Genomic DNA, 142,478 nt, shown 5'->3' on the forward strand with positions numbered 1-142,478 from the left:
AGAATGTCACAAACATTAATGAGTGCCTTTTTCTCACTCTCCACAGTGTATACACAACTCCATCACATAGACGACCTTAAAAAATATCTTCCGGACATGGAAGTACAGCAAAAAAAAAATCTAATTAAATTTTCTCATAAATCCTTGATATTTTAACTTTGTAAATGAGGAAATAAGGATGAAGGGTAAAAAAAAAGGTAAAGCTAGAGATGATAAAAAGGTAATTATAAAAAAATGTTCTATCGGTTGTGCTAGTCGCAGTTCTGGACTTTGAAGACTTTGTACAAATGAGAATTAATATAGATTAATTGCACGGATTTAAAGTTTAATTTCTAATGTTAATATTTAGATATTTAATTTTGATTGCATGAACTAAGTTAATGAGAATTTGCACGAGGAAATAGCTCAAAGGGGGAAGTCATTGTTGGTCGCTGATGAGATGATTATTAATGAGAACATTCTCCAAGGATTGTTCACTTATTGGGTAAACCTTTTAAGGGGATGAGATTTTGTTACATCACACACGATAAGCTCAGAGAATTATCACTATATACACTGCTGGTGACTTAACCAGGTGCCATAATAAGTACATTAAAGGATAGAGTTGCCCGGACATCAGAATAGAGACAATTTCCGAAATCAAATTGTACAAAGAAAGCACATTAAGGTAAAGAAGATTGAACTAACAACGAACACTTACACAATAAACTCTTAGTATGAAATGGAGAAGGAGTGGTGGTGATTTTGTCAAAAATTCAGTTTTTCGCGTTACCTAATAAACGAACGTAGTCATGCGAACTAGAAGGAAGAAATTATTAAAGGAGGTGGTCATCATCAGTCCTTGATGAGCTGCTAATTAATGTGAGCATCCTCAACTAGATAAAAGTCAAAATAAAGTCATTAAACTTACCCTTGGTAAGAAGAATAGAAAGAAATTTTCATTAAAAAGTGGGTTAATTGTAACTTTGATCATCTCAGTCAGTTTTAAGTCCTTCAACACGTTGAGCTGACATTCTTTCATCACTGGTCTACGTGAAGTTGTTTTTGGAGTTCCTGGTCGCCGTTTGTCTTGTGGATTCCAACCAAGGACAGTAATGGCTGCAGTTAAAAAATAACTGGTATGGTCAGACGGTGTAGCAAACATGTAGTACTGTCCCAGCAATGACCTTTTCTCTGACATTCTTTTTTTAAAAGTGTATGCCCTATCCAGCCGTTCTTCCCCATCTGAATCTCTTTATTGATGTCTTGGTCTTGTTGACCTGCATGTAGTCGTCTTGCAGATCTCCATGTGGATGTCACTATGCTTTCTCGCTATCGGGATCGGGTTCGAGATTTCCCGGGAAATCCCGAAAGTTTCAATCCCGAGAAAGCATAGATATCACATGTCAATAATTTGAAACCCATATAGTAGCAGCTTCCATTAGATGTTAATAAAGGAGCTTTAGCAGAGCCTTCCTCATCTATGTCACTCGACCATTGACCCAATTTCCACATAAATCTATTCAAAATACCTTAACAAAGAACAAGCATCAATTCATTGTAAATGCATGTATTATGTTTGATTACAGTATGGAATAAAAAAAAAGTCACAACAGTTAAATTACACATAACAAGTCCATTGAAACTAGAAAGCAATTAATTTTTATAGAAGATTGAATTTCATGTAACTGACATAACAAAAAAACAAGCACAAAAACACAAAAAGAAATGAAAAAGCCATAAAAGACCCAATTCTTCCTTTCTTGTTTCCTATGAACATAAACAATCAATGCAACGCAAGTTGAGGTAAGGTAGCACAAGAAAAGATATTTCCTATATCACATACATAAAGAGGAATCGAGGAGGGTAGAAAAGAAAGAAAAAAGCTTTGACATGGAGGAAATTGTAAAGGAAATAAACGAAGCGAACGATAAAATAAGTGAATAGAAAAAAAAGGCATGGCACAAAAAGTGTCCGGACATGGAGGATGAAAGAGAATAAAGAAATAAGGAAAATGTAGAACTTGAATTGTATATAAAAATGTCAAGAGAAATTTCTTTGTTGTTTCACATTAGCTGACTACATGCCAGCTAGAGAAATTTTTCTTCTTTTTTTTCGGTTCCTTCTCACTCTGCTGACATTTTTTTTGCTTCTTATAAGTTTCAATTCCATTGTATCACACATCGATACGTTTACAAACGACATCATACCAAGCCGTACCCACATTAGATTTGTGGCCAAAAACTTACGGAATTCTATATGGAACGTAATGTGAACCACATGAAATTGACGACAACGATGAAAGAAAGGAAAGAACGGACGAACGGAGAGGAAATTTAATCTGAGGACGTTAAGTGTATTAGGAGTTGTTCCTTGTGGATGTTTTGTGTATTTTGGATTTTTGTAGGAGTTGTGAATGGTTTTGGGATGATTTTAGGGAAAGTGGTGCTGGATATTTTAGAATTTGATCATTAGTGATACATTACTTGTGCATTCCAGAGTTGGCAGGGCTCTTATGTGGAGGCATTCCAAAAAAAATGGATTCGCAGCCTGAACTACAATGGAGTCCGGTTTCCAGTAGATTCCACTTTTTTTTAGAGTTCGGACTTTATTAGAGACGACTGCATAGTCGTATCATATCAACTCTGATGCATTATTACGGTAGTTAGCAACAGATTCCAAAACATGATAAGGAAGTCCAAAAAATTCACATTTACATTTGGTATTGAAATTAGCAAGCTGTAACCAGCAAATGAGCCAGTTTCAAGCGGCAGCTGAGAGAGACCATGGATCATAATTGATCTGTACTGCCAGCGAAATCAGTAAGTAAGTAGCAAAAGAGCCAGCTGAAGGCGATACCTTCAGGGCAAGAGTAAGGCCTCTCTGGCTTAATGTTAAGGTCACAGACTGATCTCTCAATCATTGTATTGGCTGTTGTTGACATAACAGGGATTTGCTTCTTCTTTTAAATTGAGCAAAAACGTTCCTAGAGGTTGTTAAGAGTAACTCTAATTTGGGAAAGTACACTGCGGAAATTGGGTTAAATCCGGTTTCAGGACAAATTCATTCTGGAATCCAGAAGTGCGTCACTTAAAGCTTTGAAAACAGTAATTTAATACAATAGAAGACTCCAATTATTTATTAGAGAGAATCTGTTGAAGCATTTGATATTGGGAATTGGCAAAGGACAGCCATCGATAGAGCCAAATTTTGAGAGAGACCTTGGATCACAGATGATCTGTACGACCATCGAAATAAGTAATTGCTATGTCTATACTCCTAATTATTACCCTTATAACGGATGGTCTACAGATTATTAAGAACAGTCCCTCATATTAATGATCGACATCCTTAAACATCAAATACTGACAATTCAATACAAAATACAAATCAATTCTCCCATCAGGGTAGACAGTCGAACCACGAAGAAGAACAAACAAACAAAGAAAAATTTTCAAGATTTCCTCTGATTTCACATTTGACAATTTAATTTAGCTTCAAGAATGTCTTCTGTTTAAAGAGCTATTCTTTCTTCATTTTTCATGTCTCTGTCTCCCATCCAACAAGCTCCCAGCCTTTTTTGCCCTCCTTCCTAAATGCCAATAAGAGCATTTAAGATAAAAATTGTGTTTACGAAAAGGCTAATGATTACATCAGCAGAAAAAGAATATATATATCCAGTCGTTGTAAGTAGGAATGAGAATCGATCAACGATGTGTAAGTGGAGAGTTGTTTTTCAAATAAAAATATTTGCTGACAGCCAATAAAAAATATAAGAATGGGAAAACATGGTTGAAAATGTATTGAGTGGACGGAGACACAAAAAGGAAGAGAAGACAGAGAGAATAAGCGGATAGATAAGGAAAGATTAGTCGAAAGTGGTGAAGTGGAATTGAATGAAACTTTCTTAGAAGAACAAAAAGCAGTGTAAATTTGGGGACAAGTTTTGTGTTGATGAAAATTGGGTCAATGGATTCTTATCAAGGAAATTTTTTTTGTTGGGATTTACGCATCATAAAGTGTTATGTTGAGATATTAAGGATACATCCTGATATACTTTTGGGGTTGTTCATTTATTGTGTAACGCTATTAGACCCACTTGATGAAAATAAACCATTAGCTATTCAAACCAGTGAGATCCAGAGCTGCGCTAGGACATTTCGTGACCAGTGATTGTTTAAGCAGTTATGACTCGCAAAACCACCGCACCTGGTAGACCTACAGTTTACAATGGGATAACAACCACTCGTTTGAAGACGCTATTGTTAGCTTATTGTCTTTAGCCTACAAAGGAGGCTATGTGCAGCATTTCCACTGCATATTATTCAGAAAAGGACAAATGGAAAATTTTATCCTGGCCGGGTCTCGTAACTACGACTGCTTGGTCGGTATCACAATAATTAGGTACCGAAACATGAAACCATTCCGCAATTGAGTCACCTCGACTCACTACTTGATGAAAGAATGTCAGTTAAATGTGTGTACAAGCCATTTGTGCAAACTAGGTGACAGAGTCAGGTAGAATGCCTTTTGTTGTAACCTAAGTTCTACAAAGTATATATACGAACATGATTGCAGTATGTACGTAATAGTAAAGTAGTAAGTAGTCCCTGTAACAGAATGGGAGAGGGTGATGCTCGTGTTACTAAACAAGTAAACGACCCCCTTTGAGACGTTCATTTAAATTTCCCTTAAAGATAACAAATATCCAGCTTCACAAAAATATTAAATTTTATTTCATGCCCCAATTTTTATTACAAAGTTCTATCCAAATAGCATTTTGATTATAACTTGCAAGAATAAAAGCTAATGCAAATTACTTTTTTGGTGAAGCCATTTACTATGGCTATATTCAATTTTTTTTTTTCATTTAGCATGGAATATTTTGAATCCATTACCAAGACTGAACTGTATAAAAAGAATCTAAAACTCCTACTGTTAATTCTTTTTTGTGCAGCCACATAATCTTTTTATGTGATTAAAATCTTTGAATCGAAATAATTGAATTTCTGTTAAACCATAGAATTGGTTTGTGGAGATTCTGTATGTATATATTTGCAGATTTTATAGTTGCAGTTCTGCATTTTTCATGCAAATGACTGAGAGAGAAAATCCCGAGTGACATAAATGAAAGAGGTTCCGTCTGAACTCAGCTCCGTCAAAGTTTGGGCATAACTAAGTGACATATCATGACGATCACTCTTTGTCATATGAGCGACCAGGACGGGATCGGAACTGTTCCGGGATTTCCTAGTGCCGGTCCAGGTATCGAGAAAGCATAAAATTGACGCCATCAACACATTCTGTGGTAAACACTTACAACATCATCATCATGATGTATAGCTCGGGCTTGTCACTTTTATTAACACTGGCTCCCATTTGGTGTTAATAAAAGCAATTTTGACGAAGCATTGACGGAGTCGTGATGAAGTTTTTTTAATTTGTTTCAGTCAAGATACTAACGTTTTATAGCTTTATTAGTTCTTGTTCGCAATCAGCATATCTGAATTGTAATATTCATCATTTTTTTAAGCAGATATCTTTCAAGAAGATAATTAAACAATTTTTAAGGAGGAGATCTTATTAACGTCTATCAAAAGTAACAAAAAGAATATTTTTTGAGCAATGTATAGTTCTTTCTATAGCAATATATTTAGTGATGAACAGCTCGTACCACAAGGCACTAAAACTAAGGCTGGTGTCTGCCGATAAAACAAGCTTTGAACTTTAAATAAGAGAGGTCATGAATCACAGTTGATCAGCGTGGTCAGCTTAGTAAGTAATTGAGTAAGATGTTTGTCGTGACATAGCGAAGGTTGTCCACTACTGTAACCCTTACCAACAGTATGACGAGCTTACTAACTTACTTCTCTGACAGTACAGATCAATTGTAATCCGTAGCCTCCTTCAGATGACGTCAATCTCTCTCAGATGAGCAGAAAGCTGGCTCTATCGCTGGATATCGTCGGCTAATTTTCAATACCATGTTCATTACTGTCTCTGTCGACAGAACCCTTTCAAGAGCGCTTACTAATTTAAATTAAACATCAAAATCCTTTATATTCGTTCTAAATCAAATATCTGTACTACATCATAGCTTTATCCAACCTTTAACATTTAAGTTCAAGCGTTAAAAATTAAGAATGCTTCACTACGGAGCTTTAAAGGCTTCGCTAAACCTCTTTTTCTAATACTAAACGGAAAGAGTCTTCGTTTAGCACCAATATGAACGCCATTTGGCCCTCAAATTGAGACGGCTTCCATTTAGTACTAGTAAAAGAGGTTTAGCGAATCTTTAAAAGCTTAGTTTTCTTCATTTGTGTAGCTTTGGATGTAATATTTGATCTACGTAGTTCCTTAACCTTTCAAAAATATTTCAAAATATTTTCTAGCTTCCAACAAATTAAAATTCATGTTAAATTACATCTAAAACTAACTTACGTGACAAAATTTTGATGCTTTCCTAAAAAATGAATTCAAGCTTCAGACTGCTTAAAACTTTATCCGCATAAAAAGCCATTAAAAAGTTCACATACCTCCCAAAGTAAATAAAACATTTTTTTTTTGTAATTTTAAAATTTTCTGTAAAGCTTTAATCATGCCTTAATGTAAAAAAATTTTAGTCAAGGCAGACTCAGTAAAGTCATAAAAATTCCTTCTTTTTTTCCATCAAAAGCAGCTCAGCAGTCAACAATAAAAAAAGAGAGATTCGAATAAATAAAAAAAAAAATTGTAGGAAGCGCAAAACTTCAATTAAATATAATCGCTGTTTACAAGCTCAAAGTACAATAAAAAAATTTTTAATGATACCCTTACTTGCTGTGTACCAACAACAGCAACTTTTTTTAAGTACAACAGACTGTGTTAAAGAAGAGCATACAGAATTAAATTTCATAGAAGAATGGCAATGATCATGCAATTCAATTAACGTGAAATATAAAGGCACAAAAACAAAATCTTCTATACTTTTGTATGCTTAGCAAATATAAAAGAGCACGTGTCAGAAATTACATTGTTTTATTGGCTCCATCCACATTCAATCTATTTCAATGTTTTCTTCCTTTCCTTTCTTCATTCCTTCTTTTCATTTTATTTCTTTTCATTCCTGCCTAATTGTCGTTAATGTTTCATGAGAGTTCCCGCACTTTAAACGTACCATCGTGTGATGTGAAGGAAGGAAGTGAAATGTTAGTGAATTGTGTGAGAGAATGTTTGAGTTTGTTGTGGAATATGACGCAGTTTTGTGAGGCTGGAAATGAGGGGATTAGGCTGGGTTTTGAGGAATCTTACTTATTTCCTTAGCAAAGAGGTATGAGGGCCCATGTAGAGTTCATCGTGAGCTGGATCTGTCTTTAGATAAATAATGCTAGTTTCTAATTTCCAACACTTTTGCATCGTTGTTCACAAAGAAATCTCATTGAGTTCTTGGGATTTATGGGATCGGATTTATGGCTTGTCTAGGTGTTTTGGGGGTCAGCTCCGCCCCGTCCTTCTTTCGACAAAATTGTTCGATTTATTAGAGTTTTCAAGACAAAAATATCCAAATCCAGAAAAACACACGGCGTAAAATGGCAAAAAATCTCATCCCATGCCGGGTTGACTGTCATTTGAGGCTGGATTTCATCGAATTCCTAACAGACAATGAGCATACTCAACTAAATGAACATGCAATTGAAAATTATATTGAGAATCAATATAATGGAGTATACTCAATAAGACAAGAAGTCTGTTCGGGAATCTGGCTTGACTCCATGAACACCAAACGTTGTCTTGGTTGTGTATTTCCGACCATTTCTACGATGTGTACCTTCCGGGAATACCCTTATAAAAACGTGTCTGACTATGCACCTGATCAGGATATTCGCAAGCGGTAATGAGCTATAGAGCTGGCTACTTTAATGCGCTAGTTTTAGCTAGTGTTTAGCGCCATCTATGGATAGTCATGAATTACAAGCGATCTGTACGTCCAGTGAAATATGTACATAAGTAAGTAGTTCCTGATCAGATGTCTCATTTGTACTCAATTTTAATAAGCTTTACAAAGTTTTAAGCATTTTTAGACTAATTTATAAGCCTATCACAATATTTCGACCTACCATACAATTCCACAGATCCATCAGTCCGACACTTCAACCACTTACACTCCTCCTTCTCCCAAAAATCACCAAAAAACAAATCTAATCAAACAATCATGATAATCACGCTCTTCTTTCCTTTTTTGCGTTCTTATTTTCATTATATTTGCTTTTTACGTCAATTTCATTCCACTTCTTCCTTCATTTTAATTCAAATTTTTTTTTAATCTATAGAAATAAGAATTTAAGGCTATAATTCGAAATGGAAACATGCGTAAATTACGATTAATAGAAGCCAAACTTTTTTTTTTGATAGGAAATTCATTCAATGATATCAATGGCGATGAATCTTAATGTCAGTTGAATTCGCTAGGATGAATGAGAAAGGAACAAGGATGCGGAAATGAACTTTGGTACGCGAATGGTGTTGGAAATGATTTTGGTGATCAATTTGAGTAGGTTTAGCTGAGGGATGTGGATGATTTGAGGGCAATGGGATTGTTGGTTGCCAACTTTGTCATTCCTAGTCTGATTGTGAGGCTGCAACTCTTTGGATGATGTGGTTTGGACAGTCATTGACACTATCCTTTAACGTACATATCCAGGTTTATATGTAGGTCGATTACCAGCGGTATATTAAGTGGTATGAAGGGACAACACGAAAAGGCATGCAAATGACAGCTTTAGCATCAAGCTTCAGCTTCCCAAACCCAATAAATACGTGCTAAATCCAGGTATTCCCCAAAAAATGATTCCAAGCCATATGACTTTCCTCCCCACATCAACAACTACCTTAAAATCCTCAAAACTTAAAAATTGTCACTCCCGATCAAATTCAAATAAAGGAACAACTTCTAGACTAAAATTGCCGTCATTTTATCAACAGTCTAAAGGTTCCTTTTATTACACAAAGATTACACGACGTAAAAAAAAATTTCATTTTCATATCTTTATTCGCATTTTTTATAGCTGTATAGAAGCACACTCAAAACTTAATTAAATTCAGCATTTAAGTAATGATAAATCTCATCTTACACATTATTCATGTCCTTATCTTGTGCTACTCCCACTTTACTTACACTTGAGTATACGCAAGGATGAGGCATTTTCGTCATCCGTCCCCATAAAAAATTCTCTGACACTCTTCATTCCATTTTTTTTTTGTGTGTTTGCTACTAAAGCGGCCTATTGCTAAGCAAATAAGTAACTGAGCATAAAGACGCTCGAGAGAAAATGAAAGAAAGCGTTGAGAAACAGCAAAATTATCCGTAGAGGCGTAAAATGTAATTTTTTTTTCGCAAGCTTCCGTTGATAATTCGAGGGTAAATTCTTTAATCCCCTAATGATGTTATCGAATTCGAGAATTATCGTCATTGTGTCGCGAAAATAAAAAAAAAAATCTGTGGATAAATATCATTGACTGAGCGACACAAGTGAAGAATGATCGGAACTGCTTTTAAGGATCCGCCGCGGATAATTTAAGGTTCCGACACGAGGCATTTAAAATTCTGACTCGGAGAATTTAAGGTTCCGAAACGGAGCATTTAAGGCTCCGACACGGATAATTTAAGGTTTCGACACGGAGCATTTAAGGTTCCAAAACGGAGCATTTAAGGTTCCGACATGAAGAATCTAAGGTTCCGACACGGAACATTTAAGGTTCCGACACGGAGCATTTAAGGTTCCGACACGGAGCATTTAAGGTTTTGACACGGAGCATTTAAGGTTTTGACACGGAGCATTCATGGTTCCGACACGAATGATTTAAGGTTCCGACACGGAGCATTTAAGGTTCCGACACGGAACATTTAAGGTTCCGACACGGAGCATTTAAGGTTCCGACACGGAGCATTTAAGGTTTTGACACGGAGCATTTAAGGTTCCGACACGGAGCATTTAAGGTTCCGACACGGAACATTTAAGGTTCCGACACGGAACATTTAAGGTTCTGACACGTAGTATTTAAGGTTCCGACATGGAGAATTTAAGGTTCCGACACGGAGCATTTAAGGTTCCGACACGGAGCATTTAAAGTTCCGACACGGATCATTTAAGGTTCCGACACGGAGAATTTAAGGTTCCGACACGGAGCATTTAAGGTTCCGACACGGAGCATTTAAAGTTCCGACACGGATCATTTAAGGTTCCGACACGGAGTATTCATGGTTCCGACACGAATGATTTAAGGTTCCGACACGGAGCATTTATGGTTCCGACACGGAGCATTTAAAGTTCCAAAACGGAGTATTTAAGGCTCTGTCACAGAATATTTAAGGATATGTCATGGAGCTTTTAAATCTCTGTCATGCGTCACTCGGTCTGAGCTATCATTTATGTATTTATATGTAGATGTGTGACTGTTTGAAGTTGAAAGCCCACACTGTGGTGAAAAAAACTTTTTTTTATTGCGCTCAACTCACAGATAAATTCTGGGTTTTATTCAATTTTCTCAAAGCTTTTGTTGTTGTTGTTGGAAAATTTAATATTCAATGGATGTTGCTGGTTTTTTTGTGTATAATTTAAACAGAAGCATATTATGGGATCGTTGAGCTTTAGTAAATTTAATTTATGTATAAATTGCGCTTACAATAATTTTTTTTTTCTGTTCTCTTCATTATTCTACATGAAAAGGGCAAAATAATTAAATTTTTTTTGATTAATTTCATCATGTTTGGATTTTTTTATAGCTCCTGCTGTTGTTGCTGTGGTGAGAAAAACATGGGAATAAGGATTGAATTTTAAAGGAAAATTTAATTTTTATAGATTTTTTAAGCTTAAAATTGAATCTAAAATTCAAGATTAGCAATGGATAATTATGGCAAATTCAAGAGCGTGACCAAGGCTGGAGGAACCCCAAAAACCTTTCTATGGATTCACCCATGTGTCATGGCAGCTTCCTGTGTTGTCTGATAAGTGCATTTAAAAGTGTACTTAGCAGTATCATGATTTGACTCATGCGATTATCATCTTCAGTGACATACGTTTGGGACCTTTGGAAATGCTCTTCCTGCCTTCTACATTCTCAAATCCACGTCCTTGTTTGCATCGGCATCTGCAAAACAGTTCTGGATATACTTTTTAGAGCACTTGGATCCTTCAAAAACCTCAAAAAATGAAAATTTCAACTGCAAACTTTATTTTCATACGATCAGAAATCCAGTATACCCAAGAGTAAAGTCATAAACAGCTGAAAACCATCCAATGCCAAACATTCAACAATAATAATGAATACCTCGTAATCACCCAAAGATCAAACTCATCTAACAAATTTCCCAAAAGAGGAAACAGAAAAAAAATACAAAAAAATAATTCAAACTTCATCTTTTTAAACAACAAATATCCATTTTACATCCTCAGCACAAAATGTTTTTCATTTTTTATTTCTACTTTTAAAGTTGGTGAAAGTTGTAATTGTTTAAGTTTCTCATTTTTCGAGAGCATTTTTTAAGAAAAAGTTTCTACTTAAAAAAAAACCAAGAATTTTTCTCTTCCTTTTTTTATTCCTGTCTCGTGTTTGTGTTGGGAATGGGAATCCCTTGGGATAGTTTTGAGAAGCTTTGTTGGATTTTATTAATGTCAAGAATTTAAAAGTTTGTCCAAATGTGATTAAATGGGTCAGAGGTTCATTCTAACGAGATTAAGCATGAAAGACACAAGTAACTAAGGTTCTGCAATGAATTAATTAAGAAATTGATTCATACTTGCTTCATTGTCCGTAAAAATAAATTGTGATCCATGGCCTCAAAAAGTCGTCTAAAACTATTTCTATCGCTGCTTCCGCTTCTCGGTAGCCAATTACCAATTTCAAGTGCAACACTGTCTTTATCGACAGTTTACTTCCATAAGAAATCCATATGGATGCCAAATAGAGACGTAATCCTTTTTGTGTTAATAAAAGAACTTTGGAGGACCTTAGCTTGCAAAGAGCGTACATTCAAGAGCAAAGTAAGCTGAAAGTGAGCAACGTCTCAAGAACATGCTCTTATCTGTTATAAAAAACCTTAAATGTAAGGTTCGTTCAAAATTTTAGGTCTTTAGACAAAACACGCAAGCTTACAGCCTTAGACGAACTGAAGGTACATTTGTGATGCTCTCTAGTTTTAAATAAAGTATTATCTAGCTTCTAGAGACCAGTAGCTTCTCCGATCAGTAGTGCTTTATGGTGCTGAGACTTGGAAGGAGTGGATCATTTGACAGAAACTATGATTCCATGGAATTTGTGGAATTTGTGATTTTTTGGTGGAATCAATGGAAATATGGATTAATTCGTGAATCCATGGATTATATGGATTTTTCCATGGAATCCATAAAGTCTATGGATTAAATTATAGAATTTGTTGATCTTATGGAATTTGAGGAAAGAAGGTGACCAATACAAATGTAGAAGCAATGCAGAACTGTACCAGCTATATGGAGAGGCTGATATTACAAGAAGAGTCAAAGTAAACAGGCTTCGATGGGCTGGACATGTTATTAGAAGACCTGTAGAAGCTCCACTAAATAAGCGCACATTCAATCCAGCCTTATAACTACCAAATGTCGGTTTTGTGAGGTTATTAAGTCAATTTGAAGATGTTCCTTTTATCTACCTCAAAAACAATTCCCTAAAATGCTTCAAAAAATCTGACACAATCTCCTCATGAACAATATGCTCTTCCCAAGTTTACAAGTAGCATTTTTCCACGAGATTTTCATCCTCAATTCACAGAAAAAGAATAAACTTTTCGTCTTCACAACTTTCAATTGCTTGCAATACTTTTTATTTTTTTGGTGAAAGAAAACTAAAGCATTGTGTTAAAGTCAATTCCATATATTTTTTTGTGTATGTTCAGTTTTGTGCTCACGTTTCTTTCATTAAGAGCATTAAGTTGGAAATTTTATGTATATTTTTAGAAGTAAAAAGAAGAAACAGAAAGGAAATGCAGTGATTTTTTTTTTAAAAATGGAACTGCAAACAAAAGAAAAACTTTAAATTTTTTTGTGCTTTTTTATTCACTTCCAGTAATTGCATTTGTTCATTATATAAAGAACTTTATTACTTAACAAAATGTGGAATATTTTAAAATGAATGAAAGTGGATGTGATGGGATATCGCATATTTTAAAGGATTGTAAAAGTTTATTCTTGTGAGGTAATTAAGGAAATTGTGCTAATTTATGGAGAGAAAAGTTTAATTAATTTTGTCTTTATATTTCTTTTGTGCATTCGAATGACTTTTATGGGATACATTGTACAATTTATTTGATCAAATAATTGCTTAAATATTGATCAAAATTTAGTTCTTAAATGCAAATTAATTCTTTTATTATGTTACGCAAATTAGACCTCGCCTTCTTCCCTCGTTACAAAATGTCCATTCAAATACAAATTTTTGTTTTGGCTGTTCCAAAATCCTAGACCACCCATCCCCCTAAAAGCGAACGCAATAAGTGAACGGCCCCTAAGCATTCTAAGGAATATTAGGAAGCAAATTCTATCGTCGATCGGAATCGCAGTGATATCCGACCAGTAGTTGATAACCATAAGTTATAGTATAGGATTTTCATACAGTTTCTTATGTTTTTCTTGACAAATTGTGATAGTTCGACTCCGAAACTAACGTTTGACGAATTCGTACTCGAATATTTGCTAAACTCTACCCGCAATAAATTTTTGGTACATCTGCGTACTGAGTTTTAAGTGTCTTCATTTGCAACCCTTCAAAAAACGGGATTTTCTGCAGCACAAGGAATAAAAGAATTCCTTTGGAGCCTGATGCCGGATATTTTGACTTTCTCAAAGCAAACGACATCAAACAAACTGAAAATTTGGCTCCAGACTAGTTTTACTCTGGTCTGAGGTCGGTTTTCATAGATTCTAGTCTAGAGTTTAAGTGGCACTAGCCTGAGTTTAGATTTTCAGCCAGTTCTACATCATGTACCTTCCGGGAGATTTGCAATATTTGGTGCGATATAATTCATTTTTTGAGATTTCTTGAATCGCAAAAATTTTTAATCAATAAGAATTCCAGTTTCATGTCAAAATCTCGTCAAAATCCCGCACTATGTTAAAGTCTCATCGGCCTAGTTCTAGATTTTTATCGAATATCCAACTTGTACTTTTCAGGTTTGATACCTTTAAATTGAAGTGCTAAAGCATCTAAAACTGCATCAACAGCAATCATCGTCTACTTTCGAACCCTATGAGTCCTATATCTAGATTTTTCAATATAGAGTAGACATTTGGATAGGTATTTCACTTAGTTGCCATTTAACAAAGGTTATCAGAGCATTACTCTCTGTTATCTTCAATATCTTTATATCCATTTACTCTTAACCCTTTATTTCTTGCTTATTTCTATCTTATCATCATTCCAGTACATATTTCGTTCCATACATTCCTTATGGTTCATATTACTTTCATGCTCCTTTACATTTTACATTCCATCTCACTAACTCTCTCATATTATGATTCATAAAGAATAGAATAAAAAAAAATCTCATATGTAGGTCAAAATTTATGACATGAATTCATCATTTTTTATATATTCACAGAACGCCACATAAACGTTGCACTTAACAAATCCTTTACAAAAAAATGTTTGCTTATTTCTGCTCCCTTTCTTCCTTACCTTTTGTTACTGTTTCCCCTATATATTTTTAAAAACCATAAAAAGCTCTTTTATCCACATCATCAATTGTTATTGTTTCATTGTTTCAGCTTCCAGTTCTGCATATGAAATGGCCTACTTACGTATTTACTCATACTCATTTATGTGGAATACAATCACACAAAAAAGAACCCGCTAAGGATATGATTCTGTTTACATTTATTGCCATTCACATCATAATATGATGTGATTTAAAGCCAAAGGTTCCTCTTTGTATTTCCTTTGAATGGAATGCATGACTGAAGAGCCGATTGTTGTGATAAAAAAAAAAAATCGTGAAAAGGAAGGAAGGAGAAGATGAATGGATAAAATGATACTGAAATGCATGAAAAAGCATCCCACAAATTATGGCGTAAGTCCTTTAAGAATGATATAGGGATAAAGGTTGCTATTTGGAACTAATTACATCTTTTGATGTTAAAGAGCTTTGTTCTTAAAAGTAGAATAATTGATGTTGTATTAGGTCAAGAGTGATGTTGTTGGTGATGCTGCTTATTATGGAATGTACGGAGACTATTTTGAATTTGGAATATTTAGTCATCATTTTAAAAAGAGTCAACGATGGTCAAAAATACCTTCATTTTAGAAATTATTCTTCATATTGCTATGGATTTCCGTGAAAAATCCCAAAACCCCACCTAGATTTTGGGGATCCATACAAACGTTCCAAACTCCCTCTCTCCTACGATTCTGGTTTTAAGACATTCATCATTTTGATTTAGGGTCATCTAAAGCTCTTACGCTCTTTGCAACATTACGATATAACGACAAGCAACAGCAAGCAAACTGCATAGAAATGTAGACAAGTCAAGCCCACATAAGTCAAGCCCAATCTCATTCCAGCATAGCCTGACTTGAGGTTGGATTTCACCAAATCTGACCCAAGTCAGAGTAATGCTTGCTAGTCAACAGATTATTTGTCATTTTCACATCCTGTTCCTTCTGATTACGTTCTATTGTGTGTTATGACTGAACTATTGAATTAAGCATTTGTCCCATAGCCACACAGATGAAAATGGCTCCAAAACGTAGCTTTTAATTCTCTATTAAAGCTATCTTTAACATCACATGGAAGCAACCTCCGTTTAGTGTCCATATGACTTCCATAAATTGTGTCTCTCGGGTATGTCAGTGTAGAATTTTAAAATTATTTATCCTTCATCTTTAGTGCAAATAAGGTTTTTCAAAGTCTCGGTCATGAAAAATTTCATTACCCAGACTTTCAGGGTAATCTCGGTCTTGTTCTCGGTCTCAGTCTCAGTCTTGATTTTAGCCAGATTTTGATCAGGATTTCTTAACTACAAGCTCATTCCAGCTACAAACCTTAATAATTCCGATCCATTTGATCAAATTTCCATGAAAAAAATCACAATTAATTTTCAAAATATCCACGAATTTTTTAGCTCACATCCATTAATCATTACCTCACTATTGCTAAGCATTCATTGACATTTTCCATCATTTCTATTTACAAACTCAAGTTTCCTTTTTGTCGTTCGCAGAAACCCCTTTAGTATTTAATGATCATTAAAAGCACCGTGAGTCGTTTTGACGTCATTGAGTGAATATTATAAAACCAGAAACAAGAAACAAAGAAAAGTGGAAGGAAGGAAGGAAATGTGGAGGTCAAGAACAATGGAAACTATGGCAAAAGTAGCTGTTTGTGAATTAATAATCAAAAAACAAATGAGCGTGAAGGATAAAAAGGAAAGGAAAACTAACAAGCACTTAATGGTGAGTTAGAAGACATTGAAGGAACCAATAAACATCTGTCTTATTTAATATATGACCAAATGGAAGAAGACGAAGAAAAAAAAAACTTAATTAACTCCCACAATTTTCTTGTTTCATTCAATTCCTTTTTTTTTTTTGTTCCTTTCTACTTGATTTATTTCTCATTGAGCGTGAAAAACAGCAAGAAGGAATCTCCTTTTATTGCCACAAAATTTCCTCAGCTTTGTTAAAAAACATAAAAGACTCTCATTCTATCTTGCTGTATGTGCGGTGGTGCTTTTCGACACAGAAAATTTATAGAATTTCCGTATTTATGAGCTTTTTACTTAATTGCCTTTCTCCTCCGCCTTCTTCTTCTTCTTCTTATTTCTCATATAATATACAACAAAAATATAAAGAATGTAAATTGGTATGAGGATTGGCTGATGATGGGTGAAATTAGGCTTGAAGCGCATAATACTGTATTAACTTATGGTTATATTGGCAATATTCTAGATAATGATTGGGAGATTAGAGATATCTGTGGTAGGAATCGAACCTAATAATTTCTGGTCATTTGGCAAATCACTTGGACACAAATGCCCTCATATCGCACTAGCAGGATGAGTTTTTGACTTGAACAAAGTCTCGGGAGTAAAACAGAATCGATACCTAGTCAATCCTGATCAGTTCCTGATTTCAACAACGTCTTGAGATCAAGACGGACTCGACATCGACTCAACATCTCGATTTTAAGATCCATTCGGAACAATTCGGATGTCTTTACTTCGACATGTTCTCGATTTATCCTGAGATTGTCTCGATCTTGGTTTTGTCTTCAGAGTTCATTACTAGATGTTTTACCTTCGTATGACATGATGAGCCAGACATCATTAAACTCCGACACCACAGTATTGAGATCCAAAATAATTTTTTGATAATTTTTTTTCATTGTAGACTGTAAAGTGATTTCAGCGACACTATCGGAATAACAAGGATGATATCAATATGCTTTCCCGAAAGTCTGGTCCCGGAAGATTTTCGGAAATCCCGGTATTTCCCGGTAACGAGAAAGCATAGGTATCGAAATACATCCAAAACGCTACAGAAACAATTCAGCTTCACCCTAAAATTCGAGCGTTGCTGATCTTTGCATCAGAAATGGACATAAAAACGTTAGAACTTGCATGGAGAATGCAAGGCGTAGAAATGACCAGATGCATGAATATCCAGCTCCAAGCTCATCTTATTCTGGGTTGAGATCGGATTTCCTTGAATCTGTCGTGAAACTAAAGTCAAGCTAGTCTGGAGCTGTATTTTTAGCTGGATTCATTTCTACAATGGATGCTTTTCGGATAGACCTCAACTGGACTTTAACTTGTCATTGATTAGTTCCAACGTATTTTTGTCCACTCGATGTTGATAAAAACAGCATTGCACTTATTATTAGTATCTGGTAAGTGGTAACCAGTCATGACACCAACTTAAGACACCATCTTAGGAATGTCATGAAACATAAGTAATCTTCAAATTAACTAAGTAAGAAATTGAACAGTCAGACAAAATAACACCAATTACTCCCTAAATATTTCCATGTCAAGCTATAAAATGGACAAAGTTCTATAAATTCTTTCTTAATTGCCGTTCCAATTTTTCTTCCTTTTTTCTGTGATCCATTTATAATGATTTTAAGAGCATTTAAGTGAGTGAGAAAAACTTCCCATTTTCCAAAAAGTATTTTTCAATTAGGTTGTTTTTTATGAACATTAAGGCTAAAAAAAAGCCAATAAATTAGTCAAAGGCAGATGATTATAAATTCAGGATACTTTATGTTGTGTAATATGTCACAAAAAATTTAATGTTTATTTCCAGGAATAAGGGTATGCATCTGGGGTATTAAGTATCATCATATAAAATTGTGAAAACTTTTCTCATAAACTCAGTCTCATTATAATTTCACGTCGAAAACTAGCTTGTATGAATAACGACACATTTCCTTCTTTCAAATATATATTCATAAATTATTTACGTAGATAAAATTTTGACGTTTTTTCAGTTTTGCACGTAGTTTATAGAAAATTTTTCCTTCATTCTTTCTCAAATTAACTCATCAATAATTTTGAGACGTGCTTCACATTCTAAAGAATTTTGTACCATTTTATTCCATTGCTTCATTATTCCTTGGATATATATATAATTTTGAAAAATTAATAAGAAATGAGACATTTATTCAGTAACTATCGTTCAAGCAGAGATGAAGTTGGGAGTCTAGGAGATGGATGTAAGAATGTAGAAAAGCACAGGACGTAAGAATGACTGAGAATGTAGCTTAAATGCAGCATAACTCTGAATTCAGGAAAGATTCGATTAAATCCGGTCTCAGGTTAGACTCAAGTTAAGTTTTTGACGGATTTTCGATCATTTCTATGAAGTATGCCTTCTTGATTATTACGTAATGATCTTAGTAAGGAGACAAGAGGGTCAAAAAGTTTAATTTTTGCGTTACGTCATAATTTAATAAGTGAACGACACAATAGTGATTAATTTTGTAAGAGATGCCCGTAAAGTGTACAGCGTAGATTACAATAGTGGATAAAATTTAGTGAAATTGAAGTGGAACCTCGTGCAGACTCAAGTCGACTTGATCTGGATTTTGGCATTTTCTCAAACCATGCATGTCACATGCCATGTACTTTCCGGGTTGAAAGTCGTTCACCATTAATGTTTATAATTAATTTTTATTTTGGACCCTCATTTACTTATCTCACAATGAAGTTTTTAGGTCTTTTCACTTTCTACTTAATTAAACGACAATTTCCAATCTATCCTGAATACCACACGTCGTTGAAATGGCTGAAAATCTAACAACTGACTAACTTAATTCAGGCTTGAGTTCGATTTTAATTGAATATGATTTGGAACTAGAATCAAAAATCTGGAGACGGATTTTATATCATTGCTTTATCCTATACTTTAATAGCTTGCAATTGGAAGCCAGCGATAGAACAAGCTTCAGAGGACTCCTGTGTGGAAGTCATGGATCACAATTGATTTGTACGACAAGCGAAGTAAGTAAGTAAACACTTTCTCAATATATTTACTTAATGAAAGCATCAATCAAGTGTGTATCCTGAATAGCAAAAGGTTAGTCGATCCAACTTCTGACACTAAGCTTGTATGACTTTGGCATGGTGACGCACTCAATCCAAAGTCGGAATCAAGTTAGAGTCACGCCAGACTACGACCAAAATTTTGTTCTATTAATCGATTTGTTCTATTCGAGGACAAACCATCCCACCTTCGTCTAGCCTGAATAAGTCCCAATTTAAAGAAAGCAAAAAGAAAATCGAAAGGAATTGAAAATTCTATCATCAAGGGATGTTATTAAGGTATATACATAATAAAATCTCATAGGTATTAATTGAGAAGTAAAAGAAGAAAATGAAACTTTTTTTTTCTGTGTTGATATAAAATAAATTAAAGGAGCATGGAGCAAAAATGAAGGAGAAATTAAAGGACAAAGTTTACATTTTATATCCTTTGGGTATTTTCCAGTTGGCCATGAAAATGATTTTTATTTCCTTCTTCTTAATCTTAAGGAAGTTGTTTTCTTTCTGAAATCATTTAAAAAGGGACTGTGGGAGCTAAAATAAATAATTTTTTTTTTGAAGGTGCTCTCTGTGATTACTTCTGATGATTTTGTGTTAAGGCATTTCGAGATTAATCAAAAAAGTTTATTTAGAATTTTTAAAAGATTGCAGTGCAGAGCTCCTGTGGTTTAATATTGTGGATGAACTGAATGAACTCAGCAGTTTAGTTATTAAAGATCTGCAATCCGGAAAGCACACGGGGTAGAAAATTTGGCCTAGACTCACTTGATTCTGGAATGTGGCCAGAGTTCATCGAATCTAGAATCTTGCCTAAAACTAGAGTCACGCTGGGGTTGATTTTCGGTCAATTCTACGTCATGTGATTTCCAATCACTAACTTGAAACACATAATTGTTCTGCATCTGTCTTCTGAAGCCAAACGGATTGGAAAACTAATTATCTGAACACAGGCTTGTGTGATTCTGGATTGAGGTCACATTCTGTAATTCAACTAGTGTTGATATGGATTAGGATTAGACAAAGTCATTGACTTAGGAAGATTTTGCCTTAATAAGCTGACTTAAAAGATTTTTTGAAAAACTTTACATTTCATTGGCTTTGCAAATTTTTTTAAGTCAAAGCCAAGATATCAACACTGAATTCAACCTCAGGTCAGACTTTGGTCAGACAATTGGACGCCCAATCTTCGTCATTTACCTTCAGGGAACGTCAGCCTTTTTGAAAAAAACAATTAAAATGACTTTGATGCTCGTTTTAATACCTGCACCATCGAGCAAAAATCCGACGTCGGTTCATAGTGACTCTGACTTGAACATCTTAACCCGATTTGAACACCATAACTTCAATTCTTTTGCATTCCGGTACCATAGAGTCGAAACCAGCCAAAACCGGCTTTTGTATCGAATTAATTAACTTGTGCCATTCGAATTCTATTAAAGAGACCTGTTTTTGTACTACATTGACAGTAAATTTAAATCCGCTCGGGTCCGGTTCTTTTATTAGATTTCCTTGCTTGTAATTAAAGAAGATGTCTTGAAAAATCAACGAACCCAATGATAATCATGCCTTCGTTTGATTCCGTCTCATTATGTGACTTGGATTGACGATTTCTACCTTGAGAAGGTGAAATTGGTGCATGCTGAAGCTAAGCTAGGTAATGTTAAAACTACATGTATTCAGCCTGCCACACGAATAATGCTTTCCCAATTCCCGGAAGATTTTCGAGACTCGAGACGGAACTGAGGCGAGACTTTCGCGTTTCCGGTCTCGACATTGAGAAAGTAAAACACAGATAAGATTATAATCAAATGACAAAAGACCAAAATCCAATAAAAAGCTCCTGTCAAGTTCCTGTAATAAAATAACACCTACATACATTAACGTAAATTTATCTACCGAGAAAAATGTAATGCGTCACACAGATGTACAACAAAAAATCATCATAATCATCATAATTGGATGAATTTAATTCATCTGATTTATGTATCGGTTCCACCCACACTTGTTATCAATATTTTTTTACCCCCTAAAAAATGTGCTGAAATAATATAAAAAAAAGTTAATACACAAAATTTATTGCTGAAATAGCTGAAAAAATAAATTTCATAAAAAAAGGCAGTCAGGCATAAGGAAAGAAGTCATACCAATATATTTCAAATTAAATATTACCTAATGCCCATTTCACATCTGTCACGATCGAGAAAGCTCGCACGTGTTTGTGTGCTACGAGGCAATGTCGACACATGTGAATTGGACATCAGTACTTTATTAAGTTCCGTCATATTGCTGATATTTACATTTTTACATTCAATATTATATTCTTCATTTCCTTTAACATTATCAATTTTACTGGCTCTAATAACTTGATGATAGTTGTGATGGTCAAAATCTTTGTGCCTATCATTATAACTTGTACATCTACTGTCACTACTATCAATACTAGTGCTACAACTACTTTTATTTCTACTACTACAATTAACTGTCACATCATCATTTTGTGACTTTTTTGTTGGATTCCTGTGACATTTTGCTGTCATTTCATTAATCTTAACTAATGATGTCACATCACGTTGCAATGTCATCGAGTACGCATTGTCATTATCATCTGGTCGATTAATTGATGCAATTGTTGTAATTGTCTGCGATGATGATGATGCTGGTGATTGATGCAACTGCATATATTCTGTTGTGACAGTTGCTGATGAATTACATGTGCTCGCATCATTTATTAATGTGGATTCATCGATTGGTATTTCAACATTGCTTGGATGTTGATGCTGTTGTTGTTGTTGTTGATGATGGTGATTCTGTCTTTGGAATTGAATCGGTGGTCTGGATTGAGATGAAAATAGAAAATGGATATTATTAATGAGAGTGTTATTTTGCTGTTTGTGCGAAGATATATGTTGGGAGTTAGGAGATTTTGTCAGAATTTCGCAACCAAGAGCGTAGGCAAAAATAGTATGAGGGCATTGGATAGGATGGGAATTTTTGTGTATGAATTGGCAAAATTTTTTTCATAGAAAAACCTAGAAAATTGCAAGTTTAAGAATTTTTCTCCAAAAAAGAGGGATGCCCAGGTACCCCACTCTCTTGAATACATCCTTGTTTAGAACAGACAAAAAGGCAGGATTTTAATTGTCGATGTTTTTGAAAAATGCCTCATTTACATGTCTATAAGGTCAAATCTTGGTCTAATCATGGACTAATGACCGCATTGTGACTGCATTACGCTTAGACACTCAACCAACTGTTTACTTGTATGTCATTCAGATTCAAGTCCAAGCACAAATTGAGTCAAAATCAGAAAAACCAATCAAATAATGAACTTAATAACCGAGCTTAACATCAAGGTAATCATAGGCTGTCATGTAATGTCATGAACATCACGTGAATCCTTATCATACTGACAGCACTCTATATTTCAATGTTGTCCAAACTGAGTGTAATTTTTTGGAAATATCATGGAACCGGATATCGTGTGTTATTTCGGTCGATGGACAAAAAAACTTGGACATCACTGCTTTATGTTAGTGGTGAGCAACCTAAGTGCCGCCTAAAATTTGGGAAATGTCATGAACGTCGTGTGTGGTTTCAGTCATGACCTCCCACCAACCGATGCACAAAAAGGAGGGACAATAATTCTCTATATGATAATCAAGATATCGTGATCCTAATGAGAATCGAGACCACTTCCTCATAAAAAGAGTGAGGCAAATATCTGGTTTGTTGCCACTTGACCACAGAGGCCTTATTGTCGAACTGGCAGGTTCGCTTAGATATGACTGAAAATCCTAGATAAGATTCGAATCTACTCATAACCCACAGCTCCTTAATGTACACATCTCTCTTAGAATTCTCAATAAATCTCTTGTCTATTTTTCATTCTCATTCTCATCTACTTTTTCCGGGAAAATACTTTTTATTCTTTCATTTCATCAGAGTGTTAAAAAATGTTGCCTTCTTTTCACATTCATTTCCTCTATTTAATCAATACGTGTATGTGTGTTTTTTGTGTGCCTCAACATGCTCAATAAAAATCAATGAAATATTGATGGTAATCAATGGTGGAAAGCCAGAAGAATGTGAACGCATATTTTATGCTGACACAAAAAATTTCACATTCAGGCTTTTTTATTAAGCTTTTCTTCTTCATTGTGTATTCATAATTGTTTGACTTTCATGTGGATTTGTTTTTTTTTTCAGTTCTATTGAAAAACTTTTTTTCAATTTTTTTTTTGCCGTTCAAACTTGAAACATAAAAGTTTAATACAAGATCCTTTGTTGAACTTTTTACTTCCATCTAATGAGCTTAATTGACGAAACTTTTTAAATTGACGTCGACAATTTTTTTTTGCCTCTTTAGAGGAAGTTTTTGAAAATAAAGAAGATTTTCACGATCAATTCTTTTTGAGGACTCTTAAAAGTAATTAAATTGTCCTGAAGAGGCTTTTTTTTGAAAGGTATCGAAAAATTTTAATGACGAGCTTTCGTAAACTTTTAACGAAATTTTTGATGATGATGATGATGTAAAAGTCACTTTTAAATGACGTCAATCAAAAAATTTGGTGTTTTGCTGCTCAGCCTGTCTTAGTTAAGACAGAAAGACTTGTGTATTAATTTATGGGTGTCTATATGGGTTGTAAACTTGATCAGGTTTATCATTATATATCTTATCAACAGAAATCTCGATTTGAAATTAAAATTTCCGAAGAGACATTAAGCATGCTCAATTATGTTGATTAAAGATAGATGAACACACTTATTTAGGTTAGTAGGCTCAGCCTCTAGACTATAAGGGACTTACTCCAGTTTATATCAAAATATTTTTGTAGTATTGTTAATAAAGGTTACAGACCCAAATACTATGTGTTTAAAGCAGTGTTGATATATTGCCTTTGACTTCGAAAAAGGCAAACTTTGCGGCAATGAAAAGGCAAAGTTTCTTAAAATAGGATATCTTGCCAAAGGCAGAAAAAGGCAAAGAATTTTTTCTGCCTTTGAAAAAGCAAAATCTTTGCAAAGGCAAAGGCATTGCCTTTTTCAAAGGCAATCCATATCAACACTGGTTTAAAGTCACTAGTGGAAATACCCAAATATCACAATTCGGTTAATCTATCATAAATCCAGACAAAGAATGGATTGAGTTTGACATGGTATTGCGTTCAGTTCTAATTCGTCACCGTGCTAAAGCTACGCCAAATTACTGCTGGACTGCAGATTGATTAAACGACTTGTGATTTTCCGAAGGATACGATTTGACTAGCTAACTGTATAAATCTAGTAAATTGATAAAAACTTTTAAAGAACCTGTCAAATCGTAAATAAATTAGAATTATCCCAAGACACTCATTATGGTAATGACGTTATAAACATATTCATCACAAATGTATTTAGTTCGTTTTCGTAATGATGTATTGCTTAAATTTATGAAGGCATTCGCAAACGAACAGAATATAAAAGCTTCAAGGAAGTTGTTATGGTGAGCGCATGACTCTCCCGAGCGGCATATTGCTACAAACCTCAAATTTCACCGTAAAAATTTATCTAAATCAGCCTTTGTACTGTCTGCAAGGCCACTTTGCGTCCTACTGTTAATACGATAATATAGCCATGCCCTAGAAAACACGTTGTGCTGATAAAGTTTGGCTTTAAATTCTTAAACTTCAAACTCAATTTACAACACCCATAATTTTCAAAATTCCCATAAAGTCATTCAATAAATCACCTAAAACTTTAATTCAACTACCAAAAACTTTAAATTCAATTCCCAACCTCCCCAACCACCTCAAAATTCACATTAAAATTTATTTTGATATCACAAATAACCATTAATTTACCGATTTAATCTGTTATTTATTAATTCACAAAAAGTCTTCTTCCTTGTCATTTAAAATTTATGACCGTTGACGGCAAAACAAAATAAAAAATTGTTTTTTTATATCCAACAGTCGTCTTCTTGACCTTGCCAACATAACTTTTCAGTTTAAAACTTTTTGCCATGTCTAAAACTAAATCTCGAGTTGAAATCTTCTTTTTTTTCAGTGAATAACGAAAAAGTTTTGGATTTTGGGGGTCACAAACATACAGTTTTCATTTCTAAATTTCCCATGAGAGGCAGGAGTAAGGAATACAACAGAAAAAAATGTTTAAAAATCATTATCATACAAACCTCAAAAGTGTACCAGTATTAGAACGATATGAGGGCGGTGGTGATGCGCGTGTATTTGATGTTTGTCTTTCCCGATCTAACATCATTATCCTGCATGTTATGCATATATATGCAAAAGACAAAAATAACATTTTTTAATTAAAAAACTTTTTCTTTTTTTCAAACTTGCTTAAGCACACACAAAAAAGCTGTAGCAAAAATGAATAAGTTGGCTTACCGCAGTCGGTGCTCTTGCATGCTTGCTTGATATGATGGTGGCGGTGGTCTGTGTTGAAATTCAGGATATAATAAACCAAATGATGAATTTCCACGACTACATTGACGTCTACCGCATCGTCCTGTACATTGATGTGTATCTGATGTTGTCATACGCCATGCAACTCCACTGATTGTTACGAGGACTATACCGACACCTAAAAGTATAGAGAGAAGTCGATCAATTCTTTGTTCATGATTTAATCAATTTTTATTAATAATAGTGGATTGTTGTATAGCTTATGTGAATTTTTGCATGTTTCTTTCTTCATTCAATGTGGATTATAAGAGAATTGAGGAGAATAGACGATAAAGTTTGTATTATCAGAATTTTTGCATCATAGTGACTGAGGTGGAGCAGTTTGACCAGAACAGAAGGTGGCGCAACTCATATGGTATGGCGGATAGGTGAAAAGGAACCACATTATGAATAACTATCATTTGAAATCAAGCTAGACAGGCACAATGCATAGAAAAAATAAAGAACTCCAGTGTAGGCCAGAGCCAAGTCGCTCAAGCTTTGGATTTGATGAAAATCGATGATATCTGACAACAAACAGGAGTCACGCTGTAATAATAGTGACTATAGGTACCCATTTAACTAAGAAGGCACATGATGTAGATGTGGCAAAAATTGAAAATTCCGTGCACATACCATAGTCAAACCGGTCTAGCTTCAAACTTAGGGTCCCAAGCAGGAGTCATGCTGTACAAAACTGATGACTATAGTTGAACATCTAGCCAAGAAGTCACAAAGCGTAGAAAAAATGAAATAATCTAGCCATAGACTAGAGTCAGAACGGTGTAGCTTCAGATTTAACCAAACTCAATAAAACCCAATATCAAGCAACAGTAGCAATGTTTAAAGCTGGTGACTATAGTCGGTTATAGTCAAAAAGACTCAAATTGTAGCAACTCCTCTTAAGTATCTGGTCTTATTAAATTTCATCAAATTTAAAGATAGACCGACGAGAGTCAGCCTGTGTCGGATTTTTAGATCACTTTGCCTGACTCTCGCCGGTCTACCTTTGGATTTGATGAAATTTAACAAGACCCGATATTTAAGAGGAGTCATGCTATATACAACTGATGACTACAATTGGACATCTAGTCAGAAAGGCAAATCGCGAAGAAAAAGTCACAAAAAATCTACACAGACCAGATTTACGCCGGTCTGGTTGATGAAATTTGATAAAATCTACATCTAGCAGCAGTCACGCTGACCTAGTGATAGATATTTTTGACTATTTTATGTCATGTGCTTGTCGGGTATGATTAAGATGCAAAGAACTCAAATAAATTGAATAAAAAAAGCGAGATTTTGAAAAGTGAGGTGCTACAGAGGGGAAGTGGGAGGTCTAAAAGTTGATTTTTCTGTTACCTAATAAGTGATCGACCCCAAAGAGCATTCATGTATCCTTAAAATCCCCCATACACGAGCACCTAACTTCAAATTTAAATATCCTCATAAAAATCTGCTTAAAATCACACTTATGTGACTTCATAAGCACTCAACTTAAGAAATTTTTTGCACTTTAAATGTCTACATAAGCTCTTCTTACACTTCCAAACAGCTCAGACACCAAAATTACCTCAACCTTCACAAGTCGCAAACGAGAAAAGAAATTTCAATTTCCGCTATTAACTTTCATATTTTTTGTCAGTTCATAATAATGAGCTTTTTTGGCAATTTTCATTTTTTTTATATGCAAAATGGCATGTCTAAAGGTATATGGCGAAAAGCGACGAAAAGAAGAAGGAAAGAAACTCATGCAAGGAAGCACTTAAGGAAACTATAAAGCTTTTCCCATAAAATGAAAAAAAACTTCTTTTCATTCCGCCTCAGTTTTTTGAGACATGAATATTGCATTAATAATATAGTCGTGCATATACAGCTTTATGTTTGCTAATGATGTTTGATAATGTCAATAAAAATAATCATAAAAATTACTTAGCGTTGAAATTTTTATATTCACACCGTTTTCACGTGTGAATGTATTGAATTTGTTCAGATTTGAAAACCAGTTTTTTGGATTTTTCAGCCAAACTAAGCATAATGGAAAGTTCTGTTCTATCACAAAAAGTTTGTGCCTGGAATTCCTCACCATAATCAAAAAACAGATTTGAAATTGGTTGAGGCATTGCTGAGAAAATCGAAAAATTCGCTTTCTGTAAGCAAGCAAACAAACAAGCAAACAAGTTAATCAGCAAGAAATCTCAATAACGAGACATCGTAGAGACTTCTAGTTTTTTGCAATCGATCCGTGCTGCTCTATAGAAGAGCTGATTAGTTTTTGGGCATGCCAGGAGCAGCCGTTGCTTCTAAAAAAGCAAAAAACTTTCGTTTTCATACAAAATTTCAAAATCAATGTTTTCTATGATTTTTGAAACATTGAACATTGTATGAAAATTGATTCTGCAAATATGTGCCTACCCGCTGGAGCCTGATCCCTCAAACATTTGCCAAGCGAAGCTTGGCCTACCCGCTGGAGCCTGATCCCTCAAACATGTGCCAAGCGAAGGCCTACCCGCTGGAGCCTGATTCCTCAAACATGTGCCAAGCGAAGGAGCCTACCCGATGGAGCCTGATTCCTCAAACATATGCCAAGCGAAGCTTGGCCTACCCGCTGGAGCTTGATCCCTCAAACATTTGCCAAGCGGCCTACCCGCTGGAGCCTGATCCCTCAAACATTTGCCAAGCGAAGCTTGCCTGTATGGAGCCTGATTCCTCAAACATGTGCCAAGCGAAGCTTGGCCTACCCGATGGAGCCTGATTCCTCAAAAATATGCCAAGCGAAGCTTGGCCTACCCGCTGGAGCTTGATCCCTCAAACATTTGCCAAGCGAAATGCCTACCCGCGAGACTTTTTATGGACGGTGTGAATATATCCGCATTGGGTTTCTACCCGATACACTAGTTTTTTATGCAATTCCTCTCATCACTTCCTTAACGGTGTGATACTTTGTAATATTCTTTTAAGGTATGCAAGATGAGAATGGAAGATGCATTTAGATTCTTTTTTAAGGAAGCATTAGGTAAAAGTTTTGGGGATGTGAATTTTCATTTTATGGAAATGAAATGAAAATGGAACTTTTTATTTGGATTAGTATGGATGAAGTGGAAGCAGCTTTAATATGTAATCTATTCGAACAGACAAAGCGACCTCATTTGGGTACCGAAGTGGTTTTTCTGTACCATGAAATCATGCTCTTTGTCGGTTAGGGACAAGTGTGCTAATCAATCCAAAATACAGTATCAGGCTATAGTGACTCTGGTATAGAAGCCACATCCAATATCAAATCAGACTAACAACAGCCTGGAACCGGATATTTGATCAATTATCCAATTTGTGATATTCGGGTAGATTGGTACAATTTCTTAGTACATCAGCGTCCCGTCAAAAATACAGCAGATGGCCACTCTAACTTTAATGGAGTTGGATACAACTTTATGAATTTGATGAATTTTAAGCATTTATTTAATCAATCAGAGTGACTTGAAATCAACAAAACACACAAATATTTCGGTTTCCCAAAAATTCGATATCGACGAGTTCTCGAGACCAAGAACGGAACTCAGACCACAAGAGTATTTACCTAAATCATAGTCTTCATAAATCTCGAGACATAGATCAGAACATTGAGATCTGGGGATCCAGAACCCTAACTTAATAAGTTTCAAATGCATTTTAACTACAATGAACTAAAAAAGTATTCAGCTATCTGTACAGCATGTCTACATATATTGATATGAACTAAATAGACTTAAAGAATCTAGTTCAGCCATTAAGACAGCTCAATATTGAAATTATTCAATTTAAAACCCTTTACAGCAGTGGTTGGCAATCTTTTTTGTGGTTCGACACACTTTGGTGATAGTCCATGACCGAAACCGCAAATGTCACACAGTTCAAGGCATTTTCAAACATTCTTACTACGCAAAACTGTTCTGCGACACACAGATTGCCCACAACTGCTCCAAATCATCTCCTAATCCATCCACATCAAAACACATAAAATACAAAATTTTTGGAAACAATTCAAATAATTTCTGTGCCTCATTATGCATCAAAATCACCCTTTAAATATCATTCGCAATGTTAATTTCCATATGCAATGTAAAATTGTACATTTAATAATAACTTATGCCATTAAATGTGTCGGAACAAGCAAGTTCTTATGCCAATTTGTGTCACATTAAGGAAATGATAAATCGGTTGATTGAAAAAAAAATCTTTTGGCAAGTTTCCTTTAAAATGTTCCGGGGGAATTTAAAATGGAATTTTCGAATATCTATAGAAATTGTTGCCGCTTCTGGATATGCTGGAATGATTGTAAATATTATTTTAATTATGTCTTATCAATAGATTAAACAGAAAAGGGAAGTGGAAGATGAATATAAAAAGGGGAATCAAGTTTGAAATATTCGGATATGAGGTATTGAAGCGCATTTGGAATGGACGTGCAATTCAGAGCTGGAGGGACTTTAGAGTTGGAATTAGGGACTCTAGAAGTCCTGAAGGATGCCTCAACTTAAGTTTGGACTTCAAATGCTATTAATTTCTGTCAATTCTGGTAAAATCATCTAAATGAGACCTCTATGGCTCCATAAGACCCCCATATACCTGAAGAACACAGCATAGTCGCTAGATAACCCCTACATAGCTTTACTTATGGTAGGACGTGACGTTGTCCTGACGTCATCAAGATTATTGATTTTTAGTCTTTTTTGAGTCGAAATCTGCAGTTCATCGGACTGTGCTGCTCGGTACATTGTGATCCAGATCATAGACATCCCCACCCTCCCTCTACAATCCAGTCCACTGCACTAAGACCAAAAAAAAGAAGCTTCTAATTCCTCCTATTTCCACAAAAAACAATTCACCATAAAAGAGAAACTGTTCAGCGGTAATAGGTAAGGAGCTTAATTACTTAATTATTAAAGTACACGAATAATTACAATGGTAAGTGAGTGAATGAGTAAGAGGATTATTGTCGACTCGCTTCCATTTTATGGAAATTTCTTTTTCTTTTCTTCCTACATTAATGTCTACCGTTGTTTTATTTTTCTTCGTCGCTAAGTCTTTAAAAAAATTATTTTAATGAAATATCGAAGGCAGCTTATGGATGGAAATACAGAAAACTGTAGAAGGATATTCATTTAAGGATTATGGAAGATTTCAATTAACTTTGTACTTAATTCTGGGAAATAATTATTTCAAAGTTCATGGAATGACATTAAAGGAATGACATTGAGTGGGGTTTTGTCGTTTGTGATGGAAAAGTTGGGATTTAAAGTGGAATTTAGGGATGACTTTAATGGAAATTTTGTGTAGTTGCATACAAAGTTGCTGTTAGAATGAGTCCGGATCATCTGGCAGAAACTATGGATTCTACGAATTAATCCATATTTTCCATGAATTCCATCGATTCCCCCAAGAAATCCATAAATTCCACGATTTTCTTAAATTTTACCATGGATTTCACAAATTTCACAAAATCCATCGATTCAATGGAATCCATAGTTGGCAGAAACTGATGATCCACTCCCGTTAGAATGCTACTTAAATTCCACAGGTCGGTAATCAATACAAAATCCTGGAACAGGCCAATGAGACCCTTGACTAGTGCTTGATGCCGGATTCAAGCCAAATACAGATATGGACTGAGTATAGATTTGTGCTTTTTGGGGTAGGAAACGGCTTTAATCTTTAGGAGACTAGTTAATAGAGGACCACACAATTTTGGGATCTAAGACTTGACAGTTGACTATTATGAACAAGTTAACACAGATATACGTAGTTTATAGTGGCGTACCCGAACAGACAATGGACATAATCATCTAAATGAGCATGTTTTTGAGTATGATCTGTTAGTTTAATTGAGGATGCTTAATTTTGAGGACAAACTCATTAGAATGGTTCTTGTCTGTTTGAGGAATCAGCTCAGTCGACTTTAACACTCGGGCTCAAGTCCAGCCAAACTCTAATCAAATTTGAGTTATTTTCCTCTGTTTTACTCACTTCAATTCAGTTTGTATGATTCGCGACTCACAAAATTGTGATTTGCTACATTGCATTGATATCCCCTGCAACATGACAATGCTTCATGCTGTTATTGAAGAATTTTAAACTCAAAACCTCCCTTCTCCCACCTAGCATACCCTCAAATGATGCCTCATAAATCATAAAATAACATTTAAACCTCTAAATACTTTCCAATGTCAATGATATAATTTTTATTACTCCAAAATTGCTCCAAAACGAGGTCTTCAATATCCATAAAATATTAAATAAAATGAAGGAAAATCAATTGTGACATAAAATTCAATCCTCTCTCCATCTTAACAGCCAATATTAATTGAATTAAATGAAAATAAATTCCAAATTAATCTTCCCATCTTTTTCCCTTCTTTTTCATTCATTTCCTTCGTCAGCTATTGGGAAGTAATCGAAAATATCAATTTCCATTTTACTCCTTCTTTTTTGTCGTTGCCTTTTTAATAAAATTACAAAGTTACCCATCCAACAATAACAAGAATGGCAGTAAAAGCAACAAAAACGTTGAGTTTGTCATTTGCATTTCTAATGAGTTTTGACTTTTCTGTACTTTTAGTTGTGAGAAAGTTTCTTGGTACTTGAGTTTTTCACTCCTTTTTACTTGGATGTAAGACTTTAAGGACTTTTCGGAATTGTTGCATGTTTTGTTCATAAATTGGAAATGTAGAAATGGTTTTGAATATTTTTGTGCAGCATCCCGAGCTGTACAATGCGGTGAATTGCAATTGCCGACGTACAAATTGGTCAAAATCAACCGGCACGTTGCTGTCGGGTAGCCATAGAAAATGTCAATGCTGAGACGGAAACTCAAGTTTACTACACTGTCCTTGGAAGAAGTCCACAAGGGTAAAAGGTGACTAAAAGCTCCAAAATGGACTTAGTGCAGAACAGTGATGAAAGAGTGTCAACTGAATGTACGGACAACTAAAAACGGACGGACAGAGAATTAGTGCAAACTAGGTTACAGAGTCAAGAACAGGGAGTGACTTTTTGCGTCGATGGAATTTCTGCAGAACTTCTGTCGACGCAAAAAGTCACAATCCCAGCAACAAAGTCATAAGATGGAGAGCATTTCCTCCTTCAAGTGTAGGATTGTAGTTCCAGTAAGTAAGTATGTGGCCGTCGAGGCAATTTCACGTCTCACTGATAATATGGCGACCTGTTCCGTACCCTAGCAAACATGCTGGCTGCTCGGGAATGTGACTGCAGAGCTCAAAGTCGACTCGAACATTTTATGGAGTTAAGTCGACTTGAGCCGATTTGATCGACTTTTCCATAAAAATCCAAATCAACTTCAAGCTCTGCTCAATGCTTTAGCTTCCAATTCACTGCATGTCTTTACAAAATCTCTTATTCCAAATTCTATCCACCATTATTTTACATCAGCGATACCAAAACTCATCAACAAGACAGAAACTTTTACATTTTTAGATAAGAATTTCATTCAACACGATTAAACTCACCAGTCATCAGCAGGCCAGCTGTAAGATGTGATGTCGGTGAACCAGCTAATGCAATTGATCCCAGTGTTGCACCACCAAGTGTGCCTGAATAAAAAAACTTGTAAGATTTCATCAGAAAGTATGAATTTATAAGTCATAACTTACATGCCACACCACCAAGTGCAACGAGAGCGACAAGAAATCTTAATGGTGGTCCATTGAACCACTGACCACAGCAGTCTTTACCTGAACGATCTGATGTTGATCTGTAAAATAAAAAGAATGATTTTTATTAATAAAGAAGCAGTAAAAAGGGTCAGGTGGAAGTGAAATAAAATTTTATTCTTTAATAGAGGTCAATGTACTGATTATTCAGCTTATTTCAAGTGCCGCACTGTGAAATATGAAACTGTGACCGCGTCTTTTGAACTCTTATTGTTATTATGTTAATTTATGCAAAATATTCACATTTTTCCCTCATTTATGTCTGTTCTTTTTTTGTTCATAATGTGAAGTCAGTCGAGTGGAAATTACATGTGTGAATATGGCTGTTGTTCTATCTCTTAGAATGTACTTTTTACTGTAATTTATTAGGTAATGAATTTTTCATTAGAAATTTATCTAAAATCTCTCAATTTCAAGTAAATCCCCAGAATAGGAATAAATTAAAGGCATAAAAAAAATTCAAAATTCTCTCAACCATGAAAATTCTTCTTTACAGCTTGTTCTTATTATTTTCGCATGCTATACACACATGTCTGTACAATTATCGCATGTTTAACAATAAAAACATTCTGAAAAACATTCAACATTCAATTTTGATTGTTTAAATGTTGACTGAAGTATGACGAAGAAAAGAATATTAAATTATGCAGTATATAACATATTATAGCGTGTAATATAATATGATTAATTTGCGGAATCCATAAGCATCAACTGTAAAATTAGGTCAACAAATATGCGGAAGTCTGAAATGATAAGGTTAATGATTCTGGTAATTATGAGAAATTATTTGTCTTGGAATTGGGATTCTTTGGTCTTTGGGAATGGGATGATGAGGTTGGGATTTTTATGAGTTGTAGCTATAGGGATGTATAGTTTGTATTGAAGGGACGAGTTGCATTGTTAGATGAGGTTCATTTGATTGCTTGGTTTAGTACTGCAATATTGAACTGAGATGACTGTCACGCTTCATGAGCGACAGATGCGATAAACTGTAAATTTCGTAAGAGATTTATGAAATAAAAAATGATAATCGAATTCAGCCATCTTGGTACCGAAAGGGCACGCGTCTGAGAAAATTTTCACGCCTTCACTCGCTTCGCTCCGTTCAGGTCGCAAAAATTTGTGAGCTTTAAAGCTTCGCTCGAACTGGGAAAATTTTCACGCCTTCACTCGATTCGCTCCGTTCAGGTCGCAAAAATTTGTGAGCTTCGCTCAACCAATGGCTAACTAGAGTCTTACAATGTGAGAAAATTTTTTGTACTCGCTTCGCTCCGTTTTTTGTATTTTTGTATTCTTGACAATGTACTTATGATTGAGACACATTATGAGTACTATAAATGGCAAGTAAGCCCTAACACCTTAATGACACATAAATGCACCTTCTGACTATCAGAATTTCAAAATTGGCAGCGATTGAAGGGCCGTATGCAAAGTAATAAACTAGACATTCAAAGGGTAATTTCAAAATTATCAAGTTTTTCACTAGATATGCCCCTATACTCCTATACCCAATTGTGAAAACTGGATAAAAAATCTATTTATTCTGGATGAAGAATTGATGACCGGACCATGCCTGGAGATCGACTAATCCACCCCTAACTATATTAAAATTCATTCATAACATCACTTCCTAACCACAAAATCTACCCGCGAGGCTAATTACTCTACATATCTCAAATCTCTCTATCAATCTACCGCATATCCACAAAATGCAACCATGACATAATCTCACACGATAAACTGCATCATTTACATGATAAAACTAATTATCTCAATTAAATATAAGATATTCAATTAGTCTTAAATCGACATGAGATTATTAAATAAAACTTATTTGCCTTCACACCTCAAACAACAATCATAAGCTTAACTTGTTTTGATATTAATATGGAATTTATAATATTTATTAAGCTTGGCCATTTTCCATAACTGGACTGAACAGAAATTAATATGAAAGAATCACTGCTGTGATGAGAAACACACAAGACGACGATAAGATGGTGAAAAATTGATCATAAATTTTAATTTAATCATTTTAAGTCTCGTCTTTTAAGCTAATTTAATATGCATGATGACTCTTTTTTCGTCTCGTATGATGGAAGAGAATAAGACATTACAATAATCGATGATAAAAACCTGAAATTTCCTCTTTGTGTGAAATCTGAGATATATCTCGAGTTTAATCAAGTCTGAATAATTGGAAATGAAATGGAATTTTTTTTTATGGCAAGAATTTATACTAATTAGCATGAATTTTATAAGCGAAAATGAGATTGTTGCGCTGTTAAATGAGATTTTGAAACTTTTTAATTAGTTTTTGAAATTTGTTTAGAATATTTTTTTGCGTGTTAATTTTTTGATGAGTGAATATATTATCAGGGACGGATTTAGGGGCCAGTTTGAGATTTTCTTTCAGTCCAATGTCCAAGTGTGTCTAAGTGTGCCTAATTGTGTCTAGGAATGTTTTAGTGTGTCTAGGTGCATCCTGGAGTGTCTGGATGTGTCTAGGAGTGTGTGTCTAAGAGTGTCTAGGTGTGTCTAGGTGTGTCTAAGAGTATCTAGGTGTGTCTAGGGGTGTCTAAAGTGTCATGTCTAAGAGTGTCTATGTGTCGAGTCTAGGTGTGTCTAGGTGTGTCTAGGTGTGTCTAGGTCTATCTAGAAGTGTGTCTAGATGCATCTAAGAGTATCTAGGTGTATCTAGGATGTATCTAGGTGTGTCCAGGGGTGTCTAGGTGTGTCTAGGAGTATCTTGGAGTGTCTAAGAGTATCTAGGAGTATCTAGGAGTCTCAGTCTCAGTCTCAGTCTCAGTATCAGTCTCAGTCTCAGTATCAGTCTCAGTCTCAGTCTAAGTGTCAGTTTCAATCTCGGTCTCGGTCATGGTCTCGATCTTGGCCTAGGTCTCAGTCTTCAATTTAAGTCTTAGTCTATGTCTCAGTCTCGGAACTTATGGAAACCCCACTGTAAATATTTAATCCAAAAAATTCCAAAAACTCATTCATTAACCAGCATTCCAAATATTCCCTCAAGAATCTCTCAGTCCAACACATCCAAACAATTTTGTTCCTAAATATTTCAGTTTTGTACACCACAAAAAAAAAAGACTTTCAACAATTTAGTAAGCACAAAAAAATAATTCTTATGTGCAACAGTTAATCTCTGTTGTCTACATATCTATGTAAACACAAATAAACATAAGACTTCTCTTTTCCATCCATACATATCTCACACAACAACGAAAAAAAATCCATTTTCCAACTCTCAAATGTGTCTTCAGTTTAATCCATTTTGAACATATATAAAAAAGTTTTCTTTATTAAAGTGTATATCTCTATATCTACTAGGCAACTGCTATGCATAGCTGGTGAGATGTGAAAAGGAGGAAAATTTAAAGGCTCAATTTTTCATCTTTCACGCTCATGTTCAAGTGAAGGAAGAGAAATGTGCTGGGGTTGAGGTTGTTTTGGCAGATTGACTGGAGATTTTACTTGTAGAGAATAGAGCGTAAGTGGATTTTTGGACTAGATCAATATTATTAAGAAATCTTTAATTTTTTGGGTTATCTATATTATAAACACCCAATTCCTTTGCTGATACAAGAACGGAAGTCATGTGAAGCCGAAAATTGAGGGGTATCAGGGGAAATGTGGATAATTGTGATGCCACATGAAGCTATGTGAAGCTGAAAATTCTGAAGATGGGGCGTCACGGGCGCTCCCGATACTCTAATATCTCAATATTTGAGCAGTAATTTAAAGAATTAGACAAGTGACTGGACAATAAATAAAGGATGTAAATTGAAAAATGCTATTGAGTGTATTAATGTCTAATGGATGCAAATACGTGTTTCTGTGAAGTAATTGGCAAGACGACTAGTCAAAATGTGAAGATTTAAGTCGAAATTCAGGCATTTCCAAATTTTTACTTTTTTAGTCGGTTTTTTAGAAGTTTAGATGCTTCAAAAACTTAAAACTCGAGTTCAAGACAAAATTGGATCTATGGGCAATCTCAGATTAAGGACCGGGTCTGAAAACTTAAGTGATGCTAGAATACAGGAAATCGAGGTAGAAGATTATCTCCTGAATGGCATAACTTAGTCACTGGAATCAAATTACGGCATCATGCTAGCCATCAAATCAGAGTCACGCCGACTTTGGTCCAAATTTATGATCTATTTCTGATTTTTGTTTCCAGGACCTTACGAATAGAGTTCGAAGTCGGATAGGATTTTGTAAGGAAAATTCGACACGATTCTATATTGAATACAGCAGCGAAAACGCAGCAGTGACGCAGTGGTTAAAGCGTCAAAACATATTAAATACTAGCCAAATAAGAGCCAGCTACGAGATCCGAATTTCTATTCAAGACTCCACATAAACCTACAAAAACAGCGCTCAATTCCAGCCAAAAGTCAATAATTTCCCATCATCTATTTTTCTATCACTCTTCCTTAAAAAACGTAACTTTTTAAAGAAAAAAGACATTTTTTTCAGTGACTTTATGTGTGTGGTACACATTTACTTGAATTTCCCTAGAGATAGCATGACATTGAGAATGACAGAACAAATTTAATATTGAGATTGAGATATATAAGCACAAGACAGGTTGTATACGATATATATACAGCATCTTATTCTGATTACGTACCACCCACATATCATGCAACATTTCACATTGTTATTTTCATTTTATTGATTTCTTTTCCCCATTCTACTGACTGCTTCTCGTCTCTCTTTTCTTATTTTTTTTGCCTGATTCAATATTTCGATAAATGAAGCATGAAAATTGACGACAGTAAAACTAGTTTACAGAACTTCCACTGAATACGTTCATGTATGGTATGCATACACATATATCTCACTTGAGACCTTTCTTTTCCTATTTCCTTCATCTGCGTGTGATGATGACTGTGATAACAAACAAATAATAATATTCTGTGCTGTGCCTGTATATGAATTGTGTACTTACATACGTCTTGCTTCGTTTTCTTTAATATTAAGGCATGGAAAGGAAAAAAAATCTGACTTTATGATTTCAACAACTGAGACGGATAGGAAGTTTTGCTGTTCTCCCCCTTCAAAATCAATATCATTCGCTTTTGCCCATAAATATTTTATACGATTCTGTTTATTTCCTTTATTTTTCGTTACCCACATTTATGCAGATATGAAGTTTTTCTCTCACTCGCACTGCCTTTTTCATTCATTTCGCTGGAGGGCTTTCCTCTTTTGCTCTATTTCCTCTTTGTTGGGCTTAATTTTAGCCTTGTCAGGATGTTTTTTTGTATAGTCACTGTATTAAAATATTGGAAATCGGTCAACATTTTAATGGATGTTCGAAATTGAAGGTTTCTTGATTACTAGTCATGTGGGATATAATTTTATCGAGGTTTTGTGACTTAACGATGATGAAAGGGCAACTTGAAAGCTTGATAGTAGTTCAACAAGTGAATCAAACCCTCATGATACTTCCCAAAAGCATATTCGGCGAGTTAAAGTCGGAAAACGCTGTTCCTAGGCCAGTGAGACTCTGACTTCGAATCATTGCGACCAGAATTTTCCAAATTTGCCGACTTGAAGCTAGACTTATGCAACCTGGGGACACAATTTATGACTTTCGAACGCAATGTGTTCTTTCAGGCTATGTTTCAAGTTAAATTCTAATTTTTGACCAGTTATTTAGTCTCATGCTGTAATTTCGTTTAAATCGTATGCAATAAGCTGTCCAGAAAGTACATGGACTAGAAATGGACGATAATGCGGCCTTAAGATGACTTAACGCTAACCTAAGACCAGACTTCATCTAATTTAGCATGGGACCGGAAACAAGCTGACTAAGGGGTGGATTTGCAGTGAATATCTGGTCATTTCTACCCTGTGTGCCTTCCGAGTGGCGAAATTCGTTCGAGCAACACAAGATAGTTAATAGGACACTGTCGACGTTCTATATTAACGGAGTAGACACTCTAAGTTGCTCTGACGATACCATGACGGTGTATTTCGACTAATTTTACATCAAAATGCGGTTCGTTGCATTATGCCGCTCAAAATTGAAACTTTTTTAGATCCTAAACTTTGAAAATAACAAGATTCGAACCTATAATCTTCAAATCTCCACATCAAATCCATTCTAAACGCTTTACCGATTACCCAACCGAAGCACCTCACTCTTCTTTTATTGACTGTCTAAATTGCATAAGTGTTTCACCGAATAATTGAATTTAAATCTCACTTGATGTTTCTCAATCAAGATTTTGTGTAGATTTAGCATTTAAGTAGATAGAAAAGCACTTAAATGTCATTGAAAAAATTTTCCGTTCTCCAAAAAAAAAAAGTCCCCATCTGCGTTTATTTTCTAGCATGCATAAATCCTACGTGTGTGTAAATACTTCGCAATATTCACAATACAGTATGTAAATATCTCGATATATGCATAATCACGATTATCGATTTCAACGATGTAACCGTCGCCGTCATTATTCACATATGAGACAAGCATGGCAAGGTAAGAAGAAGGGCGATCGAAAAAAAGGGAAGGAAAGAAAACATTCATTAGCTTAATTCACCATGAAGAATAAAATGATGAAAAAAAAGTTTGTAATATAAATTTTTATGAGGAACAACAAGAAATACGCAATATTCAATTTTCAGTACATTAAGAGCTAATGATATATTAATTTATTGTATGTGCAAAGAAATGTGTATTGAAGGAAATTTTGTGTAAAAAAGAAAAGCTTCCATTGTTAGCGAATGAGATATTGCAGTGAAAGTGCGATCTCATCAAGCATAATAATGTGGTGTTAATGAATTATTTAGTGATGAAGAGTATTTATGGACGAAGCGAATTTTTCAATTTATTGTTGTGGTGGATTTTGTATTGCTTTGAATAGGTCAGTTAATCGATCAATAATATTGTCCTAGGTCGGCGTGACTTCGTGACTTGCAAATCCGACATTACTCTAACTTTGTGTTGCCTAATGTCTAACCATAACTGGAAGTCGACTAGTACTTTGTGTGAAGAATTCTTCCAAACATTTTAAAATTCAGTCAAATTAGATCAAGAATCCAATGTATTGTTTCGATTTAAATCCGGCATCACGACATGAAAAGGATTTTGAATCAATTAACCGACTTGTGATATTCGAGTGTATTTTTGAGTTTTATTGACATGTTCAACCTTGAACTTACTTAAAATAAAGAGTTTAACAATGTTGAAAGGTCAAGGTTTGATGAACTTCAACAAAATACGTGTGAAACAGACTAGACCCTTTTTCTAGGAATAAATGACAAACTTGTTCTATTAATATGAAATTTTAAACAAGATAAAATCGACTAGTTGCAGCTTGCTCCAAGACATTGACACTGAATTTCATCCGGATGAAAGATTCTATGTTGTAGATGAGAATTTTGAGCATCAATGCCTTGGCTTATTCAGCTTAGGGAAAGTCCAAATTAAACCCCAGAGTTTTTTATGAGTTATATCATTTCAGCCAGGGTTACGGATTTCTTTTGCAGTCTCAGCATCCGAACGCATTCACCTTACCAATGCTACTCTCACCCTACAATATGTACAACCAAGCTTAGCGTAACACCAGTGGAATAATCGACTCTGACTGCAGCGTTAAAATAATTGAGATTCTTATCGAATGAGGCCTTTAACGCCCTATTTAAGATTTTAAGTCTCAAATCTGTTTTCAATCCAAGATCTAGAGCTCGAAGTTTACTCGATTTTATATAAAATTGACTTGACTTCGACTCTGTTCAAGACTGACTCGTTTCAATACTCCAAACACAGAAAATCTAAATTCCATTTCACAATAAGTGCCTCGCGCATACAGTCCAACTCTTTCACGCAGCAATCACAAATGTAATTTCTCATTATCAACTTCAATCCATAAACGAACCATTTCAATAAAGTAACACCGTACCTAATCTAAAATCTATAATCACATCACCAAGCCTGTCCACCCATTCCACTACACCCCATTAATCACAATTCACGATAATATCTAAATTAAAATACCACCAACTCTGCACTTATAAAAAACACCAACAAGCGTGAAAAAGTGCCAAACATTCCAATAGCATCGCCTTACGTAAATCATTTTTCATTCTTGAGAAACGTGAAAAATTTTTTGCGAGTTGCGTGATTGAGTAAAATTCCTCATTTAGTCGAGTGCCGAAAAAAAAAGAAGTAAAAATAAAGGATTTTATTTATGTATTTTTTGGTTCTTATTTAGCTGAATCTAATTAAATGAAATTAAATACGATTTATGTGCTGAACGAAGAGGAAAAAATTGAAAAAAACATTTTTGGAAATTGATTTTTAATGAGAGTTTTTCGTCTTGACGTTTTGCTTTTAAGATTCTTTATTTTTGGTGATAAAAATAGAAGCGAGAAGATTCGGCTTGGCTGTGGAAATTCTTGGAAAAAATGTTCTAAAAATGATGATTCAATTTAGATTTTTTTTTGTATGTGGAATTTCAAGTGGATTTTGAAAATTGAGATGACTTTTTATTTTTGGGGTGTTGTCAGATGGGTTTGGAGATTGTCAAGTTTTGGATTTTAATCTTGAATGATAAAGAGCATTCTCGACAACACATAGGAAGCTTAATTGTGTAAGAACATAATCAGTTGCATTTACACAGCTTAATTGCCAGTGTACTCACTGTAATGAGCGTTATTTTCTTTATTTTGGAATATATGAAGCAAAACATATAAATTGTGTTAAATTTCATGATTCCGATAATGAGGTAATGTAAGATATTAGAACACAGTTCCCTAACAGACTAATAATCATAATATTGATCGTTGTCTAATTTGGAACAAAATGAGATTAGTCAACCATATGCCTAGTTATAAACCTGACATTTCATAGAAAACTACGAAAATGTCATAAAATTATTTACTAGACATGCGGTCGACGAGTTTCAGCTTGTTTCACTCGTGTATTGATTTTGATATGTAGAAATGAATATTCAGAACAGACAATGAGCATTCTCATGAGTATGATTACAAAATTGACGATGCTCAATTATATTGATTTATTATCAACTCATGAGTACGCTCATTGAGCTCAATTGAGATGAGGATCCACATTGCCTGTTAGGATATTAAGAGTGTGAATTCAATTCCTGAAACTTATCCCAATTACTTATTTAGGATTTGATTAATCTAGAGATAAATTGAATGGTGCAAAAATACTTCATAGAATTCGATGCTTTCAATGAACGTCCAAAGTTGCTTTGAAATTCATATCAAACCAAAATTTATGGTCAGGAACTGGAAATTGTGTTAAAAATTGACATTTGAAGCGTTAAATTATTACAGCTCTTAGCATGAGCAAAGTCAGAAGTTTTTGAGGGGAATTATACTTTTAAACTCAGATCCAGACAATCCAAAAACGCTTCCTATCACAACTAACCCTGGGGACTGGTCCCCCACCTCTTCACAACAAGCTTCTACTCCAAAAGTAATCAACCATAATTTGTCATTAGAAAATTTATGCAAAGATCCATTTGTTGTTCATTAAATATTTACAAAGTTGAAGAAAAAAAGGGAACCGAATTAATCATCTATTTTCCTTTTTCTTTCTTCCAGCTTTCCCTTTTTGGGGTGCGTTCAGTTATTACGTAACGCAGTTGTGAACAGTACTGCATTTGGAATTAGCAATTGCCAAACGGATACCGGCGATAGAATCAGCTTTAGGTGACATCTGAGGGAGGCCATGGATCACAGTTGGTCTAAATGACTATGGAAGTAAGTAAGGAAGCAGTGGTGAGCAACCTTTCATTTTTGCGGCACACATCGATTGAGACCGTTTACGGCATACGGTTCATGGTGATTCCGCTATTTTTTGGCTGCACACTAGCTTTGCCACACACAGATTGCCCTCCACCCATCACCCCTCTTAAAAGCGTTACGCAAAAGGTGAACGCCCCCGATTTTCTTCCAACTTCCTTTTCTCTCCAACTGAGGCTGTTTCCAAACACCATTTAAGCTAAATGGATACCTGAATTATTTATTTGATGGAAATTTTTTTATTGACGAAAAATTTTTTTGTTGCCATAAAAAGAAGCGCGAGCAAAAGTTTTGTGATCAAAAATTTATGTGACTCAAAAAAAATCGCGTATGTGGTTGGGATATGCATCATAACTCCTAATGTCTTCATCGTAACTTTTTTAAAGGATTTTTTTATGATATAAAGTCATTAAATTAACTTTTTGACAAAATTTTGATGTCGCAGAGTGAAAAAGTCGTCGGTTCGATAAACTTTTAATTGCGTTTACTCCTCTCATTTTCACAATTTTAGTAGATTTATCATATTTTGGCTTGCAGGCTAACGAAAAAAAAAAAAAAAATTTAATATTAATTGAAAAACTTTTTCATACTGGATGTTTTTGTTTGCGACTTTTTCTTCCTTTATTCATTTACGAAAATGTTGAGTTTACTTGTGAAAAAGACTTTTTTCTTTTTGGGCCTCAGTCAAACAATAAGTATCAAAATTCGTTGCTTAAATCCAGTCTTTCCCGAGAGGCACAAATGAACAAGGCTCATCCAAGGAGCATTTAAGGGTTTTGAGGATTTTGAGGCTTTCAAGGCTTCATTAAACTTATGATATTCAGATTTTTGAGATCCAGAGCTGCACTAGGGCGATTTGCGACTAATGATGGTTAACGAGTGAGGGTACACCAGACCACTGCACTCAATAAGCCAACAGTTTATAGTGGGATCAGAACCACTCCTTTGATGACGCTTCGAATATTAACACTTTAAATTGTCTCTACCCTACAAAGGGAGGCTTGAGCCGCGATTTTTTCCAAAACTAAACCGATATTTTACTAATTCCACTGGAAAGCTACCCAATTTAACGTCCATAAAAATACCAAATTAAGCCTTATCCTCCATAACGGACCCCTTCTTCACATGTGTCACCCGGGCTTACTGATGAAAATAATAAGGACAATCATCATTGAGCGTAGGCTTCAAAAAAAATTTATTCTTCAATTTTACTTTTGTCACTTAAAAAACTTTTTGATTTGTGTAAAAAAATAATTTTTTTCTTGAATTGTTGGGAAGTAAATCATGAATATTTATGAGATGATGGAAATTGAAAAATAATTGAAATTGAGAATTTTTTTTTTTTTGGGATTTTTGTGTCATTTGAATTGATTATTTGGAGGAAAAAATTTGTGTTTTTAAGGCGTAAATCGGAATAAATGTGTTTGTGAATTTGAACGGTTGAGTAACACACTTTATTGGGTAATTAGTGAATTATGACAGTGACTATAGTATTATCAAACAAAGCGTAGATAATCCAAAATATTTCAAAATATTATAATAGACAAAATTGATAAATTCAAAGTCGATTTGGGTTAAATATTTGTAAAAAGATCTTCTTGAAGACACAAGAATTGGTCGAGTTCCTTTCTACTCTACTTCTAATTAACATGACATTAACACATATATGCATTACTAAAATAATTATCTCAGAAGAAATGTGAAATCCAATCGTTGGGGATTGACATTGTAAAAAAATCAAGGGAACATGAAAAAGTTATTAGAAGACGGCGATAAAGCTCTATTAAGAAGGTTTTATGTCTGACTGTTTAGATGGAGAGCACGTGATAAAGAATCATAAAAGAAGCTGTCAATCAAGATATTGTTGCACTTCCAACAGACAATTCTCAATTGAAATCCAAGGTAGAGGGAACAGGCGTCACCTATAGAGTTCATGGACAAAATTGATCTTTAAATCCAAGTCATAAGTATCAATGTACATAGTATTTAACTTGGAAACCAGAAAAAGTCAGTTTAATGTCCATTAGGTCATATCAGACCAATAATTAATAAATTCAATAGACATGCCATGAAAAATCAGCCAGTTAGAGGTCCTGATATTTTTCGACTTTTTCAAGTATGTCGAGTATGTCAATATCACTATTAATAACTAGTATACACAAAAACATAATAAATTCACAGTTCAATGACATCTGTCGATCTGAAAATTCATTCCACAAAAACATTCAATTTCGGTAATTTGCCAATTCATATTTCAAAAGAACTCCCAAGAGCACCCTCAGCCGAAATGAATAAGAATAATCATAAATTCAGTCTTATTCAAAAATGATTGAATAATTTATGAAAGAAAAAAGAAGCATTTTTTTGGGTATCAGAATGAGCCACGCTACTTTGTGTTTCAGTTCATTTAATTTACCTCCCCAAAAAAATTTCTTGTTTACCGATGAATAAGTGACATAATAACACAAAAAAAGAACTGAAATACCCAAAAATATAATATAAAATTTCATTCATGCTCTGTCATCAAAAGGAAATTTTCCTAATTTAAATAATTCAATTTTCTCAAATTTTTCATCAAACAAATTTAAGTCCTAGACATTACATCCGGAATTACATTGAGAATGTAAAGAAGTGGAAGCTTTAAAAAGAAAATTGAGAATGAATGAAAAAATCCAATTTTCTGGACGTAAACAAATCCATGGCAGGCATTTCCGCATTTTACTTTATGGTTTTTCTCGTAAACATAAAATTTTTTTCATAACAAAAATTTCATTTGACGCATACATTTAAATTGTATGCGATGAAATAGGTCTTAATGCCTTATTTTAGCTGGAAAAATCTTCACACTTTTTGTCGGATACAGTGTGAAGTGTGGATTTCAACATGATGAGGGGAATTCTAATTTTAGATACAAAAATTGTGTGCAATAAAAAAAGATTTTCATTTTGAGTTGTAGTCGGTGATTTGTCATCGCCTTGTATCAGAGGATGAAAGAACTTACATAAATTTTAATAAAAAATTCTTTTTTTTATGGTTTGCTTGTTCAAACTTCATTTGTTTTTTATTGGTTTTATGGACGGATGAGTGAGGGTTGTGTGTTGAGATTTTTGATTGTTGTGTTGAGAAATCTTTGAATTTTTGAAAGAAATTTGATTTTGAAATATTTTAAAGAATTTGAAAAAATCTAAATAATTAAAAAAAAATTAAAAATTTGAAAATTTTGAAAAAATTGACGAAAATTTAAGAAATTTAAAAATTTAAAAAATTTGAAAAATTTCGAAAAATTTGAAGAATTTAAAAAATTTGAAGAATTTGAAGAAATTTAAAAATTTGAAAAATTTGAAAAATTTGAAGAAATTTGAAAAGAAATTTCAAAGAATTTGGAGAAATTTGAAAATTTTGAAGAAATTTGAAGAATTTGGAGAAATTTGAAGAATTTAAAGAAATTTGAAGAATTTAAAAAATTTGAAAAATTTGAAGAAATTTGAAAATTCAAAGAATTTGAAGAATTTGAAAAATTTGAAGAAATTTGAAGAAATTTGGAAAATTTGAAGAATTTAAAGAATTTGAAGAATTTAAAGAAATTTGAAGAATTTGAAAGAATTTAAAAAATTTGAAGAATTTGAAAGAATTTAAAGAAATTTGAAGAAATTTGAAGAAATTTGAAGAAATTTGAAGAATTTGAAGAAATTTGAAGAAATTTGATAAATTTGAAGAAATTTGATAAAATTTGAAGAATTTGGAGAAATTTGATAAATTTAAAGAATTTTTAAGAAAGGAATTTGAAGAAATTTGAAGAATTTAAAAAATTTGAAGAATTTGAAGAAATTTGAACAATTTGAAGAAATTTGAAGAAATTTTAAAAATTTGCAAAAATTTAATTAATTTCAAAAAAGTTGAAAATTTTGAAAAATTCAAATATTTCAAAAAGTTTAATTCTTCAAATTCTTCCATATTCCCCAAAAGATGTTGCTTTAATCCCCAACAAATCCACAATCAAAAACACAAAATCTTCAAAAATTCAATCCAAATAAATTTAATTCAACTGCGGTTGTTTGCCAATTTAATTCATTTTCAACAAACTAAAAATTTCAACTTTAAATGAAAAATTCTCTTTTTTTGGTCTAAATCAAATATTTCACAGTCATTTTACTTGTTTTAATGTTCCATTTGCCAAAAAAAAAAAAAAAAATATTTTTGTTGTTTTCCATCTTCATTCTACATTGCAAACACAGAATTCTTCATTCTCTCTCTTCTTGTGCATTTTCAATGTATATTTAGGCTAATTTAATTTGCGTGAATGAAAATAAATTGCGAGAATCACAGCAAATGTGAGATGAGAAAAATTTTCATAAAACACAAGCAAAATGAATTCTTTTTTTTGCGTTCTTTTTCTCGTAATTCATGAAATTTTACGAAAATAATGAAATGGAAATACCTACACAGACAGTGTTGGTTTGGGATTGGACTATGTCTACAGGGCTGGGCTATGTTTACAGTCAACAAAGGTCTATGGTAAATTGCTTTAGATTAGACCTTAAAAAATATATTTTCGTGTGTCAGCAAACGTCTAGCTTGCACCTAGCAGCGAAACAGTCTAAAAAACCCACAATTCCCTCAAACTCGTCAGATCCAAACCCACATGTGGGTGTGGCCACACCCCTGCTTCAAAGATATCAATAGAATTAATTTCAAGCAACATGAAATTCAAGTGCAATTTTTTTTTAATATTTCGATATGGTTGATTGCCATTTTCATTATTGTATGTTGTGGATGAAAACATCCCAATAAAGACTTTATACATCGGTACTTACAAATACTTAATGGATCATTAATGGGTTATTGTTATGTGATTCCTCAAGTGCTTGGGGTATTCTCATTCTCATCCTCAACGTTATATCGTGAAAGAAGTGGCAATTTATGAATATTGAGGCACATTCAATTGGATTTTTCAAAATAAAGCAGTTCTTTCAAGCGAAAAAATCTTTACGATAAAAAAATTTTCATGCTTGATTTTTTTGCTTTTATTTTTCTCGATTTCATAAAAAATAATGTATTGAATGAAGGTATTTTGTTGTACGATGAGTATTCGTGGAAATATGTAGTAAGCTGAATTTGATCGATTTTTTTGAAAATTCAATGGGCTTTTTATTGAAAATTGTAATTTTTTATTTTTATTATTTTGTTCTAGGAGATGTTTTGGGTAAATTTAAAAGGTGAAAATTTGGGTATGTATTGAGTCATATTTAGACCTATTTGCTAGTGCGAAAGGTAAGAGTTCTATGGTCGAGTGGCTAGGTAATATACCAGATAATTCTGTCACTTTTTTAGTGAATAATAAAGCATGAAGTTGGCCTGGTGTCGATTGTAGGGCTTTATTAACACTTAAATCAGTCTAAGTGCCTTAAAATGTTCTATTTGCATTTCTAAAACTACTTATGCATATTAAATCCCAAATTCAAATCTAAAATTTCGTGATTAATCCATTAAAATTCCAAAAAATTCATCAACAATCAGTCATAAAAACCATTCCCTAAAATGGACGTCCATACCCCTACCTCAACCTCATCTAAATTCACAAATCTCTCCATCAATATCATTCAAACGAGCATCTACAAGAAAAAAAGCCATAACCCATTAAAACGACCTCAACTCCTGAGCATGTGTACAGAAAATTTGCAATTTTTTGCAGATAATTTGAATAAATTTCCAATAAAAGTAAAAAATGTTATTGAAATCACTTGCTTCATTCCGACAAACGAAAAATAAAGTTTATTTTTTGAGAGAAAATTTACAAGTTTCTGCACGTTTGAATATTTTGTCAATAAATCTTAAATCTACACAAAATAACTCGTCTGAGACTGTTTTTTAAGATTAAAAAAAATTGCTTAACTCAATTAAAATTGTAAAAAAAAATATAAAGTCAAGAAAAAAGTCTTGTTGAGTTAGAAATAAAAGTAAGCAAAAAGACAAATACAGTCATGGAAGCATGATAAAGTAAATATTTGCTGCATACGATCTCTGATGTCGCTACTCTCGTTCACAGTAATAACAGAGACAAGAAAAATAAAAACAAAAATCATGAAGTAGAAAGTCATAAAAATAAATCCAGACGCTCTTTTAATGTTTAATTTTTCATAGATGTAAATTCTATCTTCATGATGTATTTTTCTATGCTGATACAGGGTTGGGGATCTTGTTGGTTTTGTGTGATTTTGTAGAATTTTTATGGGATTCTGGCTGAAAATTCATCTCTTAACTGCATTGTGTCAGGTTTCAGATTGAATTCACAAAATACTGCCAGAATTCTTGCGGATTTTCCAAAATTCAGATAGAGTTCTGATAAATGAGCGCTTTATTCTGGAAGATTTCGTAATATTCAGCTTAAACTCGATTGAATTTCACAAAATTTTGGATGTATTTTGAAAGATTTTATTAATACTGTATAGATTTAGAAGACAAACTGCGTAGAAAAGGCGAATAATCTGACCCCAGACTGATGTAATTCTGTTTTGAAACCTAATTAATCTGATCTGAAGTCACAATTGTCCCAGATTAATGTCGTTGTGTCTTCTGGTTCAATATTTTGCATCAGAACTCGAATTTTGTCAAGCTCTGACATATTTATGAACAAAATCCTTAAAAATGTAACCAAAATTGTGTGAAATTCAAAAGAATTCTAGCTCAATATTATAAAATCTTGATGAAATCCTCCAAAATAAATCTAATCATTAATCTAACCTTAAACTATCTCAAATCACATCTCTGCCACACGCATCAACCAAAAAAAAAACTCTTCTATCTCTCATTCTACACTTAAATAACCAATGTGTTTATGCATGGATATGTGATGACGAATATTTTTAATGTCTTATGCGTCGTCGTTTCATGTTACAAAATAAACATTATGAAAATGGATTTCTTACATACATACACATGAAACGAATGGAAACGATAGAATCAGAAATAAGAAAAAAATTCTTATGCGTTTCGGAAGAGATAAAAGTGAAAATGATATGTTGATGGAGTCTTGCGGGCCAAAGATGAGACTTAAGTGACTGAATGAATTAAAGAGTGAAATTTAAATTTTTCAATTTTTCTGTTCACAAAAATAGAAGTTTCAAGCTTAATTTGAATTTTAATTCAAATTTGAAAAATTTCGTAAATTTTTCTACAAAATTTATTGACTTTACAAGCTTAATATTTAACCAAATTACCAACAAAATACAGCAACGTCATTAAATGAAAAAAAGTTAATTTTATTCAAGCTTTATACAAATAATGAAGGAACATAAAATAAACATTCTTAATAAAATATTGACTCTCTTTTGTACAGCTGTCGATTTTTAATAACTTTTGCTTGAAAATGACTTTTTAAGATTTTAATGTTCAAGTGTACTTTAGTCGATAATGTTCTTATGGAGCATCATTAAGAGCGCTAAGGCTTAATAAGTGTGCAGAGTTGTACAATGTGGTTGTTGGGGCTATTTTGATTCACAATGTCAAGGTACCAGAAGGCACTCGGTGGAGAAATGGGCGAAAATTCGCCACAAAGCCTGACTCTTGCCTTAGACCAGATTTGATGAAATTCAGCCACGTGTTACATCAAGTCGGTCTGAGGCTTGATTTTTGGGCATTTTTACGTCTTGTGTTTCCGAAAATGACGTAAAAGCTAGGAAGACCTGAGGATTTTTCCAAAAAATCGGGACTTTTTGGATAAATTTGGGACAATTCCAAATTTATCACTACAGGGGTTCTTATGGTCCCGGCAAAAATACAGCAAATGGCTGACCTAGTAAAGGCTTCCTTTCATCGGAATGACTATTATCAAAGCTTTTTCGAGAACTCGAAACTCGGATCATCCTCCTCTCCCCCTGATTGCTTTTGTTTAGAATTCTTGTTCAATTTCTATTCTCAACAACAAACACCAAACTTTCCTACAGCAACCTTAAGTTCTATCATTGCACAAAAAGTCATTCTCATACAAGCTCTAATACCGTAAAACCACATCACTGCTAAAGACTTTCAACGCTTGTGTAATTTTCATGCAAGAAATGTGGTTACATTCTAGTACTTTCTCATATCATTCATGCAAAATAGCAGCACATTCAGCACAAAAAAAAACTTTTACATTCACCAATAATTTTTCGCTCGAATATCAGCAAAACCTCATCACACTAAGACATGCCATAAAACCAATTTTTTTTTGTATGCTATGTGGCATTCTACACAACAAGCGGTTTGACCTCTAAATCTCAAAATAAAAAAATAGTCCATTATTGATGAGTTTATTTCATATCCATATTCAACATACAATAGTCCATTAATTTTCACATTCTCGTTCCATACCACTCAGTGAGTTCTTAATCGAATGAAATTCATCATCAAAGTAATTTTACCACTCATAAAAAAAGCAAGTCAAGAAGATTCTTGTTCCAAAATGAGCAAAAAATGCCGAAAAAATGAAATTTTTTCATAATTGATTGCGAATATAATTTACTCATTCCTTAATGATCCGTCAAGTGGAATGGAAACAGCAAAAATTAAGGAGATGATCCGCAATTCATTTGATGCCTGGCAAAAAAAATCAAATTATGTGGTTTTAACACAAGAAGACAGAAAGAGACAGCAAGTAAATATTTACGCACGGCAATTTTTTGAGTTGAGGCTAATTTGTGGCTGGATCCAGACGTAGAATAACACATAAATACCCAAAAAAAAAGTATCATTTTTCAGCTCATTCCATTTTTTTTTTTTATTCTTTAACAAAACATTTTTTCTTGGAATTTTTTTTTTGTTGGTCTCTGCCTTTAAGCGGTTTTTGCTCTTTATTTCATTCTATGTGGATTTTTCGATTTAGATTGAACAGTCAAGCAATGTGAGGTGGATAGATTGGTATGTCGAAAATGTTGGATTGTAGACGGTTTTGTGGCAAAACACGGAGACGTTTATGTCGATAATTTCAACCTCCGGCTAATGTGTCTCTAGCCTCAAGTTTGAATGTTTCAAGATTCAATCAAAGCTAGCTTTAAACACTCAAGCTTACTTCTGACTTTAGACAAGTTTACAAAACACTTTTAACAAGACCTCCAATCAGTTCTCTGTAGCTGACTCTAGTTTTAGTGCACTACTATCCCTATCGGCACTAATTGAAATGTTTATACCACGGCGACGAATCGGTCTATACTTAAAGCCAAGTGGCTGCCACAGAAATCCGGTTATATTTGCCGATTGTGCCGATCGGACTGATTTGATGAAATTCAGTCTCAGGTCAAAGTCAAGTCGGTCTATGATCGGATTTTCAGTCATTTGTATGCCATGTGTTTTTAAATCATAAACTGTGGAAGTTTCCAAGTAAAAGCCTTAGTCTTAATTTTGCCTTAGCCTAGTTCATTAGCCTTAGCCTAGTCCTAAGCGTTAGACTTCAGTTCTTAGTCTTTAGGCTAGTCTTTATCCTAGTCCTTAGTCTAATCTTTAGTCCTTAGTTATAACTTTGTCCCTAAGCCTTTACTATTCCTTAAGCCTAGGCCTTAGTCTAGTCCATAGACTAGGTCCTCAGGTGTTTTTCAGATAGTATGAATGTCCAACAAAGGTATCTCAATGTTAAGAGTTCTCGATACCAAGACCAAGACTTCAAATCTCATTCAGTGATTTGTCAATAAAAAACCGAGACATCCGAAGAATTCCCTTTGTAGTCTCGTTCTCGGATCAGGTCCAGATTAGACCCAAAAAATCGTCAAAAACCGAAGCATTGGAAACTCTCTCATTTCTATGAAATCTAAGAATCATAAATTGTCTCAAAATATCTAAATTCTCAATTATTTTTATTCAAATTCTAGTCACCCTAACAAACAAAGAGCATGCTTTCATGCAGAGCTCGAAGTTAATTCGGATCGAGTCGACATCGAGCTCTGCTTTCATGGGACATAAACGCCACTAACTAACCTAAAAGCGGCATCTTTGTCTGTTAAGGTTAATTCTGCTTATTAACAATAATTAAATCATCATTACACCCCATTGCATGTCTACAATCACATCCGAATTAATCAGAAAATTATTCGATAATTTGTGTGAAATCCAAAAAGCAGCAATAAACTTTGAATATAATGTAGATTTATATCATAACAATCCAGAGACATGACAAATATATTCCCAAAGCAAATCGTCAATCTGCGGACATTGTCACATTCTTTCCCAAGATAAACGCACGAAAAACCCAGAAAAGGAGAAAAGTAAAGAATTCAACTTGGCAATAAATCAACTGTCCAATCAACGGATAAGAAGAAGTAAAGTGAAGAATTTTTCAAAACAGCAGAGAGCAGCACAGAATTGAGCAAAGGTGACCCTCATCATAATCAAGAATACTCTTTACTTTTTCATATTTTTCAATGCTGTATGTTGTTGTTATGCTATACCGTTCAGCACGTATTTTGCGCGCAATCATTGCCTTGTCATGTCTACTTCTTGTTCCTTACACTCTCAATTTTTATTCTCGTTTCTCTCTTTAAACACAACATCAACATTGTCTGGGCATGAAATTTATAATTTTTTTTAATCGATTTTTTACTCCATCTCCTGTCGTTCATTTATATTATTTTTGGGATGATGAGTCATTTTTGAGACAATTTTTATCGAAGCGAATGACATAAAAGGGATTCTCTTTAGCCTTCGTTGTCATGTCATTGTGTAATTAGAGCAATGAACGAGTGTCGTGATGCTTTATTTAGTATGCTTAATGTTTATGTTAATGATAAAACAATTGATTAAGGTGATATTGAGGTTGGAAGTGTTTTGAGTGGTTTTGGCCATTGTTAACAACTTTATAAGGTCTTAGTCGACTTAACGGAATGTCATTCGATACTTGAGAGTCTCATTCGACCCTAAAGAGTCTTATTCGACCCTAGACCATAAAATACTTCATATGCTCAATATCAATTTCTAAAGTTACCAGAACTATAAAGTTTTCATCCTTTAGGGACGCAAAAGACTAAAAAAGTAACGCAAAATCTAGATTGTTTTACAAGAAAAGTTTCAATGTTTTACATAAAATTTTAATAAAGTCACTTATTACTTACTGCTTCAAAATAATCTCTAATCTAGTCCCATATCCAAAAAAACTGAACTTGGAAACTTCCTCAGAATCAATAATGTATTATTAATTGTGTATCCGTAGTCCCCTATCTGATTAAGACATTTACTTGACGACAATGGCTCAATGATCAAATTCCAATAACGATTGGAAAATTTTCTTTTTTTTTCATGAATAATAAAGCAGCATTTACGAAGTCCCTCATGAAATTAACTTGAAAATGTTGTTTACTTAGGATTTGGCCCCTCTTATTATTTTTTAATTCCAAGTAAAGAACAAGCAAACTTTTTTTTTCGTCTGATGTAATGAGAAATGAATATTTTTAGATCATGTCTTACAATGTTGCTATGGAATTTGCAATCAAGGTTTTCGTTTGAGACAAAGACATAAAATAATTTTAATGACGAACTTGGAAAATTTTTTCATCAGAAGTTCATTTTTAGATGATTTTAAAAAAGAATACAGTAACTCAATCTTAATTAAAGAAATCAAAATAAAATGACAAAGTTTTTAGTCTCTAACACCTGCATTGTCACTTTCTGAGCGACATAAATGAAGATGGTTCAGACACGGAGCTTTTAAGGCTCCGCTAAACCGCTTTTACTAATATCAAATGACAGCTGCCTGTTTTTGGTAGGAATATGGACGGCAATTATAGGACGGTAGATAGGGGACTACGGATACACAATTAATAAAACATTATTGATTCTGTGGAAGTTTCCAAGTTCAGCTTTTTCGGATATGAGACTTGATTGTAGATTATTTTGAAGCAGTAAGTAAAAAGTGACTTTATTAAAATTTATTAAAAATGGACGGAAGAACCTTCCATTTGATATTAATAACGGAGCCTTCTCAATTTGTGTCGCTCGGGCTTCTCAAAAAGTATCAAAAAAGCTGACTTAAAAATTAATTTTATTAAAATTATTTATTCTGTTCTTTTGTGACACTTAAGACACTTGAAATGACGTTATTATATGTAGTTGAGGGGGAAAGAATTAAGGATGAATAAGAAAATATTTTTTTAATCTTTGGTTGGGGGATGTTCGTTTTGTGACATTATCTGACAAGCTTTAGTTGGAAGGTGTTTGTGTGATTATATTAAATTCAAGGTAGTTTTTTAGGAATGATGGTAGAGTTAATTTTATGCAATTTATAGCTTGTTGGAGTAAAACTTCGATATAATAATCGTTTTAAAGGTCTATATACCCAGAGATTGCACATCAATGCACCTAGTACACAGCATAATTATCTGACAATTACTAATACACTCATGAAAAATCCACATTTTGGCTTAAGAGCCGATCTTTAGTTCAGGAGGCTCTGGACAAAGTTTGGGGGCTATGGACGAGCACCGGCATGCTTTTGCAAACAAATAGGCGGCGGCAGCAAGTTTGATAAATTCTCGAGACCGTGAGAACTCCTCTGGAAGTCTCGGGCTCAGACTCTGCATCGGGAACCCCTAATTTGTATAACTCACAATAATTTATTAAGAAAAGCGGTTAAAAGCTCTAGAAAATTGAAGAATACTTTCCAAAAAGTAGAGAATTGGCACACAAAAACCCCTCCTGAATTCGCCCCTGATTGTCGAACAACTGTAACCCAAATAGTAAACCGTTCCTTAACTCTCCCAAATTTCAATTCCAAACCATCCACATTAGTTTATTACCCCCAATGCAGAGTAAAATGTTGAAATAAAAATTAATTTGTTCAAAAACATGAGCCTTAAAACATGATCAGCAAAAAAAAGGCACAAAAACGAAAGCAATTTTAAGATCCACAAAAAAAATTTTCCACCCTCAACTAGGCATAAAAAATTCCGCATTTTCCTTTTTCATTCATCTTTTCCCGTTGATTGTCTCATTCCATACAATTTGCTATGTGAAATGAATGCGAAAAATTGTCTCGAGTGACACATGAGAAGACATTGAGCAGAAAGTAAAAGCGTAGTTGGGGTGAGTTTGGGATTTTTTTCTTTATTGGTGTAGCTTGCTTGTCGCTCTCTTTTTTGTGTCATCTTATTCTCTTATGATGATGAAAATGAAACGAATGAAGAAGTAGAAATGTTTGAGGCATATGTCTTTATGGTGGGTTTTTTTGGGGTGGGGAATTTTGTTTGTGTTAGAGTAGGGCTGTGGATGTAGCTGAAAGGCATTGGAAGCTTGCCTAACAGGCATAGAGACCTTTTTTTTAGGGTACCAAAGTGGTATTTTTGTACCATTAAAGCATATTCTTTGCTTTTTAGGTTATTTTGTTCCAGAAATCAGGCTTACTGCCATATTCTATGTACATTGGTGTTAAGAAGGTCCACAGAGATCAGCCAATGACCTCAATTCCTAAAATCTCATTTAAATTGCTAAAAAATCATCAATCAACTTACAATTATCATCAATAATACACAATACCCAATTCCTAGACACATTAATGGTATGCCTTCAAATCATACCTTCATATCATATCTTAAGGATCTTAAATTCAAGTATGAATCATAAATTCATATTGAATCTACAGCAATAATCTGTAGAATCACAGAAAGAAAACACACATCTCTCAAATCTAATTATTAATTCAACAGTCATGCTTCTACAATGTGCGTACATGGTACTTTTTTTGCCTTTATTTCTTTGCTCTTTACTCTTCCTCCATTTTTGGATTCTAACATTACTTTCTTCTTTCCCGGGTGGTATATGTTGGGCTGTTGGCTTGAATATGGGGACATTACCATAGATCACATATTCCTATAATCAAGGATCATACTTGAACTGAATGATCAGTCAAAGTAAGTCAATAAGGCAGTGTTGATATCTTGCCTTTGACTTTAAAAAAGGCAAACTTTGCAAAGGCAATGCAAAGGCAAGGTTTCTCAAAAAAGAATCTTTCAAAGGCAGAAAAAAGGCAAAGGCAATTTTTTCTGCCTTTGCAAAGGCAAAATCTTCGCAAAGTCAAAGGCAATGCCTTTAATTTTTCAAAAAAATTGAATTTTTGACAAATATAAAAATGGAAAAAATTTCAAAATTACATAAAATGATAGTTTTCAATGACAGCTTATGTTTCCAATAGTTAAGGCACAAAAAAATCCAATTCTTAAAAAATTGTCTGCCTTTGCAAAGATTTGCCTTTGCCTTTGACTTTGCCTTGCAAAGGCAGAAAAAATTGCCTTTGCCTTTTTTCTGCCTTTAAAAAGGCAAAATCTTTGCAAAGGCAAAGGCAATGCCTTTTTCAAAGGCAATCCATATCAACACTGCAATAAGGATACAATTTGGGATGGTACAACAGATCATCGATCGCAGTGTCGTTGCTATAAGCAAGCCCAACATTATATTCTAAGTCAATAATCATGGCGACTAAGGAGCAGGTTACTAAGAACTGGTACTAAGTACACTAGCAGAATAATTTGAGACATAGACCGGGTCCTAGCGAGATTTCCTGATCCTGGTCATGGTCCACATCCAATATTTCATACATGTAGTAATGTTGCCACGGTTGGATATTTAAATATTGATATGTCGGCATGAGACGGCTGATAATTGAGAACTAAGGATACTCAGCAGCTAATTGACAAATTTAGCGGTTTTCGCCAGTTCCGGCTGCCGCTTAGTCCTAAGTATACTTACTACCGTGATCCAAGACCTCCCTCAGATGACGCCTAAAACTGGCTTTATCATCGTCTTTCGTATGCCAATTGTAGTAAGGCACACTGCCATCTTGAGAACATTACAGCATGTGCCGATCGGGCATTCCCTTCTTTATTTCTCGATAAATAATTTATCGCGCATTTGAGCGAGGGAATTTAATATTATAAAATGAAAATAAATGAAAGAAATTATATTGAATGAGAAGTCTTCATATTTGGATGTTGCCACAGCACTTGCTGTTACTTGTTTCGTACTCATTGTTACAAAATAGAATAGAAAAAATTCTCTTCGCATTTTATTCTTTTTCATTTCACGTATGTTGCTTAAAGAAATAACGAAATTTGTGTATTTCATGATTTTACGCTTTAAAATGGAGAATAAGGAGGAACGAAAAATTTCAAGCGGAGATTTGTCGGTGATTGAAACTTATTGAGTATACCAGTAATTGAGCTACAAATTATATTACAAGGTGTTCAGTAAAATTGATGATTTTTAGTTGTTATTTATTTGTAGACAAGAAATTATTTATTGAAGATTCTTGGAGATAATTTGATAGGCTTTTTTGGAGCGAAAGAGCCTGTTGTGCGGTGATAATTGCGGTGATTAAAAAAGTGAAAGAATTATTTTTAATGACTTGATGTCAAGTTTTTGTATTTTGATAGAAAGTTTCGATTTTAAGATCGTTGATTGATTGCTGGAGAGTTAGTCATAAAGTTTGGACATTTAAGCTTCACTAATTCAGTTCCTACTCATAGCACAGAAGCAACATTGCTAGGAACAGAAGGAACAGAAGCAACAAGTGTCAAGTAAGCTGACTCTAACTTGAGATCGAATTTGGCCTCATGCAAGAGTCAAACAGACCCGGTGTCAAATTTTGGACATTTTTTATGTCGTATGCCTTCCGATTGACCTAAACTTCCGTTGGTTCTGCTTCTACTCATAGTCCAGAAGTAAAAATGCAAATAAAAAGCTAAAAATCAAGCCCCAAGCAGCCTGACTCTAGTTTTGGGTCGAGTTTGGCCTCATACCAGAGTCAAGCATGTCAGTCACTGGATTTTTGGCCTTTTTTATGTCATGTGTCATTCTAATGACCTGATGAATTGTTCCATTGAGTTCTAAATAATTAACATCTTCAACTAAGTTCAGAATTTTACAATAAATTTTATTTGAATAGCTTAATTGATCCCAAATCCGGCACCATACCGGAGTGATACTGACATAAAGCCAAATTCAAACCGAATCCAGCACTAATTCAGAGTCACACCAACCTAAAGCAGGATTTTGGATCATTTACCTCAATTTCTACAGTTTGAGCTGAATTATCCCAAACTTCCAAGATACTAAGCATCTAGATCACCATTCTTCTAAGAATTAAGTCTAAAAGTTCTTACAGGATTATAATACAACAGAATACTTCGGTTTCAAACTTCCCATGACAATATCTGAACTGCTATTCTTCCCTCGAATTAATTTCATACATATTTTTCCAGATATTGTTTAGGGGAAGCATGTTCCATATACAAAGTAACAACATGAATTTAATTGGATTACAAGAAAATTCTTATGAAACCATTAGCGAATTGAAGTTTATAGGAATTTTCTGGTATAAAGTTCATTTAGAGATTGGGTTAATTAATATTGAGAGCAATTCGCAGAATATTTATGAAAATAATGATGAATTGAGAGGAAACTTAATGCATATTATTTTGTATATTGAATTATGTTGTCTTAATTTAATGAGATTTTAGGTTTAATGAGTTGATCATTAACATGATTTAGGTTCATTGGATGTTAGAGGCTTCTGAAAAACGACGCGATATGAGTAAAATTACAGAAATTTTGGGATATTTTCCAACAATTTATAAGTTAGTTGTTTCCCTGGCTGTAATAGGCAAATAGCATGTTCCCGAGAATTTGCTAACCTTAAATACACTAGATGAGCATGCTCCCAAATTACTCTGCTCTTGAGAGCACGTTCTGTGCCTGATATGAGTAGCTAATAGGAGTCTCTTTGCATATTAGTTATCAGTCTAGTCTTAAGCTTTATATATCATGGCTAGTTCCTCAAAAGTCAAGTCAACAACTAGACACAAGTTCGACTAATCACAGCAAGTCCAAATCAGGTTCCTAATAGCTCTTCCACATGAAAAGAGACGCCTTGGTGCTCCAAAGGCAACATGGCGTAGAACAGTAATGCGGGAATGTCAATTAGATGTCAAAACAGAGAATTTATACAAGCTTTGTGATGTGGCCAGTAACAGAGTCAGATGGAAGGCTTTTTTTAATAATCTAGGCTCCAAGTCGGAGCATGGTTTAGTAAGTAAGTAAGTAATAGCTCTATTCATTCTAAATTTCATTGAACCTCTCAAAATTCCGAAATATTCTAAGAACAGCAACAAAGAATTCTTGAAAAAAATTACAGACCCGTTTCTAAGTCTGCTTACTTCCCGGAGGTTCTTACCATTAAAATTCCACAATAAACATTCCCTCATTCTTGCCTCAACAAAATTATTCAATTTACGAAATTCTTGAGCGCCTAATTTATGAAAAATTGAATAAAAGTCATTCATTTATACAAAAAAGAATCATCAATAGACATCTCTGCATGCTCATCCAAGAACTCATTTTGATGTAAAACTTTATGACTTCCATCGGCAATAAAAATCTCATTTTTGTCGCTTGAAAGAAAGGCATTCTTTTTATGTTACATGAACGGTGTTTCCCCTAAATGTTTATCGACAGTAAAATCAAGTTTATTAAATTTAATCAACACAACAACAACATATCTACCACACCTTGTGTCTTAAAGACCATCATCATAATCATCATCGTCATTGACGCTTTATGGACCGAATGAGACGCAATACTTTAATAAAAATCAATACACGAGACTCGCTGAAATAGAAATCATCGCCATAATTTTTTCATTCTGTGCCCCGCGCTCTACAGCATGAATCTCTCAACTCGACTCTACCTCACGATTTATGTTACAAAAGAGCTAAAGAATTTAAATCGTGAAATCATAAAAAAAATCTCTTCTTTTGTTCATTCTTCTCATTTTTTTTATTTCAATTCGAACAAAAGCGAACATTTCAGACTTATTTTGCTTCTTCTTCTATCCATTTTATATATTATTATTTTTTTTTGTGTATTTTTTCATCTCGCGCGCGTTCTTTAAAAGGGAATAAGTATGAATAAAAATATATAAAAAGTATAAAAAATTGTATAAAAATCTTTAATACACTTGGGATGATTTTAGCGCAGTTTTTCTGGATTTATTGGCAAGCACTAAAGGGTTTTAAGGAAGGGAGATATATTTTTGTTTTGAGGAATAAGTTCAGGGATTCGAGGGAGTATTTGCAATTTCTAGAGAATTACAAATTATAATTGAAGTTCTATGAACATAAGCAGAGGTCAATGTCTATTCTAGTCGACTTTTACATGCAAATTCATGTCGATTTTGAGGTATAGATATAATTAAGAGACAAAATCATCAACTTTGCTTTGCGATGGCTGTAAATCACCATTCCTAGTAACTTAAACTTGCTTTATACTTGCTGCTAAATACAATAACCTTTTCGACCCAAAACTTACACGGTAACTATAGTTTTGAGTTGGATTCAGTAGAATTCATCCCAAAGACAAAGATACATGTTATTCTGGGGATAATATTTTCTGATTTTTCATTGATGACCAATTTCGGACATTTCGGGCTATTTTAGGCTTTTTGGACAATTTGAATTCTAAGTTTTGGTTGCTAGAGCAGGAGTTAGAGCTAGAAGATTAATTAATATAGTTCAATGCAGGCTAGTTGTTTTGAAACTGCATGATATGCGGTACATTCGATTTTGTGCAATTCACAATGACATCAGTCACTGGTTTTTTGACCATACCATAAGCATAATATAGAAAAAGGCATTGAAAAACGTGAAATATGTCAATACTTCATGTAAAATTTCTGCTTGAAATTCAAACTTGGACCGACGTACTTCACTGATACATGAAAACTTAGAAGTAGTAGTGATTCTTGGAATGAAGATTTAAAAAATTCCTAAATGTTCTAGTCTAGCAGATAAATATTGTGCTCTCGAGAGCAGAGTAAGCTAAGAGAAACGCTCAAGAGCATGCTCATCTAGTATATTTAAGATGAGCAAGCTTTCGAGAGCATGCTCTTTGTCTGTTAGAGCTAATCTTCATTCTGACCTCAATTTTGAGTAAAAGCCATCAATATCAATTCATGGACAAAGTGCAACCCCATCCAAAGACCTCCAAAAGTCCACCAAAAGGTACGCACATTGCGACCAACAAAAAAAAAGAATTATTTTGTTTTATTTTTAACTGTGTGTAAGTCGAAGATGAAGAGGGAGCATAAGGGACAATAAAGCAAAGCAGAAATATATTTTAAAAAAATAAAAAAAACTACGTAAAAATGAGAAGAGAATTAAAAGCATAAAGATTGGTAATAACAGACAGCACAAGTAAGAAGAGAAGAAAAGAAGGCAATAACGACGGAGGTATATCTGGCAATAATTCTTCTTCTATCTATTTTCTTGTGCTTCTCAAGAGGAATTTTTTATTATTTTTGAAAAAAAAGGCAAAAAAATACCAGACAACATTGAAATGTTTAAGAAGCAAGAACATGATGGCAATAAATGAAATGAAATCGTACGTTTATGTACGAAATGGATACAATTTTTATAAAGTGAGTTTGTATAAAAAAAGCAATATTCTGGTTCATGTATTTGCTGTACTTGATGATGGCGAGATTTATACAAGCACAATCAATTTTTTGTTCATGCACAGCTCATTTATGAGGAATAAAATATGAAGATGAATTAGTTTTGTAGATATAAAAAAGTCCATAGAATGACAAGTTGAAACTTTGCCATTTTTAGTGAAAAAAAAGAAGGAAAATGCCACAATAAGTTCAACGTTTCAATAAATTTTCATCTCGTTTTTTTTTTTTGTGTGCATTTTTCTCATTTATTAATATTTTTTGTGGAGTTGATTATGAACAATTTGGTAGTTGGCAAAGTTGGGGATTTAATGGAAGGTCATTCATGTTTAAACACGAGATAAGTATGAGTTTTATATGCATTTCATGTCTTTCAGATGTTTTGAAGTCGACTAAAAATTTGTATGAAAAAAAGAGAGTCCAGGGGTGCAACTGAAAATTTTATGAGAAGGAAGAGCCCTCTCATTGACATTGTTTGGTATCTAACGTAAAATTGAGGACAGTTTTAAATTTTTGTCTCAAAAAACACTAAAAAAATGAAGAATTTCTTCCAAAAAAGGAGAATTTGACCCCTCAAACACCTTTTCCTCCCTTTAAGAGTCGACTTCGAGCTCTGTCTCGTCACAGTTTTGTAACTGATTCCAGTTAGTATTTCCTGACTATTTGCTCTTTGAAACTGAATGAGAACTGAGAAATTCCGTGAAGCACAAATCAGTGGATCGGCCAAAAATCGGACACAAGTTCGCATAATTCTGATCGAATCTTAAGCTGAATCCAACGGGTGCATTGCATTGAACCGACCGAATTATTCTTCGGAACAATTTCATCGGTCCCATGCACCTGACTTGAATCCGACATCATGTCACTTTGGCCCGATTATTTTTCAATCTGGAACTATGTCAGAGTCACGTTGGCCTAGTATCGAATTTAGGATCAATTATCCAAATTGTGGTAATTAAGGAATCAGAAATGATTAATAATAGTTGATGTTCTAGGGCAGTGATAGACAAACTTTAAGTTTTCATGACACACATTGGTGGTAAGTTTCGACCGAAACAGTATGTCGTGTCCTATTGGTTCCTCACCACTGTTCTAGAATTCAATTTAACCCATTAAAAAAAAAACCCAAACTTTTTTCAATTTTATAAACTTCAATGACAAACGAAACTTTTCAAGAGACCATAACCTGCCCTAAAAATTTTTCAAGTAATTTTGTTTTAATGTCATGAAAAATTTAATATTAAAATCTTTTCTTTTGAACTTAGTAATGAATTGAATTTCTTACTTATGAGACGGAAAAAATTTTTCATAAAGACTAAACAACGCAAAAATGAAGTACTTTATAGAATTAAGGGAGCAGAGAAAAAAATATTACGAATGGGGTTTGTACATTTATGATGTAACAAAAGAAATTAGCATTTCTGGCTTTCTACATGATTTGTGGCAATAATTGTTCAAAAATTTAATATCAAGCAGAGCTCGAAATCGACTCGAATTTTGTATGGAGTCGAATTGACTTGAATCGACTTTTCCATGCAAAATCCAAGTCGATTTCGAGCTTGTTATGAAGCTCAACAAAATTCAGACACTTCCCCGATACCTAATAACCGAATAGCACCAACTGTCTCTCTTCATTTTTTTTTTCAAATTACTTCAATTACTGTTAGCATAGAAACATGAGCTATAATATTTTCATTATTAATTCAAGGGGGAAAATTTTATTTTATTAAATTTCAATGAAAATATTAATTATGATTTTTATATGCATCAATATCCAGCTCTTTAAAATTTAAGGAAAATGTACTCCCGAAGAGTCGGTTAATAGATTCTAACTCATATTAAGGCTAGCGTGACTCTGACATGATGCCGAATTTATTCAGGATCTGACACAAAGTCTGATTTATATTGATCAGAAACTGCAAGAATTCATGGAATTAAGTTGTTATTAAAACGCCAGTTTCAGGCTGGATCTGAGGGAGTCTATGGATCACAGTTGATCTGTACGACCAGCAAAGTAAGTTTGCCAGTTTGTAAGTTAACAAACGACGACAGTCTCCTAAATATTTCACTACAATTTCATTACAAACTTGCATCCTTATAAAGTAAATTCCATCGAAAAAAAATCTCAAAAAACTTCCGCATTTCATATCCGTTCTCATTTTAATTAATTCATTCCATCTTTAAATTCAGTGTAAAAAATTCCACACCGACAAAAGACATAAAGGAATTTTTCTTCATTCCATATTAGCTTCTTATTAAATTAATTCCATTTACAATAGTCTACACCTCATAATCATTTATGAGTAGTCAGAAGAACATAACATAAAAATTTCTTAGAAATTTAATTCACATCGGGCAGACGAGAAAGAAAATGAAGAAAATTATGGAACTATATCATTCCTGATGCATGTCTTTATGTTGCTTCTGCTTTTACCTCTTTTGTGTGAAATTCCACATCTAATAGAAATATTTCTTAGAGAATATATTGCCCGAGTGAAATATGAAAAAAGATTATTTTAGAGGATTATGACCTGTCTTATGACCTTTGTGGTATGAAGTATGAAGCATGTAAGTTTGTTTAATATATTAGAAGAGCTGTGGAATCATGAAATTGCTTTGTAGCTATGTGAGATGTGGTTCATTGAGTTCTAAGTCCATCCACAACAAAGGAATCTAATTTATTAAAGGATATTGAGTAGTGATGGTCATTGTCTTGGTAACAGGTCTAATGTATTTTTTAGCAAGATCATGGCTCTAAATGCAGAATTGACAGGACTAGCAAGCTCAACTAGCATATTTATAGTCATGGAAAACGTTAGAATTTGACATCAACTGGTCATTGACTTGCCATTGTCCAGTTCTAATGAATTTTTGTCCATTTAACATCAACTGGACATTATCTTCGCATTGACTTGTCATTGACTAGTTCTTACGTATTTTTCCACTCGAGTAGGTCAAGATTATGGCTCTAAATGCAGAATAAGCTGAGATGACGCTTGCTAGCATGCTCAACTAGTATATTTAAGTAGATCAAGCTCTTGATCACTTTATATTGGCAATTGGGAGACGAATGCCGGCTATAGAACCAGTTTTAAGCGTCGACAGTTGATTGAAGTACGGTCATCTAAATAAGCAAGTAAGTAATAACTTGAAAGCATGTCCTTAACTTGTTAGGAGTGAGAAACCGACGAAAATGAGTCAATCAAGTCAAAATTATTGTCAAGAATGCAAATTAGCCCCCAGGCATCTAATTTTAGTCTCAAATACCTAAAATTATGTAAATTCATGATACACGTGCACATCACAGACTAATAATAAGGTACACAAGCACATCCCAGACTAATAACAAGAAACAATTGCACATCTCGGGCTAATAACAAGCTAAAAAGTGCAATGTATGACAGAATCATAATCATGTCTGCTGCGTCATTATGCTAAAAGCATTTAACAGCAAAAACGACCATACCCAATGTCTACTAATCCGTAATAACTTGAGAGAGTAATAAAAGCAACTTCACTGTGTGTCTTCATCATTCTCGGAAACTTCATCTTCTTCTTATTTTCAACTAAAAAAGTTGTTGCTTGGTATAATAAAAGAACATGATATTTGTGCACGAAAGCCAATAAAGATGCCTCACTAAGCGATTTAGGGTGAATTTATATGTTATGTGATATAATTTTTTCCTCACGTTTTGAGCATATCATGTAGATATCCATATATACATGCTCTTATGTATATACTCGTCGAGATTAACGTTCTTGAGTCGATTTGAGGGATATTTTTGAGTTTTTGTCTGGAATATTTTTAGAGTTGATTTTTTTCAAGGGGAAAAGTAAGTCGTGGATTATGAATTTATTGTTGGATGTCGGGGGCATTGGCATGGGGAGGACATGTTACTGTAAGGCCTGTGGATGAGCTATTATTAAAGCTATTTAAATTAGCGACTTTTTTGATGCCAAGAGATCCAAAGGCATCCCAGTCGGTAGGCCAAATTCACACTTGGAATTGGCTAGCGATAGCCAGCGATAGAGCCAGCTTCATGCGCCGACTGAGGGATGCCATGGATCACACTTGATCTGTACGGCCAGCCAAGTAAGTAAGAGTGTCTAAGATTGTAAATGCGGAACTCTTAAGTCACAGAATCATGACAAAATTGTGAAAATCCATAAAGTTATTAAGCATGATATTAATCTCCGAATAAACTTGCTCACTTCCTCTCCAAAAAGGCAATTTTAACTCCAATTTATTTCCATCATTAAAACTTTTTTTCTTTGCCAATTCCTTCATATTTTCATTCTTAATTTTTCAATTTCCAACAACACGAGAATCTCGTAAACATTTCATTTTCCTTCCGTTTTCATCTCCAATTTCAGACTCTTTTTTTTTGTTGCTTCCTTTTTGGAACAAATAAAATATTATGATCAAAAATATCTCTTTCCCCAAAAATTTTTGGTTCATCTTCATGGACATTATCATTAAATGTCTTCCAGACATAAAAGTAAATGACAATTTTACTCTGCTTTCGTCATTTTATGTAGTCACAATTTTAGTTTCTTTATTTCATGGAAAAATAGGGAGTATTGAATTGGTGAGTAATTGCGAGTTTGAACCTCCTTGATTACAAGATGAAAAATGGGAGAAATTGGGGGATTACTTGAGGCAGGGATTTACAGGAGATATGTTCTTTGTTTGTTGATTGAAAAATGCTGATATAGAAGTTTTTGGGAATATATTACGGATTAAGGATATTTGGGATAGGGGAGCTTGGTTTTGGATGTAGATATGAGTCTATAGATTCCAATTGAGTTCTTTTTTAGGACAATTCTGGATAATAAGGGTAAAAATTGTACAATTGTGAAGATAATTTGGTGATTAACTGCATTTTGTTGAAAGATTTGGGAAACCGAAGTCTGACTCTGAACCGGACCAACAGTCAAGTGTATACTTTCTCCTAGTATCCCATGTTATCACTAAATGCACCTCTGGCAACCGAGATCAGTGCCGTGATATGTATTTGAAGGAATAGATTAAACTATCTAATCAACCCATGAAGATCAGCAGCCCCATAATCAGGATAAGAACAAAAAGGTTTATAACCTACAATCATGTACCGGAATAGACCAGGAGCATGACAATGAAATTATTCTAAATTATTTTGATGGATTATACTCATGAGAATGCTCATTTAGATGAGTATGCCATTGCCTGTTAACTATGCATTCTCGAAATCCCGGTCACCGATTTTTTGCTCGGGATCGGGATCTAGGATTGAAATTTTCTGTATCCAGAGATTTTTCAGGATCGAGGAATTCCGGGATATCCCAATCCCGATCCCGATAGCGAGAAAGCATAGTTGGAGCTAAAAACTCAAAATGTACATAGAAATTCATCATCTCTTTGCTCGAAGGATCTGAAATGCTCCAACATTGAGAGCCTACCATGTACGTTACCAGCAGACCACAAACTTAAATATGTGGTTTCAAATGAATCATTTCTAAATAATTGAAGGTGCATATTTTCAAAAGAAAAAAAAAAATGGTTTTGTTTAGAGTTGCTGCTCATTTTGCTGCCCAGACCTATCATAAAGTAAATCAATGTCACTTTGGACATAATGACATAGTCAGTAGATTGGTCCTAATAATTATAGACATTTCTAGATATTGAATAAAACCGATCCTTAATCCTACTTGACATCCTTCTTGAAAAATTCTATAGAATTCAAAAGGACCCCCTTAAAAAGCTTAAACCCCTCTCATTGACTACACCCCTGGATAGAAACCCAATCAATATTTCTAAAACCTCAATTCCTCTACGACCAAACAAAAAAACAACTCAAAAGCATAAACCCCATCAGCCTAAACATAACTTTTTCTTCTCTTACACTTTACGAGCTCCATACAAATTCTGAATCGCATAACTCAGACATAAGTCCGATACTCACATAAAATAAAATAAGAATTTCTACCGTGTGTAAAAAAAACTTGATTTTTTTTCTCCTTTTTGCTTTATTTTCGTTTTTCGTTAAGCCATTTCGTGTTCATTTCTCTTATTTTCGATTCTTATTCTGTTTATGACGCGCACAAGAATGCGGAGATTTTTTTTTTATAAATTTTTATTTCACTTCTCGGTAAGTATATGGATGAGAACCTAGAGGTTGTATTAAGCAACATGTACTCACCGTCTAACCAATGGTAATGAGAATATATATCGTGTATCATTAACAGGCACTGTCGATATGATTGATGGTATAATCGGTTGTGTCGATTGTGATGGTAAACTTGAATATGGTGGTGGTCGTGGATTACTAAGTACATCAGGTAATATATCCGATTGTCCACTACCATTTAATGCCCTAGTACGAGCCAAACGACGATCGCGACGATCTCGACGACGTTTTTCGCGCATTGTTATAATATCATTTGAATATTTTTCGGTTTTATTTGGCGTACCAGTCGTTGTTGTTGTTGTTGTTGCTGTAGAAATATTTTCTATGGCACTTGTGATAATTAAATTGTCTGTGGTCTGTGCATTCATGGTGGTCTGGTCATTATTATGATTACTTTCCGAACATTGCAATTCGTTATCGATATTCTCATTATTATTATTATTATTATTATTATTATTATTATTATTTATATAACACTCAACATTCACACAATTCATCATCTTATGCACATCTACACTATTACTAGTCGCATCAACATTCAATTTATTATCATATTCATATTTATTAATTATTGATGCGGACGTATCCGTGGTGGTCATTTGATATTCATTATTACTATAATTTTTAAAAGATAATACACTTGAGGTACAGGGAACATTAAGTAATGCTGTCGATGCATCATATTGTACATCATTTGATACATTATTTGTAGTTAACGATACCGGATTTTTTGTTATTTTTTGGGTATGTACAAATTTTTTTTGGTGATGTTGTTGATGTTGTGATGAAGAAGGCATTTGTGGATGAATATTATGATGATGACTTAATAATGTAAATGATGGCATTTGCACTACATTATCACTAGTATTATTAATTATATTATTACACTCATCAGCACCATTCATATTACTATTTAACAATAATAAACGATATTCATTATGCTGATTATTCCCTTGATCGTTATTATTATTATTTTCACTAAACGCGTATATTGTGTTCTCGTTAGAATTCAAATTGTGACTGATTTGTTTTGTTGCTATCGCATTGCTGACACCGTTCATCGTCGATGTTTCCGAATGTTTTATCAATGTTTCATTTCCCCTTCGTATTAAATTTATGTTTGATGTTGGTTGATTGACCTTACCATTTAATGTTGATGTTTTCATAATATTTTTGGATGTTTGTTGTTGATCCACATGACTGTTGTACAATGAGGACGAATATGGGTCTACACTGTTGCCAGTTTTATTGTTTTGCCATATGTTTGCCGATACTGTTCTCACATTCATACTTCTTTGATGATTAAATTGCATTGGTAAAGTCGTTATATTTGATGTTGTTGAGGTGGAGGTGGAAGCGACCAGGTGATTAATATCGATTATTTTTGTGTTGCTTTTATTATGAGCCAACGGTAGTTGTGAGGGATGCGATTTACAATTTTTATTATTGTGCGTTGATTGACAGTTGGTTGGATGATGATGCCGATGGCTCTTCAATGCTGATGCTGCTGTTGTCTGTTGATGCTGTAAAGATAGAATGAATAGAAAACATGTTTAAGCAGGATTCTTAGTCATTAACAAATATCATCCATTCATATAAATTTTCTCATGTCTGTTCGTTTTTGGGATTCGTTTTAATGAAAGTAATATGAGATGCCGATTTCTTGCCTTTTTTTTCAATTCTCATTCTGTTAATGGATACACCCTTCATTTTTTTTTTGTACATTATGTGAATGCTAAGAATTCCTTTTTACTAAAATTCTGTAAATATTTATTGACTATTTATTTATTTTATGGTACATATGTTTAATTTTGTGTATGGCAGTGGTGGGTGACCTGTGTGTCGCGACATACTATCACATTATGAAATGTTGCCACCATGGCGACGAGGTGGCAGAATACTGAGAACCCAGTAGGCAGCCACTTGGCGAAAACAACCAAATTTGCCAAGTGACTGCCACTTGGTTCTAAGTATACTGCTGCCCAGAGCTCGAAGTTGGTTACATTTGAGTCGAGTCAATAGAAACATAATTTGACAAGTGGCTGGCACTTGGTTCTAAGTATACTGCCGCCCAGAGCTCGAAGTCGACCAGATTTGGGTCGACTCGACTTTACCCATATTGACCTCAAGCTCTGCTGCCGCCTCATCGCCGTGGTGACCACATTTCAATATGAGACTCAACACCAAGGTGTGCCGCAAAATATAAAAGGTTGTCCACCCCTGCTGTATGCCATGAAATTTTGTGAAAAATTATATTCGATTCATTATTGTTGATAATTTGATCCCCTGTGCCAAGGATGTATCAAATACAATTAATGCATTAACACAAATTTGATCATTAACAATAGACATTATTGAAGTGTGGGACTTGAACTAGATTTCTACTATATTGAACATAATAATGATACCTTATTGTCTGAAAATGTTGCAAATATGATCGGAATAATGTTTTGTTGATGAAAATTTAGATAGTTACAGATGAATGGATTGTGGATTGTAATTAGCTCTTGAGAATATCCAATTTATATTCCATATTATCTAACATATATTCAATAAGTGGAATATATGCATAATTCAGGGATTCAGGATAGCAAGACTGTTTTAAGGGATTTGACAAGCTCTGAAAAATGCAATGTTACGTGACGAAGGTGCTTAAAAACCATAACATCAAATACATGTGTTACTTTAAGGGTGGTCTATTAGTTAGTTTTAACTATACTTTTGCATGCTATGTTTCGCAATTAATTTTTGTATACCACTGTGTAAGAATATTCTTGATACTATCTAGAGCGAGTTTCACGAGAATTTTACAGTAAAATAGACTGAATAATGTTCTAAATTGCATGACAATGGCGAAGTTTGGATGATTTTTTGGTCATTTTCTATCAGAAAAAATTTCAGCTTGAAATCATTTGTTGATTTTTTTGATAAATTTGCCCGAGAAGCACATGAAGTTTAAATGGGCAAAAGTCCGGTCTTTGGCCAACTTGACTTATTCCTTAGGTCAACTTGACTCTGGCCTGAGACTAGAATTCATCAAATGCAGACTGGATTCAGAAGCATTCTAACCTAGGACGGGAATTAGGCTATTTCTACACCATTTGTCTACTGGGTTGCTTCAAATTGACTTAATGGACCGGCTTCTGAGAAAATACCATTTAAATGTAACTAATTGTCACTATAAATCAGTGGTGGGCAACCTGTAAGATCCAGAGCTGCACGAGGATGTTCCTGACCACTATAAAACCCCGAAACCACATTATTCACCATTTTTAAGTCATGTGTTTTTAGGGATAATTGAATATCAAATCCGAATATCACAAAATCAGTCACATAGAATCGAAATCAAACCCCACGCCAGGCTAGTCCCGGATATTCAATCATTTAATCGATATTTCCTATTCTAGAAATATTCAAAGAACTCTATTGAATGACACTAATACTCTAACGTTATGTGATCTGATCAATTTGACGTGCATGTGCACCATCAATCCGATTACAGTTTTTAATTCCAATCCAATTTTAGTAACAACTTTGTTCCTCTAAAAAAAATCCATTTCCATGTGACAGACAGTGAGGAAAATTGTTCAGCACCCTCAAAAATTTTCCGAATGACGCAGGAATTCATTCCAATTTTTTTGTTATCCATTTCACTTCACCTCAATATACATAAAATGTCTAAATTTAGATATAAAAGAAATGTTGATGCTGAACGGTAGGGCATATGGAAATATAGAATATCTCACAACATGCGTCGATGCATTAGCGTACATAAATAAACAAATATGTAAATATATCCACAACTAAACATTGGAATTTTTATTACCTGATACTGATAGAAATCGTCTGTAAATGAGTGTACCATTGTTGTCGGATATTGTGAGGTGTTGACATTATGTCCATTACTGATATTATCCATATCAAGTGTTGACGTTGCAAGTCTCTTTGCGGTTACTGTCGATGATGTTCCTATTGATGCGGTAGATGAGGTTAATGATGAAGTAGTCATGTTATCATTATCATGTGTTGTTGTTGGTATATTAGTGCTATGTTGTGGTAATGGCGGTAGATAATTTCCATAAAAAGGAAAACTATATCTTAATGATGTTGGATGTACATTCGATACGTGACTATTCCACCAATTTAATGAGCTCGGTAGTGGATTCGAGTATCGATTTAACTTCCGTTTTTCACGTTCACGCTCATCATCTGATAATGAATCAGTTGATGATGATGAGGTATTTACTGTTTGATCATATGGTGTCCACAACATTGACGATAATGCCTCGTCAACATCCGGCGGACGTTTATAACGTGATTTATCCATCTTCTTCCCTTTGGGATTGTCTTGTTACTTCCGATGCTTTAGTTACCGCATTTCTCATAATTTATTTATTCTGCTTTTGTTTATTTACTTCCTTCTAGTTCCACCATCGACCTCAACTCGAGCTCCATAATGTATCCAATGTATTTACGGGAAAAAATGTATTTTCATGATGATGAATGTCTGTGGATAAGAGTGAAGAAGAGAGAATGGTATGGTTAAAAAGTTCTAAGACTTACTCTTACTCATGATTGATGAAAAATTATGCAGACTAAAATTACTGCGGAGTTAAAATTTATTGTTTTATTTCGTGTGTGTTATTTATTATTTTGTTGTGAGATGTGGTCATGGCAATCTTTGATTAGGATTGCTTTTTTGAAATGTGTTCGAGATTCTGTATGTGTGGAGTAATTTGTCATGTAGCTTTCGAGGCACTTGGAATCAATCTGAGTCTATCTAGTTAGTAACACTGTCAATTAATAACATTTTCACCGGTACGTTCCGTAAAATTTGTCATTAATCAACCGTAAGTCGTGCTAGTTACTACGAATTAAATCAAGTTGGGATTGACCATTCTGGATTAAGCTTTATTTTGTAATTTATAAAATAACTCTGCATCCTTTGGGATACTTCATAGAGAAAATTTAAGATTCGTCTGAATTTTGACTTGAGACTTGAGATAGATTGTCAATAAAAAGTCCTAACATTTGCTAGATTGTCAATGCCAAATCGTGAACTCCTCGACCGGACATATTCATTATAAAGGTGAAAGGTTAGGAAAATCCTTTCAAAATACCTTGACATAATCATTTTAGATGGCAAAATATAGTCGAACTATGATTGAACTGTCAATTGAGCATTTCACATTAGGATATTCAAACGTCATTGCAAGTAGCCTGCGAAGATATGAAGAAAACTTTAGGATGTTAGTCTGGCTCTCGAATAGCATGAAGTCTATTATTCGAATACAAAATTATAACATCTATGCGTGCTTCAAAAACTTAGTGCCAGATTTTAATCGAACTACGACACCAAGTAAGAGTCACACTTACTTGAAGCTCTGATTTTTAATGGATTAATTGTTTTGAGCTATCTTGAGGCTGTTTGGCCACTTTTAAAGGTAACATTTCGAAGAAACTTCAACAGGCTCTCTTCATGAGTTATCTCAAAAAAAAAATTATTTTGATCAGAGCTCGAAATTGACTCAGATTTGGGATGGATAAGTCAACTTTAGTCGATTAGATTTCATGTGAAATAATCTTCATCGTGTCGACTGGTGTTCAGGACATGATTGAGTGTACTCATTCATTTAATTGCAATATCTTCATTGTCTGTTAGGAAAATGAGAAAATTTCACTTAAACTAAGCCATGACTTAAATTAAAAAAAACAATCACATTTTGCATAAATTAAATTAACACAAATTTGCATCCAAATCCAAATTTTTTTCCACCAACAGATTATGACATCAAAACATCCAACACTGCACTTTAAACTTTTTTTTTTCCAAGAAAATCGCAAACTTTCTCATCCAACCACTCCAATCAATACCAAACACATTCACAGAATAAAAAAATACTAAAAGACTTTTCAACCCAAACAATTTTTTATTCCATCTAATTTCAGGACTTTTTTTCCTTCTCCGTCTTTCCATTTCAGCATTGAATTGAATTTCAAACTCAAAAAAAAATTGTGAAAAAAAAAAGTTTTATGGAATAAATTTCTTCCTTCCTCACTTTTTCTTTATTGTGGTTTTATTTTTAAGAAAGTTTCTCTTTTTTTTTGAAGCACTAGAAATACTTGAATTGTTTATAAAACATGGGTCGAGAGAATGGATTATTGTTGAGTAAAATAGCAACATTAAATTTCGTTGAGGTTCCAGGTTTTGCACATTGAAACGAAAGTTTTGCTTTGAAGAAAAAATATGTTTAAATAAGTTTTTGAATGAAAATCGCTTTTGGTTCTATGTGATGATGTGGGTGGAACTGACATGGATAAGCCAATATTGGATGAAGAATTTTAAAAAATTGTTGATTTTCCGGGTAGCACATTAAAAGATTTACAATCCCTCACCAGGGCGGCGGGATTCCGACTTTTCTGTATCATCCTCTAAACCGAATCCGACTCCAAGACAGAGTTAGTTCAGAGTTAACCCGGATTCAGGCAGAATTTTTGTTCGATTAATCGTTATATGCTATTCGGGTTTGTGTTACATTGAACTTAGATTTTTGCTCAACTGACCCTCAACAAGGGGGATGTTCACCTGAAAAGTCGTAATGCTACACAAGAGCATTTTGGCCAAAACAACCAACTTTGCCACTTGGTTGTCATTTGATTGCAGCTAGGTTGCCACTTAGACCAAATTATACTGTGCCCGATCGGGTCTAATTCATAAAAATATACATCAGTAATTGATAATCTTTCAAATTTTTAGAACAGATCTAACGAGAGCTCGAAGTCTAGTCGAGTCTATTCGAGTCACTATGTTGATTCTTCTTCGAGCCGACTAAAGTCGACTTCAGTTTTTTGAGGTAACTTTAGGGCGGCAATCTGATGTATTTTTGTCGGAACACTGCTATACTTTTCTCCCTTGTTGCTGTGTCCTCAAATGACAAAGCCTTAAAAAGTCGAAAAAGTTGAGTTGACTCAAATCGACTTCAAGTATGTCGACTTCGGGCTCTGTTTCTAGCTCTTTGTTGATCAAGAACAGTCTAGCCAACTCTCACAAATGACCACTAAATTCAACAGCAGAACACTTTTCAACATTTGTGCATCCACTTTGAAATTTTAAAAATTTGCCAAGAACAAAGAACTTACTTCATGTTGCACACATTTTTCATTCAATGCTCAAGCAAATAATTTCCGAAATGTCAAAAGCAGTCAAAAGGTTAAAACAGGAAATTAACTTTTTTACGATAAAAGCTTTGCAATTTCAAAATGTTAAAACTAAGCACTTAAGGCATTATTATTAATTAACTTTGTATTGGTTTGAAGCGTTTAATTTGGGGAAATTGGATGGAATTTCATTGATTTCTTGCCGCTGACTTTGAAATTAGACAAAGTTTGAAAAGGCACTTTGAAGATACGCACAAAAGTCGACGATAAGCTCGAGTGGACAACATGGTAATAATGTCTAATTAGGAACTAGACTAATAGTTGATAAATGAAGAGTTCAACGGAACGTTCCGTAAAAATGAGAAATCGGACCAACTTCAGTGGAATCAGACTCCATTATTATTGGACTTCAGTGTTGTCTGACACCAAAATTGAGTCCTGTCAACTATGGTTTAGCCACAAACTCCCTCATCCCTAGCATAGCCGCAAAACGTCCATCCACATTAAAACAAATCAAATACACAATTTGCCAGCCATACTGTAATTCTTTTCAAATATAATTCCGCCGCAAATCAAAAATTCAAAATTCCCCTCGTACATTTCCCACTCACACTTTGATGCCAGCAATAGCTCTAAGCATTCCCAAGCATTTTCCTTTATTTCATTCTTCAGAAGGTGTTCTTTGTGTTTCTGAAATTTTCACGCATTTTTTTCTACTTCTTCTCCTCATCAACAACAGGAAATTTTTTTCTGAAAACAATATACATGCATACATCCTCACATCTGATGAGGATGATTATTATGGTGATGATGGTGTTGTATACATGATAACATGACATACGATGAAAATTCTTCTTGCTTTCCTCAATTCTCATGCTGATGAGTCTTTGTTATGTTTTTTTTACTCGAGGATTGAATAATTTGACGAATGCGAAAATAACATCTTATAAGCGAGGAAAAATTCCAGGAAAAAATGATTGTGGATTAGAAAATTGTATGTTTTGAGACTTTAACGGAAAAGCTTTCAAGATGATGAAAATAGAAATTGACGTTGCTTGTTAAAAAATTGAAAAAAATTTTAATAAAGGAAATTCTGAGAAATTTTTTAATGACAAGCATGAGCGACATAATAAAGTTGCTAGGGTGTTACGTTGAAGACATGATGTGAGGATGCATCATCAGGCATGGGGATCAAATTTTTTCTCTTCTTCTCTTGAATGCGTCTGATGTAGTCATCAAGGTATTCTCATGTGAAGATGTAGCAATCAAGAAGGAAAAGGTGATGTTTGGAAGGATGAACAACCTCATTCCCCTTTTCTAGGGTTTGAAAATAGCATGCAAGTATACTATTTCCATCAAATTTAAGTATCTGTATAAAATATTTGCAAACATCAAGCACATACATCCATGCTACTGTCAAAACATATTATTTTCCCTAAATGTACCCCTGACTTCGATTTTAAGGCAACCCAACATGAAAATATAGCCATTAGGTTGGAAAAAGGTGTTCGTTATATGTGACTACGCTTTTGGGTTACGTGACGGTTGACTTCTTACTTACTTACTGTGACCATGCTCCGACATAGAGCCTAGGTTGCTACAAAATCCTTTCCCTCTGACTTCGTTGCTGGCTGTATCACAAAGCTTGTACAAATTCTCAGTTTTGACATCTAACTGACATTTCTCTTGGAGCACCTGGATACCTTTTCTTTGTGGATCCCAACCAAGGGCAGAATAGCAAGCTTGTGTCCCTCTTCCAGCTACAACACGACGGTCGACTTCGGCTCATTTTGAAGGAGGAATAAAATTTGCAGCATTTTGCTGTTGCAAAACTTACATGAATGATATTTTGGAAGGATTCCTGGCAGGGGTTATAGCGAAATTCCAAAATGGCAGGTATCGAAAAATAGAGCTCTTAACAGACGTTCTCTAAACGCGGCAATGGACCTGGTGCACCCAAGTGAAGAAAGTAAGCAAGTAAGTAACTAAGATCTCAAGATAATCCTCATTGTCTTATAGGATGACTTTCTGATTTTTAAAGAAACTTTTTGACCCAATTTTTCAAACATTTCACCTCAAAACCTCTCAACAAAAGCTCAAAAATGTTAGAAATTTATGTCATATCATGTTTGAAAAAAGTTACACAAGCATGAAAATGAAACATTTCTGAGTCAATGGTTCTTTTTTAACTGACAGTCGCTCACGGCAGATTTACTATTCAAAATGTTGAAAAATACGCGAGTTGGTAAAGTCAGTGGTGGGCAACCTGTGTGTTGCGGGATGATTTTTATGGAAATGTCATGAGAGGTATGGCCGAATGTGATATGGAAGTATTTTAACAATATGTGAATTTTTTTATTGGTGACATTCTCGAGCATTTCAAGCAGTTTCATGAATTTTCGTCCTTAATGAAGGAAATATTAATGTTTTGGAGCTACTTAAGGATTGTATGGTCGAGGTGTGCCTCAAAAAACACCAGATTGCCCACCACTGTCCTAAATTCAGCTTGTGTAAATTTGTACAAAGATAAAAGAATATAAAAGCCAAGTCCTCAAAATTAAAAGGGAAAATTAACATATCAACAGTACAAAAAAAAAATTATTTATTCTCCTACAAAAATGTCAACAGAAGCGTTTACACGAGCCTAGTAGCAATTCATGAGGAACATTAAAGTAAGCATTTAATGAAAACTTTTTTCCTTCATTTACCTTGTAACTTCAAGCGCTTCAGTTCACATTCACACATACACATAGAGACGGCATAATAAGAAGAAGTAAGTAAGTAAGTGGCATGACCCAGGCTGAGAAACTAGGCGGTATCGGCGGTATTTATATGAAATACCGCGGTATTTGGCGGTATTTCGCGGTATTTTGCGGTATTTCGCGGTATTTGGTTGTATGGTTTTTTCTAAGGTTTTATCTTTTTAATATGGGAAAACCGAGATGAAAAATAGTATTTTCCGGTAGTTTTTCACTCTTGTAAAAGAAAATCTATACAAAAATAGTCATTTCCGAGAGTTTTTAACCCTAATATTGGAAAATTGAAGCGAAATTTAGCTTTTTTGATGAGTTTTCATCCTAATATTGCAAAATTGAGGGAAACTTTGGCAATTCAAAATATTTATCACCTTAATATTGGAAAATTGAGGTCAAACTTAGCTTTTCCAAGAGTTTTTGACCATATTTTGGGAAAATTGAGACAAAATTCAACTTTTCCAATTGTTTTTCACTTTAATATAAGAAAATTGATGCAAAATTTAGCTTTTCCGAGAGTTTTTGATCATAATTTAGGAAAATTGAAGTAAAACTTGGCTTTTCCAAGAGTTTTTGATCATAATTTAGGAAAATTGAGGAAAAACTTAGCTTTTCCGAGAGTTTTTGACCATATTTTGGGAAAATTGATGCAAAATTTAGCTTTTCCGAGAGTTTTTGATCATAATTTAGGAAAATTGAGGTAAAACTTAGCTTTTCCGAGAGTTTTTGATCATATTTTGGGAAAATTGATGCAAAATTTAGCTTTTCCGAGAGTTTTTGATCATAATTTAGGAAAATTGAGGTAAAACTTAGCTTTTCCGAGAGTTTTTGATCATATTTTGGGAAAATTGATGCAAAATTTAGCTTTTCCGAGAGTTTTTGACCATATTTTGGGAAAATTGATGCAAAATTTAGCTTTTCCGAGAGTTTTTGACCATATTTTGGGAAAATTGATGCAAAATTTAGCTTTTCCGAGAGTTTTTGATCATAATTTAGGAAAATTGAGGTAAAACTTAGCTTTTCCGAGAGTTTTTGATCATATTTTGGGAAAATTGATGCAAAATTTAGCTTTTCCGAGAGTTTTTGACCATATTATGGGAAAATTGAAGTAAAACTTAGCTTTTCCGAGAGTTTTTGACCATATTTTGGGAAAATTGAGACAAAATTCGGCTTTTCCGGCAGATTTTCACCCAAAATTAAGATATGTGACCAAAAATTCGACTTTTCCGAGGTTTATTCACAAGGGATTGAGATTATTAATGTGAAATTTGATTTTTTTCGAGAATGAAAATTGAATTTTCACTATTTTCACAATTTTCTATTTGAGTTTTTGAGTCCTAAATAATAGGCGGTATTTATATGAAATACCGCGGTATTTGGCGGTATTTAGCGGTATTTATATGGAATACCGCGGTATTTGGCGGTATTTCGCGGTATTTGTATGGATACCGCGGTATTTAGCGGTATTTTGCGGTATTTGTATGGATACCGCGGTACTACCGCGGAGTTTCTCAGCCTGGGGCATGACAGTGCCGAAAAAAAAGAAGAAGACAGAAAAAAAAGGCATAAGCATTTACATGGCAATCTCTATAGAGATCATAAAAAGATGTGAGATATGACTCAGCATGACACAAGAAAGTGCCATAAGAATGTGCCAAAAAATGAATCTAATTTTTCACGATTTTTCTCCGTACATCCACTGCCATTTTTTTTTTTTTTTGTACTTCAAACTCAAACTTTTTTTAAATGTCATTTACATATCCACACATACTGAGGCTGAGAGACACACATTTAATGCGTAAGATATATGTGATATAAGTGATATTACTGTAATTTAAATAGCAAGCAGGCAAATAATGTTAAGCGATGAGAACAAAAGACACACAACACAAATGAGAGCAAACGAAGATGAAAATTTTATAATTTTTTTTTGCTGCTGCTTCTTCTTCTTTCCATCCACTCATAATAAGGAAAGTGATGAAGGAATATTTTGTGTATGTAAATAAATGACACTCATGAGGATGGAGGTTGGGGGGAATGAAATGTGGAAGTATTTTTACCCTTATGTGGATTTGTATTGTTGTTGACATTCTAGAGTGTTTGAAGCGGTTTTATGAAGCTTCGTACTTAGTGAAGGAAATGGGAAGGCTTTTGGAGCTACTTAAGGGTCTTTATCGTACGATTCTAAGCATCTAAGTCATGATTTTACCCAAATAGCACAAATCTATTAATGGTTAAATATTCAGCACCAATCCCTCGTGACTCAGATTTGATGTAAAATTAGGTTTAAATTCTGAATCATGCCAGATTCCTGATGCCGACTTTTGGATCAATTAGCTGACTTATGGCTATTCTGATAAGTCGACATATTCCTTTAATTCCTTGTGGCATCGATAAGGCTACCAAATAAAGCTGACTCTAATTCAGTAAAAAATATTGCTTTTGGTATTGGAAACTTGCAAGCGGAAGCAAGAAACCCAGTCAACATCCAACAATCCCCCATAAATTTCCTACAAAATCATCACAAAGGAAAAAAATCCTCAAAAAATGAATAAAGAGACGAATTTTAAAGCACCAAAAGAAAAAAGAGACTAAGCATTTCTGATGATGTTTTCGTGTCACATAGATAAGCATAATCAAAGTTTAGCAAACATCATGAAAATGAATGAAATTTATCCGAGATTTTTGTTTTGAATTTTTCATTTGAATGTTAAAGGGACTTTTTAGTCTAGGATTTTTTGTGCCTTTTCTTCTGTCATGAATATTAAGCAATTTTTGGGAAAATGAATAAACAAGGACTTTTTTATTTGCCTTCGTAGAAGATTAAATTGATTGAGATTTCTTTGATGTTTAGTAACTCAATAAAGTGAGTGATATTAAGGATTGAGACTTCAGTTGGTGACTTTATTGGATAAAAATTTGCTTATTTAGCACAACGATAGAATCGATTCAAAATCTGGAAACAGGTCGGTGTGACTCTAATATGGTACTTAATTCCATCAAATTAACTGATTTATGATATTCGAGTTATATCTCCGAGCGACTCAAATCAAGACTTAAGTTCATCAAATTCAATACCAAGCGAGAGTGATCCTAGGATTGGATTTTAATCGATTAACCGATTTGTGCTATTCGGGTTAGATCCACGAGCAATACAAATGAAGAAGGCTCTATCACAGTATTTCTAAGGCTCTGCTAAATCTCTTCAATTACCACAAATTAAGGAGGGTCCGCTACAGAACTTTTAAGACTCCACCTTTAATAAGCATCTTTAATGACACCAAATGGAAGATATCTCCATTTGGTGTCCATAAAGCTACCAAAGCAGAGTAGCGAAGCCTATGTCTTCATTCGTGAAACTCGCGTATGTCTAGTCAAATATTTTACAATTTACGGATAAATATTAGTGTCTTGAATTTAGCAACATTAAAGCATTCAAAAATTCCTGAAAATTCCCCAAAATTCCCTCAAAAAACTGTCAAAAAACTCATCCCAAAAACTCTCAATAAATTCCAAAAAGACATTCATTCATATTACAGAATATGTCAAAAGTCATAAATCTACACAATCTAGATACATTAAGACATTTTTTATGTCTCGCCCTTTTATGAGGTATATCCACATAAAAAAGGGCTCAAAAATTCTATACTGAAATGTGGATATACATAACTGGCACATAACATGATGAAATATTCGTATTTCATTTCAATTCCTTTTATAAATCATCAACATGATGCTGAATTCATAGATATCAAAAATACTATGTGTACATGATGAATGGGAATAGGATGAATATTCAGGTCTTAATCCCTTCTTCGTTATCGAATAATCGAGTTTTTGATTACATTTTTTTTATTTTATTTTTTGAAAAAGTTTTTGAATTGAGTTTTGAGATTTTTGAGGCAACCAAGCTTAAAATACGATTTTACTTTTAATCTACAAAAATTAATTAAAATTACAAAATTTTCAAATTGAAATTTTTTTATTAGCAAAATAAAAAAAAGTTTTAAATTGAAAAGTTTTTATGCAACAAAAAAAAAATCAATCAATTCTAATTCAATTCATCTGCTTAACAGGAAGTGTGTTTAGGGAGGTGAGTAGGAGGCTAGGTTAGGGGTCAACACCCTCACAACTGCCCCTCCCCCATTTCTCCCCTTCCTAACCATTTTTCGAATTCAAATTCAATTTGCTAGCGTTTTTTGTGAAAAAATTCTTAGCGTTCCTAACCGTCCATATTTCAATACCTTAACGTCCCTAACTGTCCGTACTTCAGTACCTTAATGTCCCTAACTGTCCGTATTTCAGTACCTTAACGTTCCTAACCGTCCATATTTCAATACCTTAACGTCCCTAACTGTCCGTACTTCAGTACCTTAATGTCCCTAACTGTCCGTATTTCAGTACCTTAACGTCCCTAACCTTCCATATTTCGGTACCTTAACCATACCTAACCGTCGGCAAGGTCCTATCCTTGCACTCAATATAAACAATTTTCATGAACCCCCTTCCTGGACATGTCCCATATCTCTTTAAATACCAAAAATTTCAACCTTAAATCTCCTCAAAAAATTTGCTCCATATTTTCAATTCATGCCTTAACATCATTGCCGTTCTTAAACATTCATTCATCCGTTTACACATCAAATAAGCAGCCACCTTCACATGCATTTGCCAGTTATGAGGATACATTTTTTTTGAGGTGAAAAACGGAAGAAATAAAACGAAAATGAGAGTGTGTGTATGTGTGAAAGGAAGATGAAGGAAAGAAGGAAAAGAAAGGTGAAGAAAAGCTCATCTGAAGCGTGATAAGGGGAAACTTTTATCGAAAGTTATCCTTACGTATGGAGGTGAGAGTTGGAGAAGAGATGAATTATTGGGGTTTGAGAGCATTTTTTAGGTGGTTTTTGGGGATGGAGTAATGGTTTTGAAATTTGTCAAGACCCAGTCAAGATTGAGACATTGAAGAATTTCCTTATAGCGGGTCCCGTTCTTGGTCTCGGTCGCGGTCTCATTACGAGCTCAATTCTCAATTTTTAGCCCTCAGTCTTCAATCTTCAGTCTCCTCAGTTCATCAGTCCATGAGTCCATCAGTCCATCAGTCCTTCAGTGTTTCAGTCCATTAGTTCATCCTCAATCCTCAATCCTCAATCCTCAATCCTCAATCTCACTCCTATCAGTCCTATCAGTCCATCAATTCATATCCTTCAATCCTTATGTCGTTCAGTCCTTCAATCCCTCAGTTCATCAGTCCATGAGTCCATGAGTCCATGAGTCCATCAGTCCATCAGTCCATCAGTCCATCAGTCCATCAGTCCATCAGTCCATCAGTCCTTCAGTCCTTCAGTCCTTCAGTCCTTCATGTTCTTCAAGTCCACCAGTCCATCAGTCCTCAGTCCTCAATTTCGGTCTCGGTCCTCAATCTTGGTTTCGGTCTTCAATCTCGGTCTCGGTCGCGGTTCCTGGTCTTGACACCAAATCAGAATGTCACTGGTCGACCTAGAATCGGACTTTTGTTCAATTAATCAATTTGTGCTCAAATACCACAAAATTCAGTCAGTCCGTCAAACATTAACACAATAATATCCACATACCCAAAAATATCACCAAAAACTACCGCTAATATGAAGGACGATAGCAAAGAAAGGAAAAAGGATGTGAAAATGTATTTTGAGAAGGTTGAATATTGTCATTTATATTGTTATTCCACACAATCCCATATCTACCGTACGAAAGTGCTTTTGCTTGTTAGTAAATTAAGTGAAATTTTTCTTCCTCAAAATCGGAAGTATCGGAACTACCAAAATGACTCTCACATTCACATCTTATAGATTAATTCCTACGAAAAAAATATTGGAAATTTTCACCAAATGTTGCCAGAATTTTTTGCAGACATTCCACATACTTAAGAGGAAGTTTTCTTAGTGCTTAAAGTCCATAGAGGAACAAGAATGGACGAGAAATAAAGATCAGACAGGGTCACACTGAGAAATGTCATTAAAATTAATTTAGTGGAACTAATTTTGGGGACATTTCCTTTTTTTTCGTCATTTATGTGCGGATTTTTGCCTTCTTAATACCCGAAATTTCCTTTATTTACTTTTTAATCACTTTTGTGTCTCGTTGAACTTTCTCATTCCATGTCTTAACAAAAAAAAGAAGAAAAGCCTTGTCGACCTCATTTTAATGTTTTCATAATGTTGACGTTAAGGCACTCTTTTATCAATTTGGTAGAAAATTGGTGCTATTGTGGGACGAGATTTGAGATTTTGGATGTGGATTTTTGGTTTTTAGACTGAATGGTTAATGGGAGGCTGCATATTATTTTTAGGAATATTTGGAGAATGTCAATTGCTAACTAAAATTAGTGCGATTGGAATTGTTGTGGAATGCTGTCCAAAATTTAGGAAATATTGAAATGACACATGGACTCATGTCAGAATCAAGTCGCCCTGGAGCCGGATTTTTGGTATATTCCTACCCCAGGTTGAGAATCAGAAATCCGCAAATCCGCGTTATCGGCGGTATTTATATAAAATACCGCGGTATTTGGTAGTATTAAGCAGCATTTGCAAGTATACCGCAGTGTTACCGCGGAGTTTCTCAGCCTGATTCCTACCCCTAAACCTACTGTTGCCCCTAATTTTAGGTATACTCTAGGGTGTGCTCTAGGCCATCTGCTGTATTTTTGCCGGGACGCTGCTGTACTTTTCAGCCTTGCTGCTGTGTCCCGACAAAGCCTCAAAATGTCCGGATTTTTCAACAAGTCGAAAACTCCATACAAATTTTGGAATTTTTGACAAATTTTGGACATTTTGCTCTTGAAGGCTCGGGTTCCCCCCGATATTTTGCGAAAATCCTCTGGCCACCCTAAGTTTAGGTGTAAATGTACACCGAGAAACCTGCACCTGACAACGGATTTTCGGCAATTTCTACGTCACATTCTTTCCAGTCTTTTCTATACCGCGTGCCTTCCAAGAACAAACCTCAAAACAATTGAAAAATCGTAACTTTTTTATTACTTATTTACAAAAAACATCAAAAAACATTCACTAGAAAACTCTCGAATAAAATAATAAAAGAAAATTTCTCGAATTTTATCAAATTAATTCCATTTTCAATGAATTGTATAATTGACTTCATAACTGAGCTGTTTGTTTGATGTTTAATTGCTCTGAAAAATTTACTTCACTATGAATATCATAAACATTTTAATGATTTTTAAAAAGGTTCTTCTATCTTTTTCCATAATGATCCTATAAATTGTTCATTAATATTTCATTAAAAATAGGAAAGAAGAGAACAGGCATTGAGGAGGAAAAAGTTATAGTTGAGAAATAAAAAACTATGCAAAAATTGAGGTGGTTAGTTGAAAGAGTTGTAAAAGGTTGTAAATTATGTCTGAAATTAATGAGAATCTGAATAAATTTGAAAAAATATTTAAAAAATTATGAGGATTCTGCTCAGGTTCCAGTCTAAGACCTCATTTTTACTACACCCTATACTAATGTGGATATGTCCGGGTTGACTTTCAATCCATTACACTCGTTTTGACTACATAATGATTTAATATGAAGTTTTTGTACAAGATTCACCAATACTAGCTTTCTAGAATACATTTAGAAGGCAAATGACATAGAAACAGCCAAAAATCCGGTCTCAGACAAGTGCGACTTTAGCTTGATTAGATGAAATCCGTGCTCAGGCCATGGTCAAGTCGAATTGAATCAGAGACAAGCTGCTTCGATGCGGATTCAAGTCGCCTAATTTCATTGAATCTGGTCACAGTTACTTCAGAGTCACGCTGATCAAAAGTCCAATTTTTGGCCATTTCTACTACATGTCCTTCTCAGTACAGTTCTCCCATAAATTACCAAAACTTCATAGCATTCTTAATAATTCACAAAACTGCCCAACATCAACAATCTCAAATTTATTCCCTCCAACCACTCATTCCTCCTTAAAAATTCAACTAAGTATCAATTTTTACAGCATTTCCATAATTAAGTGCTAATTGCCTGGCAAATTAAAAGACATGATAGCATGTAAAACCAAATTTTATATCAAGACAAAGAAAGCATGCAAACATATTGGCTCCAGAATGTCTGAAATTGATGACTTTATGTGCACCATAAAATAATTTTTTCTGCATATGTCGAATGTCTCGACATAATTGTTGCTGCAAAGCATGTGGGGTGAAAAAAATTGCAAATTACGAATCTTTTCCAATTTTTTGACATCAGACAAGTGCTGATTTTGGCCACATGCTGTACACAATTTTTTGATGAATTTTTATCCGATTTTAATTGATGTAATTCTTATGTAATTACGAGAATCTCCTAGAATGGCTGTAATTTGAGGCCATAAAATTTACATTATTAAGTAACACAATAAATGCCTCATTTGTGTCTAGCCAGACCAATTATAAAAGGATTTTGTGCACAAAAATGAGATCCTATTTAAACAAAACATTAAGGATGAGGAGAAATAGCCAAAAAAAAGCAGCTCTTCCAGTTTACACAATAGAAAAGGATGTCGGACAAAAAATTGCTGCCAAAAGCTTTCTTTTTTTTGCCTTGATTCTCATTTTTTTTCACCTCTCGACCATGGCAGTGATGAAAAATGCTACATTAGAACAAACATCATTTAGGTGGAGACGGCTTGATTAAACATCAACAATAAAAAGCAGCAGTAACTAAGCTCAATTCGGTAGTTAACCTGTGTAAATGGTACAAAAAAATGCTTTCCTTTCTCAAATCTTTTAGAACATTTATCATTATGTCGTTTTTTGGAGATAGATTGGCAAGTAGGTGGGTTGTGCGGGGATGAAGCGCAATTGAAGATAAGAACAAGGCAGGGAATGACTGTCTTTATTGAAATCATCATGAATCTCGTATGTAAAGTCATATATTTTTGATTTTCGCAATAATAGGTACTCAATGGCAGTCTTAATTCGACTATTGCTACATTGTATTTGCAAGGATGCTGAAACGACGCATTATTGGTGGCAAGATGCAAACTTGCCCTGATGGCAGAGCTCGAAGTCGAGTCGAGTCGACTAATTTCAAATTAGTTTGACGACAAAAAATGCGAGTTAATGCATGGAGCATTGAGCCTCTCAAAAAAAGACAGAAGAAAACAGCTTAGCTGCGGAAAAAGACACAAAAATCTCATCATAATCCCACAATTTTCGAATAAGTAAATACCAAAATCCGATCTCGTTTTAAACAAGTTCATGCAAAATCTTATTCCAAATTGTAAAAATGGAAGGCAGTGGGTGGTGTACTGATTGATTAAACAGAAAATTTATATTTTTGTATCACGGATTCCGAGTGGGACTTGAACCTACGTCTTATAATATTTTCAGTCGCATGCTTGAAACCACTGTGCTATGAAGGGGTTGTTCGACTTAATGGTAAATTGGAGTATGGTTCCTGTAATAAGTAAGGTTTAGACACGCAGGCATGAATTTTTCGGTTGTACCTTATAGTTTGTCCAAGATTAGAGGTCCCTGCAATTTTGAACGAACCCTATAAATTATACATCTTCTGCTTCCTCATTCACTACAGCACTCCAGATGATATCCAGTTGAAAGGACAATATATGGCCAATAAGTTTCTATTCCAACATATACAGTCAAAAATCCAGCTAAATTCTCATTTCTTCAACTTTTTCACAGATTCTATTTATAAATGGCCATTTTTGCCTTCTTCTAATTCTCAAGTTGAACATTTTAACTTCCATTCCTTTCTCACCCCCCTCAAGACAAATTTTCAATCCTCAAGTCACACCTCTTTCATGTCCCCATTCCATTTAAGTTCATTTGACTTCACTTAATGTCCAGATTTTTTTTGTTCCCATCACCTTAATCATCCCCGTATAAATATTGTCGTCATTACTTCTTATTGCTTCATTTGATGCTCGGAACGGAATTAAAGACGAAAAAGAGTCATAAAATTAAATGCTTCATAAGCTTCAGCTACTGACCGAGCACAATTTAAACAATTTTCATTATAAAAATTTTCTTTCACAAATTTAACTTCATGGATTATACGGAGATGAAAAAAAAAGGCAGAGCATGAATGAGGATGAGTTTTGTAAGTCCATAGTGCTGTAATTTTATGTGTTTAATTAAATGCCCCTGTAATCCCTTCTTCATTCTATTCCTTCATCTTTTTCATTTGTATGTTTTTTTTTTTATTCATCTCTTCATACAAGTCAGAGTGTGAGGCATGACGTAGCAGAATCAGAGGGAATGAAAAAACCTTTTTCATTTTATGCTTCCATTGCTGCTGTTAAATAACATGGAATGAATGAAAATGAAATGATATAAATGAAGATTATTGCGTTCATTTCTAACTCTTTTCTGTCTGTTGAGTAAGTTACATAGCATGGTTGACTAGCATGTAACATTGTGGTTGTTTTGTCAGATTTGGATAATGGAAAGTAATTGAATTGAGTGAATGGGGACGTGAAACTGATTCTGAACGGAATAGGTTGTGATTAGTCGGGAATAAGGCTAGATTTTTCCATTTATAGACCCTTTTGACCATTTCAGGCACTAACACGTAATATCCTTTCAACTCAACAAGTTCTCAAATATCAAGCAATATAGATAACACAAGCCTTGACTTATGAATTTTCACGACAACTTACCAGTTTCATCTATCCTCCCACCACCCATCACAAACTATTACATCTAATTCACATCCAAAATGGAATAAACAGAAATCCAAAAGTAATAGTTTACATCAATAATTTCAAGGAAGGATTCTTCATTATTATCACTATTATTGTAACTTCCGTGCAGAAAATGTCTTCATGATTACAATTCCTTATTCATTTCTATTGTCCTTAATTGCCTCTATTATTTCCTCAAAAAAGGGGCGTTCCAGAGGTCTGCAGTGAATTTTTGGGTAACAAAAACTCATTGAATTTTTATGAGCTTCTTTTTTGTGTTAAAACTATTTTCAATGAACTCAATAGTAGCGATTTTCATACTAAATTGTACAGTTGATTGCTGTTTGTATATACTCAAATTTCTCATATAGAATTTTTTTTCAGGAGGCGGCGAAGAGTTTTCGTTTAGTTTGAAAATGGAAATTCATTTATCTTCATGAAAATCCAGAGTAAACAAAAAAAAACCAAAATGTGAAAAACTTTTAATATCATGAATTAAATCCTTTATACATTGCAGTGGTAGGTAACTTATGTGTCACGCGGCACACTGGCAAGCAACCCGTGTATCTCGGCACACTGGAAGTTATGTGACGTTTTACTGATGAGCAACATATGTGCCGTGACAAATTGATGAGCAACATTTGTGCCATGACACTTGATAAGCAACTATTTACCATGACACACTATTGAGTAGTCTGTGTACTGTGACACAGTAATAAGCAACCTTTACCATGGCACACTGATAGGCAACCAATTATGTGGTAGAGTGGCAAGTAGGTTGTGATGTGGCAAAATGTTGAGTAAGTTGTGAGTGAAATAGTGGCGAGCCTATTTACCGTGGCACATTGGTTGGCAAACTGTGACGTGGAACACTGGTGAGACATGTACACTGATAGCAACATTTGGCAAACAACTGATGAGCATCTTGTGTACCATGGCACAGTTATGAGCAAGCCTGTGCCATGACATACTAGTGAGCAATCTATGTGCCGCGGCATTTTAATGTACCTTGAAAAATCTCAAGTGCCCCACAAACAAATTTCCAAAGCCTCGATGTGCCATAGCATAAAAAAGTCTACCCACCACTGTTTTATTCTTATTAATCAAAACGTTAAAGATGCTAATCACTTTGAAAATGAGGTAAAAGTTTTGTGAGAAGCATTAATATAACAAAAGAATACGGCAGTTTCGCTAAACTTGTTAATTATGTGATTATTTTAATCACTTTTAGTGGAAGGAATGTTCTCTTTTGAATTTTGGTGTTCTGAGTATATTTAGGAATATTCAGTAGCATATTAGTTGGATGCTGATTGTAGCAACTTAGGCTCCAAGTCGGAGCTTGATTCCAGTAAGTAAGTAAGTAAGTTGGAGGATTGAGGAAGCTGAATTGTTACTCCGAAGCTGAGCAAATGTCAAGCGCATATCCGCTGGTTGTATTCTCTGTTATCACTAAATGCACCATTGGTTAACGTTCGAATTAAATCCAGCATCATGCGAGAGTCACGACAGTCTAATGCTGGATTAGTAGGATCAATTAACAGACTTTTGCTATTGAGGTACTTTTTCAAATTTGGAATAAATGGAACCGGAAAGCACACGACATAGAAATTCCGGAAAATCCATCATCAAGCCAGATTGAGTCTGACCCTAAGCCATATTTGATGGAATCTGACCTCAGGCTAGTAAGCTAGCGTTATCCCGGATTTTCAGCCATTTCTACGCCATATGCCTTCAAGCAGTAACACAAAATACTCAACATTCACATTTACTGTCCCATACATCCTTTTTTGTAACTAATATTCACGAAAAATATTTCCTTTGTTTGACCGTTTATTCACCTAAAGCTACTCTCGTCTAAACCACGAGCCTCAATGCACACATGAAATCACAATGAACTCCATTCATCAAACACAAAAAAAATTTAATTTTAAAGCACGCCTGAGCTTACACATCCCCCAAAAAAAAAAATGCACACAAAAAAAATGTACCCAAAAATATTTCATTCACAGTAAAAAATGAACAAGAGGAACTAGAGCTTTTATCTTCATCGTTGTGCTATGTTTGCATGGTAAATTATGAGCTTTTTTTTTTGGTAAATACACTAAATGTAGATTTAAGATATATATCTCGTATGGTATAGTACACAGACAACGAGTTAGAGAGATATGTTACACAAAAAAATGCAAAGAATAAAAAAAGTTTAATAATAATCTTCACATGAAGATGAAAATGTTTTCTGGTTTATCCTTGCGAGGGTTTTGTGTGATAGGTGAGGTAGTTCTTTTGATGGAAATTTTGGGGTGGTTTTCATGAATCTAGTGATAAATCTGGATTTTTTTTGAGTAACATTTTAGCCGTAAAAATTGATGTAAATCTGAGAGTATTTAATTAGGCATCTTGAAGAATCCGTGTGCCATGGACCCAGGAATAAGAAAAAACGTGATTTTACCATGAACAATTTTTCTGATAAAGCAAACATGTGTAAAAATTTGGATTTTTTCAGAAAAATGTAAAATGACAGCCTGTGACTTATAGATTTGAGAAAATCGTGAGTCTTTTTACGGGACACTGATCTGGTGGATAAACTTTAAGACGTATCAAATTGAGTACGATATTGCAACAGAATTTGTAAGATATTTTGGTGACATGTCAAACGGCAATGTTTATCGCGACCACTCCGATTGTAGCAAGGTTCCATTGTGTAGTAAATGGCATAGTATGTGAGCAGTTGTGTACTGTTCATGGCGACCAGATTTAATCAGAAACCTGTGTAGACAAAAATACTTTAAAATAATTTGAGTACCACGTCAATGTTGTTAATGCACCTTAAAAAATTTCAAGTGCCCCACAAAAAATTTTCTAAAGCAATCGATGTGCCATAACTCAAAAAAGGTTGCCAGCCTCTGTTTTATTCTTATTAATCAAAACGTTAAAGATGCTAATCACTTTGAAAATGAGGTAAAACTTTTGTTAGAAGCATTAATATAACCAACGAAAGAATACGGCAGTTTCGCTAAACTTGTTAATTATGTGATTATTTTAATCACTTTTAGTGGAAGGAATGTTGTCTTGAATTTGGAAGTTAATTCAGTATTTTAGATTTTGAATATTCACTGAAGCTTCACTATTAACTACTGGTTGGATGCTCTTTGTAGCAACTTAGGCTCCAATTTTCGGATCTTGATTCCAGTAAGATCCAAGTAAGTCAACTGGTTGGAGGATTGAGGAAGCTGAATTGTTACTCCGAAGCTGAGCAAATGTCAAGCGCATATCCGCTGGTTGTATTCTCTGTTATCACTAAATGCACCATTGGTTAACGTTCGAATTAAATCCAGCATCATGCGAGAGTCACGACAGTCTAATGCTGGATTAGTAGGATCAATTAACAGACTTTTGGCATTGGAGTATTCTTTTCCCATTCGGAATAAAATTCTCCCGGAAAGCATACGACATAGAAATTCACATGTGGAAAATCCATCATCAAGCCAGATTGAGTCTGACCCTAAGCCATATTTGATGGAATCTGAAATAATGATTTTATGCTTATATAGACACGGTAAGTTACATTAATACTGCCGGCTTGTTGTTCTCTATTTCTCCACAGATGTAATCTGCCTTTCAGCAGTAACACAAAATAGTTTAACATTCACATTTACTGTCCCTTACATCCTTTTTTGTAACTAATATTCACAAAAATATTTCCTTTGTTTGACCGTTTATTCACCTAAAGCTACTCTCGTCTAAACCACGAGCCTCAATGCACACATGAAATCACAATGAACTCCATTCATCAAACACAAAAAAAATTTAATTTTAAAGCACGCCTGAGCTTACACATCCCCCAAAAAAAAAACTGCATTTGAAAAAAACTGTACCCAAAAATATTTCATTCACAGTAAAAAAATGAACAAGAGGAACTAGAGCTTTTATCTTCATCGTTGTGCTATGCATTGGAACTTGCTATAAAAAATTATTTTTTTTTGGTAAATACACAAATGTAGATTTAAGATATATATCTCGTATGGTATAGTACACAGACAACGAGTTAGAGAGATATGTTACACAAAAAAATGCAAAGAATAAAAAAAGTTTAATAATAATCTTCACATGAAGATGAAAATGTTTTCTGGTTTATCCTTGCGAGGGTTTTGTGTGATAGGTGAGGTGAAGTAGTTCTTTTGATGGCATATATTTTACTGGGGTGGTATTGAATTTAAGAATCTAGATGAACTGGAATTTTTTGTGGAAGGTTTTTATGGAATAAAATTGCTCCACATGAGATCGAAGCCGTGATTTGCTCACCATGTGATCGTGACATATAAGTTGTCCAATTTAGGAATCATTATGTTACATTTTTGACCATTGTGCCGCAATTCAGGGTTCACCACATCTTGGCACAAAGGAATAAGAGTGCCATTTGTTTCATATCTTATTGACCCCACCAAAGCTCATCACACAAAAATTTCTTTTGTCTTTATACGATTTTTACGATTCCTTGCTTCTTCAAGATTCAAAAAAATAACAACAACAATTAAATGTGAGTTTTTATGACCCATTAATTCTTCAGAAATTTTATCTCAGTTTTTGATTTACGTCACGTGATTTAGCAAATAATTCATTCCTAACTTCCAAAAATCATCAATCCATACTATTTCGACAATTTCCCTTTAATATTCATTAGGTGTAAGGCTTCACCGGCACTGTTTCATGCTAATGATAGTGCAATTGTAATGACAGATTAATGGCATGCATTTAGAGATTCAATACAATTATCTATAAATTTTGGAGTTTTCGAAGATTTACTATGTTATATTTGTAGAGTACAAATTACACCGTTATTTTAGTATGTTTCATAAAATTTCGATTTTGAATAGAATATTATGTCAATTTTTTGAGAATTTGTGCAAGCTCTGTGGAATTTGGCCATTTCTAAAACATTCAAGTCATAAAGCTAAAAGCATTTAGTTGCAATAGGCTCCAAGTTGGAGCATAATGTTCCAGTAAGTAAGGATTTTAAATTTGACATAATTCAGTGTATTCTTCTAAGGATCCGACTAGATCCTATCATTCTACAGATCACGAGTAGACAAAAATATATTATAACTAGATAAAGAAAGTCAATGTCTGGTTAATGAACTAGTTCCACAAGCAGACAAAAAGGTGTAATGAAGAAGCAGAGTAAGCTCAAGTCAAGGCTGTTTACATCTTAAAATTATTTCAATTTGTTACAAAGTACAAACTTTCAGTCCGAAAAATAGAATTTTCCAACCGTACATTAAACTAAGAAATGTCATTCGAATGAAATTCAGTAAGCAATGCATCTTGAGTTTAAATTAACGCTCAAAGTACTCGGTTTCTATGTATTCAAGCTCTCGAATCGAGCAATCTACTTTGCCTGTTAGAAATCCTGCTACAGCTCGATGGTCGTGTAATTGATAAAAATGAAATCTCAAAAATCAGTTACGTATTTGGTAAGCTTACATTTACAAAAAAATTCGAGTCTTGAATTTCTTGGAATTAATTAAATATTCGAAAAATCGACTTTAAGATTCATTAATAATCACCAACTTTTACCTAACAAGAAGTCTTCAATTTTTCACAAAACTTAATGAGCTAAATTTTTCTCGAATTTTCCAATTACTAGAATTTTCGTATGACTAGAAAATTCACTCTCCTTTAAAAATCAAATTTTTCGACAAATTTTCCTCTTTTTAGATTTCTTTTAAGAATTTATTCCATAAAATCTTAAAAATCACAAAAGAATCCTAATCAGCCCTCCAATTGTCACTTCACCCACTCACTTGTCTACATCCATTCAATTTAGAATATAACACAATAAACAGAATTTACCGCAAAGGAAAACAAAATTCTCGCATGAAAAAAAAAAATAATAATTCTGCAGGCTAAGCACGTTGCTTAAGATTAAGTATATCCATCTAACACATTCATTCATATTCTTTTCCCATTCTTTATCATTCTCCCTAAAGGTTTTTCAGATAGATGAAGAATTTTTCACATGTGGAAATTTCCTTCCTAAGACGACATTTTTATCTCTCAAAATGCGTGCTTGTTGTTATTGTTTGGGATTAAAATAATGATTTTATGTCTTATATAAACACGGTAATTACATTAATACTGCTTCATGGTGCTTGTTGTGTCTCTATTAATACACAGATGTATTTTCACAATTTTCACGATTTTCACTCAAAATTCTCTTATTTTTAGCATCAAAAATCACAAAAAATTCTTTTAATCCATTTGGTAAGATTCACAAAAATCCACAAACTTCGTCACTTCCTCTATTTTCACTTAATTCCATTAAATATCTACAAAACATCACTTGAATCCAAAATTGTTAATCACCTTACAAGTATCCATAAAAAATATCTTCTTCTTATAACTTAAAGAGCAATTCGTAAAGGAACTGTGCCTTAATTCTTAAAGCATCGCGATTGTGGACATTACGTCAATAAATGGTCCACAGACATTGTCGATTTGATGAAAACTGAATGAAATTTTTCTCAGTCGTTCTTCTTTATAATGAAAATATTTATCACATTCTAGTTGTTGGATGCTGGAAGGATTTTTCCCACGATTCGGCGCATTGGAACTTGCTATAAAAAATTATTTTTGTTATGAATGAAGTGAGGAAGAGGAACAGAATTAGCATTAAACTTTTTCTTTTTTTTGCGTGTGGTGTAACAAAAAAAAAAGAATTCTTTGAATGAGAATAAAGGAACAAGCATACGGAGTCATAGGTTGGAGAAAAAATGGAATTAAATCGGACGAACGAAGCGGAGCGAAGTGGAGTCCGACTCTACTGTGATTATTAATAGTCGGACGGTAGCGGAGCGAAGTGGAGTCCGACTCAACTGTGATCTATGCATAGTCGGACGAACGAAGCGGAGCGAATGGAGTCCGACTCTAGGATCTATGCATAGTCGGACTGAAGCGGATCAAGTGGGTAAACTCACTGTGATCTATGCATAGTGACGAATACGGACAGAAGTTGCTCGACCACTGTGATCTATGCAGTCGGACGAACGAACAGAAGTTGTCCGACAACTGTGATTTATGCAGTGGTGGATTCAGTGATCTATTAGTCCACAATTGAAGCAATGTCCGACTCACTGTATCATGCATTGTCTCAGCGAACTGTCCGACTCTACTGTGGCATAGTCGGACGAACAGCGAAGCGAAGTGGAGTCCGACACTACTGTGTCTATGGTCGGACGAACGAAAAGCGATGTTGCTCACCACTGTGTCTATGCATAGTCGGACGAACGAAGCAAAGGTTCCGACTCACTGTGATCGCATAGTCGGACGAACTGAAGCGGAGCGAAGTGGAGTCCGACTCACTGTGATCTATGCGTGGCACGAAGCGTTGGAGTCCACCACTGTGTTGTTGTCGGACGAACGAAGCGAAGCGGTTGAGTCGACTCACTGTGATCTATGCATTGGACGAACGAAGCAAAGTAGAGTCCGACTCTACTGTGATCTATGCATAGTCACTAACCGCGGAGCGATTTACGAGTCTGACTCTACTGTCATTATGCATAGTCGGACACAGCGGAGCGAAGTGGAGTCCACTCTACTGTGATTTATGCATAGTCCCGAACGAAGCGGAGCGAAGTGGAGTCCGACTCTACTTTATGCCTCGGACGAACGAAGAAGAGCGAAGTGGAGTCCGACTCTACTGTGATCTATGCATAGTCGGACGTCAGCGGAGCGAAGTGGAGTCCGACTCTATGATCTATTAGTCGGACGAAGGAGCGAAGTTGAGTCCGACTCTACTGTGATCTATGCATATAAGTATGCATAGATAATATATATTCTAAGAGTAATATAATATTCTAATATTTACGTAAACGAATTGCTTACACATGGGTCGAAAAATCTATTACTTGATATGACTTAAAAATAATAAAATAAATTTATATAAAAAAAAACTTTTTTAAAAAGTACACGCTTTTATTCAGATCAATTTTTTTGCATCTCATTTTTAACTAAAAATGCTAATAAGTGTTAATACGGCGACGTAGCCATGCCCTAGCAAACACGCTGTGCATTCATTTTCCCCCGAACTACCCCAAACATCCATCAATACATACTATATCAAATTTCCCTTTAATATTCATTAAATATAAGGCAATCACCAGCACATAGTCATTAATCAATGCTAATGATATTAGCAATTGTAATGACAAATTAATGGCATGCGTAACAATGATCAAAAGGGCATGAAAATCAATTTTTATTGAAGACTTTTTTTTTTATATTTTGTAGATGACAAATTCTTTCTTCTTCGATGACCTTTTTACCCTTATGATGGATTGTTTTTTTTTTAAAGATATGGAAGAGATTGATGGATGTTTTTGTGTAGGTTTGTGTAAGCTTTTGAGCACTTTTCGATGTGATTTTAGAAATTATGGGAAAACCCAAATAATTGAAATTCTACATGCGTAACAATGATCAAAAGGTAAATGAAAATCAATTTTTATTGAAGACTTTTTCTCAATTTTGTAGATGACAAATTTTTTCTCTCAAGTCGATGACCTTTTTCTCTTATGATGGATTGATTTTTCAATATGGAAGAGTTGATGGATGTATTTGTGTAGGTTTGTCAAGTTGAGCACTTTTCATGTGATTTCAAGTGGAGTCTGAAATTAAAGAATATGTCGAGTCTATAATCAAGTTAAGTCAAGTCAAGTTCGTCAAGTCGAGTCTCTCAAGTTAAGTCTCTCAAGTTGAGTCTCTCAAGTCGAGTCTCTCAAGTCGAGTATCTCAAGTCAAGTCTCTCAAGTTGAGTCTCTCAAGTTGAGTCTCTCAATTAGGCTCAAGTCGAGTCTCTCAAGTCGAGTCTCTCAAGTCTTTCAAGTCAAGTCGAGTCTCTCAAGTCGAGTCTCAAGTCGAGTCGAGTCTCAAGTCAAATCGAGTCTCTCAAGTCGAGTCCCTCAAGTCGAGTCTCTCAAGTCGAGTCTCTCAAGTCGAGTCTCTCAAGTCGAGTCTCAATTCAAGTCGAGTCTCAAGTCAAGTCGAGTCTCAATTCAAGTCGAGTCTCAATTCAAGTCGAGTCTTAATTCAAGTCGAGTCTCAAGTCAAATCGAGTCTCAAGTCGAGTCTCTCAAGTCGAGTCTCTCAGGTCGAGTCTCTCAAGTCGAGTCTCAAGTCAAGTTTCTCAAGTCGAGTCTCTCAAGTCGAGTCCCTCAAGTCGAGTCTCTCAAGTCGAGTCTCTCAAGTCAAGTCTCTCAAGTCGAGTCTCAAGCCAAGTCGAGTTTCAAGTCAAGTCGAGTCTCTCAAGTCGACTCTCTCAATTCGAGTCTCAAGTCCCATTAAGCTTGTCTAAAAAAAGTCAAATATTCAGCAGAACAAGGACGGAAATTTTCCAATTCACTGACAATTCATGCATGACTAACATTCAATGTCCTTTACATCCAAAATTCGCAGAAGATTCAGGGTCAAGCAATGAGAAAAAAGAAGACCTTGAATAGCCTTCAAAAAAAAAAGTCGATATCATCTAGCCATAGCTTAATAGCTAAAGCACACCAATATTACATAAAAAAAAGAGGAAAAAAGTTCCGAATAATGGCCATCATAAAAAGCAATATGAGAACTTTTTCTTAATTAAAGCATTGAATGTCCATCCACGATGTCCATTAAGGAAAATAATTGAAATCAATAAAATGGAACTACAGTCGATAAATTCATCATTCATCATCCACAAATCAATTATAATATTCGACAACTATTTTTTACATCAAATCATTAACTCCAAAAAAGTCATAAATATATCAGCACATATGTGTGCATTAATTATTAATCTATCATGAACAAAAAAATTATGATGTCGAAAAATTGACCATTAAAATTTATTCATGTTTTAATTATTGTCATGTATTGTAATAATTTGTCGAATTTTAATTAAATGTGATGAGATCAGGGATGTGGATAGAAATTGTTCAAATTGTGCTTTTTTGGTTTTTATTGTTCAAATATGAGAGCTTTTTTATGGCATACGATGTCATCAATCTGTGATTTTTTTTCTAGTGCAGTGGACACATTTTCGAGGCACAACTTGATGGTAAAAATGGTTCTTGAAGGCTGAGACCGAGACGAGACTTCCTGAGTACTTGAGTCTCGGTCTCGGTTTCGGTACCAGTCTCGTGAAATTTCCGAATTTTGCCGAATTTTCCGAACCAAAACCAAGAATTCCCGGGTCTCGAAGAATTTGTCTAGATTTCAATCGAGAAATTTTCGTGAGTAATTCCGGAATCAAAACCTGAATCATAGGCTCTAATTTAAGTACTTCTGCATATTGGAAAATTACGGACTTTAGCTGACTAAATTTCTTAAAGATCAAATTTTCAGTCCAATTTTGGAACTCACTGGAGAATAAACTAAGTGCAAAGGATAGCAGCTAACAATTCTGGTACTAGGCTAACGGACCACGATAAGTGAAAGTTTGACAATATTCACCTTTTCATCTATTTAAGAGACATTCTTGTAGAGAAGGGTCGTATTATGGATCACAATTTTGAGGGTCAAAACCCAAAAAGTAGGTTAAATTGAATAATGGAAAGCTCCTGATATACTTAATCCCGAGTAAGGCCTAAGAACTCATGAAGAAAAGCCGTTAATAGAGATAGAATGGCATTTGAAAGTGATCGATAATTTCTTTTTACTTGAATTTCTTGAGGAGGTCATGGATCACATTGATCTATGGACGACTAGCAAAGTAAGTAAGTAAATAAATACCGAATCATGCTTTTTTACCTCTAAGAACAGGAAGGATACTGAAGTGATCAACCTCTTTGAAACTTTTGTTATAGTTCTGAACATTGGTTTCAGGTAAAGGGGTTTGGGGGTTTGGTGGTCAAAAATACCATATGTAGCGTTATCATGCGACCGTACCCTTAACAATTGTTCCTAATTTCAAATTTAAACACTTTAATTGCACACTAATTTGAACTACATTTTCCCTCAATTTAAAAGAGTTTTGTCTAATTTTCAAGAGTCTCCCTTTTTCCCATTGATTACTTTTATGACACAAATGCTTAATTTTAATCCTCATAGTATACACTATCTCACAACATATTCAAACCTTAAAAAGTCATACAAAGAATAATAACTAGCAGTTACAAAAGGACAGAATGTCGATTCGTGTCATTAGTATTTTTCATGCTTTTTAATCATCATCATCATGCTTGTTAATTAAAGGAATGGAACAGCAGTAGGAGAAGTTTAATGGTGTGATAGAATGGTGTGTCGTTAAATTAATTAAAGTAGAAAGTAGAAAGAAAGAAGTTTATTAGTACTGATGAGATATCTTTTTATGAGCCATTTATTCGTCCCTTTCCGTACGGTGTAAGGACTGTAATGTGAATTTTATGGACATACATATTTTTTCTTTATCTCACTTGGGTTATATCCTATTTTTGATGAGGATGAGTGAGATTAAATTTTTTTTTGGCAGAATAAAATTATTTTAATCAATAATGTGCTGAATATGGAGGAGGTCATTTCTTAGACGGAGTATGAAGTTCAGGGCACAGATAACATGCTGATTGGAAGATGGATTGACGTCTATTTCAAGACACCTTGATGAGTCATTTGAGTGCCCTTCCACAGAAGCCACTCTCTACAGATAGCGACCCTTATACAGATGGGCCCACCCTTATACAGATGGTCGCCACCTTATACAGATGGTCCACCTATGGATGGACTATGTATGGATGTAAAGGACCCCGTAGAAAGTGCCAATCTGCACAAGAGGCCATCGACACAAAGAGGTAACCTACGAGAAGTCGATTGGTCAAAAACAAAACCCGGCTTTTCTCAATTATGGCTCAATAAGGCCTCATTTTGGACATTAAAAGTCCTGACTCTCTAAGTCCTGCCAACTCAGAAATTCAACCTTCTAAAATTGTTTTACATACCCAAAAGGAAGTCCTTCAATATTCAATTTACTCCAATATTCCATTAATAGTAAATTATATTCTAGTACATTTCTGGATATGCTATTTATAAAATAAAATACAAAATTTAATTTATTTGTTGAAAATCATTGAATAAAATTGTAAAAAGAAAATAGAGGAAATTGAAAAATGCAATGAAGCAAAATGTGATTTTTCTGTAAATTTCTTTCCTTTCTCTGAGGCAATAAAAGGTAAATATGATGTGTAGTTCAGAAGCATACACAGATTTCTTCTTTGTATACTGAAGAAGTGGAAAAAATTTCTAGTATCAAGAAGAATAATACAAGAAGTGATTGATGGAAATTTAATGAAATTGTCACATTGATAGGAGAAGGCATTCACGATTTTCCGGTCTTGTTATATTTGTCGGAGGGCGACATAACTTTAAACTGGCTTTAAAGATGTATACATATTCATACACCTACCAATGTAAGCATGAGTTTACTAAGAGCCATTAAAATGGTTAAATATCAAAAACTAATCCAATAATGACATCCGTTGTGTTCTTACCGGGTTCTTACTAAAGTACCCATTTGGTTTGACTCTAGCTGTTAAATTTTGAATAGTTAATATCAGTTAATCGATCAGAAATTCGACTCCAAGTCAATTTAAATCTAACTAGGTGTCGAGCTCGGTTTCACTCCCAAATGACAAGTCGGTGTTACTCTGACATGGTACCGGATTGAAAGTTGCCGAGTTTAAACCGTCATGTCGGCCTGGGTCTGGATTTTGAATTGATTTCCGATAAGTGCTATTCAAGATTGAAGAAGGGCTTAGTTGAGCTTAACAATTAAAAGACTTAATTTAATTTTAGTGAAACCGAAATCATCTGTCACTAATGTCTTGCGCCTTCAAAAATACACCCTAACAGACAAAGAGACCGGTTTTAAAGTCCAAATTGTTTTTTTGTACCAAGAAACCATGCTCTTTGCCTGTTAGCGAACTGTGATAATTGCAAGTGATGGACAACTCAAATTTTGACAAAGCTTGCCCCTTTTTTGTTAATTTTGCAATACATTTTGTACACTGTTGACTCTCACATTTTGCTACTTTCTCGACACTTTTTTGCCACTTGTCACTAAGTTGTCCACCTTCCGGATAGCTGTTTCAAGCAAAGAGCGAAGCCGAATGGTTGTTAGTTGTCTTTAATTGCGAGCTACAATTTGCTGACCGTCTTTAGCTGACTATAGCCGTTTATAGCCCACTAAACGCAACCTCAAACTCTTGTTTTGAGCAAAAAACCCATGATTTAAACGTTTCCTTTTTCATACAACACAATTTAATATTTACAACAACAATATTTCACATTTCATTCCATTCATTCATTTCTATCTTGATAACTATCATGTTGCCGTCATAAAAAACAACATACAAGAAAAAACATCGAACAAATCAAACTTTTTTTTCATATATATTTATAAATCCCATTCAATTGATTCCGCATCTAACAAACAACAGGAACTTAGTAGATGTGGAGAAAAAAAAAAACAATTCAAATCGTTTTGCACGTAAATGCTTTTTTTCACCTGACAAAATCAAGTAGTAAAAGTGATTTATTGATCTGCCTTCGCTATTGATTCTCCTGCCTTTTTTGTTGAAGTAGGGCAAGTTGTTCTGACTGTATTTTTACTTAACTGTATGCATTACATACATTTGAAACAAGGTTGATGGTTCAATTGAAGGAGGTAAAGCATTTTTACATAAATTTATAGGCTTTCCATGTGCCATTTCAAATAGACATTGGGTATAATAGCTTTACTAGCACATTTATTTACGATAATATTTTCAAGCATTAAGTTGATGGGAATTGCTATAAAAATTTATTAAGCTATGCATGTTTTGACATTCTTTTTTGAGCATGAAACTGTCAAAAATACTTTAATTTTTTTGTATAAATAAATAAAGTTGTTTCCTGCAAATTATAGCTTATTTAGCAGGTTGCTAAAAATACAATGAACATTTTATGACATAAGAGTATTATGCTTAATTAAATAAAGCTATTGTCTGACAACTTATTGATTTTCCATTTGAATACATATTGGATAATTTTTAATTTAGTTCCTTTTAGTGTTTGGTTGGGGATGTTTTCATGGTGAAGGAAGTGATAAATAATTTCAAATTGTCTAATATTACTCAAAAATACACTAATGAATTAATCTGATAAGCTCACGGCATAGAAATGTACCGAAAAATCCGTTTCCTGATCTACATGAATCTGGTTAAGAGCTCTGGATTAAAGCCAGAGTCAATCAGATTCGCAGGTAGGATTTTTGGTAATTTCAGTGTCTTATGCTCTTTTGAGAACTTGATTTAGTAGTAAAAAAAGCTCACATCTGTCAATAGAGCCATAATTCATCATTAGGCCTCCATAACTCTGGCCTGAGACCGGATTGATCGAGTTTGGCTAAAAACCAAAGTCTGGAGTCTAATTTTGACTATTTGGCACTAAGCCTTATGTCTTTCAAGGAACTTGATTAAGTATTCAATTCCAAAAAGCACAAATCTGTTAATTAATCCAAATCCGACACTAGACATCTATGACTCTGGCCTGAGTCGGATTGATCAAATTTGACCTTAAGCTAAAGTCACACAGAGTCTGGAGTCAGATTTTGGTCATTTTAATGCCTGGTCAACTTTTTTGAACCCAAATGATTAATCTCTGAAATTTGGTATCAGCTCAACTTTAATCTGTCAACAGGATTCAGTAATTCCGTATAGCACAAATCGGACAGACAATAAATCCTGATCAGGCTGAGACTCGGATTATCTGATCAAAATTGACGCAAAGTTAGAGTAATGATGTCTGGAGTGGGATTCTCAGCCAATTCTTTACCATGAGCCTTCGGGATAGCTTGATTTAGCACTTTGAATAGCACAAATCGGTTAATTGATTCAAAATTGAGCATCAGGCTGGCATGATTCCTGAACTCTGGCATTGATTCCTGACTTGAACTGAATTGAAGTCACGTCGGCTTCGAATCTAATTTTTGATCGATTGACTTTTTCTTTAAATCCCCAAATCTGTTTTAAGTCAATATCCCACAGATCCCCCACACTAAAAACTCCAAAAAAATCAATAAACACTTAGTGAATTAACTTTTAATACCTGATAAAGTGATAAAAGAAGTAGTAATTGAAAAAAAAGCTTCGAGACACAAAAATGTGGTCACTGAAAGACAAAGATTTCAAAATCCATTACATTACAGCAGCAGCATCATTATTGGCTTTTTTTGTATTAAGGTGGGTGAAAAAAAAATATAAACCAGCAAAGAGGAAACGTGACATAAATTTTAAGGAGAAAAAATTAGGAATTTTGTGTGCTGATACAAAAAAAATTATCAACAGTGGATTGTGTTTGTGATATAATTGGCTTAGGCTGTAATTTTTTGTTGTTGTTGTCAAAGTATATTGATGATGTTGTTTTATGTGAGATTAAGGTTTGGAATAGTGAGAAGCAGAGATTGAGTTGACTTGAATTTTACTTGGAGTCGAGTCTATTTAAGCTGAATTTTTCACACAAAAAATTTGAGTCAAATTCGAGTTTTTTGTCGTGATGACTGTTTTTGTCCGTATGGACGTTTTGCTTTCCCCAACTCTGCACGCTGCATGACCCAGGGTATATCAATGCAACGTACCTAGCCACAATTTGTGTGTCGCGAATCATACAAACCGAGTTGGTGTGACTAGAACAGCGAAAAAACATCCGAATTTAAGAATCTTCCCGAAAAGCACAAGTCTATTAATCGATCTTAAAGCCGACATCAGACTAGCATGACTATGGCTTGGTGTCAGATTTGGTTTAAATCAGGCATCATGCCACTCTGGCCTGGTGTCGGATTTATGATCGATTAGTCGATTTTATACTATTCGGGGATATAGAGGAGTTATCCTTTATATCAGCTACAAGTTGAACATCATTAGTAGCTGATCCTAATGATTATTGATAAATAAAAGCACATGAAGCGGGAAGAATGGGTCAGAGAACAATGGCTTCTTATCCATCATCCCTCATTTCATAATGATCATTATTTTACTTTAAAAATTCAATAAAACATCAAAAATCTTCACAAAAATGTTAATCCAACCACAGCCACAACAATCTATGACATAGTGGACAACCTGTGTGCCGGGACACATTTGTGCAACGTGGCACATTGGTGCATCGCAACTCAACAGTGTATCGCACCGCAAAAAACCTTAATTGTGTCACGAAAAGGGCTAAAATATCCCGTAACACAAAAAAGTTTGCCTTACCAAAGATTCAATCTATTCAACCCTGAAAACCTCCTCCCTAATAACTCCTTAAAAAAGTGAAACTCCATTTCTATTTTTTATCAATAAGAAACAGTAAAAGAAAGAAAATACAAAAAAAAAATAAGTAATTTGCTTTGATTGCAGAATTTTTATTCGTGGTAAGAGCTACAAAAAATCTACACGTTGCGATGGTAAGGTTGTTGTGATAACAGGCGGAAATTCGGGTATAGGAAAGGAAACTGCCATCGAGTTAGCAGCACGGTACGAAGAATTATGCTTAAAAAATAGATAACAAAGTGCTGATTGTGAGGAAGAATAAAAAAAATTAATCTAATTATAATGTTTAAGGGGGGCAAAGGTGTACATCGCGTGCCGATCATTGGAACGAGGCGAAGAGGCCTGCAGAGAGATAATTCAAAAATCTGGCAATTCTAATGTTTTTGTAAGGATTTTAGATCTCGCTTCATTTGCTTCGATTCGGAAATTTGCTGATAGGTAAGTTATTTCATGGTAATTAAGGATGAATTGGAATTTATTCATGCTTTTCATTTACATAATGCTCAATTGAGAGGATTATGCTGGGCTCTTGAACATTTAGAACTCGCCAAGTTGTCCTGCCGGTACCTAATAGCCATAGCAACTGATTTCGACTCATTTTTACGTCAAATCAGGTCTTATGCTGATTATACAGCAAATCAGGAACCAAACCTCCCCTCAAAGCCTTACCTTACTCCTAAACATTCCCTTAATCACCCCCCAACCCCCCTCAAAACATTCTCTCTAATAGCTATATTTCCCATCCACAGCTTTCAAAATGAAGAGAGACAACTTGATATTCTTATCAATAATGCTGGTGTCATGGTAACAATTTGTTTGAAAACAAAAAAAAAGTACTTTTTATCGGATAATTTACACACTTTGCATAACTTTTAGGCGATACCATTTTGTAGAACGGAAGATGGACTTGAAATGCAAATGGGTGTTAATCATATGGGGCATTTTCTGTTAACAAATTTACTTCTGCCTATGTTGAAGGTGGGTATCGATGAAAATTATGAAGTGGGGCTCAAAGGATTAGAAGTTTTATTGACTAGAGTACCTGAACAGACAAGAATCATGGTCATGATTATGCTTATTGAATTGATATTACTCAATTATGCTTAGCAGCCATAGAGCTTGTTCTCAAGAGTTGAGTAAGCTGAGATGCTGGTCTGCATGCTCAAATAGTACATTTAATTAGATCAAGTGATCACTTAAGGGCATGCTCATTGCCTCATATCGTATATTACTACTTGCTTACTTCACTGGCTGTACAGATCAAATGTGATCCATGGCCTCCCTTAGACGGCACCTGAAGCTGGTTCTATTGCTGGCTACCGCTTGCCAATTTCCGATTCCAGTTCTTTGGCCTGTTCTCAGAGTATATTGATAAAGTATATTCAGGAATTCCCTCATTTAGGTGACAATGCTCATAATCTGTTAGGGGTAATGTATAAATAACTCCAAAGTCACACAGCGAAGAACTAATCAAAATTGCCGTCAAAGGCCAAGGGTTAGACATTACAGTGGTACAGTACTGTACTTACTGTACTTACTGTATTTCTTGCAAAAGGCCGACTTGACTCTGACCTAAAGCTGGGTTTCATTGAATTTGATCTGAGCCCAGAGTCACGTTGGGCTGCGACCAGATTTTCACTCATTTCTAGGCATTGTGCCTTAAGAATACTCTAATAGAATACTCCTCTATACCAACAGGCATCAAAACCAAGCCGCATCATAAACGTCTCAAGCATGGTCCATCGTTGGGGTAAAATCAAAACAGATGACTTCAACAGCGACAAGTCATACTCAAATGTTTATTGCTATGCGAACAGTAAATTGGCAAATATCCTATTCACACGTGAACTCGCAAAGCGTCTTAAGGATACAAAAGTAACAGCAAATTCTCTTCATCCAGGCGTCATAAATACAGAACTCTCACGACATACAGGCGAAATATCATTTTTCTTCTCAAAATATTTCATTAAGCCTGTTATGTATATCTTTAATAAGACACCAAAGCAAGGCGCTCAAACGACAATTTATGCAGGTAAAATTTTCACCTTTTTTGTGCTATGTCTTGCTACATAGTCTCTCTATTTTTCAGCTCTTGATCCCGATCTTGAGAACGTGAGCGGACAATATTTTTCGTAAGTGTCGCTTTATGTCGTTATTATGTTGATTTATTGCATGCTGTCCATTGCTTTTAATTGAGTGTCCTTAATTGATCATTATTCTTTCCAGTGAATGTGGTTACGAGAAAGTATACGATCAAGGCTTAGACGATGACATGGCTAAATGGCTATGGAACATAAGTGAAAAATGGACAAAACTCAACTTGAAATCAGAGTAGATTATAATCGTCATAGCATTTAACAGTAATACTTTTATCAGCTTTATTGTATGTCATTCATTTCCAGCAATAAGCATTGAGAAAATAAAAAAAAATCATTTTGTGTTGCTAGAAATGCAATTAAATTTATATCCTATGACACTTGCCTTTTATATTGTTTGAAAACAACTTTTATGCTGCTGTTTTGTATCTGTACTGTATATGTGAAATACGAAAAAAAAATCTAGGAGCATTAAAATTGCTGCTGGATGCTCAAACACTTACTTCAATTAAATTATTTTAGCCAGTTATCTATTTCAGGATTATTGTGTCAGATATGAAAGTGTAATTTAAAGTTATTGGAGTTTTTATGTGACTTTAGTTTTAGGGGAAAACTTTAATTACTAAGTGTGTTGTCTGGACAGAGTGGAATCTGGGAAATCGAGCAATTTATAGACAAATGTGCAAGTGCGAGACTAAGGTCTCTGTGGCCGAATGATTTGGCAACAGACCTTATTTCTGTGTCACTCTTTTGGGAGGAAGTGGGTTTGATTCCTACAAGAGGACGATTTTTCAATCATCATGTATATTGCTGTCCATATGACGAGAATTCGCACTATGCTTACGACATTACACTAAGGTTTTTAATTCAGGGATTGATACTTGATTTTGTAAACTGCACAACATATTCGGTAGGACACTATTATGTCTATAGGGCGATTGTAATGGTTATGCTGTAGTGAAATAGCATGTTGTAAGCTGTGGAAGAGAAACAGCTTATTGTCAAGTTTTTCAATGGTTTAATAAGCTTTAGCATTTTTCCAGTTCAGTAATTTATTGCTTAGCCATCAGGCAGTCATTGTTTAGCTATCAACAAGTCATTAGCCAGTCAATGTCTAGTTATGGCTCAGTTTGATTTGATCATTATCAAGTTATTGTACTAGCTAGTTATATATACCGACTATCAATGATCGAAAACTTTTAGATTCATCAAGGTTAGTAAGCACAGCTCCCTCATCCCTACACAGTACATACGGCTATATGTTGACTCTGTTTTTAGAAGCTGTCTTTCGAAGCCTTCGGTTTAAATCAAGTTCGAATCAATCCAATCAAAAAGCGTAATTCTAATATTCTGTCTATGCTTTCTCGCTATCGGGATCGGGACCAGAATTTAGAAAAAGCATAATTTTGTCGGATTTAAATCGAATCTGCCACTAAGTTAGAGTCATACCGACCTCGTGCCGGAATTTTAGCCAATCAACCGTCTTGTGATTTTCTGATGTATTTCATTTATGACTCTTATAATAACAGATTTATACAAACTTTTTTTTCCCATCAGTCGCTGTTTACCGTACTTTTCTTCCAATACTTCAAGATATTGCAATTTAAAAAAAGGAAAAACTGTTGACATGAAAAATGCTACGAAAAGTGAGCAAGACACAAAAAGAAAAATAGAAAGTCTGAAAATCATTTTGCTTTTCTCATTCTTTGAGTTTTTTTCCGTATTTCGTTGCTTAAATGTAAAAAAGTTGAACTAGAATGGAAGTGACAGAGAGTTATTTTTATAAAAAGAGCATTTTTGGAATCTATGCTGTTGGGGAAATCTGATTTTTTTTTTGTAGATTCCTGTACGACTTTCGATTTTAAATGTGGAAAGGTTATCCGAAAGGTGCATGTGGTAGAAAAGTCAAATATTGTGGCCCTAAGTTGGCTGAATTCGTTGAAATCTAGCTTCATGCTAAACTCACGCTGGCCTGGGGTCACAATTTTTGCCTTTTTTACACCGTGTGACTTTCAAGCTAGTTTAATATGCATCAAATTGGTTCAGTTACATTAGGTATGCTGATTAGATAGATTTGTAGAGTAAATCTGTGCCAAGCATATTAGGAAGTTGGTCATTAAGGTGACAAATAGCCTATTGAACAAGATATAGCTTTGACATCCAGGCTCATAAAGCATGAATGAAAGAAATTCCTGTGTTTTGAAAGCATTAAGTCAATGAAGACCCAAATTCACAATCCTAGAATTGGCAAGACCTCATATTTTTTGGATTATGTGCCATTTAGAAGATATGATGTAGGTTATAATGAGATATCCAACATCCGGAAGTCATAAGGTAAATTAATTGTCGAAAATCTGGTCAAAAACTTGTCTGACTCTGAACCAAGATCAGATTCGATAAAATTCCCCCTTAAGCTAGACTCAAGTCTTTATGAGACAACTATTTGATCGAGAAATAAGATTTAGGGTCAACCAGAGACATGAAAATCAAGATTAACTCCAAAGATCTTCTAAAAAACTAGCGCATTGGTCTGATTTGGGCCTGATAAGTTTAAAAGAGCTAGGGACAGTTTAAGAACACTCCAACAGCATCCACCAGAAGATTGCAATGAATCTCTAGATTGACTAAAATGTAAAGGACACTTTTGAGAATGTTTTTATTGTTTTTTTATTTCAAAATACTTTTTTTGTTTCATTTTCTTTAAATGGATTTCTATATAATACTACAATAAAAAGAAACTTAAGGATGAGGATGATGACAAAAAAGGAATAGGAGCATTGCAAAGGACATGTCTAACTCTTAAGGAATGTACATACACATCAAGCAATCACAAATAATAACAAAAATAGTAAAAAGTTATAATAGAAAATATGTCTTCGTTTTCAATTTCATTGGAACCAAACTGCAATCGTTTGTTGTTACCATTGTGCATTATGTGTGTGTAAGAATAGAAAGCAATCTGCTTCATGTCAACATTATCCATCTAGAAAAACTATAAGGATATGTGTGGAAAATGACTTTTTTTTTTCCTCGAGAGACTTTTTTTTATGGATAAGAAAATTGCAGCAGCAGTTATGAGACTCTCATGGCAGGCAAAAAAAATGGAAAATTGTTTCGATCTTTTATATTTTGTCGTCTTCAACGACTCCTGTGGTGATGGAAAATAATGAAAAAAGATATAAACACATTGTTGATGTCACGCCGTTTATTGTAAATGTAAATTGCAATTTTACACAACTTTAATATTAATCTTACTTCAGTGCTTTCGATATTTTATATTAGAAGAGCAATCGTATTGTTGGATGTTGCATATTGGATGGGAAATTTTGATTCATTTATGTTCTTTTTTAAGTTTTAAAGCTCGAAGGACAGATAAATTTATCAACAAAGTAAGTATGGTGTAGTCAATTCCCCTTATTAACCCTTAGGAATGAGATAAGAAGAAACTCTAGGAAATACTTAGGATTTAGCCAGGGGTATTATCTGATAAATTAATTTCAGGATTGTAAAGAAACAAAAATTTGACCGGCTATTTAATTGTAGATGCGGTTTTGAACGTTTTATAAGGTACAGTCACAAAATGCAGCCTAGTGCATCTAAAACGTTAAGAAACCTGCGACTTTTGCAAATCCAGCATAGAAGCTGCTCAATGGCATCTTACGGTACTCATGGAGTGAGCATCACTAGGGTGATAATAACTTTACCAAGGTAGCTCTTTTAGCTCGTTTAGTCCCTTAGTCGACTCCATACAAAAACCATGTCAACTTCGAGCCGCTCTTAGCCGAATCCTACCTTGGACCAAAACAAGCATGGTACTCAATGAGCAATCTTACTTGACACTAATTTATCACGGCAACTAGCGGAACTCTTAGGCTCGTTAGAATGGAAGGAAGCTATACATCAAGCATTCGACTCGGTATTGACAATTGGCAGGCGGAAGTTGGTTCGATAGAGCCAGTTTTAAGCGACATCTGAGCTCCCTATAGCCTGAAAAAGTTGATCTGTCCGGCCAGCGAAGTAAGTTAGTAAGTAGCGGAACTCTAGCGAATACATTGTGTTGTTGACTGAGATTTCTAGATTTCCATAAATCATGCAACCTTGTAGTTACATCACTAAACATCGAATATCTAACAATCATCTCTAATTCCTCCTTATACAAAGTATACATCCTTGAATCCTTTTTAAATGAGTTTTTTCTAAATTTCCATCAAAAACTATTTTTCAATTTATTTCAACTTATAAAACAACATTTACAAAAGTTTCAAAGGAAAAAAAGAGAGCATTACATCTTTAACAATTTCTGAGCTTTCAACTCATTGAAGTTTCAGTTGCTATGACATTAAAATGTAACAATTTTCAATACAATTGTATACAATGTTAAAACACAAGTTAAATTAGAGTTTTCTAGAAAATATTTCTTGAATTTTAATAAGATTTGTTTGAAAATTGAAGTTTTGTGACTTTAAGTTTTTGATTCTTTTGTGCTTTTGTAGCTTTTTGATGGTTTTTAAATGGGATATTTTGTTGAAAATATTAGTAATATTAGAGCTGAAAATTGCAAGGATTTTGAATTCTGTGCTGACTTTTAATTCAAAATTCTGAGTAGTTTTGGAAGGACAAAAACTAGTTAATGGTAATTTAGAGTCTAATTGATGCCTAAATCTAAAAAATTCAAATTTTCTTTACTCGAGTTTGAAGTTCGGAAGGTCAAAATTCAAATCTTAATTATTTCGATATCAAGGATATGACAAAGTCAAGGCTCACAACAAGAAATTGTGAAAATTGTTAAAGTTTGCACTGAGCATTGACTTTGCTAGCCAAACAGATCAATTGTGATCCATTTCTCCCCTCTGATGGCACATTAAGCTGGCTGTATCGTTGATTTCCTCTGTCAATTTCCAATATGAAGAACAATACTGTCTCTATCAATAGCCTCCTTCTAAGAGTTCTTCAGCCAACGACCTGATCCAAACTTTATTCCTTAAAATTCACATCCAATTTCCTACAAGAAACTAACATTTAAATTCAAAAAAACTTCAAATTCAATTCAATTTCTTCCCAAAACTTCTCAAATTAATTCTCCAAAAAAAAAAACATTCCTTCCACAAACTTAAAAATGTTGATTAAATTTGCATTTCTTTTATCTTCTTTGGGGCCGTTCCCTTATTACGTTCGCTTTTAAGGGGGTGAGGGGAGTCTAGGATTTTGTAACAGCCTTAACCACAAAATTTTTTGGACATTTTGTAACAAGGGGGAGGGAGGGTCTAGAAATTCGTATATTTGCGTAACGTAATTAGTGAACAGCCCCTTTAGTTCTTCTATAGTTTTTTTCAGACACAAAACTTTATCCTGAGACAATTCTCTAATTAAAATTCAACCATAAACACAAGAGATGCAACAACAGCCGTATTAAAGTTTAAGGTTTATAACCTCAATTGTGTATAAATTTGTCACATGCACATGACACATTGAAGCACTAAAACTTTCAGTTTTAGACAAGCGAGCAGTAAGAGGGGGAAAAAAATGAAGATCAAAGCAGCCGAAAATGTTTTTAATAAGAAAACACTCGAATAACAAACCCGAGTGGCACATGGTGTCTGTGTGGAATTGAAGGTTTGGTTGTAAAACTTTGAAATTGCAGTTTTAATGCATCAGTGTACATTGATAGACTTGCTGCTCACTAGAGTTTCACGGAGTCTCAATTTCGACAAATTTTTAAATCCAAAACCGAGACCGGAACCAAATCCGAGACTACAAATTGATTCTTCGAAGCTGCAGTCTCAACATCCCTTACATCCTACCTTCAAGCAACCACACACATCACCATCATATACAGTTTAGGATCAACTATTATCTACAACCATAAGAAGAAAAGTTATTGTCATCTTCACAAGCCATAAATACATCACATGCAGACACACTCTTATTGCATGAGTAATAGACTTAAGTGTTTGTCATAGCATAGACGTTCATTTGCAATAAATTTCCACATCGTCAAATTTATGATGAAAAACATTTTCTACGCGCGACATGGATGAGAGGATGAATAGTTTGAGGTAGTATTTGGGTAGTATGATGTTTTAAGAAGCAAGGAACTGACTTTAGTGATTGATGAGTTGAAAATAACATTTTGGAAGATGGTTAAGGAAGCGGTTGAGGCAAGAAAAGTCATTTGAGTGCTAATCTTCAAGTTTAACTGCCTAAACTATAGCTGAATAACGGCATGCACTACGGTGATCTGTCAACTTTGTCTGACGTTCCAGCCATTATGCAATTGCTGCTTTTTTGGTGTCTTACATGATTTGTCAATTGATGATGATTAGTTCCTTTTGATCCACTGTGAATTACCGGACGTTAATAAAGCAGCTGAACTGCTTTAGGTTCCTGGTATGTCTGACCTGTCATCGACTCTACACTTTAATAATGTCATTTAATCCAAGTATATTCTATAATTACAATATCTATCTAAGGGATTTTTAACTTATTACGTAACGCAAAACACCAACTTTCTGATAGTCATCTCCCCTATGTATCAAGTTTAGGTGTAATCAAGGCGTAACAATATCTCAAAACCACCCTCTTCTCTCCTCACAAGAGAGTAATAAGTCACTAAGGATAAAGAAACATTTGGAAATTACGTTAATCTTAGAGAGTGGGGAGAGGGCGACTAGGGTTTCCAAAAACAGGAATTCCGGGGAACGGGAATAGGAATTCCCGTGAAATTTGGGGAATCGGGTACGGCAACGGGAATTCTGGAAACCCTAGATGCCGACCATAAAAATTTTAAAAAGAGGCTGTTGATAGAGACAGTGAAGCATTTGATATTGGTAATTGACAAAGTATACCCAGTGATAGAGTCAGTTTTAGAGGCCAACAGATGGATTGCAGATGGACTGTACAGTTAGCGGGGCAATAAATTAAGTTACGTAACTTCCGAATGTGTCCCAAAAACTGTAAAATTTCCATCATTATCATCATAACTAAAACAAATTCAAACTAAAACGGAATTAACAAATCAGCAAGTCAGTACGTCACTTAACTACTTTAATAACAATATTAATAATTAATAGTCATGCATTAAATCTTATGAATAGCTAAAACTAAAAAATTTCACCGCATATAAAAGTGAAAAAGTCAATAACAATGTCTCATTTTACAATTAATCACTTTCATAGGAAGTAACAAGCATGAAACGAACATTATTCATTGTAACTTTTATCATTACTGTTCACAATCTTAACTGTGCTAAAATTACTATTGAGCAGATGCAACAGGCAACGGAACCTGTACGTATGGTTTGCATACAGAAATCGAAAGTTAGTCAGGATGCATTGGAGAGTATGAGAGCTGGTAAATTAGGTGATGGAAAGGAACTAAAGTGCTATATAAGTTGTGTACTGGAGATGATGAATATGGTATGTAGAAGGGATTGAAGACCGAGTGACATAGATGAGGAAAGCGATGGCAAGGGGGCATTTAAGGCTGCAATAAACCCGATCGGCACATATTCAAAGATTACAAAAAGGCTGCGGCTTGGTTGCCACCTCGTCGCGGTTAGTGGAATCATTTCAATATGTGCCGATCGGGAAAGCAGCAATCGATGTGGCCATATAGAAGTGACTCCTTGGCAGAGCTCCGTGCCATAGCCTTCCTCACTTGTGTTACTCGGGAAGTCAACTCAAACTTTGTTTGAAGTCAAGTAGTGCCTTGTCGACTTTATCATACATCAGCTTTGATAACCAGTAGATGCTTAAAACATCATTCTTAATTTCCGTACCCATCAACTGTATACTTAGTCATTAAAAATCCTCAACTCTCTCTCTTCACTTCCATCAACAGGTTAAAAAAGGAAAGATGAATGTCGATTCTGTTATTAAGAATATTGACACATTGATGCCTGACGAGCTGAGGGAGGACACAAAACGTGCTGTTAGCGTCTGTAAAGATTTTGGTGCTGGAAATAAGGATTATTGTGATGCAGCTTATACTATTTTAAAGTGTTTCTTTAAGGAAAATCCTAATTTCTTCTTTCCGTGAAATAAAGTGATGAAAAATAGGTTTGGTGCGTTTTGATTGGGGTTTATAGGAACTAGGGTCAGAGAACAAGGGAATGACGGTCATAGGTTCGGAAGCGTCCCTAGGTCCGGGTTGCGAAAATGTCAATTAGATGTCAAAATTGAATTTGTACAAGCTCGTGATTTTAAGTAGGAAAGTAAGTAAGTAAAGGTCGGTTACCGAGACCGAAGCCAAGATCGAGACTGAAACCAAGATAAAGATAGGTCCCGACAATGCCAAAAAATTTGTTGATGGCAGAGACGTGACTTACATCCTTACTTACTTACTTACTTGACGAAACCGCACGAGGGTCTTTTGCCGCATTTAGAGTTCGTCGAGAGCTGGATCAGTCTTTAGCTAACTTCTACCAATTTCTAGTTCCCAGCACTCTGGAATTGTTGCTCACACAGTAATTAAGCTCCCTGGTCTACCTTGAGATCTCGTTCAATCAAGAAAGTCACCAGTTCTTTCTATATTTTGTATTACAGGGACATTCGTGATAACCTACCCGATATGTCCTACTCTACCTTACTCGAGATATCCCGCTCTACCCTATCCTACACGGATAAGCAGGGTTCTGCAGAAATATTTTAATGTACCCCACATATCCGACTGCTCCTTCAGCTCAACGATACCTAGGATAAAGTGGATGGGAGTAAGCCAGAATAGTCCTACTAATCCATGTAGGGTAGGGTAGAGTATGACATACTGGGTATGTTAAGAAAGTCCTAGCTCTACAACAAGCTACAACCCACAAAAAAATTGCAAAAAATCCAATAATTCTTAAAAATATTAAAGCTTCTATCCTTTCAAAAAACAAGCCATCATTTATCATCTGACTCCACACCAGGAACAACTAAAACACAACAAGATCCCGTTGACAACAATATCATTAAATGAATTGACATTGAAAATTGACATTAAAAAGCTTTTCTACGTTCAAGGAAATGAAAAAGTCTTCATCTCTACTCTTGTGTCTTGTGTCTTGTGTCTATTGAGTGATGGTAATTTCCGCTCAATTCATTTGACATTATCTGATGACATTTGATCTCATCATTGTCACAATGACTTAATATGAATGAATTGCTTGTATGGAACTTAATGCTATGACTGTTGATAGCTATACAATAAGAAAGAAAAAAAAATCTTAAATTATTGTCGTGTTTATTGTATTACACATATTTATTACTTCCGATGCGGCTGGAGATTTTATGGGGGGTTTGTGTGAAAAATGGTAGTCTGTTGGGGGTGGCTTGGAGTGTTTGGAAATAAATCTTAAGTTTGTGGATTTTTTCAGGCTTATTTGATTTTTACTAAAAATTTTGGATTTTTTTTCTGAGGTCCAATACAACCTTTAGTGGACAAAAAGGCTATATTACCTGTTGATCACAAATTAATGATCAACTCGAACGTATTTTTGTCCACTTTGGAACAACAAGCACTAGAATTGAGTGCACATGAAATGAGCACTGGATAGAGAATGGAGGTTTAAGTGTGGGTTGCGTCATGCTCGCTATCAACTCCCTGGTTGCTCATTGGTAGGATGATGTGACCGGATATTGTACGATGTGGGTTCGACTCCCACAAAATCGGACAATTCACAATTGATCTATACGGCCAATGAAATAAGTAAGTAAATAAGGCAATCAACTCTAACCTACACAATCACATTCCAAATTGAACCATTTCAAACCCTTTCTGACTGCATCAATTTTATTTGCTGATATGCCAATTTACTCTAAAAAAAAGCAATCGATTGATACTCATTGCATGAAAATTGAAGATACAGAAAATTGTCTATGCTTTATTTATTTATGCAAATTTCATTCAAATATTCCTCCGTCAATGTGACACAGACAGAGACTATCTTAAGAAAACAAAAAACAAGCATCTGTCGTATGTGGAAGTACTTATGTTGCCCTTTGTGTATCATTTAATAAGAAAGTTAAATTACCATATCGATATGCTGAAATGTGAATTGAGAATAGTCAACAAACTAATTTGCTTAATTGCGGATGTCTCCCATGCCTTTTGAGATTTTCATCGATTGAATTTTAAAGTCTATGCCTGTATGTATACCTGTTAATTATAATTGTGGGCTGAAAATTCTATTAGATACAGAAAAACTGTCTATGAAGCCATAGAATTTATGTTTTTTGGGATTTTCAACTAATTGCATTGAATTTTGATTAAATTTTCACACAACATCGAAAATCCACTTCCAATTTGTACCACAAATACACAATTTAAATTTAATCTCTGAATTGTGTGGAACATGGAATTATCCGATGTATGACCACATTTATTTATGCTCTTTCATGTATGTGCCATTTTGAGGATATTTTTAGTAATTTATTAAATTGCATTTTTGTGTTTATAATGAACTTTGGGTAAAATTACATTCTAGAAATTTTATTTACGATGTAATTATAAATTTTGCACTATGACTTGTGTTCCTTGACGATCAAGTACATGTGATACAATTATGGTTATTTGCATAAGTTGATTGAAATAGAAGACGTATGAAATAAGGTGTAGAATGAGGTATTTTATAGTGTATGCAAATCACATTAATAATACTTATGGTGGATTGGATGTATGCTTCAGACTATCGCCATTTCAAATATTGACCGTTATTATTTGAATGAAAAAACGGGGATAAAAACTATGTTTTTAAAAAATAAATGACCGTTGAAATTTTTTAAAATCAAAAAATACGTTACAAACAAAAAATCAATATTTAATCAAATTCTGATGCATGTATCTGTTTTCTTTCAAATGAGCAATGATATTAATGATCATTTAAGTCTTAATTCCATGGATTTTCATGAAAATAATTGATAATTTTTAAAAATTATTTTTCGTTGTTCACATATTTATTAACGGTAAAATATTTTTTGAATTTTCGCATACAATTTCGAATCCTTCGAAATCAATGTCGAATCCTTTCGAAATGAAATGGCGCTAGTCTGGTATGCTTGTATGCTGCATAATTTCTGAGTCTATTCTATAAGTGCAGTGTTATTTAAAGTCAGTCGCTTGGTAGACAGTGTCAAGTGGATTGATAGACACTGTCAAGCGAACGCCGCTAGTCTTCTCGGTCTTGTCCGTTCTGTCAGCCTTCTCGGTCTTGTCCGTTCTTCTCGGTCCTTCTTGTTCCTTCTCGTTCCTTCTCGGTCCTTCTCGGCCCTTCTCGGTCCTTCTCGGTTCTTCTCGGTCCTTCTCGGCCCTTCTTGGCCCTTCTCGGTCCTTCTTTGTCTTGTCGGTCCTTCTTTGTCTTATCGGTCTTGCTCGGTCTTGTCGGTCTTGACGGTCTTGACGGTCTTGACGGTCTTGACGGTCTTGACGGTCTTGACGGTCTTGACGGTCTTGACGGTCTTGACGGTCTTGACGGTCTTCTTGCCGGTTGGTTTTCTTGGTGTTCTTGGTCTTCTTGGTGTTCTTGGTCTTCTTGGTGTTCTTGGTCTTCTTGGTGTTCTTGGTGTTCTCGGTTTCAGTCTCAGTCTCGGTAATTCATCAAAATTGAAACTTGATATTAGTTGCCAATGCCACAAAATCAATAGACGCTGTCAAGTCACCTTCAAATCACAAATCATGAAGCCATTTTTAAAGCTCAGCCCCAATAGGTATTCACCTTCTAAATACCAAGAATATTTATTACATTCGTTATTCAAACTTAAAAATCCTTGATTCCTCATACATCACTATTAATGCCTCTTCAATACCAAAAAATATAATTTTTATTCCTCTTTTCAATACCTAAATGTAGAAATATTACATCTCATGCATAAATTCATTTCCTTAAAAGTTTTAGTATTTCACACAAAAGAGAAAGGAACAAGAACAAGAATAATTTTTTGCTCTACTTGTCTATGTATGTTTGCCTGCTGTTTGCTAACTTGTTGTTTAACTATGAAATTTAATCTAGCAAAGTGCTTGAATGGAAAAATATACATTTATAAATAGAGTTAGAGGAAGCAAGCGAGAGAAAAATTTTTTTTAAATAAGTCAAATGAATGTAATTTGAATTATTGCCAATGGTGCTATGTTATGTACACACATATGAAACTATAAAGTGTATAAAATTGGAGAAAATTTTAAGGCACATTCATGATTGCATGTTCATAAGAGAAACTTTGACGTAATAAATTTGAAATTATTAAAGCACAACATTCCCGAGCAGCATAGCTTTGGCTGATTGTTCTGGTATTGGGACGGTACGATAAAGGTACACCATAATATGATTCACCGGTACACCTGGTATGACAAAGTGTGCCATTGAATTCCTGTATCGTATCAAAGGTACATCGATGGTACGGTATAGTGGTTCGATGGTACGACAGTGATACACCAATGATATGGTGTTGATGCAACAATCTCGTACTATTTTTCGGTACCACTGATGTACCTATACTGTCCCATTGAGCGACCACTATCGTACCATCGAATTACTATACCGTTCGTGCACCATTGAAATGATACAGGCATCCCACTTTGTTTTACCAGGTAAACCACTGCACCGTATCATACCGTACTGTACCATATCATGCCGCACTGTACCATATCATGTCCTACTGTACCATATCATGCTGTACTTTGCCATACCATATCGTACTGTGCCGTACCATGTCGTACTGTACCGTATCATGTCATACTGTACCGTACCATGTCGTACTGTACCGTACCATGCCGTACTGTACCGTACCATGCCGTACTGTACCGTACCATGCCGTACTGTACCAAGTCTTATTGTACCGTATCATGTACCGGAGAAATCGGCGCCTCGTTTGCCAGTACCGGTGAATTGCTGCTGTATTAATTGTATTAATTTTATTTTACTGCAAATAACGCAATTCCTCACACTGTGTCGCTCGGTACTCATATTTCAAATTCGATTAATATGTTTGAAATAGGAGAGAATTCACTTGACAAATTACAAAACATGCTTTTAATAAATTTTCAATTGTAATGCAAACGATAAAGTTTTAATTGCATGGCGTGTGTATGTGAATAATGTACGTTAATGAATAATATGCAGTTTTGTAAACAACAAAATCACATTTTAATTATTCATTTACGATGATGAGTGAAAAATGAAAAAGTTTCTCTTTCCTGCCGCTGCCTTTAGTCATGTTCATATTTTTCATTATTCAAGTTTTTTGTGTGTATTGTTCTATTTTGAAGCGCGGTGATGTGAAATAAGATTTTTTTTTCGCTCTCTCTGTTAAGACTTTTCATACATAATAAAAATATTCTATGGAGGAAGTTGACAGGAATTTGGGGATTTAGGGGGTCTAAGCGCACTTGCTGATTGTGAGGATTTATAGCCTCTAGTCAAATAAAGTCTTGGGAGTCGAAGTTGATCAGGGCGGATCGGTTCAGTTTAAGCTGTAGATCCACTAAATGCAATGGTCTGGCGCTTCATCACTCGTTAAGCAGTCATTGTTCACAATACGCAACTAGGTTTGTGATTGGCAACATACCATTTGTGGTAAGGTACTTTGCATTGGTATATACAGGGTTACGCAACTGTGTAGAGTCGGAAAAATTCAAATATGACAAATCCCAAATAGCTTAATTCAATAAGCCTCTCTGCCAGGCAGTCGTAATTCTAGAATGGAGTCGAATTTAAACCAAATTAGCTCCAAACCAGAGCCTCGACGACCACAGATCGAGTTTCTGAGCATCATCGCATCAAAAACAACTAATTACTATCAAATCTAGTTTTAAGATGAGGACAATTGCTGCTTCGTCCAACACACACGACATAAATTTAAGACACCAATCCTCGTCATGTTCCCTTTTTTCTCAAAAAACTCGAACAAATTCCCAAAATAAACATAAACCCAACAATACATCCAACGCTACGCAAACACCACGTGTATCATCATGATTCATGATACAAAAGATTAAATTATTTTTCTAAAGCATAAAAGCGGACAAATGGAAGAGCTTAATACTCTTTTACGCAAGAGTTGTTTATATGAAAGTTTTAAAAATTAACATGATGTAAAATACACAAAAATATAAGAAAAATTACAAAAGTCCTCGTGTTATTGATCGAGGGACTTAAGCGCATTTTTGTCCCAGCGATCAGTAATTGATTAATAAGTCACTTCCAGACCCACAAAAATGAGATCCTGTATGATCGTGGTCACGTCCAGACCTAAAAACCAAGATCCAGTAAGTTCCAAGTCACCATACTAGAAATTTAACAACTTCGTCATTTAACTGATTTTCAAAATTCAAACCTTATAGCGGTAAAAAAATTCAAACATTGTTCAGTAAACACTGTAAAAACATCGAAAAACATTGAAGAACACTGAAAAACAATGAAAAAACGTGTTGTTGTTTTTGTTGTTGTTGTATATGAAAATCAAAAATTCATTAATTATAGTATTTATGCGTTGATTTCAAACTTTTAAATGCCCGGGGCGCCAATAACTTTATGGAACTGATATTTTAAAACCATTCCGAGCTCTCTACGATGTCTAGATAAAAAGTTTTTAAAAGCAGCCGAACGACCGAACATTTCGCATTATTAAGCTACCTTTTTGAAAAAAATTTCAAAAATGCGCTAAAAAGAAGGGATGGATTGAAAAGCCTTCTCATCCAAACTACATAATATTATATTCAAAAACTACTTCATGTGCCTGAATTGATGGAATGTTTTTTTTTTTTTCATCATGTAAAACTTTTACATTTATTATTATTACTTATTATAAAATTCATTTAATGTATGAACATGAATGTATAATAATGATTATTATGAAAATTATGGGGATAAGATGTGAAGTTTTATTCTTTTCGGATGTGTGTTTAGGGTTTCCTGAGGATTCGTGACACTGAGACACAGAAACACTGAGACAACGTGAAACTAAGACAATGTGACACTTAAAAACTTAGAGAATGTGACACTGACATTGAGACACTGTGACACTGAGACACTGAGACACTGTGACAATGAGACGCTGAGACACAGAGACACTGTGACATTGTGACACTGAGACACTGTGACACTGAGACACTGAGACACTGTGACACTGTGACACTGAGACACTGTGACACTGAGACACTGTGACATTGAGACACTGAGACACTGTGACACTGAGACACTGAGACACTGAGACACTGAGACACTGTGACACTGAAACTAAAAGGGAATTCCTCAAAGTCTCAGTCTCGGCAGCTCCCAACACCGGAAAGTCTCTGCCTCGGTACCAAAGAACCCTTATTCTGTATGTGCTTATTCATTTAATACAAAAAGAAGAACTTAAAAAGTTTCAAGCTTTTTTTTTTTTCCTTTCTTTTCGGAAATACGTAAATTTGCATATATTATAGCTTCATCCACTTATAGAGTCTTCTTTATGGTTAGGAAATTTTGCAGACTTGATACTTGTGGGTGTCTTAAATTCTTTTAACATACTTAAAGCTTACTTTCTGTTTTCGGGTGAGTTACTAGGTTGTGGGCTGATTCGTTGTGTTGCTGACTGATTGTTTTGTGATTTGAGTGAGGATGAAATTGAGATGTGATTGTGCTGGCTATTAAAGGGGTATTACAGCATGCATGTCGTAGCTGAAAAATTATAAAGGCTTATTTGGGTCTAGGTGCGTATTCAGGAAGGTTGAGTCAACCCTCTTATGATGGGGCACTCCTTTGTGCCGTATGTCGTGAAAACTTTTCTCAAGTTAAGGTATGTCATCGTGGATGACCAAAGAACTCTTGGAATGAAGCTGTCGACAAGGATATTGATGTGCTTAATATTGGAAATTGGCAAGAGGAAGCCAGCGACTGAACCAGCTTCAGGCGACACCTATGGGAGGTCATGCATCACAATAGATCTGTATAAGGCATGCCGTGCCTCATCATTGACTCTTTGTGCCATTTCCCCCAACTTCCCCAAAAAAATCATCGAGTATCAACTAAATCAACTTTAAATCCACCAAAGCTTCTTCTTCTAAACTTTAAAAATCAATCATTTCCCCCACTCTTAAAGCTTCTTTTTCTGCCACGATGATCCATACAGCAAACGTAAAGCAACAAAGATGACAACGAGAGAAAAAAAGATGAAAAAGTTTTCTTCTTGGCTAAAAAGATCAAATAATAATCATTATAATTCCAGCAGCAATCATGATGAAAAATGTCTCTCTTGAGCATCAGGACGTATTTCTTATCTTACTATACCATCAGTTCGTTATCATTTTTTTTTACAATGAGATGAATTTCAAGGGGGGATTCTTTTTAGCGCATTTTTGAAATTTTTTTCAAAAAGGTAGCTTAATAAGACACTTTGTTCGTTTGTTCGTTTGTTCGTTTGTTCGTTTGTTCGTTTGTTCGGCTGGAACGCGAGATCTCGAAAACTAGACATCGTAGAGAGCTCTGGTTTGTTTTAATAGCTTCGTTCTATCAAGTTATTGGGTTATCGGTCATTTAGAAGTTTCAAATCAACGCATAAATACTATAATTAACAGTTTTTCATTTTCATATACAACAACAACAAAAACAACAACACGTTTTTTCATTGTTTTACAGTGTTTTTCAATGTTTGTCGATGTTTTTACAGTGTTTACTGAAAAATGTTTGAATTTTTTTTTGACCGTTATGAGGTTTGAATTATGAAAATCCGTTAAATGATGAAGTTCTTAAATTTGTGGAAGTTTTATATGGATCTTGTTTTAAAGATCTGGAAGTGACTTGGATCTTACTGGATCTTGGTTTTTAGGTCTGGAAGTGACCTGGATCTTACTGGATCTTGGTTTTTAGGTCTGGAAGTGACCTGGATCTTACTGGATCTTGGTTTTTAGGTCTGGAAGTGACCTGGATCTTACTGGATCTTGTTTTTAAGGTCTGGAAGTGACCTGGATCTTGGTTTTTAGGTCTGGAAGTGAACTGGATCTTACTGGATCTTGGTTTTTAGGTCTGGAAGTGAACTGGATCTTACTGGATCTTGGTTTTTAGGTCTGGAATTGACCTGGATCATACTGGATCTTGTTTTTTAGGTCTTGAAGTGACTTATTTATCAATTACTGATCGCTGGGACAAAAATGCGCTGAAGTCACTCGATAAGAACGAGTACTTTTGTAATTTTTTTCTTTAATCTGGGATAGATGATGCTTATGTGAGGAATTTGAGTGGATTTTTTTAGGCTAATGGATGGATATTTTTGAAAATTCCAGGATAGACAAGGAGTATATTCATGAGTATGCTCACAAAATTGAGCATGTCCTCATGAGTGCATGCTCATTCTGGTAATTATGCTCATTGTCCCCAAACAGACAAAGAGTATCCTGTAATGGTACATAAATACCACTTCGGTACCTAAAAGCGGTCTCTGTGCCTAATAGTCTGATGGATAATGAGCATAAGCATAGCAAAGGCTGAAAAACCAGGCGGTATCGGAGGTCTTTTAATGAAACACGGTGGAAGGTAATGCCCTAACAGGCAAAGAGCATGCTTTCATGATATTGAAATAGCACTATGGTACACATTGGGGCCAAAAGTGGAAAAGATGGCAATAATTCATCTGATATGCCTATATTATAGACACTAGTGAGTACTATATAGGAAAAATAAAATTTCTCCCCATGTGCACTGTGCGCGTAATACGGGGGAAAACGTTTTTTGGGTAGAGGGGACTTTTAAATCGTTCTAACTTTTCACTGCCTTAGCAGAATTTTTTGAAGTTTTTTCATTTGGTAGGTATAAGTAAGGTCTTTCACAAAAATATTCATATGTTACACTCAAGGTCAAGTCAAGCGTGAAAACCTCAAAAAGTTCAAAAAAAATGCATGTTTTTAGTATTTTTCACTTCCTGTGACTGTATACCGAGCTATAACTGTTGACAAGTTACTGCATATGAAAGATCTTATTTATATCTACAATACCTACATACATCATAAAACAAAAAATTCTGTACAGATAGTCAAAATTAGCTTTGAAGTTAAAAACACGTGGTTCTTCTGCCTTCTAGGGTCAATATGACCCCCCGAACATGACCAGCGGTTTTTTGAACCTAGTTATATTTTTACCAAACACACTTATCTATCTAATAAAAACAAAAAAATATCAATTTTTCTGCCAGCGCGATATCGAAAAATTGACTTGAAATCTAGGGGGTACACTCAAAATTCAAAAATTTCTAGTAATTACCAAACTTGATGAAAAATTTTGAAACTTACAGATCCTATTCAAATACTACTATTCTTTATATTTATGTCATCAAAAATTGTTACACAGTGTAATTTTGCCAAAAATATTGAAAAAACTGGTTTTTGTGTTTTTGAATCCACTAAATGACCTTTGAACGTATATAACCAATTATTTTTTATATATCTCATTAATTTATGTAAAGTGCATTAAAATACCTTTCCAATGATATATAATATGTTACATGATCTGCTTTTTATATCGAAAAAACTAAAAAGTTGTCAAAATTTTTCAAATCTGAAAATCTATAAGTTGGTATTTTGCTCATAATTATTGTAAATTTCAATAATATTTGTCAAATTTGGTATTGTTAGAAAGCTAAAAGCAGTATCTATGAGGTAATAAAAAATTTTTAGCTTGAGATGTACCCAGTGCACAAATATGCAAAGTCCAAAATGTTGTATTTTGGCTATCCGTCTTAGGTGCAACGACTATCCAAATTTTATTTTTGAAAATAATTTCCGTATTTCTACTCTAGAATTATCTAAAAACATTATATAATCTCATTTATCATCATCAAAACCTGTAAATAAGTAAACGGAAAAATCTTGAAATTCGAAAATTTTCGAAAAATTTGATTGAATCATTTTCTGTCATTTACAGGTTTTGATGGTGTAAAATGGGATTATTTCCTGTTTTTAGACAGTTTTAGAGTAAAAATATGAAAATCACTTTCAAAAATAAAATTTGGATAGTCGTTGCACCTAGGACGGATCGCCAAAATATGACATTTTGGACTTAGCATATTTTGCACTGGGTACCGCTCAAGCTTTAAATTTTTTATTACCTCATAGATACTGCTTTTAGCTTTCAACAATACCAAATTTGTCAAATATTGTTGAAATTTACAATAATTATGAGCAAAATAGCAACTTATAGATTTTCAGATTTGAAAAATTTTGACAACTTTTTAGTTTTTTCGATATAAGAAGCAGATTATGTAACTCATTATATATCAATAGAAAGATAATTTATTGCACTTTGCATAAAATATTGAAATATAAAGAAAAAATTTGGTTATAGTACGTTTAAATGCCATTTAGTGGATTCAAAACACAAAAACCAGTTTTTTCAATATTTTTGGCAAAATTACACTGTGTAACAAATTTTATTGATATCAATATAAATATTAATAGTATTTGAATAAGATCTGTAAGTTTCAAAATTTTTCATCAAGTTTGGTAATTACTAGAAATTTTTGAATTTTACAGGTATTGCCTTAGAGACGCCTTTCAAGTCAATTTTTCGATATCGCGCTGGCAGAAAAATTGATATTTTTTGTTTTTATTAGATAGATAAGTGTGTTTGGTAAAAATATAACTAGGTTCAAACCGCTGGTCATGTTCGGGGTCATATTGACCCTAGAAGGCAGAAGAACCACGTGTTTTTCTTCAAAGCTAATTTTGACTATCTGTACAGAATTTTTTTGTTTTATGATGTATGTAGGTATTGTAGTTATAAATAAGATCTTTCATATGCAGTAACTTGTCAACAGTTATAACTCAGTATACAGCCACAGGAAGTGAAAAATACTAAAAAAATGCATTTTTTGAACTTTTTGAGGTTTTCACGCTTGACTTGACCTTGAGTGTAACATATGAATATTTTTGTGAAAGACCTTACTTATACCTACCAAATGAAAAAAACTTCAAAAAATTCTGCTAAGGCAGTGAAAAGTTAGAACGATTTAAAAGTCCTCTACCAAAAACGTTTTCCCCGTATTACGCGCAAATGGGGAGAAATTTTATTATTCCTATATAGTACTTAGTGTCTATAATATAGGCATATCAGATGAATTATTGCCATCTTTTCCACTTTTGGCCCCAATGTGTGGTACCTCAAAACTACATGGTACAGAACAGTAATGAAAGAATGTCAGCTCAACGTGCGGAAAGAGAATTTGTACAAACTAGGTGACAGAGCCAGCAATAGAGTCAGATGGAAAGTCTTCTGTTGTAACCTAAGCTCTACATAGGAACATGGTTGCAGTAAGTAAGTAAGTAAGTACCTAAAAGCTGTTTCTTTGCCTGTTAGGAATATGTATGGATACAGCGATATTACCGCCTATTTTCTCAGCCTAAAGCTTAGCCCTATTTTCCTGAAGAACCACTGAAATCTGTAGGATTTGTGCTGTGATTTAGTGCAATGATAAGAACTGTCTTTTGAGTACTGAATAGAGAATGAAGGTTTAAGTGTGCTTTGGTCCAGACTCCCTAACCACCCATTGTTAGCTCAGTGGTAGGAACATGCGACTGGAAGTCATAGCACATGGGTTCGAGTTCCACTCGGAATATCTTATGGAGAAATGTCCTTTGTCCTCTAGAACCTCAGCAGTAGCAAGATCCCGACCAAAATCATCCTTAAATTTTAGCATATATTCAAAGATTCTCTCAATATCCCCCACAAGGGAACTTAGTAACATGATGATTATTATCATTATTCTGCTTTTATTGCATTCATGATGAAATGATTAAAGACTTGAAAACTGTATGGACTTGAATTGAGGGAATGAATGATGTGGAAATGATATAAATTGATGGATAAATAAATGCCATGAAAAGGTTTTTTTCTTTAAGGAACAAAGCACTAATGATGATCATCATGTATATTCGTCCGAATTTCTACATCTATCATCTTTAATCGAAATAGAATTTAAGGTCTTTACGAAAGGTCGTTCATCAAATTGTTGAGAAAATGCTGATGGAAGTAGGTGTGGTATTGTAAACATTTACTACGGAATTCCTTTCGCCCGTGGGTAATATTTTTTATTGGATGATAAGAGCAATTTTTATATTTTTTTTTTTTTTTGTGCTTCTGGTCAATAAAGGTCACATTTTAAGATTATTGACTTTTAGGACAGTTGTATATTGATCAAATAAAAACAAATTTAAAAAGACTTTACTCGAGTAAACAAAACAATCTCCAATTTTTTTTTTTTCAATATATATGAAAGTGCAATATGCTTTTTATATAAATCCTTTCGAGATTAAATCACACAGAAACAATTATATAAATAGACAAGATAATGTGTCGAGTTTGATTTCATAAAAGTCAAATAAGCGTTAGCAGGACTACAATGTTGGAGCGTCTCTACTGGAATACGGAATTCACTATTTAGGAGGCCGTTATGGAATTGAGAATTCACTATTTAGGGGTCTATAGAGATGCCTCTATACAGAAGTCCTAGAGACGCCTCCATACCAGAGTTGCAAAATAGGCACCTGTTACAGGCAAAATGTATGGTTTTTCTTGCAAAACCATACAAATTATCAATAATTTATACGGTTTTTGCCTGTCACTGATGCATGTTTTGCAACTCTGCTCTATATTGTAGCCCTGCCAACTCTAGTTTGACCCCTAAAAAGTGAAGTCTGAACTCCGATGACCGACTCTAGTAGAGATGCCTTTTTGGCCATTTAGAGTCTATACTCTTAAAGTCCTCATAGTCTTGCTCTAAAGCAAACAATAATTTATGATAGCTTAAGGGGATACTTAAATTGAAATATGAAACAGGACAAAAAAATTAATATTATTAAGAAAGAAAATATTGCTGAGATTGCAAAATTGAGTTTTGATGTTTGGGAACAATAGGAAGCTTGTGGGAAGCATTTATCGTTGTTGCTTAGAAGTTGTCCGAATAGCACAATTTGGTTGAAAGATCTAAAATCGAGAAGAAAGTCGGTGTGACTTTGGTATCAAATCCGGAGCGACACAGTTAAAAAAGGCTCCGCCACTGAGCTTTTCAGGCTCTGCTTGGCACTTTTTATTGGAATCAAATGGAAGCCACCTATTTTTGGCCGCCATATGTACGCCAAACGAAACATATGGACGCTAAACGAGACATATGGATGTCAAACGGAATAGGTTTACATTTGGTGTTAATAAAAGATATTTAGCGGAGCATTAAAAGCTCCAAGGTGGAACTCTCCATTTGTGTTGCTCAGGAATCAAAACTAGATTTAGATTTTTGATGGATTAATCGACAAAAATGCTTTCAATTTGCGAGTTATATTTAAAAATGCTCTAAAAATTGAAATGTTTGAATTTTGAGTGAAAAATTTGTCAGAAAAATCTTACCGTCTTTGTGGTACAGGAAAGAGTAATTTATGGTTAGTGAGACCAGAGGATTTTTACATAATAGTGTCCCAATGTTAGTATCATATAGTGTCTCGATCCCCTTTTGGAAAAAAAAACGTTAACATTTCTAAATTTGATACTCTTGACTTCTTGAAAAATCGGGACAATTTGAGGCTTTGTTGGAACAGCAGCAAAATTGACAGGACTTTAATGTGCAGGAACTCCATATTATTCCGGACTCTCAAAGTCCTACCAACTCTGCATAGCAGCAAATGATTAAATTACAGCAGCGTCCAGGCAAAAATACAACAGATGTCCGCCCTATTAGTGGCTTCTTTTTTCTTACAATTTTTTTCAAATTTTTTCTAGAGTAGCATCTACAGATTGTGATTACTCAACAAATCGACAGATGATTCATCTTATGTCTAAAAATAAAAAAAAATATTAATTCTGATGAAAAATTTCAAAAAAAATTGTAATTATTTTTACTTCTTTGCTATACAGCAGTTTTAGTCTTAATTCCTTTTTTTTGTCTTTGAAGTGTGTATCCGGTGTGAATTAGGTAGGATGGATCAGGTTTATTTCAAACTTGACTGTAGATCCAGTTAAAATCTTGTAAAACACCCGAGTGGACAATTATACGTTAGAACTAGTCATCAGCTAGATATATACTTGATGTCAATCAGTTATAACGTATTTTTGTCCACACGAGATAACAATGAATAAAAATTCAGCACCCGACCATCCACAAGTCATCATAAAAATGAATTAATCATAATCCACGCTTCAAGTGCGCATAACGATGATTCCCATATCACTTTTTTGTGTACAATCTGGACAATACTCAGAAATATATAACTGGATTCAAGTCGATTATATGTCTTATCTATGCTTTATCGCTTATTCTATTTTAAAATGTTCAATTTAAGTCAGTTAGAAACAATAAAACATCAACTCAAAACTGGTACTGGAACTGATAAGCGTGCATTTGTTTATAAATTTTTTTTATTAAAAAACCCCTACTGAGATTGACCTGCCTTAATTAAAACTGGCATAATCAAGCTTTTCTTATCAACTGCAATTTATAAACATATTTAATTACAAAAGAATTAAGTGATTTTTCTCATGCTTATCAATAATTTTTTTTTTTTTTTTGTTTATTTTTATGCTCATCACTTTTTTGTTTTATTATAATAATTTTTTTGAGTAAAATGCTTTTGATTGGTTCCAGTTGAAAGAGATATCATCATTAAATGAATATTTTTAAATTAACAATTTTTTACTATACATTATCAACTGTTTGTACCCTTTAAGCCATAAGGCACGTGGCGTATAAATAACCAAAAATTCGGTTGACTTGACTCTGGGTTGTGGCTGATTACGTCTTATCGGGCCTGAAGCCAGAGTCACGCAGGCCTGGGGCCAGATTTTCGGGTGTTTCTACGCCGAGTGCTTTTCTGACTTTTTCGTTTTACTCACTTTAATGGAAGTATACTCGAATAGCACAAATCAGTTTTTTGTTCAAATATCATAGCCGAAGCCAGCGTGATTCTAACTTGGTCCTGGATTTGATTTACATTTGGCACCATGTCAGAATGACGTCGGCCTCGACGACAGATTTTGTATCAAATTATCGACTTGTACTCTTTGGATTGTAACATTTATTCGCTTTAATTACTTAAATGAAGGTACACCGGAATAGCAGAAATTGATTATTCGATCTAAAACCCTGATCCAGGCCAGTATGACTCTAACATATTGCTAGAAACCATAAATTCCATAAATTTATCCAGAGCGACACCGGTCCATACCACGGATTTTGAATCGATTAACTGATTTGTGCTATTCGGGAAATATGTAGCTTTATGAAAATGAAAATGAGATTCATTATATTTTTAACCAATCGGCACACATTGAAATGTTGACACCCAAACTGCACAATGTAATCACTGGGGCCAGGGGCGTATTCAGGGTAGAGCCCACTAGCCCTTTTATAAAAATTCTTCTATTTGCTAGGATTTTTCATCAAAACATCCAAAAAGCTTATCTAACTTTTAGCTATCCATTCCAAAAAATTGCTAGTTACGTCCCTGGCTAGAACACCACTCCGACGACTTGTTAATGATAAGATACAATGTTGCACAATGACTGCTGATTTCGATCCATTATTCAAGCAAAATAAAATAGGGATCACCGTTTTACGGTGTTTGTATACCCAGACTGCTTGGTAGTATGCTTCGAATCCAGAGACAGATAATGATTAGTTCCTATTAATCCACTATGCTTCGAAGAACATCGAGGTAAACCAAAGAGCTCATGGGATTGCTGTGTGAGTAACGATGTAAATGTGCTGGGAATTAAAAACTGGCACAAGTTATCTAAAGATAGATCCAGCTTTCGACGAATTCTAAATGCGACAATTGGCCCCCCGTGAGGCTTCACCAAGGAATTAAGTAAGGAAGGACGTTAATAAAGCGGTTGAACAGGTTTCTGTTCTTGATCAGAACGGCTATTTCTGCTAGTTTCTTGTGTTCTTGGCTAGAACGGCTACTTCTGCTAGTGTCTTGTATAGTTACTCTGCATCCTTCTCTACAGTTTTACGGCAAGTGGTTTTTCTTCTCCCAGCACTTCTTATTCCTTTTACATTCCAAAACAATGCCTGTCTCGCAATGTCTGTTTCATGCTTCCTTAAAGTGTGACCGATCCATCCCCACTTCCTTTTACTTGTTCTGTCATTGAATTGAAAGCATCAAGTGGCAGTCTATTGGTAAATTCTGCTGTTTTTGCTCGTTGCCTGGCACTGGGTTCAAGGTATACTCCCGAATCATTGCCATGATGTAAACATTTCAATGTGTGCCGAAAATAGATAAAATAATTAAAAACTAAAACATCAATCGTCTATGTACCGCATATTCTTATAAACAGCTGCAGATGGATTCTGATCATTAGTATTCTCTAAATAATTCCGACTATATCCAGGTGAATTATATTTCTCAAATTCCACTAGTAGTGCTTCTAGTTTATGCTTTCCATATGGTTCCCGATTAGGACAAATTTGCTTAGAATGTGCTTGTGGATATTCTTGTTGATTGTTCCAATAATAGAACCAATCGTAAGGCTCACGTTGATCTTTTGATGTCATTTATTTTTATATATTTTTAAAAATACGAAAATTACTGTGTTTTTTGCTGTATGCAACAACTCCTTCTCTTTAATGAATGCATTTCACCTCTCAATCAAATTTTTATATATTCTGAATTTTTATTTAATTTTGATAACAATTATCGCATTTCTGTACACTAACAAAGTAGTAAAGTCAATTATATTTAAATTAATGTTGACATTTTGGCATGCCGCTGACACTCGGACACGTGAATTGTTAATTAAACCTCTTTTCATTGTTATAATGGATTAAAACAAGAGCTTATTGTTGAAGATATGAGGCAAAAGAGAATGGAGCTGGGTTGAACACATGTTTAGAAAATATCCTGCAGATATAAGTCGAAAAGCTGATATCTGGTATCCACTGTATAAATGAAATTCTAGCAGACCTATTCAGCGTGAAGCTTCGACTAACAAACACATTAAATTTAAATGCTTCCTAAATGCTGTACACTTCATAGCGTAATAAATGAAGATTATTAGTCACTAATAATCATATTACTCATCACTTAACGGTAATAAAAGAAACAAATGTTCTTTAATAGCTTTGTAGAGAGTCTCTAAGCTAGGTACGGGTCACATAAGTTAGTCTTGAATTTCAGAGTTTCAATCCTACAACCAGTCTAACTCAGAATTATTGATACTTCGGTTTCTTAAGTACTTATTTCCTTATCTACTTAAGGAAATTACAGATTACGGTAAGTAAACACACCCATCTATGTATCTATCTATCAATTGTGATGCATGGCCTCCTACAAATGACGGTTATTGCGGTATTGCTTGTTATCGTCTACTAGTTACCAACTCTAATTGCATTGGTTACTTAAGTAGGGCAATTTAAAGACGAAAATAAAGAATTTGGGACTGTGAGGTGCAAGAACAGGTCATTGTTAAAATATAGAAGAATATTAGAGCTTTAAATTCAAGGAGTTGGCATGAATATATTGTATCTTTCTGAATGATTGGATCGAGACTAGCAATGAACACTGATCAAAAGATCTGAATAGTGCTTGAAATTGGCTGCTGTACGCTTAACTACTTTAAAAAGGTTATTCGCTGAATTCCTGAGCTTTGTCCATCATAATTAATAGGACGCGACACGGAGCAGGACAAGAAATTTCAATTATTTTCTGCATTTTTTTTGCAAGTTTTTTACCTAATTTAACTAGTTTTTTGAAAATTAAGACTCAAAATAGTCCAAAACAACACTTATAGTGCCAAACTTAGAAGTGTCCCGATTTTTTCAAAAAGTATCCCGATGTTTCGCGAAAATCCTCTGGACACCCTAGTTTAGCTTAAATATTTATAATTCAAATTTAGGATTTATTGATAAAATGTAATCGTTTATATGCGCAACAAGCAGTGTTTTACAATTGAATAGAAAAGATGCATTAAAAAGAACATTCACCACTCTTCCTAATGCTGAACAACAGTAAGTAAAGAAGGGCTATACAGATAATTAGTAAATGAAAAGCTTGATTAAGAATATAATTTAAGTGCGACGTGAGCATCAGGAATATTCCACGCGATGATTTACCATCACTTTTATACATCTATTGCACAAAATTAAAATTTGACGCAATAAATGTGGACGTGAGAAAAGAATTTCATATTATCAAAAAAAAAGAAATTAAGGAATTATCAGAAATTTTTAAGACACGCGCACTCTCAATGAGAATTGAACCCAAGCCTTTTGAATAATAGTAATCAGTTTACCGCTCATTTTTCGACAGCAGAGAAAAAAAGTCGATTAATTTGATAATTGCCAGAAATTTTTTCGAAAAAAAAGCAGTTGGGACTTTTGCATGTAGAAATTCAGGTTCTCTTTGGATGGTTATTGGTCGATAAAAATGATAAGTTCTATGATATGAATGATTTAGTGCCAGATTCAGTTTATAATGAAGGTCGAATTATTGCATGCTTAATCTCGAAAGGTTTAGACATAAGCATGATCAGTTAAAGTAGCACGTGGTTTAGAAATTTCGAAAATTTCTGTTCTTGTCAAGCGTGACTAGGCTGGACATATTTTGTGAAATTTAGACTCACACTGACCTGGCGGATATGCTTTCAAAGGAGATTTTCAAAAAAATAGCCATTTAATCCTTACAGAATTAGTCAGTCATGCCACGTTTAAAAAATTCACTTTAACCTTACAGTTGTATCTAAAATTATGACTTAAATTGCTGTGTATAACAGGGAAACTTGTTCTCAGATTTTTAACGTATTTAATTTTCATCTGTTGTGCTTTTAAAAGTTGATTATCCATCATATTATCCGACCTAAAATGAAAAATTTCACATTTTATTTAAATTTAAAAAAAAATTATTCCTTTTTCAAAACCTTTAAATTGTTTCTTCCACTTTACACTTCTTTTTCACTCATTTTGAACTTTTCAATTTTAAATTAATTTAACTCTTTGAAATAATTCAAAAATTCCAATCAAAATTATTCTTTTTATTCTAAAAATCCTTAATTAAATTGGAAAACTCGACAGCTATTAACAGTAAGAATAGTAAGGAAATGTTCTCTTCTTTATTTAAAAAGTTCTCTCATTTTTAAATGTTTAATTTTGTGAGAGTAGAGCTTAACCAGAGAGTAGAGCTTCAACAGAGCTTAACATATTCACAAATAACTAATCGAATTTATTGTTTTTAAAACTAGTTTTTTTGTTTACTATATGCAAAATCAATGTCAACACTCGAGCCTCTGATTTGAGCCAATCGCATTATTTGATTTGGTTTATTAGGCAATCTGATGTTTTTGTTATGCTTTATTATCTGATAATAAACAAGAAATATGCTCAGAATAATATGTTAGTTTAGATCATTGTGTAAATAAGATTAGTAAAAATTCAGTTGTAAAGAGGAAGCACATGGGGTTAAAATATATATATATATGAAACTACTGAGTATGTCGAATAATCCTCAATAGTTCAATGGTGTAAGAATTTGACCGAAATCATAGTAAGTGAGTTCGATCTCATTTGGGATCCGGAATTCAGAATTATGCTCTTTCTAACAGTAAGTAATTGACATGAACATAACTGTGCATTATTAAACTGTGGTATTTTGACGCTCACACTTCATTAATACACATACAAACAGTCTCTAACTTTATTTTTGTGTTTTATTATATTTTAGGGCCAAATAAAAGTTTTATTGTTTCGATTCCTTTAGGAGATGCTATCGCGTTCAAGATATTCCAATCATTTTCATGATATCAACTAGTGTTTTAGATCATTGTCCGTTTATGTCAAGTATATCACAAAAAGAATGACTACAGACCGAATTTATAAAGATGTAATTTAACTTACTTGATGTGTCTGAAAAAATTAAAGAAACACTAAGTTAGAAGCCAAAACTATTTTAAAACTAAGTTGGTTCACTTCTAGTCCGATTCTTTCGTAGCTAAGATTGACGGTCTCTACCAAGAGAAGATGAACTTGTACACTTTTTGGAAACCAATCAATCAATTCAACTTTGTAGATGGTATAAGATCGCTTCAAACGCTAAAGAGCTCTTGGAAGGAGGATGTTGATAGAGAAAGTATTGTGCTTGGTAATTGAGACATGGCTGCAACCAAATGAGTAGCTTTTGGCACTATCAGAAGGAGATCATGAATCAAAATTTAAGCCAGCGATGTAAGTAAGCAAACAAGGAGGCGTTCTTTTATTAAACGCTCTTACGGTAGCTAGGAGTGGGGAGGCTGTGATTTTATTTTGTCTCAAATAATGAACAATATTCTTTCAAGAAATTTTGTCACGGAAGGAGGAGGAGTCCCAAAAGTCAATTATTTGCGTTTTGTATTAGCTAGATACTTACACTTGAAGCCTCAATTTAATTTTAAGAAATTTCTCAAATTTGAAACAAAGAATCAAAATTCATCTGCAAATTATCAACAATTTCAAAATTAAGAGCATTAGAAATTCCCGGAGAGAATCAAAATTATTAGCATATTCGAGAAACATTTTCATTTGAGCGACTGACTATATGCACTGCTCACAATCATCTTTAGTTTGTTTATTTCACACACAAAATCAGAGAAAAAAAATGTTGTTGTTGCTTAGAATCAACAAAAATAAAAAATAAAGAAATTAAAAATTCTAAAAAGCTGGGAAAACTTGTTCAACTGGATGCTCGACAAAAACTAATAAATTCCATCAGATTTCAATTTTTGCCTCATTCAATCGTCAACAGTCAGTATCGTTTGTTACATCGAAGAGATCAAAAAGTTCAATTCCTTGGAAATAATCAAATTTTAAGCTTATCTTATCATCATTTACTATTTTAGATTGTGTTCCTGATTTTGATTACTAAATTACAACATTTTTGTGCGTCATGCCAGAATATAAAGTAAGTTTTAATAAGCTTGACGTATTTGATTAAGTAGTTTATTGTGAGTTGTGGACTGTGAAGCATAAAAATTGTGAAATTTACAAAATTATCATTGTTTTGTGATTTGATTAATATTGTAGTGTAATTAACAATTATATTGGATAAGCTTTGTAATGATACTTGTCCTTAAAATGTTGGAATGAGTAGGAAGATGTGATTATGCAATTTATAAGCCTAAAACTTGATGTGCTCCTGCATTTATATGAATATTGAAGCAAATTTGAGTAAATATTCAGGATTTAAGTAATTAATGTGCTTTGACGACTAGACAATGGATCAAAAATTCATAATCTCATCAAAAAAGTGTTGAATTTTGTGTCTTGGACCATTAAAATGATGAAACTGTTCAATGAGCACAGTATAGAGAAAGATAGTTCAATAAGCTTTGTGCCACGGTCAATGACAACTCCTTGGTAGCTCAGGAGGTATGAGCACTTGACATGCAACTAGGAGGACGTGGGTTCGAGCCTCACAAGTTGGACATCACTAAAGAAGCCATTAAGTTGCCGTAATAACGATAAGACGTATAGTTGAAGCTAAGACAGTAACGGTTTTATGGCAAAAAAATACTGTTCCACTGCATTGTGCTGATCGTATCGGCTTCCGGACAGGCAAAGAATACAGTTTTTATATTGCAAAAAGACCACTTTACTTTCGCTTTTCGTACAGATCAAGTGTGATCCATGTCCTCCCTGGCAAAAAGACCATTAGGACACCTTAAAGCTATCTCTTCACCTGTTAAGGGTTATGTTGTGAGGATGAGCACTTTTCCTCGTTCCAGCAAAATTCCTGACCAAAAACTGCACATCATCATCCCACATCTCCCTAAACCATCTCTCTCTCAAATCAAATAAGATTTCTTTTTATCACTAAAACGTTTATCTCAAAAACCTTGAAAATGTCACAGCGCCGCTATCAAAAACAAAGTATCTCCACGAGATATGCAAATATATCCAGTTATTTTATATACATTTCTCTTTAAACCGGCATAAAGAACGAATTGTTTACAACAAAATTGACTATATAAGCGGAGCTAGTTTGAGAATCTTAAAAAACTAGTTTTTAATATTAAATTTAAATGAATGCAAATTCATCCATATGACTGAACAGCAGGCATAGTTAAGGAATTTTATGTGGTAAACAAGTTGTGCATTTTGTTGCTAACTTAATTTTGCTGTTTTGCAGGCTCAATATGAAATTATCTGTAACTAACGAATATCCTCTTCAGTATCTTTCAGGTTTCGGTTCAGAATTTGTATCAGAACATCCAAACTATCCAGATGCACTTCCAAAAGGTCAAAATACACCACAAAAATGTGCATATGGTTTATATGCTGAACAATTGAATGGAGCAGCTTTTACAGCCCCAAGAAATGATAATTTTCGTTCATGGTTCTACCGCATTCGTCCATCTGCTGTTCATAAGCCATTCCAATCGTACAATGGTGCCAAATTTTTGAGCAACAATTGGGATGAAGTTCCTCCAAATCCAAATCAACTACGATGGAATCCATTTGACATTCCAAGCGATAAAATTGATTTTGTTGATGGTTTACATACAGTTTGTGGTGCTGGCGATCCAAAAAGTCGTAATGGAATTGCTATTCATATTTACATGTGCAATAGTTCGATGGAAAATCGTGCATTTTACAATAGTGATGGTGATATGTTGATTGTACCACAGGAAGGTGCACTTGACATCATAACTGAGTTTGGTCGAATTTATGTCGAACCAAATGAGATTTGCGTCATTCAACAAGGTATGAGATTTGCTGTCAACGTTACGGGACCAACACGTGGATATATTTGTGAGGTTTATAACGGTCATTTTAAGATTCCTGATCTCGGACCGATTGGGTAAGAATTATTAAGCATTTCTGATGAGAATAATGAATTTTAATATTTTTTATGTTTCCATAGAGCTAATGGATTAGCTGCTCCACGTGATTTCCTTACACCTACAGTATGGTTTGAGGATCGTGATGTTGAGAACTTCCAAGTAATTTCGAAATTTCAAGGAGCTTTATTTTCTGCATCACAAAATCATTCGTGCTTTGATGTTGTTGCATGGCATGGCAATTATGTCCCATATAAGTATAATCTTGCTAACTTTATGGTCATCAATTCCGTTAGCTTTGATCATTGTGTAAGTTACGTGCCCTGAAAGGCATAGAGCATGATTTAATGGTACAGAAACCACTACGGTACCTAAAAGCTGTCTCTTTGCCTGTTAGGGATACTGTACATTCTGACTGCAACAGTCCCTAATTTTATATTCATGCATTCCCACATTTCAGGATCCAAGCATCTTCACTGTCTTAACATGCCCATCCCTCCGTCCAGGAACTGCAGTCTGTGACTTCGTCATCTTCCCACCACGCTGGTCCGTACAAGAACACACATTCCGTCCACCATATTACCACCGTAACTGCATGAGTGAATTCATGGGTCTCATTCTCGGACGATATGAAGCTAAGGAGGGAGGATTTTTCCCAGGTGGTGCTACATTACATTCCATAATGACACCACATGGACCCGATTTTAATTGCTTTGATCAAGCAACAAATGCAAAATTGGAACCACAAAAAATAGCTGAGGGAACACAATCATTCATGTTTGAATCATCATTGAGTATGGCAACAACAAAATGGGGACAAGAGACATGCAACAAATTGGATCAACAATATTATGAATGTTGGCAAAAATTGAAGAATAATTTCCGTATCAGTTCATAAATTTGCAATCTTGAGGATATCCTGTATTGTGCATTTATATCTTTTTTTGGTGGTGGATTGATTATCGTTAATATTATTGAAATATGTAAGGCAGAAGCTGCATAATTAGGCAGGGATGTGTTTAGAGGAGGTTGTTGAAGTTCTGAGGAGCCTGATGAGCACTCTGAGTGGACAAAAATACGTTAGAAATAGACACGAACTGGACATTAACTTGCCATCAACTTCCTTAGTTACTTCCTTGACTAGGGCGCACGAGGAACCATTGCCGCGCGTAGGGAATGTCTATAGACAGCTCTATCCTTCGTAACCTTCTATCATCAAATAGACATGACGTATTTTAGTCCATTTAGGTACAAGTTGGTCGATTGATCCACAATCCGATTTAAGCCAAATCTGACTCCAAATCAGTGTTAAACAAGCCTAGGACCGAATTTTGGATCAATTATCCAACTTGTGCTATTCAGGACCTCTTCCCATCCTCTAAGTTCAATTCCCACACTCTACAAATCTACAAAAAATAAAGAATATATTTCCTTTATAATCCTTTATTGACTTTTTTACTCCAACAGCTTACAATATTGCTATTGATATATTGATAGCTAGAGGAAATTTTCAAGATTATGACAATCTACATCCACATCTCTTTTGTATCTATATACATTGAGCATACACAAAAAAAAAGTCAAATGATAAAGATGAATGTGTGCCGCGGGTGAAATTTCAGAATGACAAAATATGATAAAAAAAATGGCAAAAAGATCATGGATATGTAGACAGTAACTTGATTCAACATAAATTTATTTTTACAATTTTTATATTTTTTTGATGAATGAAAATTCAAAAGATAAATATTTTATTTGAATTTGTGATTGTATCAGTTATTTTTTGTTTGATTTGTATATATATGGATATGTGGGGGTATTTTGATAAAGGTTTGATGCTTTTATTCGTGTGGGTTTGAATTTTGATAGAATGACCTTAAGTCAGAGTTTGATGTTGATTTGAATATTGCATTAAATAATCAAATTATGAATATTTAATACCCGAGCGACACACAATGAAAAAGGCTTCAACCCGGACTCTTAAGGTTCTTAAGGCTCATATCAACCAATATTTACTAGTACCAAATGGAAGTCGCTTTCGTTTGGCAGCCATATGGACGTTATTTGGCCTCCACATCGAAGCTGCCTTCATTTGGTTTCCCTATGGACGTTATTTGGCCTCTACATGGAAGTTGCCTCCATTTAGTAGCCTATAAACGCAATTTGGCTTCCAAAAGGAAGCGGCACCCATTTGGAATTAATAAATCAAGTTAAGCGGAGTCTTAAAAGCTCATTGGTGAAGCCTTTTTCATTTGTGTTGCTCGGGTCCATATCTAGTAGCACCAAGACTAGAAGCGTATCCAGAAAAAGCTCCGTGTTGGAGCCTTCTTCATTTATGTCGCTTGACATATCTACGACCACCAGAACCATGATCATATCCAGACCCAAATTTAGGATCCTTAACCAGCTTTCCCAACCACAAACCCCACCAACTAGACTCATAACCTAAAAATTTCCATATTCATCGACATGTTTACAATATCATTCATAACAGGCTCCAAGGATTATAACCCCGACCTTCGCATTTTCATTCATAACATTCAATTTGATAATAATATCATATTACAATCCAAAAAAATATCCTGAAGCAAGTTTATCTAATTGTGTTTTAAATTTATGAATGGGAAACAAAAGCTTCATCATCAAGGTAAAAGATATTTTGTTACAAGCGTTTGTA

General features: G+C 34.4%; 3 protein-coding genes across 3 annotated transcripts; 2 read left to right on the forward strand and 1 right to left on the reverse strand.

The window, feature by feature from the left end:
- Positions 1-21,673: 21,673 nt before the first annotated feature.
- LOC139095677 (putative uncharacterized protein DDB_G0277255) lies at positions 21,674-96,179 on the reverse strand. Its single transcript, XM_070647117.1, has 8 exons — positions 95,816-96,179; positions 72,926-73,606; positions 69,112-70,622; positions 33,619-33,719; positions 33,475-33,558; positions 25,916-26,111; positions 25,699-25,788; positions 21,674-22,358 (listed from the first exon to the last, which is right to left on the reverse strand). The coding sequence occupies exons 2-8, from the start codon at positions 73,424-73,426 to the stop codon at positions 21,692-21,694; spliced, it is 3,150 nt and encodes a 1,049-aa protein (XP_070503218.1). The 5' UTR covers positions 73,427-73,606; positions 95,816-96,179; the 3' UTR covers positions 21,674-21,691.
- An 8,594-nt stretch (positions 96,180-104,773) lies between these two features.
- LOC139095670 (retinol dehydrogenase 12-like) lies at positions 104,774-116,106 on the forward strand. Its single transcript, XM_070647107.1, has 7 exons — positions 104,774-104,902; positions 106,061-106,177; positions 106,265-106,411; positions 106,723-106,777; positions 106,850-106,951; positions 115,245-115,484; positions 115,909-116,106. Exons 1-7 carry the CDS (start codon positions 104,823-104,825, stop codon positions 116,104-116,106), a joined length of 939 nt encoding a protein of 312 aa, XP_070503208.1. The 5' UTR covers positions 104,774-104,822.
- A 21,638-nt stretch (positions 116,107-137,744) lies between these two features.
- Positions 137,745-140,780, forward strand: LOC139095668 (homogentisate 1,2-dioxygenase-like). Its single transcript, XM_070647106.1, has 4 exons — positions 137,745-137,922; positions 139,193-139,821; positions 139,885-140,110; positions 140,262-140,780. The coding sequence occupies exons 1-4, from the start codon at positions 137,908-137,910 to the stop codon at positions 140,697-140,699; spliced, it is 1,308 nt and encodes a 435-aa protein (XP_070503207.1). The 5' UTR covers positions 137,745-137,907; the 3' UTR covers positions 140,700-140,780.
- The last annotated feature ends 1,698 nt before the right edge of the window (positions 140,781-142,478 follow it).

The sequence above is a fragment of the Chironomus tepperi genome, unplaced genomic scaffold (genome assembly GCF_022539635.2).
Source record: "Chironomus tepperi strain 1889 unplaced genomic scaffold, CSIRO-AGI_Ctep_v1 contig_373, whole genome shotgun sequence".
Taxonomy (NCBI): Eukaryota; Metazoa; Arthropoda; class Insecta; order Diptera; family Chironomidae; genus Chironomus; species Chironomus tepperi.

Bases quoted from the DNA above. Each gene is read 5' to 3' on its own strand.
- LOC139095677 (XM_070647117.1), bottom strand. From the start codon at position 73,426: ATGGATAAATCACGTTATAAACGTCCGCCGGATGTTGACGAGGCATTA. The intron at 33,559-33,618 runs GTAAGTTATGAC...TTTTTTATTCAG, and splicing joins TGCACTTGGTGGTGTGGCAT to GCACACTTGGTGGTGCAACA. The intron at 22,359-25,698 runs GTTTGTATGATA...ATCTCAATCCAG, and splicing joins AATACTGGTACACTTTTGAG to ACCACCGATTCAATTCCAAA.
- LOC139095670 (XM_070647107.1), top strand. From the start codon at position 104,823: ATGTGGTCACTGAAAGACAAAGATTTCAAAATCCATTACATTACAGCA. The intron at 106,778-106,849 runs GTAACAATTTGT...CATAACTTTTAG, and splicing joins TCAATAATGCTGGTGTCATG to GCGATACCATTTTGTAGAAC. The intron at 115,485-115,908 runs GTATGTAGAAGG...TTCCATCAACAG, and splicing joins TACTGGAGATGATGAATATG to GTTAAAAAAGGAAAGATGAA.
- LOC139095668 (XM_070647106.1), top strand. The intron at 139,822-139,884 runs GTAAGAATTATT...ATGTTTCCATAG, and splicing joins CCTGATCTCGGACCGATTGG to AGCTAATGGATTAGCTGCTC. The intron at 140,111-140,261 runs GTAAGTTACGTG...CCCACATTTCAG, and splicing joins CCGTTAGCTTTGATCATTGT to GATCCAAGCATCTTCACTGT.